General features: G+C 27.0%; 3 protein-coding genes and 2 long non-coding RNA genes across 7 annotated transcripts; 3 read left to right on the top strand and 2 right to left on the bottom strand.

The window, feature by feature from the left end:
* Positions 1 to 12640: 12640 nt before the first annotated feature.
* On the bottom strand, positions 12641 to 14291 carry LOC135922700 (uncharacterized). The gene is made up of 3 exons (XR_010571006.1): positions 14216 to 14291; positions 12862 to 12924; positions 12641 to 12816 (listed from the first exon to the last, which is right to left on the bottom strand). It is a non-coding gene; the product is annotated as an uncharacterized LOC135922700 (long non-coding RNA).
* Positions 14292 to 20727: 6436 nt separating this feature from the next.
* Positions 20728 to 23354, top strand: LOC135931694 (uncharacterized). Of its 2 annotated transcripts, XR_010573124.1 has the most exons (6): positions 20728 to 20831; positions 20965 to 21013; positions 21074 to 21118; positions 22914 to 23182; positions 23228 to 23290; positions 23340 to 23354. It is a non-coding gene; the product is annotated as an uncharacterized LOC135931694 (long non-coding RNA). The 2 variants fall into 2 exon arrangements; XR_010573123.1 differs by having other exon boundaries at positions 22914 to 23290.
* Positions 23355 to 48160: 24806 nt separating this feature from the next.
* Positions 48161 to 51598, top strand: LOC135922524 (exosome complex exonuclease RRP44-like). The gene has a single exon (XM_065456893.1). The coding sequence runs from the start codon at positions 48206 to 48208 to the stop codon at positions 51500 to 51502; it is 3297 nt and encodes a 1098-aa protein (XP_065312965.1). The 5' UTR covers positions 48161 to 48205; the 3' UTR covers positions 51503 to 51598.
* A 2478-nt stretch (positions 51599 to 54076) lies between these two features.
* LOC135922711 (annexin A5-like) lies at positions 54077 to 59985 on the top strand. 2 transcript variants are annotated; one of them, XM_065457153.1, is made up of 11 exons: positions 54077 to 54219; positions 55583 to 55664; positions 55980 to 56074; positions 57089 to 57202; positions 57285 to 57375; positions 58109 to 58188; positions 58771 to 58830; positions 58898 to 59090; positions 59467 to 59525; positions 59597 to 59722; positions 59767 to 59985. In XM_065457153.1, exons 1-11 carry the CDS (start codon positions 54217 to 54219, stop codon positions 59824 to 59826), a joined length of 963 nt encoding a protein of 320 aa, XP_065313225.1. In that variant the 5' UTR covers positions 54077 to 54216; the 3' UTR covers positions 59827 to 59985. The 2 variants fall into 2 exon arrangements, with proteins under 2 accessions (XP_065313225.1, XP_065313226.1); XM_065457154.1 differs by having other exon boundaries at positions 59600 to 59722.
* An 88-nt stretch (positions 59986 to 60073) lies between these two features.
* LOC135922710 (5'-3' exoribonuclease 2 homolog) lies at positions 60074 to 81650 on the bottom strand. The gene is made up of 19 exons (XM_065457152.1): positions 81541 to 81650; positions 81273 to 81497; positions 81059 to 81229; positions 76227 to 76389; positions 75938 to 76096; positions 74072 to 74344; positions 73771 to 73909; positions 73461 to 73518; positions 73014 to 73126; positions 72346 to 72511; positions 71941 to 72029; positions 69248 to 69332; positions 68994 to 69155; positions 67992 to 68154; positions 65007 to 65197; positions 63301 to 63437; positions 61558 to 61626; positions 61147 to 61293; positions 60074 to 61001 (listed from the first exon to the last, which is right to left on the bottom strand). The coding sequence occupies exons 1-19, from the start codon at positions 81613 to 81615 to the stop codon at positions 60332 to 60334; spliced, it is 3255 nt and encodes a 1084-aa protein (XP_065313224.1). The 5' UTR covers positions 81616 to 81650; the 3' UTR covers positions 60074 to 60331.
* Positions 81651 to 144179: the final 62529 nt, after the last annotated feature.

Raw genomic sequence — 144179 nt, forward strand, 5'->3', positions numbered from 1 at the left:
CAAAAAATAATTTAGGATAATGCTTAACACCTTATTGTTAACTTTTATACCAAAAATGAAGAATTCTACATGGAGAGCGCCAGCAAAATATTTCGGTTTCAAATCGGTTATCGGTCAAATCACGATATTTTTAAAATATTTTTTGGGATAATGATTTACACGTATATATAGATAAATAAACCAAAAATGAACATTTTCCAAATAATATTACTACCAAATTTGGTAGATCGAATATATAGTAAGTGTTCGGTTTTGAGCTCGCCATTCGGTCAAATCTTAATATTTTCAAAAAATTATTTAGGATAATGCTAAACACCTTATTGTTCACTTATAAACCAAAAATGAAAAAATTTCCATGGATAACGCCAGCAAGGCAGTATTTAGTCATTGGGCCGGTTTCAAATCAATTTTCTGTCAAATCACGATATTTTTAAAATATTTTTTGTGATAATGATTTACACGTATATATAGATAAATAAACCAAAAATAAACATTTTCCAAATAATATTACTAACAAATTTGGTAGATCGAATATTTATTAAGGGGTCGGTTTTGAGCTCGCCATTCGGTCAAATCTTGATATTTTCAAAAAATTATTAGGATAATGCTTAACACCTTATTGTTCACTTATAAACCAAAAATGAAGAATTTTCTATGGAGAGCGCCAGCAAGACAGTATTTCGGTTTCAGATCGGTTATCGGTCAAATCACGATATTTTTAAAATATTTTTTGGGATAATGATTTACAGGTATATATTAAATAAACCAAAAATGAATATTTTCCAAATAATATTACTACCAAATTTGGTAGATCGAATATTTAGTAAGTGGTCAGTTTTGAGCTAGCCATTCGGTCAAATCTTAATATTTTTAAAAAATAATTTCAGATAATGCTTAACACCTTATTGTTCACTTATAAAAAAAAATGAAGAATTTTCCAAGGAGAGCGCCAGCATTTTTTAAATTTTTTTTAGGTTTTTCAGATGTATTTACACCCAAATACAAAAAAAGCGCTATCCAATACTTATAATGATTTCCTAAGAATATATTTTTATATATATGCATTTAACGCCCTCCTATGAATCTAAATTTGTTAAATTTTTTAATTGAAAAATAAAATTTAAGTTGAAATAAGCTAGTAAATATATTTTTTTTCCAAAAATATTAAGTAAAAATGGAAATTAAAAATGGAAAATTAAAAATAGAAATTTAAATTATGTGATATTTAATCTCATTTTTTTACTTAATTTAAAAATGAATGTAAAATAAAAAAAATGTTTTTTAAAAATTTTTTTAAAAGATATTTTATAATCAAATTCTGATTGATTATGATTAATTGCTTTTTAGCAAGACAGTTTAGCAAGACAGTATTTAGTCATACCGCCCCCTCACACCTCCCATGCATTGGTTAAATTTTTTTTTAAAGATACACATTTATATTGATATCTACAATAAAAATTTTCTATTCATTTCTTATAAATTGATAAAACCTTATTCTTAATTCTATAAAATTAAAATGATATTTGAAATTTCTTTTCCTATTTAAAGATGGGTATGAGAAAATTAATTCAATTTTTACAAAGAAAACAATTTGTTATAAATTAGATAGTTTCGTTTACATATTTCTTTTATTACAATTGTTTAATGCTTCTAAATTTTTCGTTTTATTACCTTCAATTTTGATATAAATTTTAGATATTTTTCTTATTTTACTAATAACTTTTTTTATGAAAGGATAAAGTGCGCAGTACAAGAATACTAAGTAGCTTAAAGGTAGTGCCCATTAAGACTAAGTTAATGGTAAACAGACTTAGGTGGTATGGGCACACAATGAGAAGGCCTATGAACTACATAGGAAATAAAGTTGAGAGTTTGGAAGTGATGGGCAAACGTAAAAGAGGAAGGCCAAAATGGGGCCATAAAGTTAGAGCCAATATAAAGAAGTATAAAATAGATAAAAGAGATTGTATGAATAACATAAAGTGGAGAGAGATGTTGAAGGAACTTACCACCAGAAAAGGTGAAAGCTAAAGAGAAAAAAAAAAAACTGTTTATCAAACAGATTTAAGCATTAAAGTAAAATTTATAACTAGTTAGCATTAAGTATTGGTCTTTAAAATTAGTGATTTCAAAAGTTGTAAAACTTCATAATTAGACCTGAGTCTTAATATTAAATTTGAATTAAATTTTTAAAAAATATAGAGAGATTTTAACTATTTCGCTTCTATAACTATTAAATAGTTGACAAAAACAAAGAATATGTATGAATATCGTGGAATCATATGATTATAAAAATATTTTGAATCGAGGGAAAGAAACTTATGTATTTTCTAAAGAATAATTAAAATTCTTTATTTAAAGCTCAGCCTAATTATATTTTTTATTTTGCTTTATAATTTTATTGATTACTATTTATTTACCACAATTTGTATTAATCGGACATTTAATGTCTTAGCACCTACATATTTAATATTTCTATAATTAGCATCTTACCAATCTTGGAAAATTCTTTCTTATTCTGCCAATAATACTCTTTAATTAAATTAAACTAAAACACTTTGAAAGCACTAAAATATAACTAAATACGCGATAATTAATGATATAGGTTTCAAATTCAATGCATCCAGAAGTTTGGGTCGACTTTACGCTTTTGGCTTATAATTTTGTTATACTTTGTTGTTGTTTGACTAAATATCAAATTATTATTCTTCAATAAATCAAGGCAAACGAATAAAATGGGCAGGTGCCATCAAATAGTATAAAAAAATATCAATGACATCGCTACTCACTTATATATAAAATATGTAAAATTTATTAACAAATGCATTTTAACTTTTTTTATTTCTTAATCGCACTTTGTTGAATTTGAACAATAAATTTCAAAAAATAGATAAAGGGGGAAATGTCTTGATAGATATAAATGTCCCTTCAAGCCTTGTTCCTAAGTAACCCTTACCATCTATTTAACATAAATATTAATTATATTATCGTGTTCGATATAAATTATATGATAAGCGATAGGGGAGCGTTGTTTAATTTCATATATAAAGTATGCATATCCCAGTTTAACCTTTAAATTTGAAAATTAAAAATATAATATATATTTTTTTTTCGCAATAAAATTATCATATTATAATATAGGGATAGAATATTTTTATCATAGACTCATACTGATTTTCGCACCCTAATTTTTTAAAATAATTTTCAAATTAAATAAAAGTATTCTCTAGTAATATTCCGTATATGGCCCCTGCATTTTATACCAAGAGAATAGATGCTTATTTCCTATTCTATTTAAATTTAAACAAATCGTATTTATTCTTAAACTTAATTTGTGTTCTTATATATATTAAACCTTATTGAAATAGTATCTCATACATTAAATAAAAATTAAACAAAATTTTAAATATTTTTAGACATTTTTTATGTTTTTCTAAAAGTTTAGAGTCCCTTTTGAACATATTAATTCTAATCAAGGTCATGGTCTATCTAAATAATTAAGCAGTTTACCATTTATCTTTTTATTTTCATAACAATTTTATGATACTATTTACATGATTTAGTAAATTCCTTCTAACTATCTCACATTGTTTTTACCATGTTGTGCCCCCATGTAAGTAATTATTAAAATTATATACACTTTTATATATTTTAATAAAATTATATTAATAATTAAGTAATAATTAAAAATAAAAATACTTAATATTGAGAAAAAAAAATGATAAAATTAAATTGAAAAATTTGACCATAAGAGCTTAAGTTTCGTATGATAAATTTAGTATATTAAAATATTAAATTTCGCGTAAATATACTGTATTTAAAAAAAATTTATATATAATTACAATAAAATATAAGTAATTTTTGTTGTACAAAACGGAATTTTAAAAAAATATCTAATTTAACAATTCTATAAATTTCAAGAAATTTAACAATTAACGACTTCATAATACAAAAATAATAAAAGATATATTGGAAATATAATTAGTGAAATGATTATATGAGGAAGAAGGGGGGGGGGGGATTTTAAATAATTTAGGGAAGAAGAAGAAAATCTAGATTAATCGGGTTCCTCGGGGAATGAACCTGTGAAGCATGTGAAATTAGATTTTATAATCTAAATTCCTATGCGTTGACGTAAATAGACGCCTTCTTTTGGGTCTCCTGATTTTGTTCTTAAGGTTTTGCCAATCTTTTTAATTAGGCTAATAGCCTGACTTTAATTTAAATTTCATTCTTTATATAATAATACCTTCAAAAAATAATGGCTCGTTTTCGATTCGAAATCTATTTAATTTACAATTTATTATAATAAATTCTAACTCTAAGTTTATTCTTTAAGATTACACATATAAAACATAATTTTCAAGAGCTATATTTAACAATGAACAGGTAATAACAGGGTACTTAATTATCATTCAGTCTTCTGTCATTTAATCACGGTAAATTTTTTTTTAAATATGAAAATTATATATATTAATAAATATATATAAACTATAAATTATATTTAGCCATTTATGTACAGGAAGTTCGAACAATTGAGACAACACAAACAAACTCGCATGATTTAAATGCTTAAAATTTGCTATTATAATTTTAATTTTCATTAAACATATATAAAAAAAATTAACCCAAAGAGGGGATGGGGTGATCTAAATCTTTCTAACCACCATTTTAAAGGAATTTTATTGTTCTTGTTTTCGAATCAATGCAAATTTTGCTTGCGAGGAAAGGAAAGAGAGCGATATAATTTGGGTAAGGCTATTGAAAAAACTTCGTTTATTGCTCGAAACTATTTAGTCCTCTGTATTAATAAAATCACGTAAGTTAAATTCTTTGGTAACAAAAAGAAGAAACTTTGGAAATTTTTATTGTGTTCTAAACTAATTTTCTAAAATATCCCGTATTTTTTTTGAAAACTATTTTCAGGGTTTATATTTAAATTCATATTTATAAAGGTGCATATGTATGTTCCAACACATTTCTTTGAAAATTTGTCCAACCCTCTATATTTATAAATACATCCTATTTTTCTTTGCTTTTCTTCGATCTATATATTTATATATTAGCGGAGGGTGAAGTTGTAAGTAACCCAAAAATTCTTATTCCTCATCAAAATTTAGCCTAATTATTGTTTACTCTTTTTCAGTTTCGTAGAGTTGTAATCGAACTCTTATAAGTTTGTTTTTTCTTTGAATCCTTCTTATTCCTCAATTTAAAAAAAATTTAAATACTATATTTCGTCCATTTATAAATAAGAAGCACACTTTATAGCACATATATATTTGTCCCTAGTTTGTTAAACAACTCGTTTTGAGCCGATTTTTAAAAATGGCTATCGCTATTTTAGCCAGAAAAATATTGCCTAAACACGAGATTTGTCCAAACCTTTGTTCCTTCTACAAGCAAAATCTTCTTGAGTTAGCCGTTTTTAAAAATCCGTTTAACAACACTATTTGTCACACTGGCTTTGAATATATCAAAATCCAATGATATATTTTGTTCCTTATATATTTTTCTGGAATGATATCTGGGATTCCAATTCTTATACCCCTATTAGTTTAGTTTCTAATTAATTTATTTCAAAAAATATTTCTTGGCATATCATCCCCCCACCTTTCCTTAATGTTTTATTTATCAGTTTGTGAAAAATAATTGTAGCGAAAAAGAAATGACCATTTAAAATAGCTCGCTAGAACAGACTTTAATAATTTTAATTAATTATAATTCAATACATAATTATGAATTTTAATATAAAATAATATCGTCAAAGTTGAATTACAATTAAAATGTAAAAATATGTATTTTGTAAAAATATTATTTGTTAATATATTCCATGAAATTTTGATCTAATTAAAAAGATTATGTAGCCCATAAATCAAAATTGTTAACAAGGTATGTTATAAAAATAAAAAGTAAGCAATTTTTGAAAATCGTATAAGAGAAAGAAGGGAAGGATTTATATAATCATTGGTGTTCTTTTGACTATTTCATGAATTAGAAGAGCAATCAGCACATCGTGGATATTGTATATTTGGACATCTATTTTCACAAAAATGTTCAAATCCTAGAAAAAAAGTTTTAATTTAATTTAATTATAACTTTTACCATCATTTCTAATGTATTAATTTTGGTAAAAATGCGGATCTTTGAGCCATGGGTCGACTTTCCCTATGATAAATATAAATTTAGATGATTCTAAAAATAGCGTTTAATGAGAATTTAGTTTGGTTTTTTTTCCCTGGTTATTTGTAAAATTTACAATATTTTTATAATATCTGTCATCAATAATAATGCCTATTGTTGATTGATAGGAGAAAAAATAAGATTAGATCCAAAAATAATAATGTAATCATTATTTATATATAATATTTTTGTTTGAAGAAAAGTTATCAGTTTTTTTTAAATATTTTATAGGAAAAATTTAATTTTTATGGAATTGATATATAATAGAAGAAAATTGAAAAATTAAAGTGTTACATTTTATTTAATATTTTAAAATTTGTTATAATTTAAAAAAAAAGAAAGATATTTTAGAATTGAGATAAAGTGAGTTTAAGAATTTTTTTCTTTCCAGGAATCTGCATATTCATAGGATAGCTCATGGTTGCCAAAAAAAAATAAAAAAAATTTGATGTTTATATGATTCTTCAAAACTCTAAACTTAAACACTTTAAGAAATTAATATAGGTGGTCAAAAATTAGTTTATACACAAAAAATATACTATTTAGGGCCGGAAAACCATGGAATATCAACTTATACAATTAAAGACGTCTCACGGCTTACAGCAATTATGCCTAACCTAAAAAGTAGTGCAGGCGGAACAATTGATGTTAATTTTTTTTTAAATTAATAAATCAATATGTTCTATATTGAATCTTTTATATGTGATTGATTTTCAACCAATCTTGTAATAACATTAATATAAGTAAAATTTGCATTTATATCAATCCTTTTTATTATTTATTAGATTATTAAAACCTCGTTTAATAATTGCTTTATTTCGACAAAATCTAGAGCAGTGCTGAGTGAATGAAAGATAAAAGAAAACCTTCATATTTTAGAAAGCAAGCTCATCCAATGACATAATAAAGTTAATATACCAGGAAAGAAAAATGGAGTTAATAATTCATATCTAATCTAAATCCAAATGCCGGCACCGATTTTCTCGTTTTATCCTTTAAAGGGTTGACCAAATCATTCGGAATCTATGGATAGAAGGAATATACTAATTCTCTTGATGCCCATCTTAATGTTGCAGAAGGTTACTGATACTCTGAGGGACTCAAGAATGCTACCTAAAACATACCTCAATTTAGAGAAAGCTGACCAAGATATTGCGACAAAATAAAACATATAAAATGGATATTTAGAATTTTTTTTTTTTAAATTTGTATGAGGAGGCAAATAAATTGTTATATAAATAGCTACATGACTTTATGCTTAAAGAATTTTTTTTTTACATATTAAAAATAAATTTTCTTAGGCCAAAATAATAGGATTATTTAACAAAGATCTGTTAAAGGGTTAAAGGCATTTTTATGCAGTTTTAAAAATTTGTTTTTGCATTTTAAAATAATCCATTTTGATAAGTAGAATGTTTCGTTGACCAATAGCTTCAGAAGTTAGTTACAAGTTAATTATTTAAAAATTTTCTATCCATTATATATTTTTTTCTAACATGTAGGAATCTGAACTACATATTAATATTTTACAAAAAATGTTAATAAGTTTTGTTTAGAGAGCATCAATTTTACATATTTTTTATATAGTTACCTTTGAGGATAGATAATGTTGCTAATAAGAATATGATTAAATAAGAAGTTAGCATTTCTTTTTCAATTAGCGATGATAACAATCAAAAATTTAAAATGAATATATTATATAGAATTTTGTTTTTATATTTATAAAAATATAACATAATTAAAGAAATGGGCACAGCCATTGGACTTTCGCTTAACCAGAGCAAATCTGAATTCTCACTTTTAAATTCTAATGCTCCCAACACTCACGATTTCAAATTCACATCAAGCGTTGAATTAACACATCTAGGATCGCCTGTTGGAGGACACGAGGCAATAAGCACCTTTCTTCATTCCACACTTGACATACTCCTTAAACTGGAGGACATCTTTACACTTCTTCCATCACACAAGTCCTTTTTTTTGCTAAAAAATTTCTTTTTTATACCAAGGATTCTTTACGCACTTCGGTCAACACCAATTTTTAAATATCCTATTCCTCTCCAAACTTACGAAAAAGGAATAAAGGACTTAACCGAAAAAATAGTAAATATCAGATTCAACGAAACCGCTTGGGCCCAAGCAACTCTTCCAACCAAATTTGGTGGTCTCGGCATCAGATCTCCACTTGACTTAGCAACAACTGCTTTCATATCGAGTAGTCTCTTGACAAAGCCAATAACCACCGCCCATAATTCTAAAGAAGACCTTTCCTTAATCGTGGCTATGGATATTTGGTAAACAAGGATCAATGCTGATTCTCATCCCCCCACAACCCATAAACAGAAAGACTGGGATGCACCAGTGGTTGCTCGCTGCGTTGAAACTCTCTTATCTAGCATGCAATCTACCGACCGCACCCTATTCTCTTCCTTGCTCAATGGTACGGGACATGAGTTTCTTGAGGCCATCCCATCTACCAATCTTCAGCTTCAACTATCCAACAATGAATTTACCCATGCCATCGGCATTCGTCTAAATTGTTCCATCACTCACCCCCACATCTGCTCAGGGTGCAACTCGCCAGTTGACTCGAAGGGTAGACATAGTTTACATTGTCGCTCCTGCAATGGACGATTCATCAGACACAAGCAATGTAATACAATCATCCAACATGCTCTGAAATCCGCCCAAATTCCTTCCACGTTAGAACCACAGGGTCTTTTTAGATCTGACGGTAAACGTCCTGATGAGATCTCTCAAATCCCATGGAGGAGAGGCCAACTTTTGGTATGGGACTATTCCTATTGACCCCTTGGCCCCATCCAACCACGCCATCAACATCCTTGACCAGAAGGAACAACTTAAAATTTCTAAATACACAGAAATAATAAACGATCATTGCTTCATCCCAATCATATCAACCACTCTTGGCACCTTCGGCAAACTCGCCTTAGCATTTTTCAAAAACTTAGGATCACAAATCAGCAAACTCTCAGAAGAACCACGAGAGGGTTTTTTTCTTCGTCAACGATTATCCATAGCGATTCACAAAGCTAATTATATCAGTTTCAATGGTAGCCTTCTAGCCAAACAGCTATCATAGACAACGCTTACGTCCCTTTTTCATTTTTGTTTCCCTGCGTCACACCATCTCCGTTCTTTTTTTTTAATAGTATTATTATATATTTTTCAAACATTTTTAAATATATTAAAATTTATTATAATGAAAATTTAAATTATTATATCTTATATTGATAATAAACTTTAAATTTTATTTTTTAAAAACTATTTTTCTTAAAAAAAAATTTCTTTTTATAAGAAAATTATTCAAATATTAATTCAAACTATAAAATAAAAAATATATTTGGACATGTTTTTGATATTCGATAGAAAAAATGGCACATTTTTTTTATTTTCATTAAAGTTTTCGAAATTTGTCAATTTAATTTCTTTAAATTTTGGACATAGTTTTATGTCATAATATATTTTTTATACTATTTTCATTTTCAATTTGGAATATTATATAAAATTAGTAATGATTTTATAAATTAATGTATATATATAACACTTAAAAGAATTTGAAAATATCTTAGTAAATAAAATAACCTTGAATATAAATATACTTAAAAGAATTCTAAAAACCTCTTAGTAAATTTATTTCACCATAAAATGTTTTGTTGTTGTTGTATCTCAAAATAATTGGCAATCTAAAATATTTTGAGGTAGAATTAATGTTGTTTATATTTAAATATTCTTTATAATTTATATTATGATAGCTTATTTGATCAGACCTTTGCAATGAGAATAATTTTCTTACAAGTATAGCTTTTCCCGATATAATATATTGCAAAAATATCTTTTTACCTTACAAAATTCTACTCCATCTTATCAATCTCATTTCCTTTTGATTATACCAAACTCTTTCACAATAATGATAAATTAGGCCGATATGAGTGGTTAGAAGCTTTGCTTAGTAAAATCTTAGAGAATCTCTTAACTAATAATAACTAAACGTTACCCTGGTCATAGATTCGGCTGTGACATTGCCCTAATTATAACTTACCAGTTAATGCCAAGGATAGATATGGGTTAAATTGTAATAAAAGCTAGGGTCGTCATTAGCGCCTCGTCAATAAATATACTTCCCAGTCTTTTTATTAAAAAAGCCCAAATTCCTAATATTTTAGAAACTCGCAATCTTTTATCAGATAATCTAGGTAGATTTATCATCTGGAATTGACCCTGTTACCACTTTCCTCACAAATATCAATAGTAACACACTCACTTAAGCCGATACAATAAATAAAAACGAATAGAAAACATTAGATAACTTCATTTTTTACTCCAATTTTCACTTTCACCATTGGGACATTTTATAACACCTTGCATTTTAAAAAAACTTTGATCCATAAAATACGAATCAACACATTGAAGGTCAAAGAATCCCTATCGTTTTGGGGATTTAAATATGATTTTCATAATCGTGCCCCTCCCCCACCTTTTTAATATTTTATTGTATTTTATATCGTTTTTTATATAATATAGGTTGAGAAAAATGGCTCAATGTGTTTTTGAGGAAGGTTGAGAAAAATTGCTTAATGTGGTTTGGAGGTCTGTTGGGTATCCCAGTGTGTACTAGTGTGTGGGATATGACAGGTTTAGGCTTGGAAAATGGCTGAGGTTTAGGTAGTGGCGATAGGAAAAATGGGTTGAATGATATGTCCTATCAGTTTTCCAGATTTGAGAATTGGGGATGGGCATGCTGACCAACTGAGAAGCTATTATATTTTTATATTAGTACTGTTCGATAACCTTCAATATAAATTCGAGGTTATAAAATTAGGATTTATATTTGAACGATGGTAATTATATGGTATAGGCTATTCCACATTATGCTGGAACTTTCTAATGATTGCATCTGAAGAATTGGGTCTTCCAGATGCATTTCATAGCCTTCATAGCCTATCCTTCAAAAAGACTTTGAGGTATAAACTAAGGATTAAGTGTGACAGACACACCTGATGGGAAAAATGTTTTACTTTTATCTAAGGAATTTCATTAAATTCTAATAAGCTATTCTCATAATCATTGTAGATAACAATTTTACACTTGGATTGACAATTACACATCAGAACTAGTTGAAAGTTTATTAAGTTTTGACACAATGTTAAAAAATAAAACCGCAAAAATTTAATGACAAATTATTTGAAATTTTTTTATTGATTTAATAAATTTTAAAAAAGTATTAATTGTGTATCAATAATTCCCAAAAATAGTCTACCTGCCTTATCTGCTATGACTGGTCTAAAATTAAATGTTTCATTATGTAATCCACCTCATATCTTTAAATATTTTAATTTAAAATATTTTATCAATTACTTACATTTTAATCATTATAATTTCGTAGATAATGATAGTTTTATTGTTAATACCCTCATCTAGCAAAAGATATAAGTATCTTATATCTATTGATAGGATAAAAATTAATTGCATTCGAAAACTATTTTCAGGATTCATATTTTTAATTCATTTTTTTAAGTTTTTATGTTCTAACACATTTCTTTGAAAACACTCTTTATTTATATTACATCCTATTATTCTTTGCTGTTCCTCAATCCATATATTTGTATATCAGTGGAAGATGAAGTTGTACGTAACCCAAAAATTCTTGCTTCTCCCTAAAATTTAGTCTATTTTTTATTTACTCTTTTCAGTTTCTTAGAATTGTAATCTATTCTTATAAGTTTGTTTTTTCTTTGAATCCTCCTTATTCCTAAGTCAATTTTTAAAAAAATTTTAAATACTATATTTCTTCCTAAGTGTCCATTTATAAATAAGATAGCACACTTTTATAAAACACATTGGTCAGTGTTGTTAAACGACTCGTTTTGGCCGATTTTTAAAAATGGCTAACTCAATATTTTAGCCAGAAAAATATTGCCTAAGCCACGAGTTTTCTCTAATAGATGTCCAAACCTTTGTTCCTTCTACAAGCAATCGGGCTTGGGTAATATTATTCTGGATAAAATAATGAGTTAACCGTTTTTAAAAACCGGCTCAAAATGAGTCATTAAACAACACTATTTGTCACACTGGATTTTGTCCCTAGTATATTTTCCCGAAAAGTGATATCTGGGATTCCATTTCTTATAAGCATATTAATTTAGTTTCTAATTAATTTATTTTAAAAAAATTTCTAGGCACATCACCCCCCCCCCCACCCCCCTTAATGTTTTATTTAGTTTGTGAGAAATATTTGTTGCGAAAAAAATTGACCATTTAAAATTAGCACGCTGGAACAGACTTTAATAATTTTATTAATAATAATTCAATGCATAATTATAAATTTTAATATAAAATAATATCGTAAAAGTCGAATTACATTTAAGATGAAAAAAAAATGTGTAAGTTATATTATAATATTATTTGTTAATAAATTCCATAAAATTTGATCCGATTAAAAAAACTATATAGCCCAATAAATTGATATTGCTAACACATGTTATAAAAATAAAAAGTAAGCAAATTTTTAAAATCATATAGGAGAAAGGAGGGAGGTTGAATTAGGAGAGCATTCCATGCAACGTGGATATCGCGCATTTGGACATATATTCGCACAAAAAGTTTCAAATCCTAGAATAAAGATTTTATATTAATTAATTTAATTATAACTTTTACCATGGCTTGCGATATATTCGTTTTGATCATAATGCGGATCTCTGATCCATGGATCCGCCGTCCCTATAATAAAATATAAGATTTCGATGAATCTAAAAATAGCATTTATTGAAAATTTCATTTGGTTTTTTTTTTCAATAGGGATCTTCATAATCATAGAATAGCTCAGGGTTGCCAAAATAAAATAAAAATGTTATATGATGCTTCTAAACTCTATAATTAAAAATAACAAATTTATATAGGTGGTCACAAATTAGTTTATACAAAGAAAATATTCCCTTTGGAGCTGGAGGACCATGAAATATCAACTAAATACAAAGACGTCTCACGGCATACAGCAATTAGGCCTGACCCAAAAAGGAGTGCAAGCGGGACAATTGATATCAATTTTTATAAATTAAAATCAGTATTTTCTATATCGAGTCTTTTATTGTGTTTTTCAACCAATCTTGTAATAACATTAATTTAAGTAAGATTTGCGTTTATATCAATCCTTTTTATTATTTATTAGATTATCAATACTTCGTTTAATTATTGCTTTATTTCGATAAAAAAGGACAGCAGTGCGAGTGAACGAAAGATAAAAGAAAACCATCAGATTTCAAAGTAAATATAGAAAACAAGTTCATCCGACGCCAATAACGTTAATATGCTAGGAAAGAAAAATGGAGTTCAATAATTGATATCAAATCTAAATCCAATGCTGGCACCGATTTTCTGGTTTTATCCTTCAAAGTTGATCAAGCTGTTTTAAGCTGCTTTCGAAATTTATGGATAGACGGAATATTCTTGACGCCCATCTTAATGTTGCAGAAAAATACTGATACTCTAAAACTCCCCTATTAACGCTAATTAACAAATTCGATGCTATCTAGTAGTGTGACTGCATACCTAAATTTAGAGAAAGCTGTCTAAGATTTTGCGACAAAATATAGCAGGAATATTTATTTATATAAAATGAATATTTCGAATATTTTTTTTTAAAGTTTGTAAGAGGTGGCAAATAAATTATTGTATAAATATCTATACGACTTTAGACCTAAAGACAATATATTTATTTTTACCTCTTAAAAATATTCTTAGGCCAAAATAGTATAATTATACAAAGATCTGTTAAAGGGTTAAAGGGATATTTATGCAGATTTAAAAATTTGTTTTTTGCATTTTAAACAACAGCCTTTCAGAATTAGTTACTAGTTAATTATTTAAAATTTTTCTATCCATTATATATTTTTTTTCAAACAAAACCCAGAAATTCCACCCTTGTAGTGATCTACATATTAATATTTTTCAAAAAATGTTAATAAGTTTTGTTTAGAGAGTATAAATTTTACATATTTTTTATAAGAGATACCTTTGGAGATAGATAAGGTTGCTAATAAGAAAATTATTAAATAAGAAGCTAGCATTTCTTTTCAATTAGCGATGATAATAATAAAAAATTTAAAAGTTTTTATATTTATAAAAATATTATTTTATTTTAAAAATGATTTTTCTTAAAAAAATATATCTTTTTATAAGAAAAATTCTAATATTAATTCAAACTTTCATAAAATTATATTTTGACATGTTTTTGATATTCGATAGAAAAATGGCCATTTCTTTATTTTCATTAAAGTTTTCGTTTTATTTCTTCAATTTTAGACATAGTTTTTCATTTTCAATTTTTGAATATTATATAAAATTAGTAATGATTAATTTACATAATGATTAATTTATAAATAAGAATTAATATATATACATAAAAATTAAAATTTTATGAAAATATCTTAGTAAAATAAAGTAACCTTGAATATAAAAACAATTAAAAGAATTCTAAAAACTTCTAGTAAATTTATGTCACCATAAAATTTGTTGTTGCTGTTGTCAGCCTCAAAATAATTGGCAATCTATAATATTTTTAGGTAGATATTAATTAATTAAAAATGTTTATATTTTATTTTTCTTTAAAATTTATATTATGATAGATTATTGGATCAGACCCTTGCATTGAGAATAATTTTCTAATCGGTACAGCTTTTCCCGATATAATAAATTACAAAAATATATTCTTACAAAATCCTACTCCATTTTATCCACCTCATTTCCCCTTGATTTTACCAAACTCTTTTAAATAAAGATAAATTAGGCAGACATAAGTGTTTGGAAGCTTTGTCTAGTAAAAACTTAGGGAATCTCTTAAGTAATAACAACTAAGATTTACCATGGTCATAGATTCGGTTTCGACATGGTTCAACCTCATAGCTGCCCTTATTATAACTTACCAGTTAATGCCAAGGTCTGATATGGTTTAAATTGTATTAAGAGCCAGTTTTTTACGCAACCTTTTATCAGATGATCTAAAGATAGCCCGATGGTCTTATAACTATCCCATGGGCTCTGGGTAAATTTCTCATTGAAATTGAACCTGCTACCACTTTCCTTACAAATATCAATAGTAACACACTCACTCAAGCCGAATATAAACAAATACAAAACATTAGATAACTTCATTTTTTCCTCCAATTGCCACTTTCACCATTAGAACAATTTTCCTCTAACACCTTGCATTTTATAAAAACGATGATCCATAAAATATAAATCCACGCATTGGAGGCCAAAGATTCCCTATTCTTTATGACAAAAAATATAAATTAAAATATTTAAATATAATTACCTCGTTTTGGGGATTCAAATATGATTTTCATAATCGTGCCATGCCCTCTCCCCTTTTTAATATTATATTGTATTTTATATTCGTTTTTTTATATAGTATAATTTGAGAAAAATGGCTCAATGTGTTTTGAGGGCCGGTTGAGAGTTGTTTGGAGATCTTGAGTATCCCAAATCAACTGAGAAGGGGAATAGAAACAGGTCGGTTGAAGTTTGGAAGTGGGGAACACAATGAAAGGGCAGTGAATGATCCAGAGATTTTTTTATTTTGTTCATTTAAAAATCAACGGGCTCCTCATTTTAAAATGTTCTGAACAATGGGGAAAATATGGTATTCAAAAAGTTTGTTATTTCTTAATTAACGTAAATTAATTAAATTTATTAGACACTTCTCTTAATGTTTAAGTTGGGCAAAGCTCATTTTAACAACTTGAGGCCGAAATCGGATGTCACTTATTTCCATTTATCTATTAATACCGCCGCTTTTAATTGATTTTAATTACCTTGTAAAAATGCCTAATTCTTATATTATATCACATGTAACATCAAACGCACTGCTAGTAAGATGCCCCTCTTATACTGGGGATCCAGTGTGAGTACATATATTTAGATTGCTTTTTTCCTTTTCAAACATATCTTTAATTTATTTTTCATAAGGTGAATAAATTATAAAATCAACATGATTAAACTATGTGTTGCAAATAAAGCACCTCGTATTTTACGTGGGCCAAGTACATTTATCCCTTTGCACTTACAAACAATAATAATATAGCTAAATATTAAAGAATAATTTATAATTTTTGATAAATATATTATTGATAATTAATTTCGGACATATATCCAATTATATGCTTTAAATATATTTTAGTTAATTAATAAGATCATTATATTTATTCACCAATAAAATTTTAGAGTCTTGAACAAAAATTACTGGTTGCAAATGACTTATTTAAAAAAACTGAATCTTTTATAATAGTTAGATGTAATTGGAATAGAATTAAACATTCATAGCTCAGATTACACAAGTAATTTTGTTTTTTTTGTACTTGCTAATTTATTAATATTATTTTAAAACTATATATGTTTGATTTAGGTCTCATATCAATATATTAAATTTATTATAACCACCCCTCTTACCTGCTTTTGAAGACCAAGGGTGATTTTTAACATTTAGGACATGGGCGTCGCCAGAATTTTTCTAAGAGGGAAGGGGATTACAAAATTTCTGGGGACTTCGCTTCCAGGCCCCATATTTTACCTTCGGCCAAGTTACCTTAGTCTTTATATATAAAATATTTTTACAAGATAGGAGGTTAAATTATTAAAAATAATAGGCCTGGAACAAAAATGAAAAATATTTTTATTAGTTTATATAAAATACAATAAATTACTTGTATATACATTATTATAAAAGCATGGTAATAATTTATTCTAAACAAGTTTAAGAAATTTATTTATAAAAAGTAAGTAGATATATAGTTGATATTCCTCTATTATATAATATTGGTTAAAAAATACTAGTTAAAATTCAACTTTTACAGACATATTTGATAGTTAGAGAATATATTACAGTTAATATTTTAACAAATTTTACTAATCAATACTCTTGATAATAAATATAGCAACAATTTGCATTCAACTATTTAACGCCATCTAGTAAAATATATGATTTGCTATATTGGTAAAAATTAGTTGATTGTCATATGATAATTTATAAAATTAGATATACTGTAAATCTATGATATATAATATTCCAATGTTTGTATTGTGTTTTAATTTTTTTATTTAATATATGATTTAATTTTATTTTATCAATAGTTTTTTAATTATTACTTTTATTAAAATAAATAAATTAAAATTACTCGCTTTATGAAAAATTATATTTGATATATTATATTATTTAGTAATTTTATGGATCTATTATTAATAATTATAATACATTTCATTTTTGTCTTAAGTTTATCTTTCTTATATTCCATTTCTTAAAAATCATTTTTTGTTCTTTTTTTTATATAAATGCTTTTTTCCAATTATGTATTAATCATGATGAATAATTTATAAAAAAATATCTGCTTATACACCCTATCTTTCAAATCATTGTTTAATATATGCATACATTTTAGGGGTCAGAGTGTGTGGGGAGGACTAAGGGGGATATTTTTATTAGCTTAAAATGATATTCACAAAAAGTGCTAAATTTCTGAAGGGGGGGGAATTTCCCATTGCCCCCCCCCACCACTGGCTATGCCTATGATTTAGGATAATAAATCATTCACTTATTTATTAGATATCTTTTGATACCCACATAAAGTTATTATATTATAATCATTTTGATTTTTATAAAAAGGTCAAATCAGGATTTTAGACAAATATATATGTTTAACAAGATTTAGCTATAAAACCCAGAACATCAGATCTCTTAATTTTTGGTTTTAACAACCTTTATTTCAAGTACTATAATTTACAGTAAAGTAGGCACTAATAAAAAGAATTCGCCTTGCACAATATCTTTAGTATAGCAATATCATTTTGTTAATTATTATTAAAATTACATAAAATTGTGCATTTTTTATTGCTGATAATACATTTTTAATTGTTTTACCTTTCGTGGCTAGAAATTAGTGTTGATAAATAGTCGAGTTTTTACGACTCTGAACTCAAGTTGGAGTCGCAAAACTCATTTCAAATTGAGCGGCTCAATGAGCCTGATGAGTCGGCTTCAGAGTCGGCTCGATGAGTCAGTTTTTACGACTTTTAACTCAAGTTGGAGTCGCAAAACTCATTTCAAATTAAGCGGCTCAATGAGCCGCATGAGTCGGCTCGATGAGTCGGCTTCAGAGTCCCTCTAAATATTATACTCATTAAAGTTGTCAACTTAAAGCCGACTCATCGAGCCGACTCTGAAGCCGACTCATTAGTTTTGCGACTCAAAACTTGACTAGATTTTAGGCTAAGTCGACTCGACTTAGCCGTTTAACAACACTACTAGAAATCTCTCCTGTGGGGGGGGGGTCCTACTAAAGCGTGCGAAATTTGTCTTCCAGACCCTCCTTGAACGAGTCATCGACCTGAATGATATATCTCTACAAGCAATCTGAAGCAAAATAAATGGGATATTTCAGTTATCACCAGCTGTTAGGAAACTCTAGCAGGCAATCTTTGAATTATATCATTATTTTTTTCAATGTTAAATGGTTCAAGTATAAATTCCTTGAAACTAATCCTTAATTAAACCATCACAACCTATGAATAATGATCTAACATATGATTACCCTATTTAATTGTTCCATATCTAACCGCATATTTACTCTTACTGTATATCTCCCTTCGGATGAATAATCGACATAGTCTAAACTGATATTATAGCAAAAATTAAAGATTACCATCAAATCAAAGTCACATATTATATGCGACTTAAAGTTGACTCAGATTGCCAAGCATAAGCTAAATCCGATGGAAAAAGTAGCAATTCCTAATATGGGACTACCTCTGTATTTACTCGGATGAGGGCAATATTTTCCTGGCTAATATTGAGTTAGCCGCTTTTAAAAATCGGCTCAAAATAACAGTTTAATAAAACTAGCCTTAACCATATATCTAAGCAAAAAATATCGTCGACTCATAGTATTTTTATTTGATTAAATATAAAAACAAGTATGTATATCATTAATTAACAGATTATATGATGCTTTTTTATTTAATTCTAATTCTAAATTTTTATTAATTCTAATCATTTCAGAGTAACCAATCTGAAAATTATGCTTAAAGACAGAAAAACCTATGGATTAGCTGAATTTAGATTTCTATTAATTGAAATATGTGGAAGTAAATTATCCTCTCTCAAAATTCGTCCATAAATATTAAATTAAAATATGGTTTTCAAAATGGAGTTATTTTCTTCTATTTCATTTAATTAACACATATAACTAAGAGATGGGAGAGGGTTGGGGCAAACCTCCCATCCACATAGAAAATTGCACGTTTTTTGAATTATTATAGGCTAATTACAATTATTTCATAAAAGTTTTCCTAAAGCTTTCAAATAGCAATTTTAAGTTCAAATCATTTTCCTTCTGGTGAGCTTATGATTAAAATATCCCTATCACCTTTTTTGGAGTTAGTTAACTAATGATCTCTAAGAATCTTCGATAATATTGTTTTACTCCCTTTTTGTATAAACAAAACTTTAAAATTTATAATTATTGTCCTTTATATGAATCCCATTCATCGTATTTGTATTCTCTCTAAACTTTTTATTTCCATTTAGAATCTAAGTAAACGGCTTTTACACTAGTTTGATCCCTTGATTTTAAATCCAAGCTCCGATTCTTAGTCAAATCTTCTAATTCTTTTTAAAAGTAATTTTTTAAAAAAATTAGAATGAATAATATTATCATTTAGTTCCTTATTATAATATTAATTTAGAAAAGTTTAAAAAAACTATTTTATATCAATTAATTTCTGGGACAAGCTCAAAAAGTGGTGGCCTTAGGGATCGGGATTTTGGGGAAAAAATATATGATTCGCGTTAATTTATCTAATTTATGGCTGGCAGTTAAAAATAACTCTCTCGCAGCTTGTTTAAGTAGAATGTTTACGAATAATTTTTTTTACTACTTTTTACCACTCAATTTCTAATTTATTTTATACGTCAATAAAAATTGGTGCATGAAAAAAAAGATTCCAAGTTTCCACAAAGACTTAGGTTAAGATAAGTGAAAGTCAAATTTAACGTAAAAAGATGCCTATATATACATATGGTTTATTCACTAATATACTTTTAATAAATTTCATAAATTTTTTTTATTATTAGAAAATTTTAAACGAGGGTCTGATATGCTACTTTTTGATATACATTTTACCCGTTTGAATTTCACTAATATATTTAATCAGGTTATTTTTTAATAAATGTCCTAAGGATAGTTTATATTTATTTAATTTAGAATACGAGTCTAAATAATTTACTATTATATAGTATAAAATAAATTTCAAATTAAAAATGATAAAATAAAAATTTGGCAATAAATAATTTCAAACAAATTTTGAATGTTTATTAGAATTCAACTTGATTACCTGTTTAAAATTAAAAAAAATAGGTGTTTATGTCCATTTAGAATAAATTAAACGCGAATCCAATGTCTTATGCTAATCTTAAATTATACTTCAAAATAGTTTATTATTTAAATATTAATAAATTATCTATAAAACGCTAATATTTTTTGTTTATAAAAATATAATTGCAATCACAACATAAAAACAAGATTTTCTTATTTTTTGAAATCACATTGCCTTTTTTTTATACAATGTTGCACTTATATGTAAGTAATCATTAAAATATACGCAAATTTTTATGGTTAATTAATCAAATGTAGTATATAATAATTTTGTCAATTTAGTTATATCTTGTGATAAAATAAAGTATAATTTTCATGTTTGTATTAAACAATGTAGATAATAATCGCAAGTGTAATTATATTTCAATTTTCTGTCCCAAATTATGGTAATTTATTTAAAATTTAACAATATATTTGACCAATGAATAAACCCCATTTTTATTTAGCCATGGAAAGTGAAGCAAATAGAATCTCAGAAACCCCAAGAGATGGTTAAAATGCTTTATTTACTTAATGTCTTTTATTCTTATATAAAACAACCACCCAGCCATGCTATATTTTATAAGCAATAAATTTTTTTGAAATCTTAGATAGAAGTTATTTCCCTTAAATGCACCTTTAAATCATATAAGCTCTACGGACCAAACTTCTATAATTTATAAAAAATAGCTATCGAATATTTTAAAACTATTATCTATCACCTAAGTCCTAGTCCAGACTATACCTTTAACGCCATAATTATATTGCTATCATTTTCCTTATTTTTTAACTTATAACATTGCAAAGGTTTTAAATCAAATGTTAAAGCAGTGTACCAAAAAATTTTTTTTAAGAAATGTAGAAAAATAATAATATAATGGCAAAAAATATTAGATATCAGATTTTGGAGCCTGGATTAAAAATTTGACACCAGTTCTGAACATTTTTCCAAAAAGTGCTGATTCTTGGTTCAAATCTGTTCTTGGATGGTTAGAACTGCTTCAAGGTTCTAGATTCTGATCATCAGGGTTCCAAATTTTATTTTACTTAATAATTTTTTTCCTATAAATTTTAATTTGTTGGGTATCTAGTTTCGGTTATTTATTTTTTTACCGTTTTTAGATTTTTGTTCTTGCTACAAATTTTCTTTAATGTTAAATATTTTCCAAAATGAACTATAAAAATATTGTTGTCACGATCCAAAAATTTTAATCTTAAAAATATAGTGCAATTTATTTAGAATTTCTTCATATTTTATAAAGTTCAAATTTTTATGGTAATTAATTTAACGTTTTTTTAGTAATCAAAATGTTATAGTTGATATATTTTCTAAATCAATCATATCTTAAATCATTATAATAAAATACTTTCTTGTTTTCTCGGGTATATTTCCAAAGTAAATACAGGAATTTAAGGCTGACTTGAAAAATTCATAGATCTTAACGATTAAAGATATTAAATATTTGGATGCTAATATAAACATATTTACATTTTTATGACAACACTCAATAATTATTCTTACCTATATCTTTCTTTTTATAACAATGTATCAAGTGGAACAAAATTTCAAATTAAACCGGAAATAAAACCTATTTAAAATTTACAGAATTGGTTTCCAGAACTGTCATAAGCAAGAAGTACGAGCCCTGGGAACATCGTATCAAGTTTAAGATCCAAAATCAGAATCCATTTTTCAAAATTTTAGCAACCAGAACCATATTAAAAATAAATATATGCTAACAGCAACCAGAAATTTTCTTTGATCCATTTATAACTCCGATATCTAAAAATTTGCTATCTTCTTTTTTTTTATTTAAAGATTTTCAAAATTTATCTGAAAAAATAATTTTTCTAAACTGTTTACCAAACAAATAGAAAAACGAATAAAAGCTATATAGAACAAAATTAGAACATTCTAGCATATTAAATTTTATAATCAAATCAACTGGTTTAAACATTCCCTGTGGGTTCACCTACCTTCAGTTACACCTATTTTTCTCTTAGACCTATACCTGAACCAGATTTTTATTTTAAACAAACAAAAAAATTAACATTTCGGATAAAATATGCTTCAAACGCTTTACGCTTCATTCACGGTTAGGGTGAATTGGATATAAAATATGCTCTATTTTTGTATTATTTGCGGCGAATTTCGTATATTTCTCCACAAATTCGCGCTAACTGTGAATAACGGGTTATTACGATTAAAAGGCTAAGATGATGTGATAAAACCATATTATTACTCATCCTAAAAATTTATAAGTTACAATGAAAGTAATTATGTGAAATATTAAAAAAATAAAATAGATGTAAAGAGTGTATACATTGGACCACATACGCCAGGAAACACATTTGTGTGCCCTCCTGGCAGCTATAGGGGGTGTCATCTTGTCTAATATGAAAGATTTTTAGCTTTATAGCACCAATGAATTCCTTTTACAAATCTTGAGAGAAAATTTTAAATAAATTCTTCTTTTATTTCCTCTCTTCCAACTCTTTGTTAAATTATAGATATATTTGTGAATTGGGGAATTAAATTTATATGTACATAATTCTTAAATTGCTATCAAATAAAAGTAAAAATATATTAATATAGGATGAATTATTTATTTAAGAAATAGACATGTATCATTTATTGTGAGAAAAGATCTTCCCGTGTAACATTTGAAACTGACAGAAAATTGGTTATTTTTAAATATTTCAAATTTACGTATTATAATTTTTTAAAAATAGGCAAAAAAGACATACAACCTCACACTTTTATATTGATTTATATTTTTATTAATACTATTCGAAGTTGATACTTTTCTATATACAAAATTCTATTAAAATTATGCTAAATTCTATAATAATAAAATATTTTTGTATTATTTAAAATTAGTTTTCTGTTTATTGATTGGGACAAACCTAATTGATGAATTAGTATGATAAATAATAATCAGGCATTGGATAAAGGTGTACCCAAATATTTTTTGCCTCTGTAACTTTCGTTCTGTCATGATGCCAATCTTGGTATTTTCATTTTTATTTCAAAAATGCATTTTTAAACTTTCTACCAAACGGGTTGGAGGATGTACTAAATACCAACTATTACTGATATAATTTTCTAAGTAAATGCTTCCAGATGTTAAAACATTATTCATGACATTGTTTTTATTTTGCTCATAATTTTGTTTTTTGTGGTATAATAGATTTTAGAATTGATAAATAAGCCATTAAATATTAATGTAAATCATGTATTTATTTTATATTCCCCTTTCTGTCATAATGCCAATATTTCTTAGTTCTTACCTTAGTTTTTCCTCTTTAAAGCAAATATTACCTACCTAAAAATTTTTATTTAAAAATTATGTTTGTTAGACAATTAGAAAAATGTTCAATTTGGAAATGGCTTTAAAAGGTGTTATTCCAGAATAATTTATTATATCGAATTGAGTGATAAAATATTAAATGTTTTCATAACATCTCAATATATATATCTATCGTAAATCAATTTATGGTAAATAAATTGTGGCTAAAGGCTTCGTATATAAAAATACAATAATATATTATTACGTGTAAAAAGTAATATCGATTAAATATATTAAGAAATAATAGCGCACAAGCAACAATGTTTAAATGAAAGGCCATACTTTTTTATCTAAAAAAATTATTTGAGAGGGGGGGGGCGTGATTTCATTAGGTTCGACAGCCTGGTTCAGTTTAGGCATCCATTTTTTAAATTGTTTTTCCCTTGCTAGATCAGGAAATATCTGAAGAGTCCCTTTCAAAAATAATGATGACTAAAATCAAAGTGACCATTGATTCTCAAACATGGTGTTTGAACATATACTCATTTTCCAGTGTTATCACAAAAATTGTAGAATGAACTTGAATATAGTGATGACTCATTTTTATTAAGAGGATAAAGAAAATTAAAAATAAATAGATTAGTTTTAAAATTTTTACCTTGTTAAAGTAGGATTTTATGCGTGAAGTGTATCATTTCAAAAGCACCTCCACCTTAAATCAATATTATGTATAACGTTAAGCAATAGCATTTAAATTAATAAAAATTCTTATAATTATATAGTCTATGGTTGTAAAGATGCAGGAATAGAAAAGGTGTCAATTGGTGAATGGGCCGGAAATGGAAGAAGGAAAATATAATCTGAATCGCAAAATAAATGAAGATACAAACGATATGTGGTTCGATATGTGAAAGTTTAGGAATGTTGTAATCGATAACAAAGTGATTAAGGATGCGTGGAAAAAGTATATGAAAAACTTTTTTTCCACCATTTATTTAATTAATGTTTTAAAAATACACAACTCAAGAATGGATGACAGACGTGTGCGATTCGATTTTATGTGAAGGAAGTGTTCCAGCAGACTATAAAAAAAATGGAGTTATTTAGATTACAAAGAAAAAAATGTAATCCGCTAGATTGTGGCCCGTACCGGGCGAATAAGCTCCTGGAGAATGGATTAAAAGTTTTCGGGATAATATTAGAGAGAATCAGAAAGTGAAAAGTGATGATAAGTAGTTTAGCATTATGTCTGGGAAAGGAGTCATAGATGTGAATTTTGTGGCATGACAAATACAAAAAAAAGTATCAGACAAAGAAAAGGGTATACTTTATTACGCATTTGTAGACTTGGAGAAGGCGTTTGAAGGTCCCATGTTAGGTTATTAAATGGGTTTTGAGAAAATCAGCTGTAGAAGAATGGTTAGTTTTGGCTCTGATGATATAAAAGGATGTCGAATGGTTGACATATGGTGATGTGTGACTGCATGAGGGATCCTTTTGGGGTCTATTATTATTTATCATTTAATGGAAATGGTTTCAAAAGAAGTACATGAAGGTCCATAGAAACTTCGGTACGCTGAAGATCTTGTATTGTTGGCAACAAGTAAAATAGTTAAAAATATTTTCATATGAAAGATGGCTAAAATGAATGAAGGATTAGGATGTTAATATGCAAGGATCAGATAATAAGGTAGAAATCGGTACTTGGTGAATGTGGGAAAGATTTTTCTAGAAATTCAATTCAATACAAGATGTCAGAAATGGGTGCATAAAGGATTGACTAGAAAGGAAGCTTGAGGTTAGCAAGCATGACTTTTATCAAACATGCCTGAATGGGGTATAGGTGGTTTAGCTATTGGCAATCTAGCTATTTTACAATAAAAGGAAATGTTTTGTATTTGGGTAGCAGCTGAACAGATGGAATTGTTATTTCTTATCTTGTTGAAAGGTTCTAACATATAAAAAAGTATCTCTAAAGAGTTGAAGGAAAAGTTTATATAAGCTGTGTGCGAAGCTGTTAGTCTTTATGGTGATGAAACATGGGCAATGTAAATTTTTATTTGAAACAATAAGATAAGAAAATGAAAAAGTTTAAATAATTAAATTTATAATTAACTTAAAACTGTATGTTGAATTGGATTGACAATATGTTTAATTAGTTTTCTCTAAATATAACAAAAAACATATGTTACATTATTAATTAAATTAATGTATTGCAACAATATAAAATATTTTGGAAATAAGCTAATATAAATATTGATATAGGTATCAAATAGAAGCTAATTAAAATAAAGGAGAAAAGTCGGATGTCATTCTTGACTAAATATCAACTAGTTATTTTTATAAAGAAGAATGATTGTTCATTTGTATATCATATATACAAATTATATAATTATACAATAATTTAATTTTTCTAAATAGTAATCAATACTCTTTTAGAATTGATGTCAGCTATTTATAATCAAAAAAGAATACCTAATTTTATTGTTTTAATAAAAATGGGATTCATATGTTAAACATTTGGTCTGATAAAATATTAAATAAAAGGGTTAATTATATGTAGTATTGGTCTCCGTATAGTATATTTGTCGATATATTTTAAATAAAATAATCTAAAATCTCCCCCACCCCTCCATAACATGAATCTACTTAGTGCTTTAGGAAAAAATCTGATCCTTGCTGGATTCGAACCCTGAAGTATTGGACTAATGATACACGCAGTCACTGACCAGGTCACAGAAGCTACTCAAGAACAAATTTTATTTTGTATATATATGGATCATGATAGAATACATTTCCGGTATGGCGTTACAAGCTTATGTAACAGTAGAATATCAACTGAAAACAATGAATAAACCAAAACTAATTAGCTAAAACAATTTATTTATTGTTATATTATTGTAAAATAATATATTAATATCTTCAATTGTGATGTAAATCTTTATTTTTTACTGTCTAAGGCTTTAATTTCACATTATATTTTTACTTTACATTAAATTTGAATTTTATTTTGAGGGGTCAATTTAAATATTACGGTCAATTTATTTGACCAAGTATATATATGACTCTATTATGTATACAAGATTGATTATATATTATCAAAATATTATCGACTTAAACCACAACGTTAGTGCAAGTTTTCCCCCTTGCAACATTTATCCAATTTATTTATGAATTATAAAACTTCAAATTCCATAAATTGATATAATGAAGATCATTGCCGGAATGTAAATGGGGTATAAAGTACAACTAAATATAACAAATTTGGTCAGAAGATCTTTTTATATTCTTTTCAAAAACGGATATGGGAAATGGCATTTTTGCTATACACTTATAATTATATTTATCTACAATGTAACTGATATATTTTGCTATATTTAAAATATCACAAGGTATAAATCGAATAGTGCATTATTTTTATTTGATATTGTTTAAACACACATCACATTCTTAATTTAATTGTCTCGATATTCTAGACTTTATTAATTTAAAGTACCTTCAACGATTGAAAATATTAACAAAATTTTAACATTTCTGATAGTCTTTTTAAAAGTTTTTAAATAAATTACAATCGAGTCAAGGTCTTAGCGATAAAAAAGTTACAAATTTTCAAAAACGATACTCTTTATATTTATAACATTATTTTCACATTTTAAAGTATAATTGGGACATTTTTATTTCTCACTTGCTTTACCATGCTGTATTTTCATGTAAGTAATTATAAAAATAATAATCTTGTTTTATATCTAATAAACTAAAATATAAGCATTATACATATAAGAATACCAATTAAATTTCATTCAAAATCAGTTATTTAAAATTTAAATATTAAATTTTTTGTTGAAGATAATTCATGGGAAGAAGGGAAGGGGGAATAGTGGCTAGATAAATTTTCCCCGATAAATTATATTGGAGATTAAGATAACCCATCGCGGGCCTTTGTCTGTGTTACCTTAATAATAGTTTATTTTTTATTTTTTTTTTATAAAATGCCTTTTTTCCTAAAAATTTCGAATTATAGTTATTATTATAAATTAATAACTAATAACTTTTCTTTCAACTTATTGTTTGTAGTGATATATATTGAATTCATATTGGGGAACTATCTTACAATGATATTAAAGAGAGCAGGGGAATTTTTGAAGGGGGTAGGCTTGGTTTATTACATAAAAAGCATAATTACAAGTTTATATTTTAATAATTAATATAGGTAATAATAGTATGCCTACTGATCATCCAATCTTCTGTCTCTAGTCACGGTAATATTTTTTTTTATAAATTAAAGGAAAATAATATATTAAATTATATATAAATATAAATTGTATATAGCCAAAGTTTTACAAGAAGTTCAAACAATTTTGACAACAAGTTCCAAACCTTCAAAAGATGGTTTAAATGCTTATAATTTATATGAATTCAATATATACATATAAAAAATAAACAGAAACATAACTAAAGAAATGGAGGGTATCGGAATTTTTAAATTGGATCCATTTTTGATTAAATTAGTACTATTTTATGCTTCATAATGAATATGTATAATCTTTGTTATTTTTGTTTTCAAGAGATTTTTTTCTTGCGAGGGATCGGAGAGGGGGGAGGTTTATTAGGTACACCTATCAAATATTTTTACTTATTGCTGGAAAACATTTAGCCTGCATGTTTAGAAACATATATATTAGTCAAACTCTTTAGTAAAAGTCTTGTTTGCCAATCAAACCAAATATTTGCTTTGCCTATAAAATTGGTTATATTTGATAGAGTTTTTTTAAAATATACTTGTAATATCTTTATACGTTTTAATAATCTTTTCAGAAGTTCAAATACATGGAAGCATTAGAAGCTAATCAAAAAGTTTGCCCACTTTAATATCAACCTACAACGTTATGCCACATAAATACTATCAAACAAATCATAATATCTTGTTGTAAAAAGCACGATTTTAGTAACTGTAAAAGGTTAGGTAATGAATCAAAGACAATATAAGAACTGTTAGCAAGCTGTAAGAAACTTTAATAAGTAAGTTATTGAAAGACCCTGTAGCCTATAAATAAAAAGGTTGCTAAAAATAATAATAAACATATATATAAAAATATGAATAAATAATTTTAATATCACTTTATTACATGATCCAACATAATTATAAAATTAATAAGACATAAAAAATATAAGTATAATAAATTTAAAATAAATAATAAAAAATATTTAAAAAAATTTTTTTTAAATTAAAAAAGTAAAAGAATTTGCTAGTTAAATAAAAATTGTGTAAAAAATGTAAAAAATATAAAAAATACAAAATGAATAACTAAATAATTGTTGAACCGTTAAAGTATAAAATCTCTACAATTATCTCTCGTTTTCATCTCATTTACATAACAAAATTATTTATCTAACAAAAGTGCTGTTTGTGCATATAACCAATCTTCATAATTCTATAAGTAATTTTGCATATAATAAAAAAAAAATATAAGTTATATTAAAGATATATAGGTATATTACAACACTTGTGATATCTTTTGGAAATAATCCTTATAAAATTTCCATTCAAAACTATATCACTGTATATGAATGGAGATTTATTTCTGGTCCCAAAATTTTTCTTACAATTTTATGTCGTTAGAATATCAATAAGAAATATTTTTTGTTTAATTACTGGCATTTTATTATTTTTTTTGAAAAGAAAAAAGAAGAAAAAATCTCAAGATTCATAACAAAAAAGATATGTTAGAAATTATTTTAGCTAAGTTTATCGAAGAAATATTTTTCCAGAATCTTGTTAAATATTTCGATAATCTTGCGATGATTCCAGTCAAAATAAAGGAATAATATTCTTCGCTCATTTTGACAAAAAATATGTAATCGGCTTATTAATAGAGGAATACTAAATCTCAATTCATTGTTCTTGTGTTCAGTCAAGATAATATACTGAAACATGGAATATATAAATATATATAAAATAAGTTATAGGGCAGCAGCAGGTTTGCAGCAGCAGGTTTGAAAGTTAAAAGGGGGTTTTTAATCTTGTGGGAATCAAAGATTCCTATATCTGGTTCGCATCCGATTAGATCAAACCAAATTGAAACAATTGGTGTAGAAATATACGATGTAAAACTGGCATAAAAAGATAAATTAGCTATAATAAAACACAGAATATATTGAATGAATCCATAAATGAGTTATAGAAAAAAGGCATTGTGTTTTTTTAAATGTCTATGAAAGAGAACTCTATATGAAGAAAAAAAAGCTATATAAATCCAATCGCAAATTGTAATATAATGGGTAAAATTTATATGAGCCGATTTTTCAGGGGCAAACTTTCTAGAATATTAACCGGGCTAATTTTCCGGGAGTCCGTTTTCTTGCAATTCCTTTTCAGGGAATCATATTTGTAGACTCGTTTGTCCTTTTGAATTTCTAGAAAGCGTCTATTTTAAATATAGCTTATTTTTGGATGAATTAAATGATCCCATAATAAATTTATTTTTAATTTGGTATAATTGATTTTTAAACTTTAAAAAAACGTCGATTTATTTTACCAAATTAAGAATATTATATTATCAAAATAATAACTAAACATAATGAGTCAAGTTTTGGGCCATGCTAGAAAAATAAATTTCTCGGTTAGTTTGGGAATTTAAAATATATTGCAAGAGATAAATAACTCCGTGATTATCTAAGGCTTTTAAGGGTGTCTTTTAATTCCTATTCTCATTTGAAAGATATATAAATCATATGGTATTATAATCAAATCTTAATCGTGAAAAAGTTATCCTATTTTTATGTAATATTTTAAAAGCATTTACCCCAAATCTTTTTTACTATTTTTAATAAAAATTTTAGATACCTAATAAAAAATTCAATATTACTATCAATTAGAAACTAATCAAAATTTTCATCTGAGTTAACGGCATCTATTCTTTGGGGGGGGGGGGTTACTTCTCTTATGCGCTCCCATGGGATGCCATATAGCCTCAATGGGATAAATAAACAATTCGTTCCTTTTCACAAACTTTATTGCCATTTGATTTCTTTATTTTCATTAAAATTGTGGAAAACAGATTTCTAACATAATAACAATTCTTCCTCTTTTATCGCCCCTTTTTAAACCATGAAATATATTTATGAATTACATAAACCATATTTGTATCTATTTAAATATATTTAATTATCATTCTTAAAAATTCGAAATAAATAACTTTAACCATAGGTATATAAATTATTTGTTTAATAGAATAGGGCAATGGAACAGTTAATGCGTGAAGTTGGCGTAGGTAGTGTTGTTTAAATGGCTCGATTTAGTCAATTTTAAATTAAGATTTTAGACAAAATAATAACGCAGGCCTTGAGATTTCGTTAATAAAATCTTTCTAACATCTATAAACAAAATCTCTAGGTCTTGCGTAACAATTGTGTGCTAAAATATTGAGATGTAGGCATAGGAAGTGTTTGGAAGATAACCCCCCCCCCCCCACAAAAAAAATATGGGTTTTTTTTAATTATATATTTATATTGATATCTATAACGAAAATTTTCTTTCATTTCTTTTAAATTGAAAAAACCCTATCCTTAATTTTCTATTTCTATAAAATGATCTTAGAAAATTCTTTTTCTATTTAAATAAGGATACGAGAAAATTAAAAAAAAATTTGATTTTTAATTCTTACAAAAAAAAATTATATATTTTTTTTTATTATAATTGCTTTAGTACTTCTAAAATTTTTCGTTATACCTTCAATCTTGATATAAATTTTTCTTATTTTACTAATAACTTTTTATTTCTATACTCAGTGGAGTAGCTAGGATTTTGTCATGGAGTGGGGGGGGGGGTTTGCCCTCAAAATCGTCCATTTTTTATGAACACTCTATTGCTCTTATCTTAGTCTATGTTAAAAAAAGAGAATATTTCATTATAGATTTTATTTATTATATAAAAACTCTTTAGTATAAATAACATTCCTTTATTTAATCATGTATATAATTTTATTAATAAATTTCAAAATGTAGATATTTTATACAGAATATAATATTCAAAAAATTTATACACAGTATTTTCATTAAAAATAGTATTAATAATAGAATAAGTTTTAAAGAGTTAAATATAAAAATTATATTAATTTGATAACTAAGAATTCATTTCACGTAAAAATTTGATTATAAATATCATATATTAAAACTAATATAATTATATTGCAATTTTTTTGATTTGAATTTATAAAGAGCTTTTCTCTGACATTTTGCTAATCCTTGAATCCAATTTTTATCTAAATAATCTCCTTATAAATATTTAATAGGGCTATTCCATATAAACGTTTTTGGTAAAGAATACCCTCTTTAAAATATCTTTCTATCTAAGTCGCAAATAATACGGTATTAACATTTATACAATTTTATTGTTTCCGGAAGAAAATTTTTAGAAAAAAATAAAGAATAAATCGGAGTTCAAAAACGAATTGGAATCGAATAGTGCATTATTCATATTCGATTCGAATTATTCGAATAATTTAAATGAATTTTCTTAGTAAGATATATCATACTCAAATTTATTTTTATTGCAAATTTGATAACAGAAAAAATTATTATAATGAGTTGATAACAAAAAATATGTAATCAATAATCTAATGATAAAATACGGCCTTTTCACCGTCTTTATTAATTTGATATTGATCCCATATAATCGCGCTTTTTGTGAGGAAATTTTGTCAACTTCAACATCAAGCATAACTATTTCATCAGAAGCATTCTCAGGGCCGTAGCCACGGGGGAGGGGGCCCGGGGGTCCGCCCCCCCCCAAAAAAAATTTTGGCCCCCAAACCTGGCCCCCAGAAAAAATCTTCGGCCCCCAAATGTGGCCCCCAAAAATTTTTCTGGCCCCCCCAAATTTGAATTTTTTTTTAGAATTGATTATTTTTATATTTTTAATATAAATTTTAAATATTTATTCAAAAATATTCAAAAAACATGTCTATTTAGAATTGATTATTTTTATATTTTTAAAATAAATTTTGAATATTTATTCTACAAACATATCTAGTTTGTAAAAATTTTTTTTATCCTGTTTTATTTTTATTTTTACCCAATATTAAATTATCATTCATTCATTTTTTTTCATCTGTTTTTGTTGTGTATCACATTCTCTATAGGTATCACATTAATATTATAATATATAACCAGTTATTTTATTTTAGAGCGTTTATTTTAAAATTATGAAGAAACAATCAATTATAAACTCTTATTTTAAGTTAAAGTTAAACAAATGTTAAGCAACATCACCTCTACAAACTACTAGTAATACTACATCAGAAATTTCAGAAACTGATTCATCTCATAGTTAGTATAAATTTATATTATTATTTCATGACTTATATGATATTGATATAGGGCAATATTTGTATATTATTGTTTAATATAATATATATATTTTATATAAGATAAGAGAAAGACATTTATTATTAATATTATCATTTTTGTATAATAATTTTAATTATTAAAATAAATATATTTACTCATATTTCAAGATATGAATGAAGCTAATCTAGAAAATCAAGAGGAGGAAGATGGTAAATAGTTTAAAATTTAACCCAAATTTTTCTATTTATATATTTTTGACAATATGAATAGGAGTAGGAGATTATGGTGTTTCATTATTACATTTTGATTTTAAAACAAATAAAGACGAAGAAGAGACTCAATCATCTTCATCTTGCAGCTCAGTCTCTCATTGTCAAGAAGCAACTAGTAATTGATTTATAAATATAAAAATATTATATTTTTTTGTTAATCTTTAAAGATATAATATTTATGACTTTTTTCTAGTTTTTAATACTGAAATTTTACTGATCAACTTTACTGATAATCTTCATCAGGGTTGGGCACTACAGTAACTTGTATCTTAAATACAAGATAAATTTTGTGTTTGTTCATTTTCAGCATGCCCTTCCTTCGCCCATCCTGATGACCATTATTATTTATGACCCTTTCCCTCATTACAATTTATTAATTATAATATTTTTAGTGTCAAAAAAGTCCTCTAATGGTTCAATTCAAATCCCTGGTGACCTTGGCCAGAATAAACCAAATCAAATCAAATCAAATTAAACAATTACGCGAAAAAAGATATCCATGGAAGGCAAAGATCATTTCAAAAATCATGGTATAGAGGCCGAGACTGGTTGGAGTATAGTGTAGAAGCTGACGCTGCCTTTTGTTTTCCATGTAGGAAATACTTGTGTAATCCAAGTGATGAATTTGGACAAACGGGATTCAGAAATTGGAAAAATGCGTTAGCTGCCAAGAAGGGACTGCTTAAACACGAGAGCTCAAAAGCTCATTTAAATTCAATTACAATATGGAATGATAAAAATCAAAATATAAACAATGGTACAGAAATAACTAAAATGTTGGGAGGTGATCAAATTAATCGTAATCAATATTATATTAAATCAATATTTGATTTGATGCTGTTTCTTAGCATACAAGAGCTACCTTTCCGTGGGACTGGTTCAACAAATATTACGGATGCTGCAAAAGATGAAAACATAATTTATTCTTCTGGACTATTTATAGCAATGTTTTACTACACCATCCAAAAAGACCCTGAATTAAATAAAATTATGAAATTTATACCCCAAAATGCCCAGTATACATCACCACAGATTCAAAACAAAGTAATATCCATTATGGCAGATATGGTGCTTGAACATATTTCAGACAAATATAATAAAAGCGAGATGCCTTTTTTTTGTCTTAAGGCCGATGAGACAAAAGATGCTTCAGGTTGTGAAAATCTGAGCATAATAATTCGCTATATTTTTTCTGGAGAAATCCAAGAAAATTTAATAGGAATCATTAATTTAGAGTGTCTTTCTGCTGAAAGCATTACAGATTGCATTTTAAAGCAACTTAATGATCTAAATATTAATTCAACTAATATAATAAGCCAGGCATATGATGGTGCAAACGTTATGTCTGGCCGAAATGGAGGAGTGCAAACACTTCTTCAAAAAAAAATTAATAAAAATGTTCCTTTTATACATTGCTACAACCACAAGTTGCATCTTGTGGTTCAAAATTGGTATAATAATATTGTTATTATTTCTAATTTTTTTAATTTATCAAATGCATTTATAATTTTTTCAGGCGTTTTAACGTATCCTGTAAATATACAGGCCACACCCTTAAGAGACTTTTAGACCAGAGATGGACTGGTAATTTAGAAACATCTCGCATTATTTATGAGAATTTTGAGGCTATTGGTGAAGTATTATTCTACTTTTCTAATAGAACTCTTAATTCCGAGGTTTCAATTCATGATTCAGTCGAAGCCTCTGGTCTTTTATCTCAATGTATTAATATAAATAGCCATCATAATTTATGAGATATTAATTACAATAGATCCACTAAATAAGTATCTACAATCAGTAGGTACTAATTTAGTGGATGCTAAAAATTGTATTGATTCTACTATCAATATATTAAAAAATAAAAGAAGTGATAATTCTTTTGCTTTGATTATGATTAAGGCTGAAAAACTTTTATCAAAATTTAATCTTACTCCCCAAAAATCATCACGGGTACGTAAAACGCCTAAAAATTTCCAAGATTTTTTAGTTGATAGCAAACTAGAATTCGATTGTGAAAAAGACTCCAATTGGAGTTCTTTAAAAAGGATATATTATGAAATTATAGATAACTTTGTGGATCGTTTTTTAGACCGATTTACAGAAGATGATTTTAATCTTTTTTCATCTTTTAATACATTGTTCCCCCTTGACCCTGATTATTTTTTATCAGATAAAATGGCTCCATTAAAATCCCTGTTAAACTTAAATATGGAAACACTGCATCATGAAATGAAGATAGCAAAAGGATTGCTAGCTTCGGAAGCTAAAGAAAATCATAATTTTGAAAACATCTTACATATTATGTATAAAAAAAATATAATCATGCATTTAAAGAATTATATAAATGCTACTCAGCAGCGATAATCATTGGGATATCAACGGCTTCTTGTGAGGCCTCGTTCTCTACATTAAAGAGAGTTTTATCGAGCAGTAGAGAGTCTATGAAGGATAAACGTAAACAAAATTTAGTATTAATGGCGTATGAAAAAAGAATAACGCAGAATTTATCTTTTAGTTCATTTATATTAAAATTTAAAAATAAAAATCGCCGTATTCTATTATAGTAATATTTTGTTTTGTATATGCATATTATAGTATTATTTTTTTTTGTATATTCATATTATAGTATTATTTTGTTATTAAATTTTTAATAAAAATAGGAAAAAATTTCTATGAATGCGTAATTATTTGTTTGATTTTAAAAAAATAGTGCCCCCCCCCCCCAAGTAAGCACTTTTTAATTTCTTTCAGAGATTTTTTAAATTTGTGCTAGTCTTTTTATAAACACATCACCTATCAGTTTGGAAGGTTATCAAGGAACGAATAATTCGTTTTATTCGAATAATTCGTTTTATTAGAATCGAATAAATAATTATTCATATTCGATAAAAAAAATAATTTATTATTCGTGAATAGGCCTAATGTCTTTACTGTATTTTATCGTTTTAATTACGATTTATTTAAAAGAGAATTAAAAGTTGTTGTTATGATCAGGGGACGTGTTAAAAGTGTTCCTTTTAAAGATAACACAATATATATTTTACAAAGTATTTTATATGTAAAAAAATAAAGATGTCAAAATAGTTTTTGTTGGACCCTCAACTCCAAATATGATGCTATATAATATGATATGCATGGAAAATGGATGTCAGCACCGCCGATATTAATCAGTAAATGATTCTTCCCTTTCACAAACTCAAATGTTTGGTTCCTGGTAAGAATTGTTGGGTTCAAAGCAAATTTCAAATTATACTTTATCTTCTTTCCCTTATTAAAATATTATAAATAAATATGGTTTATTATTAATATTGATTTTATGATTATTGTGATTTAATAGATTTAAATATATTTCATTCGTAGTATGAAATCATTTCTAATTCTTGAACAGATTAAATGTCATTTCTTACTTTAATATAATATAAATTTTAAGAGTTTAATAAAATTATAAATTTTAAGAGTTTAATAAAATGGAGTGTCCTAACCTAGTGCAGCTATCAGGGGCATCGCTAGCCTTTACAATCTCAGGGGGCTCAACTAAAGAAATTTTAAGGGGAGTGTCGCCCCCCAAGCCTACTAATTTGCGGACCTATTGCCCTATTTTGCCCGGCCTTCGGCCAAGTTTTATATTATAATATATTATACTTTTTTAAATTTCCTAACTTTGAACAATTATTCTGAATTTCATATTTAGTCGTTTATTATATTATGCTTACAAAATAAACTCGCATATAAATAATCAAACAATACTAGACATTTCTAAAAATAATATTTATTACAGTATAAAATATTTTCGATTGCTGATATAAAAAATTTTGCATCTAAAGAATTACAAGTGATAAAAAAATATGTGCCTCAATTGATAATGGTTTTTAAAAACCACATAATATAATATAATTATTAGCAACTTACATTGACAAAAGGTCATGAAACTAATATAACTCTCTGTTACCATTTTAGACAATGTTTTATAGAATGGACTATTAAGAAAAAATTTATAGGCCTACCAAATTAACAATTCTTGAAGAAGAGAATATAAACGACCAATCCAAATCATAAAACTATATGGTAGTTAGTAGAGCTTTCTCTTAAATGACATGATGGAAGCCAGATAATCGAGAAAATTATTGTGAGATATTAAATTTCTAAAAGATTATCTTCCATTTTTAATGATATATAAACGACTACACAGTTGACCATTATTGCTTATCTAAAATATGCAATCATATGCTCTCAGCAACTGTAGTAATAACCATAACTTACATAGCCACACAGATGCTGGTTAATTTGCAGTCATAGCTATGACACTCACGATGTTAACTCATATCAGAATTTATTATGTTAGATAAATTGAAACTAAAACACTAAAAATCTTTAGAAAAAATTATGCAAATATATTAAAGCCATAAGTTATTTACACAGCAATTATGCCATATTATAGATGAAACATTTTGTAACTATATAATAAAAAAGAGAGGGATATGATGAAAGCAATTAAGATTTTATATATTATTGTCGCACCACCTCTAGTTAGTTTATTATTATAACTTAAAATAATAGTAGTTTGTGATAATATAAAATATACTCGTATTAAAAATTTACAAAACTGTTTTTCAAATAAAAAAATAGCTTTTCTAAAAACACACAAAAAAAGAGAAGAAAAGTTAGCTAATTTATTACATCCATTGTGGGATGAATATAATGATATTTAATTTTTGATAATATTTTTAAATAAATAGATGGCGTTAAAGAATTGAATGTAAATTGATACTTATATTTATTATCAAAAGCATTTATTAGTAAAATTTATCAAAATATTAACTGTAATACATTGTATAACTGTCAAATATGCTTGTAAAAGTGGCATTTTACCTAATTAGTGTTGTTAAACGCCTCGTTTTAAGCCGATTTTTTAAAACGGCTAACGCAGTATTTTATCCAGAAAAATATTACGCAAGCCTGAAAATTTTGTTGATGGAAGGAGCAAAGGTCCGAAATTTCGAGGCTTAGTCAATATTTTTCTGGCGAAAATATTGAATTAGCCGTTTTTAAAAATCAGCTCAAAAAGAGCCGTTTACAACATTACCTAATATTTTATAACCAATTATATATTTAATAGAGGATTATAAACTATATATCTACTTACTTTTTATAAAAAAATCTCTAATACTTATTTGGACCTTGAAAATATTTATTGGAAGAGGCATGGTAATTAAATTTAAAAATGAATAAAATAGTTGATTAGTGATTTTGAACTCAGCTAATTGCAATATTAAATTAGTTAATTGTCAATTAATAAATTATTATATATACTTAATTAGGGTTATATAATAATTTAAATAATATAAGTTAAATAAGATTCAACTGTTAAAGCTAAATTAATATTTAGTGAGTGATATTGAAATTCTATTTTTAATACAGAATTTGATTTTCAAGCTGACATAGTTAAAATATAATTTATATGTATTAATCTAATCTAAGTATTCATTTTTAGAGTCTTATTAATTTTTTAAATAATAAAATTAAATCTATATATTACTTAATAGAATTAGAAAAGGAATCATTCATGGGACAATCAAAAAAATTTATTTTTAGTTCAAAGGGATATTAAGGAGCCAGTAAAAAAAATTTTTTGCTTCAGGGGGCTATTCAAATTTTTCAGGGGGCTCGAGCCTCTGCTAGTAACGCCACTGGCTGCTATTAGATAATTCTTTTGTTTTATGATTTATAAATTTAAAAAAAAAACAAAGAGTTTGACCTGTCTCCCAAATTCCTTTCTTTCCTAAAAATGCAAAATAAAAACTTTTTTTGAACTTATTTTGTTGAATTTATAAGCTTTTTGCGGATTTTATGATTACGAGCATAGAAAACATAAAGAAAAAAATATTGTAATTCAATATAGAATTTAAACTATAGCTCTTTAAGATATTAGAGCATCGGATGTATTCACTTCCCGAAGATATGAGGTAAAATATTTCAAATATGGGTAAATAACTATATCTACATTTCAATATTTTGTTTTTATTATATTTAGATTTTTTTAAAGCCTGCATTTTCTCATTTTAAAAAACAGATTTAGTTGCAACATTAGTCAAGATGAAGTTTTGGGTTCATATTTTATCAAAAATGTTCAAAAATCGTTTTCAAAAAAAAAATTGAACGATATTTACACCTGTCTTAAAATTTTGATATTGATAAATTAGCGGAGGTTAGGCCATTTTTTAGATAATATTTGTCGAAATCTGCAAAATTTGGGATATTCTAAGAAAATTAAAGCCTGGATAAACAAATGCTCCCCTATTATGGAAACCAAACCATAAAGATCTCCATACGAGAATAATCAGTAAAAATTTGGGTTTTTTTCATCATGTTTATATCCATGCAAACTAGTCCTCTTGGTGAAAGAATACCGATAAAAATTAACAGGTGTTATTTCTAACGCTCAAGAGCATGCAATATTACTACCAAATTTACGCAGAATGCTAGGAGAAATGGCTTAGGTTGTACATCAACAACCCGCTTTAAATCGAATCAAAAAATGTTCGTTGGATAAATATATATTAAAATAAAAAGTTGTAGAGATCTTATAAAATTTTTATCGGTAGAAAGATGCTCAATTTGAGTTTAATTTTTTAAAATGACCTGATTAAGATTTTAGCCAGAGGAGTATTATATTATATACCTTGAGTCATTTTTAATTTATATAAGAAATCAATGGAAAAACGAATAGAAATTATAGTAAGTTCAAAAGTTCATGGCTAAATTATCTAGAATTCTAAAGTAGGTATTCCAAACATTATGCAATACTATCCGGTAAAATCAGATATTTAAATTCAAAAATAAGCTCTAAAAGAATGATATAAAGTTGAAAAAATAACACATTGCCGGAAAAAATTTATAGCCGCTAATATATATATATAGATAAATCTTCTTTAATTAATACATATTTTTTACTATTTTTATTTTACAGGTAAAATGTTAATATTTCTGACTTTTTTTTTCTATTATTTCCATTTATGATCATTTTATTATATAAAAATGGATGTGTCTTTGAATCAAAATGATTATCAATTTTTTAAAATTATCTAGGTATCCAATTAATAATAAAAAGTAAATAAACCCATGCAGTTAAAAGAGAATTTTTTTAAAACAACATATGTTAAATGAGGAATTAGGATCCCATATTAAATTTTACAAATATTAATTAAACTCGTAATTCCTAGATATAAAAACTATTTCATCATTTTGAAGATTAAAAATAAATACGATAAATAAGTTAGTGAAAAAATATAATAGTATTAGGCCAATAATTTTTTTTTTCATCATATAAAACATAATTTCCTATTTTTTATAAACTTTTATATTTTCATGAATTATATGGGGTTATTTTTAATATTTACTTCATTTTGTAATTTATCAATTTATTCTTCCAAAAAAAATTAAAAAACTTTTACATGAGATTTTATATCATTTTATTTTATAAAATATATATTCATATTCTGGTGTAAATTAAACCTCTATTTTTGTTATATATATATATATAAATAAAATTTTTAATAATGCTCCATCTTGCGGAGATTTTCTTATTACTTTATTTTCTTTTTATTTATTATTATTATAAAGATTGTTTAATAATATAATTAATTTTTTATATTGATTTATATTTTTTAATTATTAAACAATAGTGTTAATATATTCCATTTAAGTTAATTTGATTGTGTAATAGGCAGTCAGCCTTAAATTTGTGTAGTATTGGTATTATTAGTTTCTGAAGACTTATAAGTAGCATTACGTTGCTGTTAAATTATTACCGATATATTTTCTTTATCGTGAATTAATAGTAATCTTATATTTTATTTTTCGATCTTATTATAAAAATAGAATAGTTGAAAGTAGTCTACATTACATTACAGTTAAATTTATTCTCGTTAATTATAAAAAGTTTGTTTTTTCTTTTAACAAAATAAATCGGATGATAGTTTTGTTTTTTTTATATATATTATTATTTTCTTTATTTTTTTTGTAAATTTAAATACTATTATTTATGAATTACAAATAATTTTTCTATAGTCAAACTTTCAAATTTCAATTATTCTTTGTCTATCGTCAAAATTCTCGTAACTTTTCTCAAAAGATTAATTACTTTCTTCTATCAATTTTTATATATACAATAGATTTACAAACTCTTTTCTCTTGTATGATTTATGGTTTAATTCTATTATTATTCAAATTTAGTGTTGTTGAAAGCCGTCTCAAACTTGATATTATATATCGTTGTAATAATATCTAAAACTGATATTAATTGACGAAATAGTGTAAAAAACTTGAAAATCTATTATATTGTTGTAATAAAGCTGTCGAAAAAAATTGTTATGATAAATCGAATTCTATTTTATATAGTGAAATCTTGATAATATATATTGTCGAAATCTGAAAATCTATTATATTGTTGTAATAAAGCTGTCGTAAAAATTGTTATGATAAATCGTGATATAAAGTTGTCTGAAAAACTCTATTTTATATAGTGAAATTTGATAATATATATTGTCGAAATCTTGTTTTATAAATCATTAAATAAATTTATTCTATTATCTAAAGTTGTTTGAATCTAGTTACTAAAAATTGTTTTTCTAATTTTTTTAATTACTAAATAAATTTACTAACATATTACAATGAACAATTTTTCTGGTTCTCTAAGAGTTATATCGTTAAATGCTAGATCCTTGAATAATAATAAATTTGCTCAACTAAGAATAATTTTAGACACCCTAGCGGTTGATATAACTTGTATACAAGAAACACATTGGTTAGATACATGTAAACTAAATTGCAAAGGCTACCTCCTCTTTAATTCGGGCGAAACAGAAAAAAACTGGTGTGGAGTTTGTATATTGGTCAAAAAGAATCTATCGGGCTATATTTCAAAATTCGAGGGCGTAAATAGTAGGTTATGTAATATAAAAATAAATACGAGATGTAAAACCCTAAATATTGTAAATATTTATATATCGGTGAATTATACTGAAAAACAACCCTTCTTCATTTTTCTTGACGAATATCTAAATAAATTTCCGAAACGTGAAAACTTACTAATAGCTGGTGATTTTAATGCGAAAGTAGGAAGAATCGATATAAAGAATCATATTTCCCTTGGTTCAGGAGCGCTAAATATTAAATCTGATGTTGGAGGAAAACTACTATTAAAGCTCTGTCATAAGTTAGATTTTCGAATAGCTAATACTTTCTTCGAACATTCTGATAAAAGAGAGGTATACACTTATTTTAGCCCAACATACAATACCTTAATGACTATTTTATTTGTAATAGGTCGACTATGAGTTGGATTAAAAATATTAAAGTTCTTCATCAGGTTTTATTTAACTCTGACCATAAAATTATAGATTGCTCTATGGTAATAGACCCAAAGATATGGCATATGAGGAAGAAAAGATATGAGGAAGAAAAGAAATGGAAAGTCACGTATGAAACGTCTCAAATTAGATATCAAAGCATGAAATGATCATAATATCAAAACAGAATATATAAAACAAATCAGAAATAATTCTCATAAATTTATCGATCTAACTAACAACTTGTCCTCGGACACACTATGTGAAAATACCCGTGACATTTTTATTAAAGCTGCATCCAATTCCTTACCAACCAAGATGAATTATCCGGACTGGATTTCAATAGAATCTAAAAATCTTACAAATCTAGTGGGGAGTGGTCATTATAGGAGAAACAGAGCTATGTATATCCTAAACGATATAAGTCATAAACTCAGAAGAGATAAAAGGAAATTCCTTGAGGATCGTGCCACAGAGATAAGTAATTCATTCAATGCAAATGATTCATATAAAGCTTTCAAATTATTGAAATCCTTCACTTCTTTCAAAAAAGAGCAATTTTTTAAACTTAGTCACAACTCAAAAGAAATTACAGATCCAGAGATACAAATGAAAATATGGGTTTCACATTACTCTAAAGTCTTTAATAGTAATCAACCCTCCTCTGTATCAAATAACCAAATAGTAATATCTCCCATCGATCAAAATCCATCTACCTCAAGTTTCTGGCCTCCAAATCTGTTAAACCTTGTCCCGTTCAAAATTCTTCTATCTCAAATCTGTTGTTAACTCTACGAATAACTTAATATTAGAATCTCCCATTGACCAAAATCCATCTACCTCAAACTTCTGGCCTCCTCAGGTACAATTACACCAGGGCCCTCCTCAATGTCTTCCGAACAATGCCTTTCCGTTCAAAACTCTTCTTCCTATAATCTCTCGCCATCAAAATTATTACATTTACCAAACCAAGGTGTTTCCTCCATTCATCATGGTCCATCCTCTTTGAACCTCTGGCCCCCGCAATTAATTCTCCCACAAGATAATATTACTCATAATACTACATCTTCATCTACATATTCTTCCCTCTCTACCTTATTCCCAAATACAAATAGAATCATAGATCCTATTAAGAGTATAATAAATATAATAAAGAAACTAAAAAATCACAAGGCGTGTGGACAAGATAATATTCGTAGTGAATATTTAAAAACTGACCCTATATTATCCGCCGAAATTCTATTCCCAATCATATCGAGAGTATGGAAGGAAGGGACCTGCCCTAGTGATTGGCTATCGGCTACCCTAATTAATTTTCCAAAAACTAAGTACCCTCAAGCTCTAGAGGATTGGAGAGGAATTTGACTGAATTCTATAATATATAAGATATTCACTAACATTATCCTAAATCGCCTCAGATTATGGGGATTCAATAGTTTCATTTAGGAAGGGACATAATGCTCTTGAAGCTAGTCTCAATCTAAAGATACAAATAGAGAAATCTATTATACGGAAAAGGCAATTAATAATTATAGCTCTTGATTTTAGGAAAGCTTTTGATACGATTATCCAAGATAGTTTATGGAAAGCTTTTGATACGATTATCCAAGATAGTTTATGGAAAGCTTTAGAAGAAGTTAATACGCCAACTTCTTTGGTAAAAATATTAAAAAATATCTATAATGATTACTCGATTCAAATTATCCATGCAGGTCATAAATCAACGAAAATTCCAGTTAAGATAGGTCTAAAACAGGGATGTGTCCTTTCTCCTCTTCTTTTTAATTTTATTATAAATTATATCATAAAGAGAGTGACTAAACAATATTTGGCTCAGATTCCTATTGGGAAATTTAATATTCTTGCATTTGCTGATGATCTTTGCATTATGGGAGATTCTGTATCACACCTTTAATTGCTAGTGGATATGGTGATCCAAGCTGCAGGTTTTTTTGGTTTAAAAATAAATTTTGATAAAACTAAGTTGATGACATCAGTTTACTCCCCTTCAAATATGAATCTAACGATACAAGGGAGGAAAATAGTAGAAGTTCAACAATTAAAATATCTAGGAGTGATACTGGATAGAAAAGGAAATACTAAACTAGACTTAATAGCTAAATTAAATAAATTCGATTTAAAATTCTAATATTCCCCTCTTTAATCTATGGTATAGAAACCTGGAAAGATACTAAACAAGAAAGTAAAAAGATGCGAACTTTCGTTAACAAATGTCTTAGCTATATAACCAACATTCTATCCTTATAATACTTTGAATTATAATCTTTGGTCCAGATGCGACATCCTCCCTATATATAGACTATGTGAATATAGAAAAATTGAAATATTAGGGCACATTCTCAGACAAGCCCCAAACAACTTAGTATATCAAGCCCTTTTTATTACCCCTTTGGATGAGTCATCTCTCAAACAAAAAGAGTTGATAACTGAGGAAAAAGAGGGAAGAAAATAGGCTATGACTCAAGTGCAAGAAGGAGTTCGGAGATTGGTACAAAGTTATCAGGAATTTTCAACGAAGACTTAGGATGCCTCAGAGATTATGAAGTAGACATTAAGTTAAAAGAAGGTTTTCTTCCAAAATTCTGTGCTTTACGACGGATACCGTTTGAATGGAGGAAGGAAATGGAACTGGAGTTGGATCAATGGGTACAAAGAGGAATTGTTTGTCCTGTGGAATACAGTGAGTGGGCAACTCCACTAGTGCCCGTGAAGATAGCCAATGTTCGAGTCACGTTAAATCCATGGGTTGTAAAGGTCAAATATCCGTTGCCAAGGATTGAAGAAATACTGGCTAGTTTAAAAGGAAGCGTTAATTTTTCAAAACTGGATTTCTCTAATACATATCTGCAACTACGGGTAAGACCGGAAGTAAAGAATATTTCGATACAATATCAACCTTGCTGCGCATGAGCTTGAGATAAAACGCCTCACAGAAGATATACTCAATCTTAAATTTGGAGACCTATCTTGGTTACAAGCTACCTTACCAACAAAATTCGGCGACATTATAAGGTCACCTTCCCTACTTTCCGTTAATGCGTTCATATCCTCTCGCCTGTCATGCAAGCCCATTATACACACAGTAAAAAAACATCCTGGCTCCTTGCTTCTGCAGCAAATTGATCTCTGGAAATCTCTCTCAATAGTCGATCATCCTTCATCAGTACTACAGAATAACTAGGATAACCATTTAGTTGGCAACTCCGTTGCATACCTTATATTGAGGAGCCAACCCGTGGACTATTCTTTATTCTTTCCATTTCCGCAAAAAGGGGTACGAATTTCTCGAGGCTTTCCTCAAGGAACCTTGACCAGCTACTATGCAATGATGAGATTCGTCACGACATCGGTCTTAGACTTAATTGCAGGGATCCAAACCGAAACGAATATCGGTTCGGTTCGGGTTCAGGCTCAGATAAAAATAAAGGTTCAAGGTTCAGGTTCGGTTCGTAAAAAATTAAAATATCGGTTCGGTTCGAACCTCTAAAAACCGGTTTGAACACTTTTGTATTCAAACCTACATTCGAATTATGTATAGGGAAAATATTTTTTTATTTTATCATTAATTTAAAAAATACATGTATAAAACCTACATTTTTATTAATTGCACATTATAAAATAAAATTTAATTTATAAATATAAATATAAATATAAAAATAAATATTAATGATTAATTTTAATATGAACAATATTTTACTTTTTTTTACTTAAATTTTTTTTATTTAGCCACACAATTAATATATTTTCAAAATTCATCCCACTCAAATTACATCTATAAGGATATAGTATAAATATAATTGTTGAAAAACATCTTTCCATAGTCCACACTAACTCGGGTAGCCGGCACTGCCAATATTATATCAGATTTGATATGTGATTTATAATAATATTTTGGATTTAATTTTTCTCTAAGCATTATAATTTATAAGCTTAGAGGTAAATGTTGTGAAATGACTATTTACTAAAGTTTACAAAAATTATGATCGACACTTATCAATCAAACGTGATTGATGATAATCTTTAAAATAATTAGAATATAATTGAAATTTTTTCATTATACTAATAATAACTTACATATTATTTTATAAGCATAAAATCATGAGACTCGAACCGGTTCAGAGGTATTTTAGCAGTTCTGTTTAAGTTCGGCTAGAATTTTTTAGCGGTTTAGGTTCGGTTCAGGTTCGATAAAAATATCGGTTTTTAGCGGTTTAACGGTTCGGTTCAGGTTTGGTTTGGATCCCTGCTTTATTGTAATATGGTAATACCCTATCACTGTACCCTCTGTCAAACATCAGTCAACTCCAGAGGTCGTCTTTCTTTGCACTAATAGGCAGATTCATTAGGCATTCAAAATGCAATAATACTATTGTCAAAGCCTTAAAATCTTCCTTCCATAAACCCTCGAACCTACTGGCCTTTATAACTCCGATGGTAATCGACCTGATAATTCTACCATGATTACTTGAAAGAGAGGGGAATTTCTAACCTGGGATTTCTCATGCATGGATCCTCTTGCCCCTTCCAATATAAATAGAGACACTCTACTAAATGCCGAGACGAATAAACTCGCCAAATATTCGCCATAACTTCCTGCCAACTACACATTCCTACCACTAATCGCCACGACTCTATTATCATTCGGCTCTCATGCCCTGGCCTTCTTTAAAGAGCAGGGAAACGAATCTCTGCTAGAACCGAGGATCCCATCGAGGGATTCTACCTACGGCAAAGGTTAGCCCTAAATATAATAAAATGTAGCTATCTCAGCTTTATACTTACTCTCAATCACCGAAACCCCCTAATTGAACATCTAACGCATAAGATATACTCAGGCTATTTTGCTCTCAATCATAGCGTTGACGTTGAAAGGGAACTTGGATCTTTAACAACAACAAAAATTAATGACTTTATATACTAATATTATGCTTTTTTCCCCTGTAATTGTAAAAATTATAACTTATTTCGTAATTTTGTAATCATTTTTGACTTTATAGTCCCATATATATATATAATAATTTTTTACTAATATAGGTAACCTTATATTTTTTATAAATTGACCATAAATATATATTGAAGAAATAAAAATAGATTAAATAATTTTATTAAAAATACTACATAAATTTCTATTATAAGAATTGTAGAAAAAAATTTTTGCTGATCCATATGCCTGAACTGAAAATTAAATTATTAATTCTTCAGTTCTGACATCTCAACTTGTGGTTTACTATTTTGCTTAACGATGATTGACAGGACACCTGTTAAGGTTTTCGAAATTCATCAGGTTCATTAAGTTTATATTCAAATATTGCCCAGCAAAAATGATTCCTGAAACAGATTACATGATAAAAAATAAAATCTTCAATATAAAGTCTCGCAAAGGACGTATTATGAAGATCGTTAAAGAACATTATCTGCGTGATGATATATTTTGCGGCTCAGAACTTTGCCAAACTTGTGTCATGACTGCTAAAACGAGAAAGTTAAAAAAATTTATAGAATGTGTGAATCTAATTCAAGCTCCTATTCACTATATAATTCCTGACACAAATATATTCCTACATCAAATGCATCTATTTGAAAATGATATTTATGAAAATATGATTGTTTTGCAAACTGTCTTGGAAGAAATAAAATCTAAAAATTATTCTATATTCAAAAGAATTTGTGAACTTATTTTAAATCCTGAAAGAAATGTTTTTTCTTTTGCGAATGAACATCACATTGACACATATTGTGAATCAAAATATGGTGAAACAATTAATGATAGAAATGACAGAGCTATAAGAGTTGCCACAAATTGGTATAACAAACATTTGGAAAATTTTAAGATAATATCTATACTGATAACAAATGATATTAAAAACAAACAATTAGCTATAAGTGAAGGATTAAAATCTATGGATTTAAAAGATTATATTCAAACTTATTACAAAAATAAAGATGAAATGATTGATAAAATGTTTTCAGTTGTATCTAAAGAAGATTTACACAAAGATATTTATGATGAAAATAATCAAATAACCTTTCCTGAACATTTACCAACATTTGAGGTAGAAAATGGAATTAAATCAGGAAAATATCATAAAGGAACATTCATGATGAGTAGAAATAATTACCTAGAAGCAGATGTATCCTTATTTAATATAGATCAAGATCTAATATTTATAAAAGGACTGAAAAATATGAATAGAGCGGTTCACCAAGATATTGTAGCAATAGAAATAATGCCTGAGAGCTTGTGGGTCAAACCTTCTGATTTGTTGTTAGAAAATGAAAATGAGATAGATAATGATGATATCATTTTACCAAAGGATACTAATTCTATCAATGATTTATCAAAAACTGTATCAACTAAAAATAAGCCACGTAAGACAGGGATAGTGGTCAGTATTTTGAAAAGAAAGTGGCGTCCATATACTGGTTTTGTCATTTTGCCTTATAGGAAAGACACGCTACAATCCACATCCTCAAATTGGTATACGTTCGTTCCAACGGAGAGCAGGATTCCCAGGATCAGAATTCAATTGAGCAAATCCACTCTTGAATCTTTCCTAATCTCTGATCAATCCTTCAACTTGGTAAGTGAAGATAACACAGACCAAAGGAAAAGCAAACTCTTAGTGGTTCATATCGATTCTTGGCCACCACATTCTAGATATCCCAAGGGACACTACGTGAAGACATTGGGCAATATAGGTGATAAAGAAAGTCAAAATGAGGCCCTTCTAATTGAGCATGACATCAAGAATTATGAATATCCTCTCAAAGCTCTCAAATGTTTACCTCAACCTAATTGGAAAATTTCTGATCAAGATATCAAAGAAAGAGTAGACCTAAGGACAAGTAGGTTGATATTCAGCATAGATCCACCAGGGTGCACAGATGTTGATGACGCCTTACATTGCTATCTCCTTCCGAATAACCATTTGGAAGTGGGTGTTCATATAGCAGATGTGACTCATTTTGTTGAATTGAACAAGGATCTAGACCTAGAAGCACGAGATAGGGCCACCACTGTTTACCTCGTGGATAAGAGGATTGAAATGTTGCCCACCCTTTTGAGTTCCGATATCTGCTCATTGCTTGCTAACCGAGATAGATTAGCCTTTTCTGTTATTTGGGAAATAGAAGCGGAGACAGGTCATATAATTAAAATGAATTTTAGTAAAAGCCTTATTCGGTCTAGCGCCAAGTTGACTTATGAAGAGGCGCAAAATATTTTGAATTTGTATAGTAGTGTGTACCACTTGAAAGAAAATGCTAATCATAATCATGATGACAATCAATCAGCCACAAAATGGCGGCAGGAATGTTTGGCTAATTTGAGCTTTAATGATGATGAAACCTTAAATGACCAGAGTGATTTGTTGGCTAATATTGGCAAATCTATCTATCTCTTGCATAACCTGGCTAAGATATTGAAGCAGAAACGCTTGGATAAAGGAGCTCTTATATTGTCATCTTCAGAGATGAAGTTCTTGATGGATTCAGAAACTAACGAACCGGTAACTCTCTCTCCTAAGCAAAATTTTGAAACGAACTCCTTAGTGGAAGAAATGATGTTGTTAGCAAATATAACTGTAGCCACAAAGATACACTCTACTCTCGGCCAGTGCGCGGTATTAAGGAGACATCAATCTCCTCCCCTCTCCAATTTCGATCCGTTAATTCGAGCTGCCAATACTTTAAACATTAAACTGGATATAGACAACGGTAAAGCATTAGCTATGTCATTAGACAAAGCTGAGACGCAAGAGGAGTTTTTTTCACAGAGCAAGCTTAAAAAGATAGAAGAACACGATGATCCTAGCAATTCTGAACCTGAAATACTAATTACACCCTCAACCACACCTTATCTGATAACTTTACTCAGAGTTTTGACCGCAAGATGCATGATGGAAGCTCTTTACTTTTGTAGCGGTACTCTCAGTCACAGTGAATTCTTTCATTATGGATTAGCCACAGAAATTTACACTCATTTTACTTCGCCTATTAGACGGTACGCAGATATCATGGTTCATAGATTATTAGCCGTTTGCATAGGTTATCAAGAAATAGACCCCCAAATGCAAGACAAAAATTTTATTCAAAACATCTGCAACCATTTGAACACGAGAAACAGAAATTCAAGGAATGCCCAAAGAGCTTCGGTAGAATTGCAAATTCAATTATATTTCAAGGATAAAGTGATAGACGACGAAGCTTACATTATAGGTGTACGTAAGAACGCCATAAGAGTTTTGGTTCCTAAATATGGTATAGAAGGTTCTATCTACCTCAAATCCACCGTTCAAAATGCTGAAGAAATACTCAACAGACTTAAATACGATGAACAAGAATCTACCTTGACTTACTCTCACAACGATTATAAGATTAGTACGCTTAGATGTTTTGACAAGGTTCAAGTAAGGATGGGCCTAATAACCAATTTTTACCCATCAAATCAATCTCATTTATCTTCTCTTCCGAATAATAATAAACTCACCATTAGGCTCATAAAACCTCACATTCCAGGCTTCGAAACTTACGACTATTTGAGATCGTCAAACGTTATCCAAAATGTTGATTCCGAGGGCACTACGGATAAAATTTCTAATAAAAAAATGAAGATATAATTGTGAAAATGGCGATATCAAAATATACGAAACATGAAATTGTTTGAATAAATATTGATTGTCAATCATATGTTATAAAGATAAATATATATAATAACTGTAAAATAAAAACTAATTTTAATTTCGTGTAGTGGTTTGACTGTATATAATAAATATTTGTCTGAGAATTCTCAAACTTATGATAATAATATTTATTTGTAATCATTCCTTAAATTTGACAAAAAAAAATAGTGATAATAGCTCAAGCTCAAATTAAAGGGGAATTTTTTAATTGGGTGAAATATGTTGTTGAAGTAAGGTATGATTAAATGTTAGAAAGATGGGTTAAATAAAGGCTCGAGAGATATCTATTAAGATCAGATACAATAAAAATAATCTTTTTTATGATATGCCATGTGATTATGAGTAGTAAATGGGATTTCCGTGAGTTGCACTACAGTGTTGTTAAACCCTACTTTTTTCAAAAAGGTAGCGCGCTATTAGCTACTTTTTACGTTACTTTAGAATTTTTTAATACTTTTTTTTAAACATAATTCTATTACCACAAATGAAAAAAATATTTGTATATTATAATTTATTTATTTTTTATTGCATTTTGCATTTCAATAATATTAACATTATACTGTCATCCCCAAGGCAAGAGCGACGAGCAGAAAGTAATTTTAGCAATAAATTTCTTTAATTTTGTTAAGTGGGGTGGGATGCTATCTATTCCTCTTTAGAAGTACAAACGCCTCTTATTCCGATCCATATTTTCTAAAGACATCAATGCCATTGTCTTACCTTTTCGGCGGAGGTCTACACCTAACGTGTCGATTGAAAGGACCGCTTCGTTATTTAATTGGAATCTTTGATTTCTGGAACATTTTTTCAAGCCTGGCAGATCTCACAGGTTATCGCCATTTTGTCTTATGGGGAAGGGGCTTTCATCAGCCTTACCTGGACTTCTTCACTCTTCCGCCAACGTTGTGATTGTAGGAATAGTTAAGAAAGAAAAAAAAGATTTTACGACAACTGATGTTCATTGCATAATATCAGACTGGGGAAAATATATTCTCCCATAATTTAAGTCAAACAAATGATTTATCTAATTTTTCTTAAGTGCCATGTAATTAGGATACTCTTTAGCCAATTCTCTAAATAATTTCACTTATTATTTATTAATCGAAATGTTGAATGCTTCAAACAAATTTTTTGCTGACTGTCCCAATTAAATCATATTTGAACCAATGGCCTAGATGAAGAGGCGCTAAATTATTGCACATGCGTAGTATTGTTAAAACGGCTCGATTTCTAAAAACGGTTAACCCATTTTTTTCGCCAAAAAATATTATTCAAGCCTCATGATTTCGTTAATAGACGCATGCGCCAATATTTAATGTGTCTACCCCTAATTATTTATTATTTTCGCTAAAGATAGATGTAAATAAGCACTGTAGATAATATACTTTGGTCTACCTCAGATTTATTTATCCTTTTTTAAAAAATCTACTTCCTGGCTATTGATGAGATCATGGGGAGGGGTTAGAATAATTAAATATATTATAAAAAAAATACTACAAATGTGGTGGGGGTTTTAGAACCACCTTTGATAAATTAATTAATATTTATCTTTTTGTGTAAATGTTTGTTGATAGGCCCTCTAAATAATTCAAGAAAGCTTCTAACGGGGTTGGTCTTAAACCAACGTTTAAATAACCTTATAGAATGCATGTCTCAAGTTATTTAAACATAATTTCTTTATAATCTAAAAATTTATCTTTATCAAACCAAGATTCAACTTTTCAAGCATATTGAAAATATCAAGAGTTACCATCTGACCCTGCATTCATAGTTAACGCGAATTCGCGGCTAAGTATACAAAAATGAATGCAAAATTATTGTATTTATATCATATTTGGTAAACTTTAAAACGGCTAATTCAATATTCTTAGCCAGAAAAATATTGTCTAAGATTCTAGATTTCTCGAATAGATATCCAAATATTTGTGCTATCTATGAGTAAAATCTTTAAGCCTGCGTAATATTTTTCTAGATAAAATATTGAGTAAGCCCGTTTTTAGAAATCGGCTCAAATCGGCTATTTAACAACACTACATCGCCACAAATTCGCGTTAATGGTGATAGCAGGGTGAGCCAAATAATTCTCCGAACCGCGTTTCTTTATAATAGTAATCTTGAAAAAACATTCAATTCAAGCGATATATCAAATTAATAGTTGATGTGCCACGCAATTCTAATTAGTTTATTCTTATTGCATTCTTTTATTTTTCTTTCTTTCTTTTTTCTTTCTTTCTTTCTTTCTTTCTTTTTCTTTCTTTCTTTCTTTTTTCTTTCTTTCTTTCTTTCTTTCTTTTTTCTTTCTTTCTTTCTTTTTTTTTCTTTCTTTCTTTTTCTTTCCTTCTTTCTTTTTCTTTCTTTCCTTCTTTCTTTTTTCTTTCTTTCTTTCTTTTTTCTTTCCTTCTTTCTTTCTTTTTCTTTCTTTCCTTCTTTCTTTTTTCTTTGTTTTTTTCTTTTTTCTTACTTTTTTTAAACTTTTTTTTTAAAAAAAAATTCATATTCAAGGATTTTTGTTATTTATTCAATTTATATAATATATTATTTTCATACAATGTTCTATAATATTAAAACACGCTGATTTTCAAGTTTCATTCATTCATTAAAATATTTATTATTGTACCTTTTTTCTCAAAAATTTTTAATATTCTTATAAAATGGTAAGTTTAATATAATAATAATTATTCATTATAAAGATATTAAATTTTTTTTTAAAAGTTTCAATTTAAATTCTTATATTAATTTATTATTTTTCATGGTTATTTTTTTAAACATATTAAAGAAAGAAATTATGTGAAATTTAATTTTTTTTTCCATATACCACTATTTTGCTCTGCTCAAAATTTTATTTTAGGGTGAGACTGGCTGAAAAATTTTAGCATAAATTATAGTACGCACAAATTGAGCGTTTACGTTTTGCCGTAATTTTTAAATAAAAAATGAGGTTTTCTTTTTATTAATAGACGTCGATTCAAAATTTTAAATGAGTTCTAAAAAAAGAAATAATTTGTCTTTGAAAATTATTATTATCGTCTGCGTTCTTATTTCTTTAATTTCTAAATATTCCGTTTTTTTAGGATATAATTAAGTTATTTTTTATATTATATTTTTATATAATATTACAAAGCGAAGAATAAAAAAAAAGTATTGAAAAAGCAAACCTGTTGCGTTTATTAATGGTTACTAACGCCAAACGGTAATTTTATCAATTTACATGAGGCCATTTGAAAGGCATTATTTGATCTTACAACACAGCGCTTGAAGCGCTCAATCTGTGCGCACTATCAAAGGCATATTTTTTTTTGTATATAGTTTAAATGAAATACAAAATCATTAATTGCTTCGTCCTTGTCGCTGAAAAATTTTAATTATCATTTTATTTTGATTTTTTTTTTTTAAAAAAGTAAACAATAGATTTCTTTTAAATATTTTTCGGTACAATATTTAAAAAAATTTTTATGGCCCGAAAAAGCTTCAAACCCAATTTGCAGGGCTTTAATATCTTAACATATGAGATTTTGTAAAATCAGCCAATCAAAATTTTTATAAAAAAAATATTTTTTTTTCTGGACTAAATCTTAAAATAATTTGGGGGGGGGGGGGGAGGGGTGAGGGAGTGGTTCGGCTTTTGGATATATTTGAAATCAAGGTTTTTTTTAAATCGAAAATCATTTTATATTTCGAATGTTATTACGTTCTGAATATTTTGTTATATTTTGGGCATTTTATGACTTTTTTGCCTATTTTTTTTAGAAATATTATTGAAATTTTGATTTAAACCCTTTCATTTCACAGTGTCTAGATTTTTCTTATTAGAATATTATTATTTTTGATAAGACCGTAAATTCTTTAAATATTATCAACCCGTTTTAACGATTTTCGCCGCTTTATCAATCAATTAGCTAATATATATATTTCCTTTTTTTTTGTATTTATTCACAATTATTAGGTCAGCTTGCGATATTATTAAAAAAAATCATAAATAATTTTACGTTATAAAAAAAACGATGGATAAATAATTAGATCGGACCTACAATAATAGATGATCCAAGATTCGACGCCAGATTCGATGCCGAGGCATTGAAGAAAGCTATGCAAGGGATAGGTTAATAAAAAAAATAAGATAATCTTTTCTCAATCACAATTTTTATCGGATATATCGGTCGAAAACCAGAAAAATAAAAAAATAATTTATAAATTGAACTAAACTATAAAGAGGAGAGGAAAAAATTAATAATATTTAACAGCAACTTACTTTCCTTTATTCGGTTTAGAATGTGTAAAAGGTATGATAATTTTTTGTATCGGGCACATTAAAAGTATCGGCCGATATACTCATATATGCATCTCTGATAAAGATTATATATATGTATCTCCTAACGAACTTACATAAATATTTTTGTGGGTTAAACATAAAAAGGCACCGACGAAAAAACTATCCTTCGCGTGTTGACTAAGAGATCGAATCGCCAAAGGCAATTGATATCTCAAAAATACAAAGAACTTTTCAATAAAGTGAATATATATATTTTTATAAGAAATATTCGTTAACTACTTTTGCAAAAAAATAATAATATTGAAATCTCTTTATTTTGTTAACTTAAATTTTTATTAGCGTTGATCCTGAATAAGTTCTATGTTTTAAAATGAGGTTTGTATTGGCCAAAGAAAGAGTAATAAAAATTAAATTAGATGTCACTGGCTGGAATTAATTTAATTATTTTAATAAAATAAAAATTTAACGTGATTATAAAGACAAAAAAAGTCTACCACAATTTATATTTTATAAAGACTTTTGTCCGAAACATCAAAAATATTTATTTTACAAAAATATAGTTAATTCACGTATTAGTGAAATTTTTTTACAAAATTAACTTTGAAAAAAAAATGTACAAGGAGTTACTAATTTCTTTACAAAAAGTAACGAAAATAAAACATAATTAATAATGGTAATTTACAGTAGTGGAGGTCAACTGTCCGATCAGTTTTAGGCAGGACTGTTTGAAGGACCGGTCTCATTACCAAGGACCGCGGTCTGGACCGATATTTTATTATTCATTATAATTTATTTTACAAAATATTAGGGTATTTTATTTTACTTTTCTAGAGGATTTTCTTTAGTTTTTCTGATTCTCTTTTTTTTGCAATATACTTATAAAAACTTAAAAGTTCGCCAAAAAAAAGCATTTTACTTTTAAATTTAAATATTTGTAATTATTTATTATATAATTCCGATTTGATATTTGTTAAACCTAAAAAAATAACTCTTATTTTTATTAAAATCATAAAAATAAATATTTTTAAAATAACAAGAAAAAACACGAAAAGACCGGTCAATTAATTTAGTACCATGATCTGAATCAGTCTTTCATTTGAGGACCGTGGCCCTATCCGGTCCGGACCAATGACACCATGACCTTCACTGCTTTAGCAGCACCGTAATTAGATTTATATCTTGAGGAGATATAATGATTAATTTAAAAAAAATTTTTTTAATCCTTTAATTTATATATATATATATATATAAAGGTTCTTGCCAACGAATTACAAAGAGAATTGGGCGGAAAATTTGAGAAAGTCATTCTCGCCTTAATGACGCCGGCATACGAATACGATGCCCATAAGTTACATCAAGCCATGAAGGTTTATCTTATACTTATGGATATAGTACAAACTAAATGGATTTATTACAATATGTGAACCTAAAATTAATTTTTTGGCATAGGGTTTAGGGACGAACGAGGATGTATTAATCGAGATTCTGGTATCTAGATCCCAGGAGCAGTTGAGAAAAATTATGGAAACTTATAGAAATAGTAAAAAAATTAAAATTTTTATCAATTATTAGCGAAAATATATAATTAAAATAGAGCAGTTTAACTTCAAAAAGAAAAGCAATTATTATTTGAAATTGAATAACTTTTTATTTCGTTTTTTTCTAAAGTAGTAATAAAGCATAAAAAATCAACAAAGGACGTGGGTGAAGCTATAATATATACCAATTTTATTTTAAAAAATTAAGTTATATTTATATAAACATATAAAATGAATTTCCACCAACTATAAAGAAAAAATAATAATATGAGTAATCTTAAAAAAGGAATAATTAAGTAATATTATGCAAAAATTACATTTCTCGTTTTAGAGAGTATAATATAAATAAATATATATATATAATCGCTTTAAGGTCGAACGAGTTATAAATTATTATAAATATTACTACTAACAAGTAATCAAAAATATTTTTATTTTATTTTTATAACGTATCAATATTAAAATAGAAATTTATGAAAAAATAATGATAAATTTACTAAAAAAAGTTATCACTTCACCGATAACTGATCAGGCCTTTAGGAGAGATCCAATAGGAATAATAAGATATAGGAATAATTTTGACCAACATGGCAAAATCAATAATATCAAAGGTTCTGAAAAGTAAACGGTAATATACTGCATCTTGGAGTAAAAATTTTATATATAAAAATGACCTCTATTATTTATTCATTTAATTATTTTTTATAAAATAAGTGTTTTATCTTTTTTTAAAAGTGTACAAAAAGGATCTCGTTAGTGATATAAAAGGTGATACATCTGGGTCTTTCGAAAAACTCATGGTTTACTTGTGCAAGGTTTAATTTAAAAATATTTCGTTTAAAGGTTAAACAAATAACTTTTATTAATCAGTTACTATTCGTTTTTTATTTTAATTTTCTTGTTTATTTCAGTCATCATTATGGATATGTATGACTCACTGATTCAGGCAAGCTATTTAAAATGAAGGTTGTTAGTTTAAATGACTAATAGTCATTTTTGCTGGCTAAACTTAGTCACCTATGTGCTTTGGCGGGCATTTTATTGTATTTCATCTTTAAAAAAAACTAGTTTTAAGGTTTTCTATTAACTATTTTAATTATCTATGACTATAAAAACTAAATTTCTGATTCCTTTTTTGTTCCATAAGGAATTTACAGTAATTATTAGATAAATGTCATTACGACAAATTCGAGCCGCTTTTGATGACGGTGTCTTAAAAGTAGCACGCCGATAGTTTGATTGGTGCATAGTTCTTCATCTATCTTATAAATTTCAGACAATTATTAAAAATATTTAACATGTTGCCATAATTAAGTCTTTGGTGCTAATGACTGAAATCTTCGCGATCGTTGATCCTATTATATTCATCTAAAATTTAAATTCAACTTACCTTATAGGCAAACAGAAAATCCGATTATGGTTCGTATGACAAGGGTAAGGTGAACGCAGATGCTCAAGTATAATTTATCGAGTCTTAATTATATTTATATAATAGTAATAAAAACAAAAAAATCTTTAAAAAAGGCGCTAATTAATGCTGGTATAAAAAATGCTATGGGTACTGATACATCAGTATTTTGTGAAATATTAGTCAATAGAAGCTTAAGCCATGTTAGAGCTGTATTCGAAGAATACCAGCACATATCCAAACACTGCATCGAAGACGACATTAAAAGAGAGATGAAAGGGGACAGTGAAAACGCCTTTATTTCGTTGGGTATTTTTTTTTATTTTTAAAACACTTATTTATAATACAGTAATTTTGTAGCTATTTTTTTTTAATCACACGGTACTTAGTGTTTTTAAACGGCTCGAATTAGCCAAAATAATATTAAGTAAGCCTCGAGATTTGGCTAATAGATGTCCAAAAACATTTCTGACATCTATGAGAAAAATTTTCAGGCTTGCAATAATGTTTTTGGCTAAAATATTGGGTTAACCGTTTTTAAAAACCAAGCCCTTTAACAAAAAAATCCATGGATAATTTAAGTCTTTTCCTTCTAGCGTGATCTGAGTCTGTCCCTCTGTAAAATATATTTTAAAAATAATTTCTATAAAAAATAACGAAAATATTTAAATGTTTGTTTTTTTAGTGGAATGCATTAGATATCCAGCTTCATATTTTGCCAAAAAAATCCACCTTGCCATGAAAGTAAAATATGATAGATGGAGTTAATTATTTTGTATCTAAATTTAAAAAAAATAAAAATATGCATATATAAGCAGGGTATGGGAACTGATGATGATACTCTAGTACGATTATTGGTCACTCGAGCAGAGATAGATTTAGGGGATATAAGACAAGATTTTCAAAGAATTTACAATAAATCATTGGAAGCTTCAATTAAAGTTAATGCAAAACCTGTTAAATATCTAAACTTAAATCTTTTTAGGATGAATGCTCTGGCGATTATGAAGACGCTTTAGTATCTTTGGTTGTAGGAAATCGTTAAAAAAACTCAAATAAATTTGATAAATCACATTATCTTCAATACAGAAGAATAATAATAATTATTTGCCATCAAAACAATTAAAATTTTTTCAATTTAAATAAATGATATTTAAATAATTTTAGCTATTTACTACATTCCTAATATATATATGCCAAAATAAATTTTTGCTGTAATGAAATTATATATAAAACAATTATAATATAATTATTTCAAGCTTTATAATGATGCAATAAATATATGAAGAATTGAAAATAATTTATTTGAATATAATATTCGAGTTTAATGTTTTGTCGTGATATCGAATAATTCTGCCAATAGTGTTTTTTTTTATTAATATTCAAAATGTCATAAAATTATATAATATATAGTTTTCAGGACTTGGCTCCCATTGTTTGGGTTCATACAAAAAAATAAGGATTAAAAAATGAATCCTTTCCCCCTTTAATTAAATAACAAAACTAAAAGGTTATATATATTTTCCCAAAAGGTAATTATTATCTCTAAATCATCTGCTAAAGCGAGGATGATTGATATTACTGGAATTACGACCGCGCATTCTAGGTTGGTTAGAATTACTGTTATTGCGAGGATTGAATTGATTGGATGGATTTTGCCTATTAGGATCGCCATTATTGTGGATATACCCTTGCCTAGGGTTGCCACCAGGATTACTACTGTAGTTATGGCTTTGCCTATTGGGATTGCCATCAGAATTATTACGATAGTTATGGCTTTGCCTATTATTATCATTATCACTGTGGCGATAGTCAAAGCCGTTGTTATAGCTTTGAAAATTTTGATTAGGCAGTGCTCTGTTAATGTTGTTGGCGTTATTATGGGCCAACATTTGCTGTTGCCAATTGAAGTCGTCACCCCTGAGCCTAGAACTTTGAGTATATCTTTCCTGCTGCCAATTATTATTATTGTATCCTTGAAAGGAATTCGTCTTGGAATAATCGAAAGATTGCTGATTAAAACGAATAGAATTGCCACGGCCACCATGGCTGTTAACGTCCCTGTTAGGGTTATAATTATTATTGTAGGGTTGGTTTGAGTTGTAAGCATCGGATGGATTATTGAACGAAGAGCTATTGTTCCTTTGTCGACGAGTTTCGCTAGCGTCGCCATACCGTGAAAGATTAGAATTATGCCGAGTTGCACTATCTAATGCTTGGCTTTAATTTTATGTTTAAGAAAAAAAAATCATTTCAAGTTTCGCAATTTAATGAAATATCATCGTAGTATTTTTAAAAAAAATAATAATAAATTAAATATTCCTTTTTCCAAGACCATTTACAAAAAAAAATGTTAAATAAAAACTTCATCAATCTCCTTCCGGTAGGGCCGACTTGGCTGCCAGGGCTAGGAAATAGGGAGGTAATATTGTTGCCAAAACCTAGAGGAGGTCTGTATCTGCCCTGGGTTTTTTCGTCCCAGTTCATGGGTCTGAGAGCGTCGATAGGCATTCTTTGATAGTATATATTGAATAAATTTATTTTAGAATATGAAAAGAAAAAGGGAAAAAAATATGAATTCGGAATAATCTTTATGAAATTAATAAGAACTTACTTAAAATTTTGAGAGAAAATTAATATTTGAGTACTTGTAAAAAATAAGAATTCTTAATAAATATATTTTTTTTAAAGAAAAAACTATATGTATAATTAAATTATCTAAAAAGATATTTTAAAAAAAAGTAATTATTAAATATAAATATTATATATATAAAACTCGACGTTAGGCAACAGTTTTGCTTGAAATACGTAATCGTCGGAGTATTGTGGATCCTTGTAAAACACGCTATATAAAAACATATTTGTAATTTATATATATATATATATATATATATGATAAAATATTCTAAAGTTTGTGAGATATAGAAAGAAAGATTCTCCCAATAAACGAACTATAAAAGAGTAATTATAATGTCAAATCGACGTATAAAAGTTTTTTTTCTGCACTTTCAATTCAGATAAAAATTTTGAACTCGCTAGCCTTTTACCTAACCCGACATATTGAGAAGTTAAAAGGAGAACAAAAAAAGCCATTTTATCCTTTATCGGATTATGTTAGCAACTAATTTAAAAAAAAACTAAATGAATTTGAATTTGGTATTATATGACAAAAAAAGTAAAAGATAGATAATTTGAGGAGAAACATAAAAAAATATGGTCATCTAATGTCCAGTGGAAAGTTTGAAAAGATATTATATGACTTTCATTTCTTTTTTTTAATGAATTGATTACATGAAATGTTTACATTAATAATTTGGATAGCAAATGAATATCAAGAAAAGTTAAAGCAGGAGCTATATATAATTTGTTTTATAACATTAAAAGGCACAAAAGGTTATTTATTTCACGTGGATATCGACTTTCGTTGTTCTTCAACAAGAGGCAACACAAAATCAAGAAAATATAATAGCTAATAAAAATATTCTTATGCCAGTTATAGCTTTCCTTGGCCACTTAGGTCCAAAGAACCTGTCTTCTTCGTTCTATAGCCCTACAAATTAAGTGCTTTGCAGGGATATTAGCCTTGAGTCTTAATCACTTAAAAACAAAAGAGCCCAAATCGAAATTCTCAAGGTTTTGTTATTTTTATTCATATTCTGTGTATTTTTTTACTCTCTTTAAAGATAATAAATTTTTATTATTATTATCAAACATCCAGCCGGGATGTGTATTCATATAAACTCATGGTGTATGTCACTTCATAAGTTAGGTCACATATCTTTACACCAAAATTTAAAAAGTCTCGCAAAAAACCTTCAACGTGTAATAGAATCAATTAATCTTGAAAATAAAGGCAATTGGTAATAGGATTAATTGTTATATAAATATATTTGTTAATTGTGTATTATGATGGATGAATTTGTAAAAGATATATAAAATGAAGAAATTAATTACAAAGATATAATAAAATTATTAATTGTTTTCAAGATAGTTCACAATGAGTAAGCAAGTTCAAATTTCGTCTCTGATCTAATTATAAAATTTTAATAGATGATGACCTGACAACTTTTAAAAATGCTGATGACAATGATGCCTGATATTTGGGATCAGAATACTGATGATGCTCACCATTATAATAATTCCCATAAAAATGTACTCCAAAAGAGAATTTCTTTTTATGAAAGATGAGATGAGATTTTTTTCGATCCCAACAATAAATGTTTAATTATGGGGAGGGGGGGGGTATCTTAATTGAATTAATAGAAAAATGAGGAATCGTATCATTAGTGGATGACTATGAAAAAACATAATTTATTAAGTCTTTTTTTTTAAGAATGAAAATGGATGGGAAATAATTAATTTTTATTTAATGACTCAAATAACATTTTATTTTTTTCCTCTTTTTCCCTGGCTTCTAAAATCTTGCAAGAGTAGATATAATTCCATTTTAAATTATTTTAACAAAGAGGACACTGGTCCATACCTAATGAAAACGTATATAACATCTATTCAAGTTTACCCCACGCAAAGCGTATTCTTGATAGGAGGTAAGGAAGATATGGGTGAAGGAATTTCACCCTCATTTACGATTTGCGTATCCAATTTGACCAAACCTGCCATACCCTGACAGAAAGAGGCTTCTAGAGTTACGAATCCCTGGATGATATATATTTTTTAATAAAAATAATTTATTTAAATCGAGGTGTTTTAATACATTATCTCAATAAAAAAAGAATCTTTGTAAGGCATTAAGCTATATTATGGTGGAGGGAAATTCAATTTCTTATATCATTTTTAGGCCTGAGTCTGTCAAAATATTTAGACCCCAGCCCGTCTTCGGACTAATTTTCATGAATTCAACAAATCAGGGGAAATAAATAAACAAAAAGGAACTGTCATGCCATGTTGAGTGAATTTACTCGTGATCTTAGAGTAGCAAATTTTCCCATTATAGCAGAGTTGCCTTATTGTTCTGGTATTCTTAATCAATGATAACATGCTTTAATATGGCGAAAGGACAGCTTGTATCACTATCAAAAAAAACCAGACAGGACATTGCTTGTGTTTCTTGCCACGGCTGCAAAGCAAATAATTACCTTCATTAAAACTAGTGGGTTTCTTTGTGCTAATGTGTAATGGCTTGTAAATCACTAATTTTGCTGATCAAGCAATCGAGACATAAGGCTTGTATAATGCATTAGCACACATTTTGATACTCTGGCATAGCGTCCATTCCAGGCAAATAATAGGTTTAGTAATTCAACAGTCTACAAAATACAACAAAGCACATAACATTGAATAGGCCTTCCAGGACATTAAGGCAGCCAACCCATCCCACAAGACAATCGAATGTTTGCATGGATTGAGACGATGTCCGGTAAATTACCACCCCAAGTTATTAGGCCTATTTCTCAAATTGAGCAGTGTCCAGGAGAGACAGCTGCCAAAATAGTGAAAGGATTCGAGGATTTGATTATTCGAAATCAGAATTAAATTCACCCAACATGCATTTCTAGCCATTTATATATATATTTTCAGTTATCTACATTTATGTTAAAACCTTAAATGGTTAAAGAGGTAAGGGTGTCATGTTTATAAAAGTAGAATTCATTATTTTTATCCATATTCGTAAATTTCCACTGTTTGCAAAAAAATATAAAATCCTTTTAATATGGTTATAAAATAAAATTTGTACTTTGCCAATTGCATAGATAATATTTTTATTATTCTATGGAATATAAATATCAATTAAAAATATAATAAAATGCAATTTACTGTTCTTCAAAATGTAATGTTAGTATCCCAAAGTTGTATATATAAAATTAGATAAGGTTTAATAATTAGTCTTTAAAAATAATTAAGGTTTCGTTTCGTTGATTTAAAGTTTCTCTCTTTTTAGATTATTTAACACTATTAAACCTTATTTAATTTTATATAGAACTTTAGGGATACTCACATTATATTTTAAGAAATTAGAAATTTTCTTTTATCATATTTTTAAATCAAGATTAATAATTATATTCCAAAATAATCATATAAACATTATCGATATAGTTAACAAGATAAAAATATTATTTTATAAACAGAGTAGAAATTTAAGAATGAATTAATTCTACCTTTTTTAATAAACAAAAGAAGTGTTATTTAATAAAAAAATATAATAAATATTATTTTTCTTTATAAATATGACATGAACGAAAACAGGAAAATATTTTTTCTTCTCACCCTGTCCAACTTATTATCCGAGGCTATGATCGATTTAATGACTGAGTATGCTGGATGCTCTGCACTAATATAAATCCTGTCAAAGCTTTGCGAATTAAGGTTTTTTTCGAAATCTGTCAACTTGTCGTACACTTTCTCATGCAGGGTTTCTAGCAAACGCTTTTCGTCCACAAACGGCAAGAGCGCTACTCCTATAGGATTTTTGTAAGAAAAAAAAGAATGTGTGACATGTATAATGGTGGGAGTAAAAATATTCATGTAATCAACTATTATAATTTAAACAGAACTCAAATTATATAAAATCTGCATCGACCTGTCAGAGTTAAAATGAACGTATCTGACCATAAGAACTTGGGTTTATGTAATTTTAAAAAAAAATTACTTCTCAGGGTCAGACTAAAACCTTATGTTTAGGTCGTATTCAAATTTTTTTCTACCATTTGGCCCAACCCTTTAAAATTTCATTATCTCAAGATTTGCCAACCGATTAATTTAAATAATTCAAATTTATTTATAAAAGTTTGGCTAGTCCCAGGTTTCGTAAATCAAATTATTTTAGGACAGGTTTGAAATGTGTAATTTTTTGGTTTATAAAGCTCCATCTAAATTTATAAAATAATGATGATAATCAAGACCGGGCCGAGCCTTGCACTATCGGATAAAACTGAAATTATTCTTTCTTTTGAACGTCATTATACCTTTTTAAAATTCTCTTTCCTTCTTTACGTGACTATAAAAAGTAGATTTTTTACCCAACCCCCCTCAGAATTTTTTTAAAATTTTGTACATTAGTAATTAAGAAAAAAAAATGAAATTTTACTTCCTTACACCACTTTCTCGACAAGATATGGGCGTTTAAAGATAAGAAAAATTGTAGATTTTTGACAAAATGCACTACATTAATTTTCAAATTTCATTATATAGCTTAATAATAGATCTTTAATATGACATATAATTGAATGTGATAGAAGCCCGATAACTACCAAGAACCCGAAATGGCCATAGAACAAAGGTATATTTTTTTCTGTAATGTGTACCAGACTGCTTCGTATATGACCATTTAGATAGATCAAAATTTAACATAAATATTATCATATTTAAATTTAATGGATACTGTAATTTTTATTTAAATTTAAAGGATACTGTAATTTTTATTTAAAAATTATGTCTAAATGAAAGGCCCTTACTTTATTATCTAAAAAATTTATTTGAGATGTGGGGGGGGGGGAGTAATGTGGCTCATTTTCTCTTGAAATTACGTGCCAAAATAATTCTAAACATATTTATAACTTAATTTGGAAATATAATTTCTTATAATTACATGCAATACAATCAAAAATTTATATTATATAATAATTTTAAAATATATCATATATTAATTTATTAAATCAATTAAAGTTTAAAAAACGATAATGAATTTTATTTGTAATTCTTTTGGTATAAATACATTTATATAATTATCCAATTTAACTTCAAATAATATGCAATTTGATTAACCTCGATAATATAATATTACATGTCGGAAAGTTATAATATAATATACAAATAACGTCCTTTTAAAATATATAACGTGACCTTTTAAAATATATCTTAACCTTTACAATAATAAATATTCAGATGTAACATAATTCGCCCAAGAAATTTGAATAAATTTTCACTTTCATTTTATTTTCTTTTAAGGGGAATAAAGGGAGTCAAAAACTGTATTTAAGATGATTTTTTTTAGATATTTACCAATCCTCAAAAAATATGTAATTTATTCCTTATGGTATTATTTCTTGCATATAATGTTGTTAAAAAGCTCAATTCGGGCCTAGTTGAAAAACGGCCTGATGAAGATTTAAATCAAAATAACATTATGCAAGCCTAAAGATTTTTCTCATGGCTGGCAGAAATGCTTAGACATCTATTTGCTAAATCTCGATGCTAATAAGATTTTAGTTAAATCTTAATCGGGCCATTTTGAAAAATCGACACAAATTGGGCCATTTTGAAAAATCGACACAAATTGGGCCATTAATTTGATGAAAAATGGACACAAATTGGGCCATTTTGAAAAATCGACACAAATTGGGCCATTTTGAAAAATCGACCCAAATCGGGCTTTTTTAACAACAATACTTGCTTAGTTATATAAATCCATTGTTGTCAATATATGATCATATGAACGTTGCAAGCTAGGTCGAGCTGCTAACCGTTTAGTAATGCTCCCGAAACTGTCGCAGAGACTTTTACCAGGTGCGGTTGAAAATAAATGCCGCTGTGCCTTTATCTATATGGGTAATTACCCCATTAGAAAAATAATGAACTTTGGCTACTCTGCCCTTTCTTTAAAAGATCAATTTTATTTATAATAAAATGAATAGTGCCTGATTATTGGTCCATTGAGATATTTGTGCATGGTCCTGCTATACAAATGCATAATTTTCCAAAAGGTAAGTAATAACTAAAAATTGGCCAATATATAAATTAGATTTTAATAAGTTTGAAATAAGGATTGTTGTGAAGCTATAAGAATAAGGAATCAAGTTATTAATCTACAAATTAGTTGTCGGAATTTGTCAGCGTTTCATGAAATGTTATATAATCTTTTGAATTCGCGCTAAGTAATAAATAGTCGTTCTTTTATTTTTGATTTTTGCTAAAATAACAGGTTTATAAAATTATGTTGCCAAGTAATTCAAGCGAAAATTTAAAAGTGTTAAATAAACCTATATTTACCCCCGACCGCACTTCTATAATAATTTTTTTATATAATAAAGTAAGGGCCTTTCATTTAGACATAATTTTCATAAAAATTATTACGTAGTATCCATTAAGTTTAAAGGGCCATAACTCCTAGACCCACCTTAGCTCAGTCTAGGATTAAAAAATATATATACTTTTTTCTATGGCTATTTCCGGTTTTGGTAGTTATCGGGTAGAAATTAAAATACGGCCGCCTGCAAGCCTCAGTATACATACACCAAAAACAAAAAAAATAACCTTGCCAAGCAAATTTTTTCCCGTTCAAATCAACCTTGAAGTGAATGGGATAGAAGTCGAGTATGGGTGAATCAGGAGCTTCCATTAATTCGGCCCATGGAGTTGGGATGTGCATGCCACTAGCAGCAGGGAAAACTGCCATGAGTTGTTCTAACGGTTTGAACTTGTTTTGAATTAAAAAAAAATTTATTAATTGACTTTTATATATAGGTAAGAATGCAAATGTAGTTCAAATAATGGCCCTCTAAGTTCAATAGGTCAGGTTACGAGCCAAATTATGGGGCTTGAATGTACCTAATAATTACACGACAGGTTCCTAATCTTATAATTAAAAAAATATATACATTTCGATTTCTTAATAACCTCTTTGTACATGTTGAATAAATATAATTAATCAACAGACGTCACATTTAAATTAAAAAATCAATAAAAATATGGATTCTATGGGAATCATTCCATTTTAAATCTTTGCTGGTGGCAATTTGAAAAATCTGATTCGGCCAGAACTTATTCCGATATGTATAAGAGTACCAACTATAGGTGTGCATTGGGCGGGATTTTCGCCTACCTGCCCATACTTTGAATGAGCGTGGTTGGGTTTTTAAAAATATTTTCAACATTGGGCAGGTGTTGGGCAGGTTGAATTTTTTTTTAAAGTAATGGGCGGGTAAATTTTTGATATTTTTCAGATGATGAGCATAACAAACTTTAATTTATTTAAAATAATAGTTTTATTTCACAAAGGCGGGCGGGATTTTTGGCTAAAAACCCAACCATTGCAGACCTCTAGTACCAATACAATTAATTTCGTATTTTTGAGCCGAACTTTTGAAAAAGTGTTAATTTATATAGATTTTTTTTATATAAAACTTTAAAAAATAATACAATTAAAGCCAGACATTGATCATAATTTATCGTGGAGTTATTCTTATTCAAAACTTAGACCCCTTTCTACTTACCTTTTGCCTACAATTATATATATATTAATGGTATATTTATTACTGGAAACGTTTTGACTTCGAATACATTGGTAATCTTTTTGGATATCCCCTGGAAATCCGAGGCGAATGGGGCATAATGGAATGGGAAAAACCAATTCCAACAAGGACATCCCTGATAATAGTATAAAAGCACCCAACAGAGTCCTTTGGCGTAGGCCACTGCCTTGATGGGGTTTAAAAAATAAAATCAATGTAAGATGTTTATCAATTTTGTACCAATAAAAAAGTTATAAAATGTGAGTAAGGGACACCTACCACTTCGTTCCTGAATTTCATGTCGTTAGAATCCGCTTTGAACTTCATCGCGTAATATCTATCCTTAAATCCATCTTCCCATAACCTGATTATTTTTTTTTGAAAAGTTTAGGTATGGTTTAATTATTCAGATCAGGGTGTCAAACCAAACCGCGAAACAAATGAACCGTTATAATTTTCGGCCACCATATTATAAACTTATTGAACGGGTTAAATAATGGTCCTAAAAATTGCATAAGTTCATTTAAAATGATTGGCGTAATTTTAAAAGAAAACAATTTATAAGTGGATATGGATGTTTTACTTAATTTGACATTTTTTTTATACGTGTTTTTTATAATAAAATATCTTTAGGTTTTATTTTTTAAAAAAAATTTTGGTTTTAAATAATATTTATTAATTTAAAAAACAATAGTATACAAACTTATAAACCTAAAATGAACAGAAGAAACATCTTGTGTCTCACTGTTCGTATACCCCCCTTTTCAACAACCGTTTGAAAATTTTAGACTAAGAACAGTAATGGGACTGAACCGTGATGCCATTAGGATCGACAGACTGATTCAATTTAGGCATCCATTTTTTAAATTTGTTTTTCCCCTCGCTAGATCAAAAGGGTGTAAATATTGGAGGAGCCCCTTTTCAAAAACAAAATGACCATATACTCATGTTCCAACATTATCACAAAAATTGTAGATCGAAAGGATAATTAAAAATAAGATAAGTTTTAAAGAATTTTACCTTGTTAAAGTATCATTTCATACGTGAAGTGTATCATTTTCAAATGCACCTCCACCTTAAATCAATATTATGTATAACGTTAGCCCGTATTATTTAAATTAATAAAAATTCTTATAATTATATAGTATATGGTTGCAAAGTTGCAGGAATATAAAAGGTGGCAATTGGTGAATGAGCTGGAAACAGAGGGAGGAAAATATGATTTGGATCGCAAAAATAAATGAAGAAAAAGACAGGATATGTGGTTCGATGTATGAAAAATAGAAACAGGAATGTAGTTATTGATAAGAAAGTGATTATGGAGTTTTTTTAGCAATAATTTAATTAATGTTTATAGTGGTATAAAAATGTTTTTCAAAAATACACTTCTCAAGTTCAAAACTCGAGTTATAGCAACTACGAGTAGTCACATTATCTCGACTATTAAAAAAAAACTTGTTCTGCCAATAGGTTCGAGAAAGGAATTTCGAAGACGTTAAAAAAACAAGTGTAATAAGGGAAATTATAAAGGCAGTGGAAGAAATTGGAGTAAAATAGATGACAGACGTGTGCGATTCGATTTTATGTGAAGAGGTTTTAGCGGACTCGAAAAAATGGAGTTATAACAGGTTGAAGGAAAAATGTAATCCGCTAGATGGTGGCTCGTAGTGGACGAATAAGCTCCTGGAGCGTAGATTAAAAGTTTTTGGGATAATGTTAGAGAAGAGAATCAGAGATGATATGCCGTTTGGCATTACACATGGGAAAGGAGCCACCAATATTATTTTTCTGACAAATACAAATAAAGTATCAGAAAGAAAAGGGTAGATTTATTACGCGTTTGTAGTTGGAGGTTTGACAAGGTCCTATGTGAGGTTGCTAAAGAGGTTTTGAGAAAATCAGCTGTGGAGGAAAAGCTGGTATTGGCACTGATGATATAAAAAGATGCCCAATGGTTGACATGATACTGATAATGAAAGTTTTCAAGGCAAGGTGTGACTGCATGAGGGATCCGTCTGGGGTCCATTATTTATCAAGTAATGGAAATGGTGTCAAGAGAGGTACATAGAGGACTGACATGGAAACCTCGGTATGCTGATGATCTTGTATTGTGGCATAAGTGAAATAGTTAAAAAAATAAAGATAATCATATGAAAGATGGTTATAGAAGTAAAAAGTTTATAAGTGAGGCAAAAGATCAGATAAGGAAGAAAGATACTTGGTGAATGTGGGAAAGGTATTGCTAGAAAAAATAATTCAATACACCAGTTGTCAGAAATGGGTGCATAAATGTCTAGTTATTTGTGTAGCATACTGACCAGATGGAATTGTTATTCCTGCTGTTGTTGCAAGGGTCAAATATGGATGATAGAAGTTCCGAGATTGTCATCTATTCTAACATATAAAAATATATCTGAAGTTGAAGGAAAAGTTTATGTAAGCTACATAGTATTTATGGTGGTGAAACATGGATAATGTAAATGGCACAGAGAATCAAAAAATTATATGAAGTAGTAATGAGAAGAAACAGACTAAGGTGGTTTGGGGCTGTTGAACACAATATAATTGGATGAAGAGATGCACTTTGATGGATGTAATGGGATCAAGGTCCAGAAGAAAACTCACGAAGACGTGATTGAAAGTGATAAATGGATAACATTGAAAAAATAATGGGACTTACATATGATACCTAACACCATAAAAGGTGGAGAAAAGGGATCAGAGGGGAAACTGGCTTACCCGGAAACCGCAACGATGAATCCAAATAATTATATTTTTTTAGTACATCTATTTAGTAACAGAAAAAAATGGCAGGCTTAAAGTGCCTACATTTAATTCTATTTGAGTAAACATTGTTATTTTACAATACATTAATTTTTTAGAATTCCTAGCAAAGCAACTAGAGTATCTGGTAAAATATGTTCTTTATTTATTTATTTTTTTAAAAAGGGTAAAAAAAATAAGGTTAAAACCTAACATCGTCCACATTCTTATCAGGATCGGCCGTTTTGTCGGAAGATGCTAAAGCACCAAAACCTCTCCTGTTGTTGGCAGCTGAGGGCTAGAAAATTAGTATAAAAATATTAAAGAAGATTTTGTTTTTTTAAGCATCAGGATATTTTTAAGAGTTTTATATAATTGATCGAAACTCTAGTCAAACATGACTACTAAGCTTTTCAGTTTGATGGGGGCTCAATCAGTCAAAATATAGTAAAATCTTATAACCCAACATTGATTTTTTAAAAAATATTTAAGGGTATAAAATTTTAATGGGGTTCGAGCCACAATACCCCTCCCTAGCCACTATCCATCATCGATTTGAAGAGTAAATTTATGAACAAAACTTGTGCATTAATATTTTTAGACAAAATAATAACCTTGATGTCTTTCAAAGTCCCAGATGAAATGAATTTAATCGCGTTATTGCTATTAACCGAGTTAAAACCCTGCTTCCCCAATGGATGATATACGCCATCTACATTAGTATTAGCTTGGGCTATACGTTGTTCTCTCTCAGATCGTTCAGCTTCACGTTGCCTAAATCTGGAAGATTTTTTATTTTTAAAAAAATTTTTAATATAAAAATTTCAAAAAATTGATCTAGAATTAAACTCGAAGATTCTATAATCAGGGTGATATTTAAAAAAAGAAAGAAGTATATATGAAAGTATCAGAATGATAATTTAATCATGAAAAGTTAACCGAAAGGACCAGGCGTTACCAATAAAAAATGACGTTATTCCCTTAATATTCTTACAAAAGGGGTTCAAATTAATATCATATCACTCAATCGCATCTGGCTGATAGTAAAATATTCAACAAAGTTTTAAGTTAAATAATAAAAAAAAAATTGTCCCTAATAACCACTTTAGCTATAATGGTAATTTATAATAGGTATCAGTGACAAATATTTGTGGTTATCACAAATCTTATTCATATAATATATTAATTACTGCCTTTCTCTTAATTATAAATAGAAATTCAAAGTTATAAATGAAACTCTTTTTTGTTCTTATAAAGAGATGATTGGGAACTGAAAAAAAACCTCTTTTCGTTATCTTGGCGCGTCTTGAATATCCCATCTTCAACCTCCCCTAGTTTCGTGAGCATGACCTGAACTGATTTGAGATTTACTAATCCGTTGCATGTTAGATATCCCTTAGTGGTTGCAGCATAAATAAATTATGTAAATTACTTAGGAGAGGAAAAAAATTGATTTCGGCCAAAAGGTGGAGATAGATTCTTAAGTCAGCCAAAGAATGTTAAAAAAAGTTAGTAAAATCTCTTCAAGACTTTTGTGGACAATATTAAGGAAGGAGCGATGGGTCAATTTATGGAGTTAAATGTAGAGTTGCTAAATTACTTACCCTTTATTCAACTCTAAAACGGTCTAGCAGAGGGTTTGATAAACCTCAAATGAGCTGGTCAAAACCGCAATACCCATAATATATAAATATATTATAAAAAGAAAGGAAAAAAAAATTGATTTTACATCCATTCCCGAAAGCATTTCTTTGTAGATTCGGACGAGTCTGTCAATTGCATTTTCCCTATTAAAATTTTTTTTTAAAGAAATTATATTTTATTTTATAAAAAAATTTGGGTAGATTGAACTTCCCCTTTTTCATAATTTTTCGTTAATATCAATTCCCATAACAAGATGACGGCTATCGAAACTCATCATATGCTCAGAATATCATGAAACAAAAAAAAATCCATGACAAAAATAAGAAATGTATTATTTGTTTTTTTCCCGAACTTTTCCAAAAATTATTATAATATATATATATTACTAAAGAGACCTGATTTCGAGGGAAGGTAAGTGTGGCAAGAAATCGTTTCCGACAAAAAAGCACAAAAATACCCAATCATCAATCACCCTTTCGAGGTCGAAATCCAATCTCTTGGGTCTTTGAAGACTAACCTCACTGTTCCCATTTGCTATTTTTAAAAAAAATAACGTATCATTAAATATGGATGGGAGAAGAAAAAAAACTCTTAAAAAGAACTGAGTTCCAATTCATATTTAAATAGAAATTATTAATATTTTTTGATTTTCATATCTTATTCTCTTATTTTTAATTTTTTTTTAAAATGGCCAACTTTCATTGTTGTTGTTCCGCCATCTTTGTGGAGTATTCCCATTGTTCCCTTCGAAATTGCTGTTACCACCTCGAGGAGAGTCGTAGAGTAATTCCCGCTCCAGGTACTGCCTCAGGAGATCGATTCGTATGAAGAGGAAGGAAACGGAACCGTCAGATAGCGAGTTTTCTAGCGCCTCATCCTCAGTCGAATCATTGGAGGAATTCCAGATATCGTTAGCCGATGCCAGAGAAGGTAAGAGTGCTTGCCCCGTGCAGTCCTTTAATTCATGACCTAAGGGTGGTTAATTATTTATTTTATTTTTTAACTTGTAGTTATTATGGGTTGTACCTTTTTTCAATAGCCACCTAAATCCTATTTTATGTTAAACTAAACTTCTGCAAGGTTTCATGTTTACAAATTAAATGGTTGTTATTTGAAGGATTTAGCCCCCATCCCCTTAAAAAAAAATAACATATTTATAGCTTTTTATTTCTACCTGACAAGCTGTCAAGTCAGATACGAGCTTTAAATTTCCCTCTCGATGTCAAAATACGACATTAGTCAAGAAAAGATACTTACATGCTCCAATAATTATGAGTAATGATAGCTAATCGAACCATGATCATTATTTTGAATAGCACACTATGCCGAGCGACATACATTACCCAATTGGCGATATTTTTGTTTTGGAAAACAGCAAAGGGACTTCAAAACAAAATGAATATGAATACTTAACGAGATCACAATATGCACCACATTTTAAAATGAGATGATTAACTTTCGAAGAATAAAAATATAATACACAATTAAAGTATTGCTAAACCTAGATTTTTAAATGGCCAAACTCCATATTATTAGCCATAAAAAATATCGTCCAAGCCTTGAGGTTTCGTAAATGTACAAACCTTTGTGTCATCTAGGAACAAAATCTTTAAGATTTGAGTAATAATTTTCGGGATAAAATATTGAGACGTAACAACAACTATTCGTTTGGCCATGAGAAAGAGAAAATTTCAAAATGATTATTGTTTTGTCCATAGTTTTAAGAGTTCGTTGTTTTTTTAAACTTAAGAAATATTCATTTTTTTATGACATTAGTTCAAATTCAAAAGGATAGGTGGTAAATAAAAAAAATCCATTTTAAATAATTTTACCGAAATTAAACAATTATATATCGAATATAAAACTACAATTCCTTCCAGCGCACCAGTTAAATGCCTATTCAGCTTACTAAAAATTTAAAGTGAATCTATCTCCTTATTTAGGGATGATAATTTTTATATATTTTATAGTGTTTGTGTTGTTTATTTTAATAAAGATGCTTTAAATAATTATTAAGATATAGTATTTCCAAAATTTTATGTATTGTATCAATTATATGAGGAATATTTGTATTGGTATTGTGAAGGACCCATTTAGAATTTTTAAATTTCAAGTGAGTCAAATAGTGAAATTTTAATTTAATAAGTCTATATTAACATCACCTTACAATTTTATTTAAGATGCAAATTTATAATTCGAGAAATTAGAAATGATATTTTAAATATGTATTCAAGATAATCAATAATCGTGACACATGTCATAAGTAATTTTGGTGTGCGGCTATTTGGCAATATTTAATCAGTCTAAAACTCTCAGTGAACTGACATGCATTTAAATAAAAGTTTTAAATTTAATATTAAGATTATCAATCAATGTATGTTATTCAAAAAATAAATTTTTTTTAGAAAGTTTTACCATCACTTAACATTGACAGTGCTTGACAATTTAAAATGAGACCTACTGCCAAATAAAAACATCTTGGCCACTTCCCTTGCCCAATAAACTTTAAAAAAAAATTGAGCCCTATTGGCAACAAAAATTTCACATTAAATAATATATAACCTTTTTTGCCGCACATATCGCATGGCCTTTCTTGATGAGGTTTAAATTCTTCCCGAATGATGGTGAAATGAGGTTCGTGAGTAGCCAACCCAAGCATAATGAGATCTGCATCAGCTCCACACAAGCAATGCTTGGTGTTTGGGTCATGGTCTGGATTTGCTAAATGTGTAATATTTTATGATCTTAAAAGTATAATCCTGGACAAGTGTACAAAATAATAAAAACCAGTAGCATTAGCCAAGATTTTCAAATGAAAAATTTGTAGCGTATTATATTTATCATTACTAACCTCTTTGTTTGCGAATGAAATCCATAATTTTGTGCTCACCTTCTCCTGGTACATTTGCGTCAGATAGAATAACCTTTAGATTTTTCCAAGCTGGATGATGTGTCAACCTATCTTGTATATAATACCTCAGGCATAAAGATAGTCTGTGCATAAATGGTGTCCCCTAAAAATATGTAATAGTTTTTTTATAAACTTGATGTTAGATAAATTTCAATCCTCAAATTATACACATACACAAAAATTAGAGAGTTGGTTGGAAAATGTTTTTTATGTTTAATATTTCCAAGAAATATTCATGGGCCTGGATTATTTAATCAGGCCCAGTCTAGACTTGTAGTAAAAAAAATCATAGGCTACTGGCCCATAATAAGTTACAAAAATTTTGCCCAAGCCTCTTATATAAATTTAATTTATTCAATGAAAAAACCTAACCCTGATGGTCATTACATGTCAGATCAAACACCTTCTGGCTGATCACTTTCAATGATGATAAAAATTTGTAGGCATGTTATATATATATATCAGAGACCTGCAGAGGTACCATTTACACAGTTCGGTCTGGATTAAAAAATTTTCTGCCTGGCCCTGGTTTAAAAATTTTAGGCCCAGCCCGGATATTTAAAAAAAAATTTTGAGGGCCCCGCCTGGATTTTTGTAAAAAAATTTTTAGGCCTGACTAGGAATTTTTTAAAATTATATTCGACCTGGTATATACAAAAAATTCATCTATTTAGTATTTTATCATATTTTTTGGCGAGTATTATTTAATAAGCAAGCATATTAGCTGATGTTGTTAAACGGCTTGTTTTGAGCCGATTTTTAAAAACGGCTAACTCAGTATTTTCGCCAGAAAAATATTGACTAAGCCTCGAAATTTCGATACTATATGTCTGGACCTTTGCTCCTTCTATGAGCAAAATTTTCAGGCTTGCATAATATTTTTCTGGATAAAAAACTGAGTTAGCCGTTTTAAAAAATCGGCTCAAAACGAGCCGTTTAACAACACTACTTTTTTTTAAATATTCTAAACAGACATTTAGTATATAACAAATTGATACTATAAAAAATCTGAGCAAATAATATTTTGAGAATATACTATATTAATTGTATTTATAAAAAAATATAAACAGATATTTTATTAATAAAAATATAATTTAATCCTTTGCATATTTATTACATGGCAGGAAAACTATTATGTAATAGATACTATGAGTGTTAGCTATGTTAACTTTCACCAAACATTATATTAATCATAACTATATATAATCATTATAACCATATCTAATTGACGAATATAATAATTCATGTATAAATTTTTTTTAAATAACCCGGCCTGGCCCTGGTATTTTAAAAAAAAATTTCAGACCCAGCCCGAATATATTTAAAATAAGGCCCAGCCCTGGTACCCGGGCCTGCAGATCTCTGAATATATATTTTAGTAATATCTCCATTAGCAAATATATAAACTGAGATAATGAGGATTAAGATTAAAAACCCAAATATCGGATTTTTAATAACACTACTTATGTTAAATAAATAGTTCTAAAAAATTAATTGGTTCAAATATTGAATCGATAATAACTAAATCATCCAAATCATTCAATCTACTTTCAGAAGTTGTATTTCATAGGTATGTTTTTCAGAGACTTGCATGCCCAGCCTCTGAGCCAGACCTAATTTTAATTTTTTTTAAACAAACCTGGGCTAGGCCCAAATTTTTTTTAAAAAAACACCTGTTCTGGGCCTGAAAATCTTTTTAGAAAGAAATTAATTTTTTTTTAAAATTATTGGTCATCTTATGACCAGCATAAAATTTAAAATCAATATTTAAAAATGATTATGAGATTCAATTTTTCTAATTTTTTTTAATTATTCATTTACTGTTTTCTTGATAATTTCTTCAATATTTAGCATGGCTGGGTAATTATTTAAAAAGATATTGCATAATGTATAAAAAAATGTATAGATTACGCTATATTCCATTGTTTTAAATATTCTCACCCAATCTATATCAAAATATTTTTGGCTGTTTTAATAATTAATTAATAAAGTATTTTTATAGTTATGAATAATAGCTAGATTTAATAAAAAAAAATGTTTCTTAAATGTGGATGATATTGTTTTTTTCATATTTTCTGTTGTTTTTTTTAAAACATATATAACGAAAAACTTAAAATATATTATGAAAATACTTATTTGTCAGATGAAAATATTAGTAAGATAAATAAAATCACCAAAGTTTTCCCAAAAAGGAAAGAATGCAAAGCTAAATACTAAATATTGCTACTACATGAAATAGATTAAAAAATAAAATACCTAATGATGTTAAACAGCTTGATGATGCCAATTTTATATTAAAATTTTGAGGCTTGTGTAATACATTTTGACTAAAATTTTAATAGTCCACCTTCCTGCCATCTAAGAGCAAAGTGTGTGTAATATTTTTTGGATAAAATATTGGGTTTGCCATTTTTAAAAATCAAGCGATTTATCAACATTACAAAAACTATTAACTATAAAATCAAAGACAAATTCGAGGCCAACTTTGTTGGACCAAACATATCTGAAAAGGGACTATACCTGATGAATTGAAAAGTATTCATTTTAAATTTCACTTAAAACTGAGATATTTGACAATTCCAAATATCATTATTATAAAAAATGAATGTGTCAAGATTATCAAATTAAATATTGTTTCATTTGATTCTTGTAATTCTTAATAATTTTAATTTAACCCTTTAACGTCTCATGATTTGTTTTGACATCATATAATATAATTATATATTTCAAATTTATAAAAGCCTATAGATTTAATTTAATATCATATGATATAAATATAATAAAAATACTTTCGTATTTTATTAAAATTATTAACGCATAATGTTTTATTTTTAAATTTCATCTAATCATATTTTCATGATTTTATTTTTACCATTTTATTGAATTTTATAACAACAATATAACGAATTCTGTGGATAATATTTAATAATTCTAAAATTTTTATTCATTATTAAAGGTAAGAGTATAATATTATAAAAAATTATTTTATTAAAAATGAATATCTCTTTTTTATACCTACTTAAAGTTTATGATGCCAAAATAACTCATTGGGATTTTAGAATACCATTAATTTTATTTTATATTTATAATGATTTTCAATAGGTATAATTCCCATTTTTAATTTGACATTAATAAAACCTATATCCTCTGACTTATATTATAATTTTACATTTATTAAATTTTTTAAAATGATTCTGTATAATTCATAGATGGCTAATAATTTAATAATAGTCAAGGGAGACATTTTGGAAGCCGACATCAATGAATCAGACAATGAAGAAGATATTTTGTACACTCTTTGCGATGATTCTCCTTCAACTTCATCAATTTCAACATCTAATAATCTTCAAGTCAAGATAGAAGATACAGAAAATAATGATAATATTATAATATCAAATGGAGAGCAGGTGATACCTCAATTGGACACAAAATATACTAATACATTTTCCCCTTCAACCAATATATTATCCATATCAATATTTTAAATTATTTATTTCAAATAATATTCTAAATGATATATGCAAACAAAGTAATTTATACAGTTTTCAGCAAATAAATCGATCGCTAAATCTTGATATAAATGAATTAGAGCAATTCTTAGGCATACATCTTTTTTCTTCTTTAGTTAAAGTTCCTTCATATAGACAATATTGGTCTATGGAATTGGCGTTCCCTCAGGTTACGGAAACTATGTCTCGTACCAGGTTTCAAATATTGCGAAAATATTTACATTTTAACGATAATTCTCAACTTATCCAAAGAAATCAAGATGGATATGATAAATGTTTTAAAATTAGACCCTTTATTTCAGGGATTCAAAACAATATGCAAAAATTAGAGATGGAGGAAAGAGTATGTGTTGATGAAATAATCATCCCGTTCAAAGGGCGGAGTACATGATATGCTTGTTGAATGCTATAGAGTCGATATTAAAGGTTAAAGGTTCTACCTGAGAATCATTTTTCATCTTATTGATGTGTGTAGTAAATGCATGGCTTTTGTATAGGCGACAAATATGCCATGAAAAAGAGAATAAATTCATGAAACTTATCACATTTAAAACACATATTGTTAAAGCATTGTTATCGGCAGGCAAAATTAGTAAAAGAAAATCAGGGAGACCTTTGAATGAACTGATAAAGAAAAAAAGTTCTATAATAGCTCCTATATCTGATATCAGATATGACAACATTGGTAATTGGCCGGAAGCCTGCGAAATGAGGCAAAGATGCAAGTTATGCATAAATGCATACTCCAGAACAAAATGTGCAAAGTGTAATATATATTTATGTTTTAATCAATATAGAAATTGTTTTCGAGATTTTTATAATGAATAGATATTTGTATTTTTTTGTGTTACAATATGCCTGATGATGTCAAATTGCAATGTCATTTTTTTTTACCTGTATATTTAAAAATAAAAGTTGGAAATAATTTTGGGCATCTATGGAGTGTATAAATGAATAATTTATAGACAAGATTTTTTTTTTTAATTATTAAAAAGTTGGGCGTCAAAGGGTTAATGAAGATTAATTCAAAAATTATCTTTTCGTATTATGCTGCCTTTTAATATTTTTTATAAAAATAGTAAACAGTTTATGACTTGTAAGAAAAAATAAATAAATTTATAACTTAAGGATTAAATCATAAATAAAATGAAAATGTGATGCTCTATTAAGCTAGGTATTGAGTAAATTAATTTTTATAGAGTTAAATTATTTTAAGGAAACATATATAAATATAATAAAATTTATATCAAAATTGAATATTACTGGAGTGATGCAATTGCTATCAAAGGAAGTCTTATTTTTTTCATCAGGTATTGCTATTCCTTTAGCAATTAACTCTCTTTTCACTTTCTCCATGCAGCTTGACTTTTCACTACTCTCTTGTGCTCCTCTAAATCTTCGAGATCTCTGTTGATTCATCTTAGCTCTTGGAGCCTATCATATATTTAGGAATTTAAATTATAATATAAACAATTACCACTCCATCAACAGCCATGTACAAAACCTTTCTAGGCCTTAAGAGTCCAAACAATCTATCAATGTATGCATATATATCAACCATCATGTCTTCTTCTGTTTCAGGGGCAGCTTTATATTCAGGATGACAACATGGATGAATAATTCCATTCATATCAAGATATACATTATCAAATTCTATGTTATTAGGATTAGAATTTAATAAATCCTTTGGGTCTTCAATATTCTAAACATATAATCATAAAACAAGCATATTTAATTAAAAATACTTTATCTTCTACACATGACACGACAATAGATGGATATTTTCTACTTAACCATCTAAAGAAGGCTGGAACTCCCATTTTATAATTAAGATAAGAAGAGAAATGTAATGTATATGAATGTTCAAAAGAAAAAATAAAAATTTAAAACCAAAACATTACTATTTATAATTTGACAGACATTTCAAATTAGATTCAAAAAATAATTTTTTTACTCAAAATGAATTTTACTCTTTACTTGTTAAATATATTTTTGTAACATAATATTTGATATTATATAATAAATGCTAATAATCAATAAGAGTTTATATAGTAACAATATGTCTCTAATGAAGTAAAAATGTCCGAAATCTTTATCAATATATAAAATAGGGAACAGTGGGACAAATCCCCTTCCCCCCAAAGCCAAAAAATACAGATGCAGGATATATTTTTCAAAAATATTATTGCTTGTATTAATTTATATTTGTTAATATTTATTTGTATCTCATATTAAATATATATTTAATTACATTTATTATCACATTTATTATCACATTTATCTACTAAGTTATTTTATCAATTAATTTCGATATTAAGTTTTCCGGCGTTATATTTACTTATTATTTCAAATTTTTAGCGACGTAATATTTATCTACCATTTTCAAATTTCTAGTCAAATAATAATTATTTCTGAAACTTCTTGTCCAACAGGGAAAAGGAAATTGCAACCTTGTCCAACAAGATAGAGTCTCTGCCATCAAGCATTAACAGCTTTTAAGGAGTTAGAAGAGCCATTTATTTGCTATTACTGAAATATCGCAATGGCCTGAAAGAAATATTTCCTCAGAAGCAAGGAAATTATGGGATTCAATGCTTATTCCAAATTTTTTTCTCATTAGAATGTATTATTTAATTATACAACTATTTTAAGTATTACTTTTCATAAACATGACATTGACTTGATTAAGAAGATGAGAATAGCGGAGAGCATTTTATCAAAACTCAAGGAAATTAGGGCTAATGTTGATGAAGAATTTCATATTTTATATTGTTGAGTCAAGAGCAGAGCTATACGTGTTTAATATTTGTCTCCCCTGACTTGTAGCAAAGCAAGCTCATCGTTAAAACATTAATATAGAATCAGTAGAAGAGTATATCTTAAATACAGATACATTTATAACCCAAATAAATGAATTTTTAATTCATCATGCAGCACTTACTGATCTGCAAATAACTTCCACAAAAGCCTTCCCAACCTTTTTCAGTTGGTGATAGAAAAAAAATATTTGTTAGATTTTTATTATGAAGATGTTAAAGTATCTTATGATGCCTTATTAGCTGAATAACTATGTTTATAAGATTAACGATGGTTGATATAGTTCCAAAAAATACTAAAACACATTTTAGATTAAATTCCCAATGTATTAAAAGGCTTTATAAAATCTTCTCATTAGTAAACTAATGAGAGAACATTCTCTTTTTTAAGGAGAATAACAAAGGCTTGTAGAAGTACCATTTGCAGGGCACGGCCCGGATTTTTTTAAAAAAATTTTTACGGCCCCGCTTAGGTTTTTTTTAAAAATTTTCAGGCCCGGCCCGGCTTTTTTTTTCAAAAATTTTTAGGCCTGACTCGGTTTTTTATAAAATAATTTCAGGCCCGGCCCGGCTTTTTTTTAAATAAAATTTTCAAGCCCGGCCCGGATTTTTTAAAAATAAATTATATTTATTTTTGATTTTTATAGCTAATAATAATGATTTCAAATATAGGCTGTTTTAAAAAATACAGTCCGGCCCGGATATTTCCTTAGTATTTTTTTTTAAATATTCGGGCTCGGCCCGGGTATATTTAAATAAATTAAAATACGGTCCGGCCCGGGGGCCGGGTCTGCAGGTCTCTGAAAAACCAAGTACAACATCTGAAAGTAGATTGAAAGGTTTGGATCTTTTGAATATTCATAGGTATTTGACCACAAGCAAGGATTAGATAATTGAAAAATTAGCTCAATCACAACGAGATTGGATTTTACATTGTAAATGTATAACATACAAAATGCAATTATTCCTAAGAAACATTTTGTGTAAAAACTCAAAAATTCAAATTTTTATTTTGGGTCGTTTAAGTGATTCTTTACATATAATTTTTTTATAATTCACATTAATTTAAAATTGTGTATTAGAAATAGTTATTAGTCCTAATAAATTTATGCTTGATATTTTTAAAAAACAATAATATTTCTTAAAAAATTTTATTATCCCCCCCCCCCTAGACGAAATTTCTGCGTACGCGCCTTGCCTCTAATGAAGTAAAAATTGTCCGAAATCTTTATCAATATATAAAATGTTTTGAAACATGATATGCACCAAGTGTAGAAATATATTGTAATATGCTATTATTTCTACATCGTGAATGATTATATTCGTATGGTTATAATGATTATATATTTATGATTTAATATAATATTGTGTGAGGTTAACTACCTAACACCTATATCATCTATTATATTTGGATATCCGATTTATAATGTTATGGTTGCACATAAATAAATAAATGGTTGTGTGAAAAATCTCATCGATAATATTGGCACAGTCGGCAGGATGTAAATGTAAGTATTAATGTAATCTAATTTTTTAGGTGACGACGAGATAAATAACCTGTAATATGAATCTATTGGATTTTATATGAAATATATTATGGAAAATAATTGTAAATGGTAAGTATGAACTATCCTGTAAATGTTATATTTGCTTGAACAATATGAATGTATTGGATATTTCAATTAATAAGGATAAAGATAAAAGTGCGAATCAGAATTAAGTCAAATAAATTATGAAAAATTTATAAAATATCGTAAAATTGTGGTGGATAATAAACTTAATTTGGAAAATATATTAATGGTTCTGATATTGATTGAATTATTATAATTGATAAATAAAGAAAAATTGGTTGATGAATGTTTATTCATAAGAAAATAATAAAATCGTTTATTTTTTTTATTTTTGGTACAAAGAAAATGTTCAAGCTCTGCTAGAAGAATGAAGTATATTCTCATTATAATTATCAAAAATGAAATGATATAATTTTTATATGATCTATTTAAATAAAGGAAATAATTTATGTTATGAATATTTGTGATGATATGAAATTATTTTTTGGAATTTGATAAATCAGTAAAAATGAAACATTATGGGAAATAATATTGTGAAAGAATGGATACTAACGATATAGTGACATGTGTTAAGTAGAGTTATGAATTATCCCGTAGGCCATACAAGCAGTGACCCCTACACTTTCTGAGCGAATGAAGCAGTAAACCCCCCTGAAAAGTACCCCCCCCCCTAAATGATAATTATTTTATGACACCCATAAATTTCAAAAATAATTTTTATTGCATCAATTTTTAATATATAATATAAATAAAATGCAAAAAAATATACTTTATAAATATTATTTTTAAATTAATAATTTAGATAAATTAGGGGAAGAGAAAGCGAATTTATAATTTTATCAATATTTAATTGTTTAAATAAATTTTTTTCCATTGATAATATGGTTAAATTATTGAGAAATGAATCTTTCATGGTACTACGAAGTCTTGTTTTAATTAATTTAATTTTACTCATGACTCTTTCGGCAGTACATGAGGTTGTAGGAAGTGCAGCATAAAACACACCTATTTTAAAGCTAAAAAATTTTTTATATTTAATGATGAAAGTATATATACCTCTCCTTTTTGGATTGTAATGTTTGAAGTCTAGAACTTTCAAAATCAAATGGTAGATTTCTCTCTTTCATAAAACCTTGTGCCTTTGAAAAAACATCTAAAAATTCAGTGTTATTATCTATTAGATTAAAAAATAATTAAGACAATAATTTATATTATACTTCTCAAATTAATCAAGCAATCTTTTGCCAATTGAATTTGATTTATTGCAAACCCTTTATCCTTCTAAATGGTTTGCAATTTTGTACAAGCCAAACTTTTATCGACAATATTTTATCCAAAACACAAAGTGATAAGATAAAATCAAATTTTTATATTCTAAAGACTGTAGCACTAGCCATAGTGGAAGTGGCAGCATCTTCAGAATCCTTTAAATTTGTTAAAGCTGCCCTCAAGGCATCATAAAGTAAAAAAAAATTTACGATAGCTTTATATGACGGTAGCTAGCTTCTAAATGAAAAAACATTTTAAATCTAAATAAATAAGGTACTATTACCGAGTGGTATATTCTTGATGCGTAGAAATCGTTGCGATTTTTTCAGATCATTACACTGACATTTTTTGAGTACCTCGTATCTTTTTACACCATTAAAATAGATATAAATCTCATCTAGTATTCCTAAAACATAGTTCTTTAATTGATTGGCATAATTGAACAATGATTAAATTTAATCGATGACAATAACACCAAATAAAAGCTGCCTTTGGCGCCTCTGCTCTAATCAAGGCCTGCACACCATTGATTCTTCCACTCATGTTTGAGGCGCCATCATAACTTTGCCCAACTAGAAATTCAAGGGGTAAATTAATCGAGTCGAGTTTGGATATTATATTATGCTTAATATCGAGACCTGTGGTATTTCCCGTACAATATATGTCAATCAGTCTTTCAACTACTATTTTCAACATATCTTACCATAAAAGCTATTGCTTCCGATTTCGAAACATCATATGTGCATCAACTATGATTGAAAAGCACCTGTTAAATGTAATCTCATTTTGAATTTTTTTTATAATTTTTCATGGTTTCAACGAGAATATTTATGTTATTATATGATAATAGATTGAATATAATTTCGTTTTTAATCCCTTATTTTTTTTATCCCTTTTTCTTTCTTCATTTTGTTGTATATACATTTTTAATACAGATTCAGAATCTGCAATAAGCTTAATAAGGGCCATCTTATTGTCTTCTTGTTGCCTGTTCCCCCAGAAGGCTAGGTTACGAGATATTAAATAATCTAAACATCTTATTATAATTCTTATGATAGAACGGTTATTATCTACATATTCTTTCTGGGGTGTTATAAATTTTAATATCGAATTTTTATTGTGAGAAAGCTTTCCATAATCGGCCATCATATGTGTCTGTGAAGATTTTTGCAGAATAATATAACGATTAATATTCTGCCATTTATCTAGACCTTCACATGTTCATTTTGAATTTGTGTGTAGACCTCCAAATAAGAGACGTGTTAAGCAAAAAACTTTATCATTTTAATACTATAAGTAATCCAATTTCTAGCAATTTTGCTATTGTCAATATTAGTTTTTTCATAAAAGCTTTCATTAAAGGATCTGTTTCTATTATTATTATATTTGGGGAATAAATAATGTGTAGGTTGAAGAGCACCTATTAGATATTTATCAATTATAAATTTGTCAATCCAACAATATTGATGAGATCATTTGATTCCTAAGAAAAGGGAGGGAGGGAAGATAAGATATTTTAATTAAAATATGAATACTACTATCTATTCATATTATGCTTAAAAAGATAAGTAGAAAAATTTCCGTCAATAATTAAATTAAATATTAAGTTGGGGATGGGGGGGGGATCTTATTATTACATTTATAAACCAAAAATCACTCGATCATAATGGATGTAACAAAATAGTAAAAGAATTAAATAATAAAAAAATTTTTTAAAAAAGTACCTCCATACAAATTTACTCAAGCAGTTGCTTCGGACCCCCCCCCCCCCCCGTTGTAGGGGCCACTGCATACAGGATGATAAAGATATTTTGGCCAGCTCTAAGATAATAGTGACTCCATGGTCCATCCAAAGATGATAGTTGTAGTAAAGGAGTAATTTTGTAATATTTTATTTACATATTATGTGTTATATTGTCAGTTACTAATGATTATATATATGGATATTTTATTATGTTTTATAATGTATGATGAGTACAATAATTATGTACGATAAACTTCCTAATATATATATTTCCTATTGTGAAAATGGAGGAATAAAATGGCAGAAACCCAATTGTATAATTGGCGACGGAGAAAAAATAAAACCATTGGGTTTTATCAAATTAACTATAGAAAATTATTGGAAAATATCATTTCAATGGTAATAAACTATGGTATTATTTGGAAAATACATTAATGGTATATGAATTTATTATTATGCAATCTTGTCTTGAAATATGAATTATGAAAAACAATAATTGATTATACTATGAAATTCCAGAAGAATGAATGCACTCAATTATTTAAATTGAGAAGGATAAAATTATGAATATGTAGAAATCTGTTTATAATAATTTAACAATAATTTGGATGTATATGATAATATGGTATAATCTATTACTTATGGAAATATGGTTTATGGAAATCTGTTGATAAAAATTTAACAAACATTTGGATGTATATGATAATATGGTATAATCTATTACTTATGGAAATATGATGGTACAATCCTTTACTTATGGAAATATGGAAATTGATTACTCTTTGTGAAATGGACATTATTGGAACAATTATATGGGAAAACATGGAGATTGATTTATGGATTATGAAATTTGGAGATTGAGGATAGGGTTACTGATAGAACCTATTTTTACATTGTGAAAATGGATACTTATAAATATAGCTGACTAATTAATACCTAAAGATATAAGCATGTTGGTCTCTCAAATCGCGTGACCTAAAAACTATTGTGGCTTCCGTGATCCAGATGTATCCGTATTTGGGTTAAGGAACTACTTCTTATACAATGTAGGGATTTAGATTACCTCATGGGCCATCCAAGAATGATAGCGATCTCTTGGCCAGCTCTAAGAAAATGGTGACCTCATGGGTCATCCAAGGATGATAACGATCTCTTGGCTAGCTCTAAGATAATATTGACCTCGTGGGCCATTCAAAGATGACAGTGATCTCTTGGCCAGCTCTAAGATAATAGTGACCTCGTGGGCCATTCAAAGATGACAGATCTCTTGGCCAGCTCTAGAATAATAATGATCTCGTGGGCCTTTCAAGTACGATGTCTACCAATAAACTCGATAGCGATACTCTGGTGGGAGATTCATCGATAATAGATTCTCCGGTGGGAGATCAAGGCATAATAAACTCGATAAGCGATACTCCGGTGGGAGATCCATCGATATTGATTCTCCGGTAGGAGATCAAGGCATAATGGCTCGATAACAATTCTCCGGTGGGAGATCAATCAACAAGGGAAACGATATTGATACTCTAGGTGAGATCAATCTACAAGGGAAACAATATTGATACTCTAGGTGAGATCAATCTACAAGGAAAACGATATTGATACTCTTGGTGAGATCAATCAACAAGGAAAACAATATTGATATTCTAGGTGAAATCAATTAACAAGAAAAACGATATTTATAGGTGATATCAATCAACAAGGAAAACGATATTGATACTTTAGGCGAGATCAATCTTACCAAGGCAGCGGTAAATGGAGACCAAAGACTAGGATGTTTTAGGAAAAATTTTAAGTTGTGTTTCCTATTCAATTAATGAAGGGGAAATGTAGTAAAGGAGTAATTTATTGTAATATTTTATTTACATATTATGTGTTATATTATCAGTTACTAATGATTATATATATGGATATTTTATTATGTTTTATAATATATGATGAGTATAATAATTATGTACGATAAACTTCCTAATATATATATTTCCTATTGTGAAAATGGAGGAATAAAATGACAGAAACACAATTTTATAAATAATGATCTCATATCTAGTTCTATGATAACAATGACCTCTTGGGTCGTTCAAGCACAATGTCGATCAAACTAAATAGACTCTATAACAATACTTTGGTGGGAGATCAATCGAGATTGATATCCGGTGAGAGATAAAGCATACAATGGCCTCAATATCTATACTCTGGTGGGATACAATGGCCTTGATTGATACTCCCATGAAAGATCAAGCATACAATTGAATCGATGAGAATGCTCCGCTGAGATATCTGTCGATATTGATACACCGATGGGAGATTAATCAACAATTGATGCTTTAGGTGAGATCAATCGAACCAAGGCAGCTAATATTAATGCTTTTGGGAGATCAAAATTTAGTTGTGGGTGGAAGAGTGGATGTTTAAAAAGATAACACCACACAGTAAAGATAAATGGAGACCAAAGACAAATATTTTTTAGGAATAACGGCGAGGATGCTTCTAGGAGATATAGGTTTCCTTTTAATTAATGAATTGGAAATGTAATATAGAAATATATTGTAATATACTATTTATACATTATGAATTATTATATTCATGGTTATGATTATATATATCTATGATTTAATATAATATTGGGTGAAGGTAATTATCTAACATACATACCATCTTTTATATTTGGATAACAGAATTATAGTATTTTTTATTTTTTTAGTTGAAATAAAAGTTTGTATGAAAAAATCTCATATATAATACCAATGACATTGGTCAACTCTAATTATTTAACAACCAAAAGATTTTGACCCTAAAAAATAATATATTCTTTCAAAATATCTTAATTTTTTTATAGTAATTTACGATTAATTATTAGTTTTTTAAACCCTTATAATTTTTATTAAAAAAAATAAAAAATAAGTTCCCCTTATATCTTTACCGGTTTTATAAAACTAAATTTAATTTTCTAAAATACGTTAATACTTTTTTGAATTCTGAGAAATTGATATATTATATTTTCCACTGGGTGGCAACTTCTACAAAAGCCAATTAATCACAACTCTAGAAGGTAAAAATATCAAATTTATATATTTATCTTAATTCATCATAAGCGGATTCGTAGAAATCGAACAAACTCAACCTAGAGTAAAAAAAATAGATATCAAAGTCCCTCTAATGGGAGGTGGTGGGGTTGCCCTCATTTTTTTGGAAGGAGATAGGAGGAAGGGCTCTAATAGGGGGTAAAGTGAAGTAAAAATAAAAACACTATTTTTATAGTAAGGATAACATTTCCGATAAAAAAATTATAATTTTGAATTGCATTATTTCTATTTTAATGATCAATTAAATTTTAAATAGTCTATACACAGATAACATTTTAGTAAAGTTAGAATTTATAATCACTTGTGGCAAATTTTAGGAAACGGTTAGTATATAATTGACTATCACTAACTGTTTATTTGTTATTTTAAACTTGAAAAAACAAAGATATCTTAAAGACTTTTAATATAAATTTCGTTGGGAGATTATAAATGGTTGCCCATCATAAGATTTTTTTATATAAATATCGTGGAAACATGTGACAACATTTTAATAACTAGCTAGTATATAAACATAATCTTTTTTAACAAAATACAAAATTTTGGCCAATTGCACACGAATTTTAACTTTTATATTAATTTTAAACTTTATTATTATGTTCTACTGCTTTAATCCATTTGTTAGACATAGACTAATAAAGTTATTAGTTAAAATATTCAAAATTATTGGCCCCTGTTATTAATTTCTCTGTCAGTTTAGCGAATGGAAATACAAGAATGAATTTATAGGCTAACCTAAAAAAATTGTTTGGGCATAAAGTTAGCCAAATTTTTGATGCCCTAATCCTGAATGCATAAATACTTATTTAGTACATTTTAATTTATTGCTTTAACAGTAAAAAGATATATAAGGTTATTAACATGATAAGAAGTAAACATCAAATTTGGAATCATACCCCAACTATATATATCATTGACCCTAACTAAAAATATGAAAGATATATGTAGCATATATATATAAATCGGACTTCATGTAATTCTATTGCAATAAAATAAACCATTTATACAAATTATATTAATCATAATTAATACTAAAACATCATTTTAATACAATCATGATAAATCAATATAAATATCTTCAGGCAATTCCATAATCCCCGACAATTCTTTCTTTCTTTCTTTCTTTCTTTCTTTCTTTCATTCTTTCTTTCTTTCTTTCTTTCTTTCTTTCTTTCTTTCTTTCTTTCTTTCTTTCTTTCTTTCTTTCTTTCTTGCTTTCTTTCTTTCTTTCTTTCTTTCTTTCTTTCTTTCTTTCTTTCTTTCTTTCTTTCTTTCTTTCTTTCTTTCTTTCTTTCTTTCTTTCTTTCTTTCTTTCTTTCTTTCTTTCTTTCTTTCTTTCTTTCTTTCTTTCTTTCTTTCTTTCTTTCTTTCTTTCTTTCTTTCTTTCTTTCTTTCTTTCTTTCTTTCTTTCTTTCTTTCTTTCTTTCTTTCTTTCTTTCTTGAGAAGAGAAGAGAAGCTCGAACTTTGTCCATCTCCAAAACCATGTGATGTGGATTGAATAATCTTGTCTGTCAAACCCCGTGTTCGGTAGTTTATAAATCTATATTATAATTTTCCGATGTCCTCACTACGTAATCGCTACGTCATGTCATCGGTACGTATTTATTTTTATATGGAAGTTAGATAATTGATGGTGTACACATACTAACATTGATTGAGAGATTTGAAAAATCGTCTTTGAATTGATATAAACAATATTCATTCAACTTTCTAAATATGAATGAAATAAATGATGTGAATAAAAAGATTCAGGCTAATATTTCACTTAATCCTTTCTTTATTTTTTAGATTACCTTATCAATTTTTATCTCATATTATCAATTACACATTAATGAAATCTCTACAAGATACTCAACTTGTATATTTATTTTGAACATACTCACAATTTTTGTCAGTACTTACATTACAATTTTTTATACTCATATTTTTCTTTCATAACCAATAATTAAGAAGATAATCAAGTATATTCAAATATTCAAATACTCTTATCCTAACATATATAATATCCAATCCTTATAAATAACTCTTTCATTTTTTCCCCTCCCTTAATGAATTTATTTATCACTAAATTTTATTATCTCATTCTTTTCTTTCTATCTCTATTATCTATTAATCACTATTTCTCAAAACCGTATCAATTCCTTTAATTTAATTTTTATTATTTTTATATTATAATAAATTATACCTTCTTTTTCCCCCCTTTTTTAATCTTATTTTTAAATTACCTTACAATTAATTAACCTTAATCTTAATAACATTACATTCATCATGCTATTTTTTAACTTTTAGAATATCATAACAGGCTTGATAAGTCCCCCAAAAATTTTTTTGATGATAGCCCTTTAACTACTAGAAATATGCATCTAATATTGACCCATCTACCGGTTTTACATTATTTTAATGTTTGTTTAATTTCAACAATAGTTTATTTATATTTTTGCCTGATTTCTCTATTTGTCTAGGCTAACCCTAATCCCTCACATTGCTACAAAACATGATGAATCTATTAATAAAGATAAGCAAAGAGAATAATGACGATTAAACAAACGCCTTACTCGTTCTAGAGTTACTGGTAGACAAAATAATAAAGAACTACGCTTGAAATGAACTCATATGGAGGTTTATTTATTTATTTTTTATCTTCTATCACCACTACCACAATACCTATGCCACCTCCGCCTATTTTTTAACAAATATAAACATTTAATTATGTACTATCATTCACTTCACTAGGAGTTAATATAAATATGACTTTATCCGATTCTCTGAGAAACTTTCATGAATATTTAGAGGAATGTTCAAACTTGAATGAACATCAACTTTATTAATGGAAAAATAGGCAGTAGTTCTGTCGTGGCCTTTATAACAATACTTACGACCGTTTTATGGTTTAGTTAACATTGTCGTTCATGATTCTATTTTAGAGGGGGATACCAATGCAGACATTGACATATCGTTTTGCGTTCTTCTTTTACCAGTATCCCAAAGCATAGGCGTAATCATCTTTATCAGGACGCAATGTGTTTTGTACACTGCTTTGTTAATCCGTCATTACTCTCATCTACAACCCTAAATGATATAAAATTATACATTAATTATTTCCTCTCCAGATGACGGCCCAGATTTATTTTGTCAATTTTTCCATCAAAAATTAAAATGTCAACAAGGATTTGCTCTTAATTTTATCAAATACATAATAAATAATCCTCATTATTTTTTAAAAAAATTATCCTAAATTTATATGTCAATAAAAAAAAATATCTTAAAAAATATATAAATAATTTGCATATAAGTTTCATTAGTGTTTTATGGCATTTTTGTAATTTAAATAGACAGCATTTTTTTTTACTTAACATAAAAAAATATATATCCCCTATCAAATTCTTTGACAAATTATTTCAGAAATGCAAGACATGCATTAAATTTATCTGAAAAACAACAATAACCTTATATAATAAACAACATATTTTTTAGATATAATTTTAATTGATCATATTATAAAAAAGTATAAGAGTCAATTATTTTAATTTTATTTGCCATGATTCTCTAATAAGTGGTTGCCCAGGCCTTCCCAGTTTCCCTTAATACGGAATTTACATGTTTTTTTTCCATATTAGACTAATTGGTAAATCAGATATTTCCCGTTCATGTGATGTTATTAAAAATTTAACTATTTTCGAGGCGGGAAAAAATTTTCAAAATTATAATGGGTAGGATTGGGCTTGGAACCTCAAAATTAATATTAGCTTGCACCTGACTTGGGAATATCTTTTACAAATTATTAAGGGTTGAGCTGGGCTTGATAATCTTTTTTATAATTATAAGATCTTAGATTCTTCCTAATATTGTGAGCTTGAACCTGGCATGACATCTATCGTAAAAAATGTATAAAAATCTAATTCCCCGTCATTTTTGACGGGCTTTCTACTAGTACTGTATAAAATTTAAAAGCATTATTATTTTGATACGAAATAATAAATAACTATTCTCTTTATTAAAATAGATTATTATATATAACATCATAAATAATAATTTTCATTATGTTAAATCGAGCTCTAACATAGCATTGTATTTCTATAATAGTATATTTTAAAAAAAATCTGGCCTTATTTTAATTACAAATATTATCAAATATTACATCAAGAAAAAAATATTAAATTTCATATAAAAAATTTGAACTCTTATCAAATTTTAATACAAAATCAAAAATAATTATTAAGCCATATATATATTATTATAGTGTAAATATTTTATTAATATTTATTCTTCAAGAAGCAGTGCATGGAAAAAGGATCAAGTGTTATGGTTGCAAAAGGCAATATAAATTTTTTAGTCAATTACAGCTTTAAAAATGCATCTGAAGTTAGCGGTGTAACAATTTTTTAAAATCCTTCTGCAAAATATTTTGGGGCCCCTTACCCAAATAAAAAAATTAACATTCAATTAGTATATATATTATTAATTATATAAGCAAAAATATATCTAAAAAACAACTCTATTACATTAATTTAAAATTTGTTGTAAATATACAATGTTATTTCAACTATTAAGAATATAATACAAAGAAATTATAGATAGAGATATTATCAAAATGATATTAATTAATAAATATATTTTCTTTCTATTTCTATGTTATTGCGAAATTAACAATTACATAGGTGTATTTCAGCATGTATAGAGTACCTCACATGCGAGATTTAAATAGTTTTATCATAAATTTTGAACTAGTTTTTAATTTATATTAATATTTTTAGATATTTTTGTTTAAGAATTTTAAAATAAATATTCATGCAAAAATTGTCAATACTCCGGTGAAAAAATTAGCGTTAGTACTCAGATAGGGTTTAATAGACCCCAATTTCAAATGTATATATCTCCAGTTATATTCATTATTTTCATTTGATACTTGGATATAAGATAGATCTGACCTTGTTTGATAAAATATTTAAATATTTTTATTTCTTAACCCTAGATTAAAGATGATGAGGATAATTATATAAAAAAAATTTTAATAGAAATTTTGAAAAATTCGTGATTAAGTTATATGAAAATAAATGGATATTATTATCAAAGCCATTTCATATTAGTTATTCGGCCGAAGTTTTTGTAACATTTAATTGAGATTAAATAAAATAACAATATTCATTTAGGGTCAACCCGTTTCAAATTAACTTTTTCGCCATTTCTATCATTTTTTGTCGGAACATGGACATGTAAAAAAATGATATAATGGAGTTTGACGCGAATATGAGGCAATAAGAATAAGAGAATAAAGAGGTGTATATATAGTCGAGATTTGGAAAGTATTTTTGGAGAGTGAAAGAAAGCGTTTCAAACATGTATATACTGAAAAGAGTCATGGCATAATGAATGATATCTCTTTCCCTCTTTTTTCGTTCGGACATATGTTTCGGAAATTTTATTTTAGACAATTGAGTATTCGAAATATTACCTTCATTTGCAACTCCTATCTCTTTATTTTTTGATTGTGATTCTATATTAGCGAACTTTGTAATACAAGAAATTTTAAATACTGAATCCTTAACCGTGGTTGTAGAGTTAAATTTTTTAGAGGTTTCCATATTCCTTCTTTGCTTTTTAAGCAGTATAAATACGTAAATGTAGAACGAAGCTGTCGCAGTTAAATTTACGTATTGCCATATCAAGTGTATTTTGAAAATAACTGGGATAAAGTTCCTGTAATTTATAAAACAAGCCAATAGTGTAGGCAAAATCGCTACCCCACCCACATATAAATGCCACACCCGCATGAATATGGATGCAATCCATATAAATATCAATAAGGATATGGTAGTCTTAAGCGTAAATAGTTTTCTTAATTTACTATTGTACGAAGAGCCCATAACCAGACACCTATTAAGTGCTAAGGTAAACATGTGGAGGGAATGCGATAAAAATGTTATCTCGTTTAGCATTCCAAATATTATACACAATTCATAATAAGAAATGGTGTTGGGCATAAAAGAATAAAAGAAATAATTTAGTCCGTATGTCAGGGCTCCTAGAAAGTCGCACCATGTTAGACTGGCTATAATGATAAAAGATGGTTTTTTATTAAAATAGCTGTCACTCAGGATGATCCATAACAATAGAGCGTTTCCGATCGAACCTATTAGGGATGATAAGAATAAAACTATGGCAAATATTTGTCTAGGAATCATAATCATCAACTAAATATAATAAATTACAGAAAATCGTTGAAATTAATTGTTAATTACAAAATGGTTTACACAAATTTTATTAGAAAAAATGTTTAAATTTAAAAAAAATATTGTTAAATTAAAATTATAAAATTTGGCCTTATTATGTGAAATTATATTCATAGCTTGTCAAAAAATTAAAGGCATAGCATGTTTAATATATCTTTTAAATAAAGATAACAATTTATAATTGCTGGATTGACTATATTTTCATATTTATGGCTAAAATGCATTAAAGCAGAATAATTTTTAATTTAAAAATATAGTTGCATAATGAGTTAATCATATACAAAATGAAATATATGTAAAATGCAACATTATTAAAACTATTTTAAATTATTATAGTTCTTGGATTGATATTTGCCAGATAGGCTAATAATTGACTTGTGAAATTAAATTATCATGTTTTCTATAGTTTTGTTATAAAGATAAAAAATTAAATTATAACCTTGAGATGGTGGTAAGAGTCAAATATATTAAAAATTAAATTATAACCTTGATAGATGGTGGTAAGAGTCAAATATATTAAAAATTAAATTATAACCTTGATAGATGGTGGTAAGAGTCAAATATATGAGATTAAATTATTGTACTTAATTCCTATATGTCACCTAATTAGGTAAATATCTCTTTCAATACCTCACTGTGAACGACTCCATATCACAAATATTTCTTCTTATCAATCTTATTTTCATATCATCTATAAAATGTTTACATATTAATTTTTAATTTGATGACCTTCCTTTCTTACCTTTACGAAGATTTTCCTGTTCTAACCAACATTACAGTATTTTATTACCTTTTTAAATAAATAATATATATTTTTATATAACTTATCCCTTTATTGAAAATTGTATAAGTTTTTAAATCTTAAATATGAGATATATATATATATATATAGAAAAATAAAAAGTTTTTTTTAGATACAAATCCTATTAATTTTATTATTTAAGTGTGGCCTCACTAGTAGTCTCTATGTGTGGAGCTCATTCAAATTTTTTAGAAAATATATAAGATTTTCCAATTTTTAGCACTTTTCCACCCAAATGTTTGGGGGAAAAAGACTCATGTATCTTTACCCTCGCCCAAGAGGAGATAAAATAATTTGATCGAATTTGAGAAAAGTGAATGAGTCTCAAACTAAATTTACATTTCTAAGGAGCCCATTATAACCTCTAGTTTAAAAGAAATTCCTGCAGAATATAAAACATTGACATTGCACTTGGAATGACAAAGAAAACGGCCTTCACTGGATTGGTAATAAAGATTATGTTGGCAATTAGAGTTAAAAGAATATAATTCTTTCTAATGAAGTAGCAACTATTGTTCAAACTTTAAAGGAAATAATGTTAATTATGTTGTATTCTGTTATGGATCCCCTATATCATGTGAAATAAGAATATGTAGACCATCTTCTTCTGTTCTTCATTATTGATCATAAAAATATCAAGTGCTTATGATCGATATAGAGTATTTTTCATTAGATATGTAACATGGCCCCATATTTTGGGGTTTTTTTAAATTTTTTTTTTAGTTTTTCGCTTTTTTCTTTTTAAAAAGGTTATTTTGTTATATAAAATGACTAATAGATTTTTTTTCATCAAAAATATAACTTTTGTTAGGTAAATTATGACTAAGGGTTTAAGATAATCAATTTATTATTGTCATCAAAGAGACAGAATTTGGTGGCTAACCGCCTATTTTGGAAGCCCATAGAAATTTCTTCGACACTGCAACATTTGCACAGGCCTGACTAAGCTATGAACAATTACCCTTAATAAATAGCAAAATATACTTCCTTGGATTATATATCCTATTATCTTCAATAATATTAACGATTTCTATGTAAATTATATACTACCAACTAAGATTTTCTTACCCTAAGAATTATATGGAAATTAGATATAGTAAATTCAATTATATCATGAATAAATATATAACAAAGTAATTGCAATATAATATATTAGTTTTTATTCAACATTTTGTAAGAAAAATTGGAACTATATTTAAAATTATATAGATAGGAAATACATTAGTAGCATCTAATATTCATACTGTAAGACTGTGTTTTTTATTTATTCTGACAACATCATATGAATACAACGTAGCTTTTCAAATTTTAGGCTAATAAAAACGTCCTGATGGAATGTCCTTTATTCCTTGGTCAAGGGGCCAGCTACTAGTCTGGGACTTCACCTGCATTGACCCAAATGCACCATCCAACCACAACGTCGATGCCCTCGCTCTAGCAGAAACTCGTAAAACTATCAAATATAGTTCCATAGACCCTTCTTTCTTATTCATACCTATCGTCTGCTTTACTCTTACCACCTTCGGTAGCAAAGCTCTAAGTTTTTTTAAAGAATTAGGCAAACGGATCCGGGAAAAAACCGATCAGCCTAAAGAGTCCCTTTTCTTACGACAAAGACTTGCTACCGCCATCATTCGCTCTAACTACCTAAGTTTCATCTCTTCCATTGAATAATCTCCTATGTCTATGCTCTCTCCCTTCTCTTTCCTAGTTTCCATTCTTTTATCCCTTACCCTCTTTCGCAAATTATATTTTTATATTTTTTTTACCTTTATTAATTTTACCATATAAAAAAATGTATTATTTGCTATAAACTTTTGATAACATATTATATCAGCAACTATTGAAATAAAGAGAGAATTTACCCGTTAAAAAAAAATAAAAACTTCATACTTATATTCTCACAAATGGGATCAACTATTTTAGCGATGATAAATTTCGAACAACAATATCCCAAACTTTGACTTGATCGCGATATAATTGTCTAATTTGGTAAAAGAAAGTAAATTTCCAGTTAATGTCATTAAATATTAATTTTTACAGCAACATTTTGCCATATTTCAAATAAAAATTTAATAGATAACCCTCCATTAAATCTTCCTACCCCTAGTCGACCATACTCAAATCTTACCATCTGTACCTTGCAAATAATTCCTACTATTAAAATAATTACTGAAATAGCTAAATATAAAATAGATTTTAAACATAGATTTTATGCTATTATAAATCATTCACGAAACATTTTCGATTTTACCATATTAATATATAAATAAATATTTCCATGCAAAATTAATAAAGTAATGATATTAGCTTTAAAAAAAAATGATAAATTTATATTTGAAAAAATGCAGTTAAAATTTTTTTTATAATTTAAAACTGTTTAATATTTAGAGATATCAAATTTATCTTTCTTACTTGAATAGGTATTACAATTGAATAAATTCCAAATAAAAAAAAATTACCACTTTAAACAGTGTGCAAGTATCAGACTCTTAAATGTAGCCAAGATATTTCTTAGGGAGGGGGGAACTATTAGGTAGATATTTCCCAATATTTTTATTTGAGGTTCTTAGGCCATGATATTGAGTGCGATGCTATATTTTTTAAAGAATAATTTTTTATTTTATTTTTTTATATAAATGAGTGTTTTTTCTAAAATATTTTTCTTATTAAATTTTTAAAGCTTAAATTTTTTTTTTATTACTGTTTATAGTGATATAATATATATTTCTGGGAGAAGAATGGGTGTAGGGTTTGTAGGGGGAAATTTTTTAGGAATTTTACTTTGTCCACCGCCCTGGATATAGCTTTTTCTAAATTGCCTAGAATATTTACTAAATCTACTAACATTGATAAATCTATTACATAAAACCTATCGGATACACCGTGTTCTCTTAAGTGTTTTTAAAATTTCTTAATGTTGAGAATGGGCGCTACATATTGTATTTGGTGTTTTAGCGGATCTCTGCATCCTGATTTAGGGCTTTTATGTTGTCATCTGTTACTTTCCCTAATCTCTTAGGTGAAGACATTAATATTTAAATAATCATCCCTGAATGCATTTCTTATGAATAAGATATTAGAGTATGAATTATTAAGTTATTTAGAATACGAATGACTTTTATTAAATTTTTCTTTTTATACATATCGAATAAAAAAACAATTAATACTTCGATTTAAGCTTCGCCAAAAGATTATTTTATTAAAAAATGATAAAATAAAAGTTAATTTATTGCAAAAAAATAAAAAACCAAATACATTGAATTTAAAATTATTTAATTTATGTTATATCAAAAAAAAATAATAAAAATTAAACGATCGAACGGTCTTTCTGAACCTAAAAATTAAATAACAAAATTTGGCCAAAGTACTATATTAGTTGAATAATCAAGCTTAAAATAGTAAAATACAATAAGAAAATTTAAGGAAAGTAAAATAAATTAATTAACGAGCTATGATATCTAAGAAAAAAAATAAAATTTTAGCCTCCAACTCTTAGCATGGGCTGAGATAATGGGGCTCTTAATGTTAAAATTGGGGCATTTTGGGAAAAAAATCTCCCTTTAATTAAAATTATCTGTGGATATAATTGAGCTAGAAGCGTTAGTTAAATTTCTTTATATAACCTAATGGTAGGAGTTATATGATGTTAATGTTAAATATTGCCACCAATTTGTAATGCATTTTAAATTCTTTAAGTTGTACCAATCTTTGTAACACAGGTTTGAATCCGTTAGACTTTTTATAGACTGCGTCATTTGTAATTATGAGAGCTAGTTCTAATGTTCGCCCTTTATATTGTACTATAACTACAATCTGACCTAATAGTGGTATATTGGTTCCTATATAACTTTTAAGTTTTAGCATGCAATTTGTTAATTCAGAATGATTAAGTTTATTTTTCCAATCTATTTCGTTAATTATATTGACCCCAGCTCCAGTATCCAATTCCATTCTTATATCACTGTTGTTTATTTTGACATCCACCCAAAATTCTGGATTATATTTGTTTGTTTTATTATAATTCACTATTTCTTTTCTATAGACTCGAGGAATGTGCCCAATTTTGTTGCATTTATAACAAGTGTTCTTGAAAGGACAATTTTTACTTCTGTGATTTACGCCGCAGGAGTGGCATGGATTTGGTTTTTTTGTAGCTCGAATTATAATTATTATATGATTTTGATTGTTTATCATTATCATTATTAACTTTTTTAATTTTATTTATATAATCATTATGTTCCTCTTCTAAATGATCGATTTTAGTTTCATCATTTTGTATTAATTTTGTATTTTTTATTGCTATTTCTACTGCAGTAGCTATCTGAATAGCTTTATTTATGTCTATATCGTCTTCGGATAGTAATCTTTGTAAAATTTTTGGATTTTTTATTCCGAATATAAATTTATTTCTAAATGCAGTATTGAAATATTCCCCAAAATCACGAGTCGTTGCTATATTTCGTAGATTTTGTATATAGTCTATTAGTTTTTCATCATTTTGTTGATTATATTGATAAAAATTATATCTCTCTACTACTATATTAGGTTTAGGATGAAAATGCTCAATTAAAATATTATGTATTTCTAATACCTCTTTGTTTCCCAAACTATCAGGTGCACATAAATTTACCAGTGTAAGTATCACACCCTATTGTTGTTAATAACAGAGATTTTTCTTGTGATGATGTTAAACTTGGTTGTGTGGTTTTACTGCCTCAGTATTTTTTTCGGTAGTTGTAATTCCGTTTTTTGAAATATTGTGACCTAAGTATTCGACATTTTGTTTGAGAAATTTACAATTTTTTATTTTTAGCTTGATTCCATTTTCATCTAGACATTTTAGTATCTTTTTTAAATTTGTTTCGTGTTTCTCTCTATTTTTCCCGGTTATTATAATATCATCTAAATAACAAGCTACTCCTTCAAAACCTTTTAATAAATTCACGATGGCTCGTTGAAATATTGCTGGAGAAGACTATATACCAAAAGGTGGTCTTGTATATTTAAATAATCCTCTATGCGTATTGATTACAAGATATTTTTGAGACTCTTCCTCCACTTTAATTGGAAAATAGGCATCTGAGAGATCCAAAATTGAAAATTCCTCTCCTTTTCCCTAATTGGCTAATAAATCTTGGATTCTTGGTATTAGATATGAATCAATATTAATATTTTGATTTAATGTTCTTTTAAAATCCCCACAAATTCTTAATGTTTTATCTTTCTTTTGAACAATTACTATGGGTGATGCATAAAGTGAATGATTAATTTTCTCTATTACTCCTATTTTTTGCAATCTATCTAAATCTTCTTCAACTTTATCTTTTAATGCGTATGGTACGGGACTTGATTTACAGAAAATTGGTTTCTCGTTTTTCATATATATTGGTTTATACTAGGCCACCACGCGTATTGTCGTGCTCTCATCTTCATTTTTACCATTCCGATATGTCCTTAATGTATCATGTCCAACATGTTGTTTCGGTATTGTTGTGGTATTATCATTTTAGTTCTCCATAATAAACAACCTCTTTCTGTTGTAATTTCCTCTCTCCTTTGGCTATACTCCTTTAAACATGCATCATAGTTTATTGGCCATTCATCTATTGTATATCTGTATACTTTAGAAAGTATATCATCTCGCATTGTTTCCCTTTCAATTTCGCTTGCATTTAAAGGTGTTTTTCCCACCTGTATTTGATCTAGCGCTTCTTCTTTGATATTTGAGTTCCCTTTATGGGTAATCTAGATAGCATTGTATTCTGGCAGTAGATGTTGTTGGTATATCTTTTCTTGGATGAAATAAACTCATTAATGGCTTGTGGTCTGTTTGTAATGTGAACTTTTTTTCCATATATAAATTCTTTGAATTTTGTAACCCCGAATATGATGGTAAGTGCTTCTCTCAATTTGGCTATAACTTTTTTCAGCTGCATTTAGTGTTCTTGAGGCGAATGCTATTGGTCTCTCCTTACCCCCTTCTAATATGTAATATTACTGCCCCAATTCCTATAGCTGATGCATCTGTTGCTAATATAATGGGTAATTTTAGATCATAATATTGTAATATTGGAGTACTACTTATTTCTTGCTTCATATTTTTATACGCGTCTTTGAATTCATTAGTCCATTTCCAAACTACTGCTTTTTCTAATAATTTGTATAATAGTTTGGCTTTGGCTGCAAAATTTAAAATAAATTTTGAATATTGCTGATATTACTGCCACAATTCCTATTTTTCTTATTCCTTTATTTTCAAATTTATCATTTATTATTTAAATTAATCTCCAATTATATAATAATGATAAAATAAACATTTTACAAAAAATAACAAAAAACAACAATTTAATACACATCATTTATCCCCAGTCGATCTGGTTTCGATGGTATCCTTTTGGGATATCGATCTTGACTTGTTTATTCCTCCCTTTCCTTTGAATTCATTTCATCGTTATTTTTTATTACATCCTCTTTGTTGTTTACTATCTTTCGTAGTCTATAAAAAGTCTAACGGATTCAAACCTGTGTTACAAAGATTGGTACAACTTATTTCAAGAATATAAATGCACACAACCAAGTTTAACATCATCACAAGAAAAATCTCTGTTATTATCAACAATAGGGTGTGATACTTACAAAATACTGGTAAATTTATGTGCACCTGATAGTCAAACAAAAAGGTATTAGAAATACATAATATAATCAAGCATTTTCATCCTAAACCTAATATAATAGTAGAGTGATATAATTTTTATCAATATAATCAACAAAATGATGAAAAACTAATAGACTATATACAAAATCTACGATTGGGGAATATTTAAATACTGCATTAAGAGATAAATTTATATTCAGAATAAAAAATCCAAAAATTTTACAAAGATTACTATCCTAAGACGATATAGACATAAATAAAGCTATTTAGATAGCTACTGCAGTAGAAATAGCAATAAAAAATACAAAATTAATACAAAATGATAAACTAAAATGGATCATTTAGAAGAGGAACATAATGATAATATAAATAAAATTAAAAAAGTTAATAATGATAATGATAAACAATCAAAATCATATAATAATTATAATTCGAGCTACAAATAACCAAATCGATGCCACTCCTGCGGCGGAAACCACAGAAGGAAAAATTGTCTTTTTGATGACTGCCACTTGTTATAAATGCAACAAAATTGGGCACATTGCTCGAGTCTGTAGAAAAGAAATGATGAATTTGAAAATAAAAGAATAAGAAAAATACATTACATAGTTGTTGCAAATATTTATTTCAAATTTATTGCAAATGTATTTTTTTTATGTTAATTTATCAGCATCCAAATCTATAGCTTATAATAGAACTTTAGAATTTTGGAGTATTTTTTTTGTTAAGAAAATTCGGAAAAATGACAATAATAAGGGATGGGTATTAGAAAATTTATTTCTTATTTAATTATATATGTATCCCATTGTATAATTTGAAAAATATTTTAGATTATGGAATTTACCTATTTTTTATTTTTTAGAAGACCAAAAAAATCCTAGACAAGAGGACCAGGACAAAAGTATACAATTCCTCAATTTTCAAAAAAAAATAAATTAGTATAGAATGAACGATATTTGATTAATCTCTTATTAAAGGAAATGATATTTGATATAAGCAATATAATATTTTGTTTTTCATTCATAGTCTTTGACTTTCCTTAGTAAATAATGATACCCATCTATGTAACAATTTAAGAAAAAATCTATTTGGACGGGAAATTATATTATTGTTGAATAAATTTAATTTATCACAATATATTTTTATTTTTTAGCAAAAATGTAACTAGTTACAGGTAAATTGTAGCTAGTTACTTTAATAACACTATTAAATTTATATAATCAATTGCACTATTGTCAAATGATATATCCCAATTTAGTTTCAACAAGTAGGTTTATTGTATTATAAAAGAGACAATTAAGCAACTACTATTTTCCTTAATTAATAAATAAACGGCAAATACTTGTTAAAAAAATATAATTGCAAAGTCCATATTTTTATAAAGTCATATTTAAAATATATTTACATTTCCTTTACAAATCTCAGAAAAAATTACAACTTTACAAGATAAAATACAAAATTTCGTTATAAATGAATAAATATATAAAACAAGATTATAAATAAATAATACCAATTCAAGGCCAGATAAACAAATTTCGATATATTTGTAGGCGATAAAGGAGAAAATATATGCCCAATACATTAATTGTTCCAATATAACAACATATAATTATGATCATAACCCATCATATTTAAGAAGACATAAATATGATGGTAATTCCATTAAAATTAACAATATTTTTTATATACTCTTGAAAAATGCCCATATAAGCTTAATATAAAATAAAATTGCAAACAAAACTTTACGGGACCCCTAACTCTTTGCGCCAAAGATATATGACCTTCTAAAATGATTTTTTCTTTTCTTTTCTTTTCTTTTCTTTTCTTTTCTTTTCTTTTCTTTTCTTTTCTTTTTCTTTTCTTTTCTTTTCTTTTCTTTTCTTTTCTTTTCTTTTCTTTTCTTTTCTTTTCTTTTCTTTTCTTTTCTTTTCTTTTCTTTTCTTTTCTTTTCTTTTCTTTTCTTTTCTTTTCTTTTCTTTTCTTTTCTTTTCTTTTCTTTTCTTTTCTTTTCTTTTCTTTTCTTTTCTTTTCTTTTCTTTTCTTTTCTTTTCTTTTCTTTTCTTTTCTTTTCTTTTCTTTTCTTTTCTTTTCTTTTCTTTTCTTTTCTTTTCTTTTCTTTTCTTTTCTTTTCTTTTCTTTTCTTTTCTTATATTTTCTTTTCTTATATTTTCTTTTCTTATATTTTCTTTTCTTATATTTTCTTTTCTTATATTTTCTTTTCTTATATTTTCTTTTCTTATATTTTCTTTTCTTATATTTTCTTTTCTTATATTTTCTTTTCTTATATTTTCTTTTCTTATATTTTCTTTTCTTATATTTTCTTTTCTTATATTTTCTTTTCTTATATTTTCTTTTCTTATATTTTCTTTTCTTATATTTTCTTTTCTTATATTTTCTTTTCTTATATTTTCTTTTCTTATATTTTCTTTTCTTATATTTTCTTTTCTTATATTTTCTTTTCTTATATTTTCTTTTCTTATATTTTCTTTTCTTATATTTTCTTTTCTTATATTTTCTTTTCTTATATTTTCTTTTCTTATATTTTCTTTTCTTATATTTTCTTTTCTTATATTTTCTTTTCTTATATTTTCTTTTCTTATATTTTCTTTTCTTATATTTTCTTTTCTTATATTTTCTTTTCTTATATTTTCTTTTCTTATATTTTCTTTTCTTATATTTTCTTTTCTTATATTTTCTTTTCAGTCTTTTGGATGGATATCTCAACTTCAGACAAGCTCTCGAGATAGAATCAAAGTGTGGTAAAGTAGATGCAAAAACACTAATATCACATCCTAATACTCTATCTTCCAGCCTGAAGATAAATGTGATATAATAAAATACGAGAAAAATTAGTTAAGATTATTTTACCAAAATGATAAATTAATGATTATTGAAAATCTTCATAATTTTGGTTTTAATTGAGAAGATTTATAAAAATATTTTCTACCAAGATAAACATATCATTTTGCAATATTTATCTAAGTATTAAATGAGAAATAAATTTGATTCTTCAAAATATTAACATTTTTTAATTTGAAATTATTTTATAACTGTAATTTTTTTAAAATATCAATTTAATCATTTTGTTAAAAAGGTAATGGTCATTTATTGCACAAGAAAAAAATATTAAATATCATATAAATAATAATAACTCTTATCAAATTGTAACACAAAATCAAAAATGATATATTATAATAGTGTAAATATTTTAGTAATATTTATTCTTCAAGAAGCAGTTTGAAATTGCAACAGGCAATATACATTTTTGCATCATTCACAAAAAAATCACCTGAAGTTAGCGGTGCAACTATTTTTAGGAATCCGTCTGCAAAATATTTTTGGGCCCCTACTCTAATAAAAAATTTACACATTCAATTAGTATAATATTAATTATAAATAAATATCTCAACAAAATCAACTTTACTACATTAATTTTAAATTTATTGTAAATATACAATGTTATTGCATAATAAAGAATATATAATACAAATAAATTATATAGAGATATATCAAAATGATATTAATTTATAAATATTTTTTCTCCATATTTCTAGGGTATTGCGAAATTGACTATTATACAGTGGCATAGCCTTTAATTATTTAAGGGGGGTTTCAGCATGTAGAGTGTGTCTCACAGCGAATTTTAAATAATTTTGAACTAGTTATTAATAAATATTAATATTTATATAAATTTTTTGTTTATGAATTTTTAAAAAAATGTTAATGCAAAAATTGTCTGAAATTTATAAAATAATTTATAGACTATTTTCTTATAAACTTAATAATTTTATTATTTCATTTTATATGCCACTCTTTTAATAGAGATTTTGAAAAATTCGTGGCAAGTTATATAAAAATAAATAGATATTATTATCGTAGCCATTTTAAATTTGTTATATTTACAGGTAGAAGTTTTTGTAAAATTTAATTGAGATATATTCTTTTGTGGTTAATCCGTTTCAAATTAACTTTTTGGCCATTTCTATCATTTTTTGTCGGAACATGGACATGTAAAAAAATGATATAATGGAGTTTGACGCGAATATAAGGCAATAACAATAAGAGAATAAAGAAGTGTATATCGTATAGTCGAGATTTTGAAAGTATTTTTGGATAGTGAAAGAAAGCGTTACAAACATGTATATACTGAAAAGAGTCATGGCATAATGAATGATATCTCGTTCCCTCCTTTTTTCCAACATATGTTTTTGTATGTTTCTATTATTTGCAAATCCTATCCCTCTATTTTCTGGGTATACTGAGCGAGAGTCTATAATGCTTATGGTTGGAATATAAGAGGGTCTAGACTGTGGATTCGTAGGCGTTATGCTGTTAGAATTATTCAAGATATGTATTCTCTTTCTTTGCCTTTTCAGTAATATAAATAAATAAATGTAGAACAAAGCTGTTGCCGTTAGATTTGCGTATTGCCATATCAAGTGTACTTTGAAAATAACTGGGATAAAATTCTTGTAATTCACGAAACAAGCAAATAGAGAAGGAAAAATCGCGATCCCACCTACTTTTAAGTGCCACACCCGCATGACTATGGAACCACTCCATATGAATATCAATAAGGGTATAGTAGTTTTAACCGTGAATAGTTTTCTTAATTTGCTATTGTGCGAAGAGCCCATAACCAGACACCTATTAAGTGCTAAGGTAAACATGTGGAGGGAATGCGATAAAAATGTTATCTCGTTTAGCATTCCAAATATTATACACAATTCATAATAAGAAATGGTGTTGGGCATAAAAGAATAAAAGAAATAATTTAGTCCGTATGTCAGGGCTCCTAGAAAGTCGCACCATGTTAGACTGGCTATAATGATAAAAGATGGTTTTTTATTAAAATAGTTGTCACTCAGTATGATCCATAACAATAGAGCGTTTCCGATCGAACCTAATACGGATGTCAGCAATAAAACTATGGCAAATATTTGCCTTGGAATAATCATCAACTAATTATTATAAATTACAGAAAATCGTTGAAATTAATTGTTAATTACAAAATGGTTTACACAAATTTTATTAGAAAAAATGCTTAAATTTTTAAAAATATTGTTAAATTAAAATTATAATATTTGGCCTTATTATGTCTCTAGTTAAAAATATATTCATAACTTGTCAAAAAATTAAAGGCATAACATGTTTAATATATCTTTTTAACAAAGATAACAATTTATAATTGCTAGGTTGACTATATTTTCATATTTATGGCTAAAATGCATTTAAGCAGAATAATTTTTAATTTAAATATATAGTTGCATAATGAGTTAAAAATACACAAAATGAAATATATGTAAAATGCAACATTACCACAATTATTTTAATCTATTTCTAGTTCTTGGATTGATATTTGCCAGATAGGCTAATAACTGACTTTGAAATTGAATTATCATGTTTTCTATAGTTTTGCTATAGAGATAAAAAATTAAATTATATCTTTGATAGATGGTGATAAGAGTCAAATATATTTGATTAAATTATTGTACTTAATTCCTGTATGTCACTTAATTAGGTAAATATCTCTTTCAACACCTTACTGTGAACGACTCTATATCACAAATATTTCTTCTTATCAATCTTATTTTCATATCATCTATAAGTTAATAAATTAATTTTTAATTTGATGACCTTCCTTTCTTACCTTGCAAAGATTTCTCTGTTCACCAACATTACAGTATTTTATTACCTTTTTTTAATAAATAATATAGATTTTTATATTTTTGTATATCCTATCCTTTTATTGTAAACTGTATTCTTTTTTAAAATCGTAAATATATTATATATATATATATATTGAAAAATAAAAAGTTTATAGTATTAAAAAAAAATTATTTAAACTGAATCTACTTTAGCTTCAGGCTTAATTTATAACATTACAAAATTTTATTTTGATTATATTGATATTGGTATAATTTAAAAAAAAATGATAAAACTCTAAAATCAACTATATAAAAATATGTAAAAATATATAAAATTACTAAATAAAAATATATATTAATAGTATCGAAAGCTCTAAAATGAGCTTAATTTAAGAATGAAAATGTATCTAAAAAGCAAGTATAATTATGTTTAAAAATTTCCAATTGAAGTTTTTGTTTAAGAAACAAGGATTCGCGATTTTCGTTTGTCATGCTAAAAATATTTCATGATAAAGTTTTTAGAAAAATATATGTAGACTCTGAAAAATTGCCGTTAGTTGAAATGGCTATTGGCTGAAATATAAAGTTATTTAATTTTGAATATTTATTAATGATAAAAAAAAAATTATCAAATAATCTTTTCTCATATTATCTATTCTTACAAATTTAGTAAAACACTTGAAATTTCACATTTGACAGATTACAATCACCCTTTCAACTATTTTTTAGATACAAATCTTATTATTTTTATTAGCTAAGGGTGGCCTCACTAGTAGTCTCTATGTGTGGAGCTCAGTCAAATTTTTTAGAAAATATATAAGATTTTGCACTTTTTAGCACTTTTCTACCCAAATGTTTGGATTTAAAGAAAAAGATTGATGTATCTTTATTCTCGCCCGAGGAGATAAAATAATTTGATCGAATTTGAGAAAACTGAATTTGATATACAGTTTAGAAAAATATTTTTTCAGATAACTATTTAAAAATTTTTTAGAGAGAATAAAGTGAAGATAGGACTCCAGCTAAATTTTTATTTACATCGGAGTCAGGAATAAACCAAAAAAATGTTCTGGTTGCTGTTATGAGTTTATTTATTTTTAAAAAGTGGTTCTGGTTGCTAAAATTTGGAAAAATGGATTCTAATTTCTGATCTTAACTTAATGCGGTGTTCCCAGTGCTCGCACTTTTGTTTAGTACAGTTCTGAAAACTAATTCTAAATTTTAAATAGGTTTCATTTCCGGTTTAATTAATAATTTTGTTCCACTATATTGATTTGTATACATTGTTATAAAATGAAAGATATAGGTAAGAATAATTATTGAGTGTTGTCATAAAAATGTATATATGTTTTTATTAGCTTCCAAATATTTAATATCTTTAATGGTTAAGATCTATAAATTTTACAAGTCAGCTATAAATTCCAGTTTTTACTCTGGAAATATACCCGAGAAAACTAGAAAGAATTATTTTACTTTAAATAATGATTTAAGTGGCTAATTATTTTAAGATATGATTGATTTAGAAAATATATCGACTATAAACATTTATGTTACTAAAAAAATGTTATAAATTAATTACAATTAAAATTTCAACTTCATAAAATGGGAAGAAATTCTAAATAAATTGCACTAAATATATTTTTAAGATTAAAATTTTTTAATCGTGACAAAATATTTTTAATTCATTTTGGAAAATATTTAACTTAAAAGAGAATTTGTTGCAAGAACAAAATCTACGAAAACGGTAAAAAATAAATTAAAATCCTAAACTAGATACCCAATAAATTAAAATTTATAGGAAATTAATAAGTAAAATAAAAATTTAGAACCCTGATGATCAGAATCTAGAATTTTTGAAACAGTTCTCCTAAGAACAGATTTTTTAGAACCAAGAATCAGAATCACTTTTTGGAATAATATTCAGAACTGGTGTCAAATTTTTAATCCAAAATCTAAAATCTAATATTTTTTGCCATTATATTAATATTTTTCAACATTTTTTAGGTACACTGCTTTAACATTAGGTTTAAAACCCTTGCAATGTAAAAATTTAAAAATAGAAAAATTGTTAGCGATTTAATCATGGCGTTAAAGACATAGACTGGACTAGGACTTAGATGATAGAGAATAGTTTAAAAAATTCCATAGCTATTTTTTATAATTTATAGATGTTTTAGGAGTCCGTATTGCTTATATGATTTAAAGGCATACTTAAGGGATCTTTCTAAGATTTCAAAAATTTATTGCCAGCAAAATATAGCATCGCTGGGTGGTTGTTTTATATAAGAATAAAAGATATTAAGTAAATAAAGCATTGCTAATTGCCTTTCCTTGGCTAAATAAAAATAGGATTTATATATTGGTCAAATATATAGTTAAATATTAAAAATATATTACCATAATTTTGGACAGAAAATTGAACTATAATTACACATGCGATCAATATCTATACTGTTTAATATAAACATGAAAATTATACTCTATCTTACCACAAGATATACCTTCGACCACTAAATAGATAAATATTTTTTAATAAATACAAATAATATTTAAAAATTTATATAAAACTAAATTGACAAAATTATTATATACTACATTTGATTTATTTACCAAAAAATTTGCGTATATTATAATAATTACTTACATGTAAGTGCAACATTGTAAAAAAAATGCAATGTAATTTCAAAAAATAGGAAAATCTTGTTTCATGTGGTGATTTGCTATTATATTTTTATAAGCAAAAAATATTATCGTTTTATACATAATTTTTTAATATTTAAATAATAAACTATTTTGAAGTATAATTTAAGATTGGCATAAGACCTTGGATTCGCGTTTAATTAATTCTAAATAGACACAAACACCTATTTTTTTTTAATTTTAAACAGGTAATCAAGTAGTATTCTAAACATTCAAAATTTTGTAATTATTTATTGCCAAATTTGCATATATTTATTTTATACTATGTAATAGTAAATTATTTAGACTCGAATTGTAAACTAAATAAATATAAACTATCCTTAGGACATTTATTAAAAAATAACTGGATAAAATATATTCGTGAAATTCGAACGGGTAAAAGTGTGTATATCAAAAAGTAGCATGTCAGACCCTTTCTGTTTAAAATTTTGTAATAATAAAAATTTTTTATGAAATTTATTAAAAGTATATTAGTGAATAAACCATATCTATATATAGGCATCTTTCTCACCTTATATCCTTAAATCTGACTTCCACTTACCTTAACCTAAATCTTTGTGGAAACTTGGAATTTTTTTTCATACACCAATTTTTATTATCATTTAATTAGATTCTATAAGAAGAATTTTTATTCTCTAACGTATAAAATAAATCAGAAATTAGAGGCGATAAAAAGTAACAAAAAAGTTATTCGTAAACCTTTTTCATAAACAAACTGTAGAGAGTTATTTTTAACTGCCATCCACAATTTAGATAAATTAACGCGAATTATATATTATATTTTTCCCCAAAAGCCCGATCCCTAAGGCCACTTTTTGAGTTTTGGCCCAGAAATTAATTGATAAAAAATAGTTTTTTTTCAACATGTCTAAATTTATATTATAATAAGGAACTATATGATAATATTATTCATTCTAATTTTTTTTAAAAAAAATCACTTTTAAAAAGAAATAGAATATTTGACTTAGTATTGGAGCTTTGATTTAAAATCCAATAGATCAAACTGGTAATAAAGCCTACATACTTAATAAGTAGTTAGAGAAAATCAAACAAAGGATTCTTATAAAAGACAATTATTATAAATTTTAAAATTTTGTTTATACAAAAAGGGAGTCAATATTTAAGAAGATGCTTTAATTAGCTTATAATGATATTTATAAACGTGCAATTTTCTATGTGGAAGGGAGGTTTACCCCAACCCTCCCCCATCTCTTAGTTATATGTGTTAATTAAATGAAATAGAAGAAAATGACCAAATTTTGCAAACCATATTTAGCTTACGAATTTCGAGAGAGAATAATTTACTCCCATTTTAATATTCCATCTATTTCAATTACTAAATATTCAATCCAATTCCGCTAATGCATAGGTTTTTTTCTTCTTTCTACGAACATGATTTTCTAGAGATTTTGCCAATAGATATCAAAACCTTTATTCCTAAAATCATCAGGTTTGCTTAATATTATTCTGAATAAAATATTGAGTTAGTCGTTTTTAAAAATCGGCTCACAATTAACGGTGTAATAATAGAAGTTGAAGCGATACCATATCATGTGGCGCTAGAGCTTATAATTTTTAAGCTAACCTAAAATTTAGTATTGCAAAGCCTTTTGCATACTAAAAAAACCAATTGCTGGTTTACTGGTAGCATTAATTTTGAATAATTTTCATATTTAAATTAGTAAGTCAATATATAATATATATTTGTTAAATATTTCATTTCTCAAAAGTTAAAACGCTCTGCTACATCCTTAGCCTAAAACACAACAGAGAAGCTTATATTCAACAATCAAATTTTAGCTACCGATTAGTGTGTGTAATTATTATAATTAATCCTTTATCAATGATAATTTTTAGAAAAATATAAAATTTACAATATGACATCAAGCCAAAAACCTCGATGATTAAAAATAGCAAATCTAAGTCATAAAGTTGAGGGGAATAAAATTCGTTATTGGTATCAAATAAAAGTTACAAAACTTGAAAGTCTTTTTGATAGATGTAGAGATTGTTAACATGTCCAAATATGAATGATACATTTTCACAATTATATATCAGAAAATGGTTTTCAACTATTTATGATATGGATATAATAAATTTTAAATATAAAACCCTCCTTTCCTCTTTCTTATGTTATTAACTAGATTTTAAATTATTTTAAACCTTATTAATTATATTAGTGTATTTTTTAATTGTAAAGTACGGGAGACTGGGGTTAGGTAAACCCAGGGCTTGGCAAACCATTTGATCTCATTTTAAAATTAAAGAGACTAGAAGGTTTAGAATTTATCCTAATATAATTTTATGTGTGCATCTATAGGCAAAAAATCTGAAATAATTAATTATTAAAAATTGCATTTAATAAATAAAATTTTATTATCAAATTTAAAAAATTTTTACACTACTGAATTTTAATTTTTATCAAGATATATAATCATTTATTTATAAATTAAATTTTATAGAAAGTTTTAACCCTCTTTTAAAATTTGAGAAAGTTTTGATTTATTTTGTCTATATATTTCAATCATGATTAGTCAATTTAGCGGGGCGCTAAACCATGAACGTTGGTCATGTCATTTGAAAAAAATATTTTAAAATCTTGGAAAGAAAATTTTATTTGTATAAATTAAATATTAATGGTAAGATCCTCAAGATCCCAAAATATTTATAAAATTAATCAAAATTAAGTTTCAATTTTTATATATTAATTTCATTTTGAAAGTATTATGATATTTTGAACAATTAATTATAAAAAAAAATATCCTTATTCGTATCATTATTAATTAAGAAAAATTCATTATAGACTAAAAAAAACTAATGGTTTAGGAAGCACCTTGCAGTGGTTTGCCCAGGGATGCGAACCCGGCAAAATATTTGTCCAGCTTCGGTTCGGGTTCGGTTCAGGGAAATATCTATAAACCCGGGTTTGGTTCCGGGTTCAACTCGGGTTTAAGAATTTTTGAATTGATAAAAAAAATTTTTCTATATTTAAATCATAATTAAAAAAACTAGACATAAATTTGGTACAAAAAATAAATTTTTTATTTTATTTATAGGCAAAATATAGTTAAAAATACAAGGCATAGTCATGTATAGATTTAAAGATTTTATTTAGACGTATTTCTTTAAATTAAAAATATCCAATATAATATAATTTGACTTGTTCACTTTCATTTTCCTCTAATTATTAATCTTTGAGAATAAGTTAAAAATTATTTTTTCCAAAAAACCCGGGTTTTCTTTTCCGGGTTTGGGTTTGGTTCGAACCCCTGGTTTGCCTAACCCGCTATTGGGTTCGTTGGGCAAAATTTTAAACTTTAAAAAAAATTTTTTTATAAATATAATTATATTGATAATAATATTTGTAATGCATCTTTATAGAGAATAATTATAGGCATCGATTTATATATTATTCTTTATAATATCTAGAAAAAAAACACAGAAGTTGTAGCCGATTTTACAAAAATAGGTTCGACTAACCCCAGTCTCCCCTATTATCTGTAAAAGATATTTATATATAAAAAATTGTATTAAGAAAAAATACATTAATAGCAAACAATTATAAAATGTTTTTTTAATAAGTAATAAAATATTTAAATTAGTTACTTGGAAAGGAGGCTAACGGTAAAGGTAATGCGGTATGACTTATTTGCATTGTGTAGCTTTGTTTCAGCTATATTCTTGCTAACGGCTCATCGATAAATCTATTAATTTGCGATCCTATTTCTTTGACGAAGAATAAAGCGAGGCCACCAGTTGCTCTGTTCTTTATGTTCTATGATGTTGGAAGCCAGACAGGAAGGAGCTAAAGTATCAATACGAGGTAGTCCCATATTAAAAATTGATACTTTTTCCATTGGATTTAGCTAATGCTCTAAGGTCAATGCGATCTGAGTCGATTTTAAGTCGCATTGCATAATGTGACTTTGATTTTATGGTAGTCTTTAATTTTTGCCATAATAGCAGTTTAAGATATGTCGTTTATCCAAGTCGAAGGGAGATATATTGCAAGAGTAAATATGCGATTGGATAATGAAACAATTAAATAGGGTAATCATATGTTAGATTATTATACATAGGTTCTGATAGTTTAATTACGGAATAGCTTCAAGGAATTTATACTTGAACCATTTAACAGTGAAAAAATAATGAGATGATCCAAAGATTGCATGCTAGATAGTAAAATTTCCTAACAGCTGATAACTAAAATATCCCATTTATTTTGTTTCAGATTGCTTGTAGAGAGATATCATCATTCAGGCCGATGGCTCATTCAAGGAGAGTCTGGAAGACACCAAGCTTTTACAGTAGGACCCCCCCCCCCCTCCCAGGAAAGCTTCCCGGAAGTGAAAACAATTAAAAATGTATTATCTGCAATAAAATTATAAAATTCCCAATTTTATGTAATTTTAATTTTAATTATAATTAACAAAGTGATATTAGCTAAAGATAATGTGCATGACGAATTCTCTTTATTAGTGCCTACTTTACTGTGAGTTATATTACTTGAAATAAAGGTGGTTGTTAAAACTAAAAATGAGGAGATCTGATGTAGTGTTGTTAAAAACCTCGATTTAGATGATTTTAAAAAAGAAGATTAGCAAATATTAATGTAGCATCGAGATTTCTCCAAAAGATACATACATACTTCTGCCATTTTATAGCTAAATTTTGAATGTTAAATAATATATATTTGTCGTTAATCCTGATTTAACCTTTTTATAAAAATCAAAATGATTATAATATAATAACTTTATGTGGGTATCAAAAGATATCTAATAAATAAGTGAATGATTTATTATCCTAAATTTTAAAGATCACCCTAGGTCTTAAAAAGCAGGTAGGAGGGGTGGTTATAATAAATTTAGTATATTGATATGAGTCCTAAATCAAACTTATATAATTTTAAAATAATATTGATAAATTAGCAATTATAAAAAAAAAAAATTTCATGAGTAATCTGAGCTTTGAATGTTTTATTCTATTCCAATTAATCTAACTATTATAAAAGATTCAGTTTTTTTAAATAAGTCATTTGCAACCAGTAATTTTTGTCAAAACTCTAAAATTTTATTGGTGAATAAATATAATGATTTTATATAACTAAAATGTATTTAAAGCGTATAGTTGGAGATATGTCCGAAATTAATTATCAATACTAGATTAATCAAAAATTTAAAACTATTGCAAAGTGATAAATGTACTTGGCCCACATAAAATACGAAGTGCTTTATTTGGAACACATAATTTAATCATGCCATGATTTTATAATTTATCTTAAGAAAAAAAAATTAAAGATATGTTTAATAAGGAAAAAAAGCAACCAAAAACACATTGAGCTATTTTTCAAAACTATACTTTATAAAAAAAACAATTTAAAATACAATATAATATTAAAAGGGGGGGGCACGGCACGATTATGAATATCATATTTGAATCTTCAAAACGCGTGGTAATTATATTTAAATATTTTAATTTATTTTTTTTATCTAAAAGAATATTCTTTGACCTCCAATGCTTGAATTCATATTTTATGGATCAAAGTGTTTATAAAATGCAAGGTGTTAGAGGTAAAATGTCCCAATGGTGAAAGTGGCAATTGGATTAAGAAATGAAGTTAATGTTTTGTATTTATTTTTATTTTTTATTTCGGACTGAGTGAGTGTGTTACTATTGATATTTGTGAGGAAAGTGGTAATTCCAGATGAGACTACCCAGATCATCTGATAAAAGGTTGCGAGGTTCTAAAATATTAGGAATTTGTGTTCAAGAAATAGACTGAGAAGTACATTTATTGATGAATGGCACTAATGACGACACTGGCTTTTAATACAATTTAACTCATATCTGCCCTTGGCATTAACTGGTAAGTTGTAATTAGGGCAGCTATGAGGTTGGACAATGTCGCAGCCGAATCTATGACCAAGGTAACTCTTAGTTGTTAGTAGTTAAGAGATTCCCTAAGTTTTTACTAAGCAAAGCTTCCAGCCACTCATGTCCGCCTAATTTATCATTATTTTGAAAGAGTTTGGTATAATCAAAAAGAAATGAGGTAAATGGAGTAGGATTTTGTAAGGTAAGAAGATATTTTTGTAATTTATCATATCGGGAAAAACTGTACCTGTTAGAAAATTATTCTCATTCCAATATCAATTTTAAAGAAGAATAAAATATAAACATTTTTAATTAATTAATATCTACCTAAAAATATTATAAATTGCCAATTATTTTGATGCTGACAAAAGCAACAACAAATTTTATGGCGACAAATTTACTAAGAGGTTTTTAGAATTCTTTTAATTGTTATTTATTTCAAGGTTATTTTAATTACTAAGATATTTTCAGATTCTTTTAATTGTTATGTATATAAATTAATTCTTATTATATAAATTAATCCTTATGTAAATTAATCATCACTAATTTTATATAATATTCAAAATTGAAAATGAAAAACTATATCCAAAATTTGAAGAAATAAAACGAAAACTTTAATGAAAATAAAGAAATGTACCATTTTTCTATCGAATATCAAAAACATGTCCAAATATATTTTTTATTTTGAAAGTTTGAATTGTTAGAATAATTTTCTTATAAAAAGAAATTTTTTTTAAGAAAAATCATTTTTAAAATAAAATAATATTTTTATAAATATAAAAAGTTTAAAATTTTTGATTATAATCATCGCTAATTAAAAAAGAAATGCTAGCTTCTTATTTAATAATTTTCTTTTAGCAACCTTATTCAGTAACTATTATAAAGTATACAAAAAATCGATGCTCTCTAAACAAAACTTAATAACATTTTTTGAAAAATATTAATATGTAGCTCACTACAAGGGTGCGATTTCTGGGTTCTGTTTGAAAAAAAAATATATAATGGATAGAAATATTTTAAATAAGTAACTTGTAACTAACTCTTAAAGGCTATTGGTCAACAAAACATTTTACTTATCAAAATGGTTGTTTTAAAATACAAAAACAATTTTTTAAATCTGCATAAAAATCCTATTAACCCTTTTACATACCTTTGTATAATCCTACTATTTTGGCCCTTGAAAAATTATTTTTAATAGGTAAAAAAAATATATTGTCTTTAAGCCTACAGTTGTATAGATATTTATATAGGATTTTATTTGCCTCCTCTAACAAACTTTAAAAAAAAATTCAAAATATTCATTTTATAAAAATAAATTTTCTTGCTTTATTTTGTCGCAAAATCTTTAGGAATAAGGAGGATTCAAAGAAAAAACAAACTTATAAGAGTTCGAAAATTCTAAGAAACTGAAAAAAGTTAACAAGAAATAGGCTAAATTTTGGGGAGGAATAAGAATTTTTGGGTTACGTACAACTTCCCCTCCGCTGATATACAAATATATGGATTGAGGAACAGCAAAGAAAAATAGGATGTGTATATAAATAAAGAGGGTTGGACAAATTTTCAAAGAAATGTGTTGGAACATAAAAACATTTGCACCTTTAAAAAAATGAATTTAAATATGAATCCTGAAAATAGTTTTCAAAAATAATATGGAATATTTTTTAGCAATTAATTTTTATCCTATCAATTGATATAAGATACTTGTATCTTTTGCTAGACGAGTGTATCTTAAAAAAATATAACACTTTTTATAAAATTATCATTATCTACCAAATTATAATGATTAAAATATAAGTAATTGAAAAAATATTTTAAATTATCATATTTATAGAAGAGGTGGATTACATAATGAAACAAACATTCAATATTAATTTATACCCAGTCATAACAGACAAGGAAGGTAGACTAGTAATGGAATTATTGAGGCATAATAAATAAATCAATAAATAAATTTCAAATAATTTATCATTATCTTTGCGGTTTGATTATTTAACATTGTGTCAAAACTAAATAAACTTTCAAATGGTTCTGATGAATGTCAATCCAAATGTGAAAACATGTATCAGCATTTTATACTGTTAATAATTATATATTGGAATTACATGATAAATAATTAGTTATCAAAAATTAAATTATATAAATTTTGTTTTTATAATTTTTTATACATGTTTTTCCTCTTTTACTTTCTTACATTTTGTATTACATCTGTTTTAGTTTTACCAATATCTGATGATATTCCCACAATTACTAGAGAGTTGAACCTAATATTGGCTCCAATGCTGGTTAGTGCATTATTATATTTTTATTATAGTAAACAAGCCCTGTCTTAACACCTCTTAATGATTGTACAAATTTTGATTAATCTGTCGTTGCCCAAACATAGAAAGAGATGGCTGGATCAACAAAATAAATATTGCAAAGATCACGAAATTCAACAAATTCTGCCAATCATACAAAATAAAATTAGCCACTACTCTTTTCTTCTTTTCCTTCTCATTTTTATTTCCACTTCCTTCCCTTTTCCATTTTCTTTTCCGTTTTACATTTCCCTTTATCTTTTCTATATCCGTTCCTCTTTTTCCATCCGTCCTTTTCTTTCCCTTAATTTTTTTCCTTCCCTTTCATTTTTCCTTTCTCCTTTTACCTTTTTCTTTTTCTTTCCCTTTTTCTTTCCCTTTTTTCTTTCCCTTTTTCTTTCCCTTTTTTCTTTCCCTTTTTTCTTTCCCTTTTTTCTTTCCCTTTTTTCTTTCCCTTTTTTCTTTCCCTTTTTTCTTTCCCTTTTTTCTTTCCTTTTTTCTTTCCCTTTTTTTTTCCCTTTTTTCTTTCCCTTTTTTATTTCCCTTTTTCTTTCCCTTTTTTTTTTCTTTTTCTTTCCCTTTTTCTTTTTTCTTTCCTTTTTCTTTTTCTTTCCTTTTTTCTTTTTCTTTCCTTTTGCTTTTTCTTTTTTCTTTCCCTTTTTTCTTTTTCTTTTTCTTTCCCTTTTTCTTTTTTCTTTCCATTTTTCTTATTTCTTTTTCTTTTATTCTATTTCCGTTTTTTCTTATTTCTTTCCCTTTTTCTTTTTCTTTACCTTTTTTCTTTATCTTTTCCTTTCTTATATATAGATTTTTCTTTCTCTATTCTTACCCATTTCCTTTCCCCTTTTTACATTTTCTTTTCATTATCTTTTTCCTTGTCCTTTCTTCTCCCACTTTTCTTTTTCTTTTCCCTTTTATTTTCCCTTTTTCTTTTCCATTATTTTTATTTCCCCTTATCTTTACCTTTTCATTTTTCACTTTCCTTCTTTTTTAATTGCCTTTTCATACTTCTCTTTCTTTCTATTTTCCTTTCCCTATTAAATTTCTCTCTTATTATTCCCCTTTCTTTTTCCTTTTCCTTTTCCCTTTCTTTTCTTCTTTTTCTTTCTTTACCTTTTTTTCTTTTCATTTCCCCTTTTGCTATTCTCCTTTCCTTTTCATATTTCTTTCTCCCTTTCTTTACCTTTTTATTAACATTTCTCCCTTTTTTCCCCTACACCTTTTCTACTTTTATTTTACATTTTCTTTCCCTTCCCCTTCCCATTCCCCTTTCCAGTTTCCTTTTATTTTAGCATTTTCTTCCGTTACCCTATACTTCCGTTACCTTTTTCTTCTAATTTACCTACCTTCCTTTCCCAAAATACGTAGTACTTAGTTTCTAATATTTAAATAAATTATATATTTATTCTTAAGGATCACAATTTTTTTAAACTTGCCATTTCGTCGTACCCAGGATTATATAGAAGTAAATTATATATATATATGTGCATTTTAGATATCAATTAGAACGGACATCTAATGGTGACTCCTCTGGGGGTTCAGTTCATTGTTATTTTTTAAGTTTTTCTTTTGGTTTTGTTTTAGATAACAGGCCCTGTCTTAACCTCTCTTAATGATTCTACTGATGCTGATTTATCTTGCATTAATAGAAGAAAGAGATGGCTGGTTAATCAGTAAAATAAATGTTCAAAAGATAACGGAATCTAACAAATTCTACCAACCATACAAAATAAAGTTAGTCATTTATATATTATATATATAAAATTGTATGAATGTTTATTTATTTTTATGAGTTTTATAATTAAACAGTTTTTCTTCTTATAAATTCTTACATTTTAAATTAATCTATTCTAGTTACTGATGATATTCGCACTACTTCTAGAGAGTTGAACCTATTATTGACTTTTCTGCAGGTTTAATACATTAATATTTTTTTAAATTTTTCTTTTACTTTTATTTTAGATAACTTTCCCATCTTATTTCTTCCTTATAATAATTGAAATATTGATATATCTGGCATAAATAATGAATGAATACAAAATAAACGTTCAGAAAAACATGATAGGCTTGATAAGTCTCTAACTAGACAAAATATTTTTTTTGATGATAGTCTCCCAACAACTACTACAGATATACATTTAATATTGACCCCTGATTCAGTAAAGTATTTTAATGTTTGTTAAATTATTTCAATAATAATGTTTATTAATATTTTTGCCGGATTTCTATATTTTTCTAGGCTAAACCTTAATCCCTTACATTGCTACAAAACATGATGAATTTATTATAAAGATAGGGGGAGACCGGAGATGGTTGGGACATTTTTCGTTCAAACCTTAAAAATTTTAATATTAATAGACTAATCTGAATAATTAAAACATCTTCTGAAACCCAGAAGTATATGCTATTTGTAATAATTAATATATATTTTATGAAGATTATATTTTTTTAGAAAATTAAATTAAAAAATTTTTTTTTGTCCCAACCATGACAGACTTTGTGTACGTTGGGACACACATATGTGATAGTTGGGACACTCATGAAATAGAGGTCTAAATAAATTTAAAAATTTAAAATCAGTAGTCTAGTAAAACTAGAGACTATGACGACACATATAATTTTATTGATAATATTGTAATTCATAATCAATAACTATATAAAAAAAAAATTAGCAAAAGGAAATTTATTTTGGGGAAAAAAAATTGTAAAAAAAAATGTAAAAAAATTTTTTTTTAATCATAAACATAGTGAAAGATAAGTATTTAATTATTCATTATTCACAATACTAAATTAATAATAAAATTATAAAATTGTTTATAAAATGAGCTAAAATGGCGTGTCCAACTACACTATGACCAACTATGACCGAGCCCACTAACTTAATAAATATCATCCAAAATCATATTAATTCATGTTTATTGATTCTGAAAGTTTGCCAGATTGGAAAATGTTTAAACTTTCCTAAAATCTATTTATTATGATTTTTGAAGCTTTATATATAAATATAAACGATAAAGTTTGCAAATATTTTTTATTACTCTTGGTATGCCAAAACACATTTTCTTCTGTAAAAATTAAAATACTAAATATTTTTCAAATCTTTTTTAGTCAATCATGTATAGATATCGGCAACATGACATAAATATGCGCCTTCTGCAATGCTAAAATGTAGAAAGATAAAAATTTTCGCAAAGCTCAAATAAAAATTTTTCAATTTTTCATATGTTGCATAAATGGAAGATATTTTATCAAAATTTTTCCCTTCTCCTCCAAATTCAATACATTTATTTATCGGGGAGCATTGTATATCATCCTACATTTTAACAAATATATATAAGCATTTAATTCTGAATTATCATCCACTTCACTAATAGTTAATATAAATAATATTTTGTCCAATTCTCTCTTCGGTAGCTATACCTTTCAAATTAATGGGCAGGTTAACCATCGCATTGGTTCCTATTGCCAACATTAAGGGTACACCAAAATTTGCCAAAGTATATATATATAATATTAAAAATGAGATGCAAAGCAGGTATAATCAGGTTTCTCTTAGAGATCGTCATCTTTTAATGGAATTGCAGGAAGTTATTCATAGCTATAACCCTTTGCTTCTCAATTTCAGAGAAGCTTCTATGTTTGTAATATTTTTAATTTCCACATTCATACCAGCTACCGAAGCGCCCACGATTTCACTTTATCTCTGCCTTGATGATCGGCATGTAATAAATGTTAAATCCTATCGCGCAATTTAAATGGTATTACAGCACGATTTCCACGCATATCATGCAATAATACATAATTGACAATTCATTTTGTATTTTTTATATACAATTAAATATTATTTTAACTGATTTAAATCCTTATTTTTCAAGGTATTTAATTTACTATCTTCCCAAGTGAAGTACCTCCCTTTAACATGTAGTATAAAGTACGAATTAAAGCTTATTCACTTTCTATAATTTTATTATCGATTACTTTGAGATTTACATTGCCAGATCCTAATCTAAAACAAATCCGGCAAGTTATTCTCTTTCCCTTGTCTATATTTAATTTCCACATTGAGACTTTCTACTAATAACAAACAACATTGTAATCTCAGGGGTATGTTATCCTTTAACAAATTAATAGCTTATGATCAGTATAAATCAAGAATTTTTTACCAATTAAATATTCACGACACTTGGTTAATCCAAAAATAACCGTTAAGAATAATACCGAGTTTCTACCTCATGAAAAATTCTTGAAAAAATAAGTAATTGGTCTCTCTAACCCTTAAATTAGATGTAATAATGCTCCTCCAACACCTTTATTAGATGCATCTAAGGCCAAGATTATTTCTAAATCGTTATTAAAACACACTAAAATTAGTTCTTCGTCTATTTTTTTTCTTCAATATTTTAAAAAGCACTTTGTTGTTCAATTTTCCACTCAAAATGAACATGTAATTGCTACTTTTGGAAAATTCTCCACAAAACGATTATAATAATTCACCATGCCCAAAATTGACTGCACTTTTGCCTTACTCTTTGGCTGATTCGTATTTGATAAATTTTTATCTGGAGGTTCACTTCAACCCTATTAATTTAATGATCCAAATATACGATTTCAATTACACCAAGAACACTTTTTTCTTATCTGGCTCTCAAGCCTTTGTCTCTCTTAAAAATTTTTTCAAGAAGCTGATTATGTTGCTCTGATGTCATCCCAGTTATCAATTCATCATCCTTATAATAAAATACACCCTCCAATTCCTGGAAAACAGTGTTAATAGTATATTGGAAAATAGGTGCTGACACACTTGGCCCAATAGGTAATCTACAAAAAGAAATAAACCTCTCGAGGTAGTAATTGTCAATAACTTGCGAATGTCCTTTTTCAACTACAAATACACTGATAAAAAATCCACTTTGGAAAAATATTTTCCACCTTTTAAATTGGTTAAAATTTCTTTAATTCTTGGCAATGGATATTTAACTTCAACAAACCACTGGCTTACTGTGACATGAATATCGGCACATAACCTTAACTTTCAATTTGATTATTTTACAGGAACTAATGGGGTAGTCCATTCACTATATTCCACTGGCATAATAATACTATCTTTGACCCAACGTTCTAACTCTTTTTTAATTTCCTTCTTCACTAAAAGGAACTCGTCTTAATGCTAAACCTTAATATTAGTGTACATCTTCCACCCCCTTAGGGTTAGGGGTATTCTTAGTTTTTCTAAGCGTAGAGACAGCTGTTTTAGTAAACTTTAATGCACTCTCCTCCTTGCTTACCTGGTTATTAACTTATACAGGAGGGATATTAATTTTATTTTCATACTCGTGTGTCCTGTCTCCAACCCCCGAGGGCGATGTAAAATATTCTTCAAATTACTATAGGAGGAGTGATACACTCCTGTAAGTTTTACTCTTATGTCATTTTGATGTACTCTCCTCATTGTTTACATTGGATAGGTGAAAATCCTTCTTTCAATTTCACATCTACTTATTAAATGTGTCTTCAAACCATATTTTTCCATTTAAATAGGTATAGCTTTACGAACTTTATTTAATTCATTAACTTTAGAAATCAGAAATTTTATTTTCATTAATTTCGATATTATTTCTAAGGCTACACGGCTCAACTATTAATTTGTCGGCAGTTTCGGAAATATCAGAATTAATGAGGACTTCATCACTCAATAAATCAGCCCTCTATCTCACTAATTTTACTTCGGATGCTATCCGAAATTATTTTTCGTTCAGCATTATCCATTGCCAATTCAATATATTATAAAAAATATCCCAATAATTATTAACACCAAGATTCTTAAACCAAATCCACCTCAATAGTTTTAACATTTTTCTACCAGCCATTAATCAAGAATAAATATTCCATCATTGAAAACCACACCCAATTTGGTTTATCTAAAACCGCAATCTCAGACCCATCAAATTGTCTCACACATAAATTCTTTTTCGTGTGTACCCTCACGCCAATATTTATACTAATTTTCCCTAGACATTATCGAGATTCTTGCTCTGGTATCAAATAATATTTCAATATTTTGCCTATCAATTTTCACATTAACACGAGGGCATGAGCACTGTCATCTTCCCTTTCGGTCATTAGTATTTTGTGCATTCTAATCTGCTGAATTATAATTGGAATTTTTACTTACAATATAATTAATATTCATGCCCAAATTTTTCCCTGAATTTATCTCATCAAAATGACAATAAGAATTACAAACCCTGCAATTCTTTTTATTCGATTTAAAATGATTTACAACTATCATTTCGATTGTTTTTTTTATTATATCCAAAGAATTTTTTAATTTTGAGATAATAGGATTTTTTTATATTTCTAACAACCAGTTTTATCAATACTGGTGACCTCAGCGTAAAACCATTTTTAAAATTTACTTCTTTCACGAAGAAATTTCTTTTTATATGCCCTAAGAAGCCGCATCTACAAATCATATTTGCAATAAAATTTTCATTAATTTTTCGATTCCTAGAAAAACAATTTTTTTACTATTACCTTTTCTGCCACAAATACAGTTATCACTAACATCATTACCTTTCTTTTTTAATATATAAATCTTACAAGAAATATTTTTTAAATTCCCTTTAATTTCTTTTATTTCCGTAAAATAGAATTTGATCTTTCATCATTTTCCACTTATGAATTTCACTTGAATTATTAATTTTTTAACCCCTATGGGTTCCTCAATTATAGACACGGGTATTTGTTTTTTAATTTCTATCAAAATTAATTTTAATTGTCAGTTATCTCTTTTGATACCACCGCTTTTTTACAATTAAGCTGTTCACTTCTACTGACTTCCTCATTCCCATTGGAATGTTGCATTTACAATTAAGCTGTTCACTTGTACTGAATTACTCATTCCCATTGGAATGTTGCATTTCTTTATCCCCACAAGATTCTTTTGATTCTTTTAAAGTTATATTAAAAATAATTCTGATATCCTTGGATATGTTCACTGTGTTTTCAGGCTGCACAGAAATGGTAACATTTTGCTTGTCTATGTGCTTAATGGGCAAATCTATTTTCATTAATAGAGCATGTCTTACTATTCAAAGGTATGGTAGTCTGGTTATTATTCCAGTAGAATCCCTGAAGGGTTTGTCCTGCGCTGCAAAAGCATACTATAAAATTGGATGTAGACTTACAAAATGTCAAGAGTCCTTTGATCAACAGATAAAAATTATTTAAAAGTAGTGTTGTTGAAAGTTACTTTTAAACCATAAATATTTGCAGTTATAGAGGTAACTAGTTACATTATAAGTTACTTTATAGTTCTTATAAATTTTAAAATAGTTTATAAATTCTAAAAATGTCAGATTATGATTTGTATTAAGAATTAATGATTTTTTCACTCAAATATTTGCAAAATATTTATATATAGTTGTTGCAAATATTTATTTCTTATTGCAAATATATATATTTTTTTAAGTTAATTCATCAGCATCCAAATCTATAGCTTATAATAGAACTGTATAATTTTGGAGTATTTTTTTTTTTAAAAAAATTCTGAAAAATGAGAATAATAAGGGATGGGTATTAGAAAATTTATTTCTTATTTAATTATATATGTATCCCATTGTATAATTTGGAAAATACTTTAGATCATGGAATTTACCTATTTTTTATTTTTTAGAAGACAAAAAAAATTCTGGACACGAAGACCAGAACAAAAGTATGCAATTCCCCAATTTTCAAAAATAAATTAGTATAGAATGAACGGTATTTGATTAATATCTTATTAAAGGAAATGATATTTGATATCTGCCATAAAATATTTTTTTTTCATTCATAGCCTATGTCTTTCCTTGTAAATAATATACCAAGCAATGTTACAATTTAAGAAAAAATCTATTTGGACGGGAAATTATATTATTGTTGAATTTAAAATTAATTTATCACAATACATTAAAATGAATGTATTATTTAGATTTATAGATAACATATAACTTAGTTACTTTTGGCATTTACATTTCAAAAAATATAACTAGCTACCAATATTTTCTATATACTCTTGAGAAATGCCCATAGAAGCTTAATATAAAAAAAAATTGCAAACAAAAATTTACTGAACCCCTAACTCTTTGCGCCAAAGATATATGACCTTCCAAAATGATTTTTCTTTTCTTTTCTTTTCCTTTCTTTTATTATATTTTCTTTTCAGTCTTTTGGATGGATATCTCAATTTCAGACAAGCTCTCGAGATAGAATCAAAATGTGGTAAAGTAGATGCAAAAAAACTAATATCACTTAATACTCTATCTTACAGCCTGAAGATAAATGTGATATAATACGAGAAAAATTAGTTAAGTTACCAAAATTATCAATTAATGATTATTGAAAATCTTCATTTGGTTTTAATTGAGAAGATTTATAAAATATTTTCTACCAAGATATACATATCATTGAGAAATAAATTTGATTCTTCAAAATATTAACATTTTTTAATTTGAAATTATTTTATAACTTAATTTTTTTTTTTAAATATTAATTTAATCATTTTGCTAAAAATTTAATGGTCAAATATTGTAACACAAGAAAAAAGCATTAAATTTCATATAAAAAATAATAACTTTTATCAAATTGTAATACAAAATCATAATTAATATATTATAATAGTGTAAATATTTTAGTAATATTTATTCTTCAAGAAGCAGTTTGGAAAAGGGGGTGTTTTGATTGCAACAGGCAATATAAATTTTTTACATACAATTAATATAAAATTAATTTTAAACATATATCTTAAAAAATCAACTTTATTAAATTAATTTTAAATTTATAGTAAATATAAAATGTTATTACATAATTAAGAATTAATACAAAATTATATAGAGATATTATCAAAATGATATTAATTAATATATATTTTTCTCCATATTTCTAGGGTATTGCGAAATTGAATATTATACAGTGGCATAGCCTTTAAAGGCGGGTGTATTTCAGCATGTAGAGTGTGTCTCACAGCGAATTTTAAATAATTTTATCATATAATTTTGAATTAGTTCTTAATTGTTTATGAATTTTAAAAAAAATGTTAATGCAAAAATTGTTTGAAATTTATAAGATAATTTAAAGACTATTTTCTTATAAACTAAATAATTTTATTATTTCATTTTATCTGACTATTTTAATGAGATTTTTAAATTCGTGGCAAGTCAGTGGCGGCGCTAGGGAAGGGGCGCTGGAGCTCGAGCCCTGTGAAAAATTTGTATAGCCACCTGAAGCAAAATTTTTTATTTAATGACTCCTTAATATCCTCTTAACTAAAAATAATTTTTTTAATTGCTCCCTGAACAATTCTTTTATAATTCTATTGAGTTATATATAGATTTAATTTTGTTATTTAAAAATTAATAAGATTATCTAAATTTTTATTAAATGAATACTATTTTAATTATTAGATTAGATTAATACATATAAATAATATTTTCACTATATGTCAGCTTTCGAATCTGTGTTAAAAATATATCAATATCACTCACTAAATAATAATTTGGCATTAATAGTTGAATCTTAATTGACTTTTATTTTTTAAATTATTATATAACCCTATTTAAATTAATATAATAAATGGAAATTAACAAATTTAATTGTAATTAGCCGAGTTTAACATCATTAATCAACTATATTATTGATTTTTAAAATTAAATATCATGTCTCTTTCTAAAATTATATTCAAGGTCCAAATCCTAATAAGTATAAGAGATTTATTTATAAGACATATAGTTTATAATCTTCTATTATATGTAATTATTTATAAAATATTAGGTAAAATGCCACTTTTGCAGACGTATTTGACAGTTATATATATTACAGTTAATATTTTTAAAATTTTAATAATCAAAGTGTTTGATTTTAATTTAAATAGCGATTTGCATTCAACTATTTAACGCCATCTATTTATTTAAAATATTATTATAATTAAACATCTTATTATTTATCCCACAATGGATGTAATAAATTAGATATCTTTTCTTCTGATTTTTTTAAGTGTTTTTAGGAAAGCTATTTTTTTCTTCTTTGAAAATCAGTTTTGATTAAAATTTATACGAATATATTTTAGATATTATTACAAACTACTATTATTTTAAGAAATAATACACCAACTAGAGATGGTGCGACAATAATATATAAAATTTTAATTGCTTATGATATAACTCTGGTTCTTATTTTATAGTTACAAAATGTTTTATTTATAATATGTCATCCTTGCCTTGTAAATAACTCAAGGCTTCAATATATTTGAATAATTTCTTCTAAAGATTTTTAGTGTTTTTGTTTCATCAATTCTAACCTGATATGGGTTACCGTGAGTGTCATGGCTATGACTGTAAATTAACCAGCATATATTATTTGTGTGGGTATTTAATTTAAGATTATTACTACAGCTGCCAAGAGCATATGATTGTATATTTTAGAAAGCTATAATTGTCATCTGTGTAGTCGTTCATATATCATTAAAAATGGCAGATAATCTTTTAGAAATTTAATATCTCACAATAATTTTCTCGATTACTTATCTAGTTTCCATCATGTCATCTATGAGAAAGCTCTAACTACCATATAGTTTTTTGATTTGGATTGGTCGTTTATAATTTTGGTTAGACCTATAAATTTTCCTTTATTAGTCGATACTATAAAACATTGTCTAATATGGTAACAGAGAGTTATATTAGTTTCATGGCCTTTTGCCAATTTAACTTGCTAAGAATTATATAGCCTTATGTAGTTTTTAAAAACCATTATTGAGGTAATTAATTAATCTTTTTTATCACTACTTGTAATTCTTTATGCAAAATTTTTTTTATATCAGTAAACGAAAATATTTTATACTATTTTGTATACAAAATATTATAAATGACAAAATATGAAATTGACAATAATTGTCTAGAGTTAGCATATTTTAAAAATGTATAATATATTAATATAAAACCCAACGGGCCGCCCCCATAAAAAGATTTTAGTTGAGGCCTCTGAGATTGTAAAGGCTAGCGACGCCCTTGTGTCAAGTTATATAAAAATAAATAGATATTATTATCATAGCCATTTTAAATTTGTTATATTTACAGGCCCACTTATAACATTTAATTGAGATTATATAAAATAACGATATAAAAATAAATAGATATTATTATCATAGCCATTTTAAATTTGTTATATTTACAGGCCGAAGTTTTTATAACATTTAATTGAGATTATATAAAATAACAATATTCCTTTCTTTGGGGTTAAACAGTTACAGATTAACTTTGACATTGTAAAAAAATGATAGAATGAAGTTTGACGCGAATATGAGTAATAACAATAAGAGAATAAAAAGGTGTATATCGTATAGTCGAGATTTGGAAAGTATTTTTGGATAATGAAAGAAAGCGTTACAAACATGTTTATACTGAAAAGAGTCATGGCTTAGGAATGATATCTCTTTACTTATATTTTCGTTTGGACGTATTACGATGATTTTCATTTACACAATTGTGTATTCGAAACACTTTATCTCTTTATTTTCTGAGTGTGTTTCTATAATAACCACTGTTGTAATACAAGAAATTTAAAATTTTTGATCCTTACCCGTGATTGTGCAGTTAAATTTTTTTGAGGTTTCTATATTCTTTCTTTATTTCCCTTTTAAGCAAAATAAATATATAAAAGTAGAACGAAGCTGTCTCCGTTAAATTTACATATTGCCATACCAAGTGTACTAAAAATAACTTGAATAAAGTTCTTGTAATTTATAAAACGAGCGATAGTGATGGCAAAATCGGTACCCCCCCCCCCCCCCCCATATAAATGCCACACCCGCATGAATAAGGATGCAATCCATATAAATATCAATAAGGATATGGTAGTCTTAAGCGTAAATAATTTTCTTAATTTACTTACGAGCAGCCCATTACCAGGCACATTAAATGCCAAAGTAAACATGAGGAGGGAATGCGATAAAAATGTTATCTCGTTTAGCATTCCAAATATTATACACAATTTATTATAGAAAATGGTGTTGGGCAAAAAAAATAAAAGAAATAATCTAATCCGGATGTCAGGGCTCCTAGAAAGTCGCATCATGTTAGACTTGCTATAATGATAACAGATGGGTTTTTATTAAAATAGTTGTGATCCATAACAATAGAACGTTTCCGATCGAACCTATTTGAAATGTGCACAATAAAACAACGGCAAATATTTGCCTAGGAATCATTATCTTTAAGTAAATGTTACAATTTGAAAAATTGTAAAATGCAAAATGTTGCAAATTTCTCTTTGAAAAAAGTAAGTAATTATTTTTTTCAATATTGATAAAAATTTTGAAATAACACACAAAATTTAGCCTTACTTCCATTAAGTTTCTAATTAAAAAAATATGCATAGCTTGCCAAAATATTAAATGCATAACATGTTTAATAACAATTTATAATTGACTGGTATCTTAATTTATATATTATAATAAGTGTTATGTCACTATTATTTAAAATTTATGGCGAAAATGCATTAAACCTAAATAATTTTTAATTTATATATATATAGTTAATTAAATAATGAGTTAATACCATACCAAATGAAATATCTGCAAAATGCGAGATGACCATAATTGTCTGAATCTTTTCCCGTCTTTGGATTTAAAAATCTGGATAAGCTCATAACGAGCTTTGATATTATAAATATTTTTAATTATCTAAAGTTTTTTGTTACTGAAACTTTTCTAAATGATGGTACGAGCCAAATATTTTAAATTTAATTAGTTTCTATATCCATCCCAACCTTCTTATTTTTTCATTCCTGCATGTTAATGTTGTTAAAAACCCAATTTGGGTATTTAAAAGAACTTCCCGATTATGATTTTAGCCAAAATAATATTATGCAAGCCTCGAGAGTTGACAAATAAACGTCAAAACCTTTCAGCCAATGGGAAAAGTCTCCAAGCTTACATAAAATAGTTGTAGTTAATTGATTCATATCTGGCTCTTTAACAACACTATAGTATGTCACCTAATTGGATGAACAACTATTTAAACATCTTATTGCGAATATATTCATGTTCCACATATTCTTATCAATCACATTTTCATATCCATTTCAATAAAATATTTAAATACCCTACAGCTTTTCTTTACTTTATAGAAGAACTTATGTCACTCATTTATTTTTACAAATTCAGCAACAAGAACTCTTGAAATTCTCTTTTTGTCATTACCAATACTTTTTCTAATCCGTTACATTTTTAGTAGTCAAATCTTATAAATATCATTACATAACAGTGGCATCACTAGAGGAGCTATTTACTCGAGCCCTGTAAAAGTTTTCAGAAACTATAAATAATAATTTCTACTACTTTTAGCACTTTTAGAAGCAACCCATTATAGAATTTTGATTTTTTTTTGTCCAGTAAAAAGTTTAATATATATTTTAAGAATTTTATAAAGCATTTTATTAGACAATTAATCGTACATGAGATACAGATTTGTGCAAATTTTACTATAATATGTTCAATTTATATTTAAATATTTATATTTTTACAGTTCTGAGGCGATATTTTATTATAATAAAAAACATACAATTTACTTTCATATAAACAAGAAAAACAAAATTATTTATTATAAAGAAGAATAATATTTATAACATTTAGATTGTATTTTTATAATTTGAAGAAATTTTATTTTACTTGTAAAGTTATTTTAAATTAATAAAACAAATATTTAAATACCTAAAATAAACATATTTAATTCTGGTCTAAATGTAACCCAAGCTAATCTCTACAATTATTATATCGTACATTATTTATATAGTCTAAAAAAGATTTAAAATAAGGCATATAGTTCATAATAAGGTTCACCTTTGATGCTATACAATAAAACAAATCCTTTCAACTATCTCCTTTCTATCTCTAAAAAAAAATTATACCAAATTTTAGTATTTGATTATTATCATTGTTTATTAAAAATTTGATTAAAACCTTTTAGCAGAATATTATCGGTTTTAATGGCATTAGTTATTCATTCTAAAACTTGAACGACAATAATAGACACCTGGTATTTGCCTGTATGCGCAAACCTTATACAATGCAACCTAACTAATTTCCATATCGAATTATTTGACTGATCCAAAGTTAAGACGGGATTTAGATTATCTTAATTAACATGTGAACTTTATAAAATGATTTGGGAAAATAATCGTTCCAAAGGTTTTAAAAACCACCTGCAGAAATTAATCGATGGGAAAATATTTTTAATTCCGGAAGCAGAACTATAATTTGTAATTGGCCTATAACTTATTCTCTAAAAAAAAGTGGGGATAAAAAAATAGAAATGTGTAAATAAATCAAGTAATAAAAAGTGATCGGTATAATTTAGAGATAAATATACATTTCAATATCAAATTTCTTCCGCTTCGGCTCAAGGCAAAACTCGAAAAGAAATTTAAGATATATATAGAAGACCTAATTTTTTATAAAAAAACTTATATTAGTAAATTTTTACCTCAAAATTTTGTATCATAAGCAGAATAAAATAATTGCAGCAAAAATGCCTATTATATAAGGAACTACATATAATTTAACATAAATTGATCATGTAAATGCAAACCATGAAAGAGTTTGATAGAGCCAACTCCAGTTCCATCAAAAGAGAGTTTACAGTAACCAGAACAAGGTTGCTTTTATATGCAACAAACACTAAACTTAGCAATATCACCAACATAAAGCGTATATTTTTACCAGGGCTGAAATACCTTGATTTAAAAAGAATAGAGTTCCTGCCCAGGTTCGGTAAAACCTCCACCAGGGTCGGTTTTAGCTTTCGGAAATAGAAAAAATAGAATTTATTTATCAGAATCACCTGTTTTTTTAATATTTTATTCATTCTTTACCAAAATAACTTATCATCATAAAATTTTAATTATAATAATACAAATTAAAAAATAATAAATATATTTGATAATTAAATATTTTAAAGCGAATTATAATGTTTTCCGAAATATTATCACTGTGACTTCCACGCAAATCGCATACATTAATGTATTTGTGTTGCTGGAACACCTAGAATTTTTTTTTTACCACCTATATTATAGAGTAATTTCGGATAGAAGTTAAAAATAATTACATCTTTATTATTCACTTTAATGCGTGAAAATATTCATAATAGTGAATTGGTTGGTGTCTGTTCAATTTCATGTTGTGTTAATTTTATTTTTATTTTCTAAAAGCAACCTTTCAAAATTATCATAACTATATGAAGAATAGAAAAATTTAGAAATGAATTCTATCTGGGCTTGTAATTCGAGAATTTTTGAGGATTCGAAGGCTCTAAGAAGGTTCGGCAGATCATTAGCCTTAATTTTTTTATTACATTGATTTGTAGATCCTACATCTCTTAAAAGTTATTTTTTTTTTGGGGGGGGGGATTATAATCTTCAACTGATATACCTAACATTTTAAAATCTTCAGAGCCTATTAGATGTGAAATTATAAACGATTAGGTTTTTTAAAGTTTAAAAAAAACGGATTAGAATATATTATATCTCAAAGCGAAGACGGAAAGCGGGAAAATAATATTTTTATGTTAAATCTTGTTAATAAGTCAATTTATTTTTGTTAGGTTCACGAAGCAAGTTTTAAAATCAAAAAGTCAATCTGGCAACTACCATAATCCTTGATTAATAAATAAACGACAAAGCTACTACTTGTAAAAATAAATATACTAATTGTGATTAATGATATATTATTGTAATTGTACAACTAAGCTTACGTAAAATATATCTTATAAAGTTAATAATCCTATACCCTAGAAATAATAAAATATTTATTAGAAAAATAAATTTAAAAAATTTTTTTTACCCTTCACCTATTGAAAATATTGTGAGTTCATAATTTTACATCATAACAAAGTTTATATATTACTTGGTATAATTTTACATTTCCTAACAAATAGAGTCCCAAAATATTTTATAACCATTTAATTTTCATTGAGAATGTGGTAAATTTAATTAAAATCCATATTTTCATCAAATCTCAGAAAAACTTACAACTTTACAATATAAAATACAAAATTTGGCTAAAATTGAACAGATGATTAAACAAGAAAATAATATACAAATTCAAGGCCAATAAATCTATGGGATATTTTTGTACTAAATTTGATATAATTGTAGATTATAAAGGAAATATATTTGATATGCCCAATGCGTTAATTGTTCTTAAATATAAACATATAATAATGATCATGGTACATAGACACAAATGTGCTGATTCCAAGAATTTTACACTTGAGAAATCGCCATATAAGCTTAATAAAAATTGTAAACAACAATTTATGTAACATGCCATAAACCCTTTGTACCAAAATTAGACCTTCCATAAGTGCATGCAAAAACACTAATATCACGTACCAACACTTTTCATCTAGCCTGAAGATAAATGTGATAAATAAAATACGATAAAAATTAGTTGAAATTATTTCCCCATTATCAATTTTTGGCTTATTCCACTGTTATATGGTGGTGTTATATAAAATCTTAATGGAAAAATTGAATAAGAGATTCTACGCACTACCAGATCTAAGGAGGTCTTAAAAAATAATAAAGTGGTTAAAAGATATATGTACTATATACATATAAATCTAACTTCCTATAATTCCATATTGCAATAAAAGAAACCATTTATACAAATTATATTAATCATAATTAATACAATAACATCTTAATAATATAGATTCAATATGAACATCTTCATCCATATTCCATCCTACTCGGCAATTATCTCGAACTTTCCTCCATCTCCAAAATCATATGATGTGAATTGAATAATCGTGCCTGTCAAACCCCGTGTTCGGTAGTTTATCAATACAGTATAAAATTTAAAAAGATTATTATTTTGATACGAAATAATAAATAACTATTCTCTTTATTAAAATAGGTTCTTATATATAACATCATAAATAATGCCTTAGGTTAAATCGAGCCTAAAGTAGCATTGTATTTCTATAATAGTTTTTTTTAAAAAAATCTGGCCTTATTTTAATAACATATATATTCAAATAATATATACAAGAAAAATTAATCTTCAAATAAAAAATATTAACTCTTATCAAATTGTAATACAGAATCAAAAATAATATTATATATATATATATTATAATAGTGTAAATATTTTATTAATATTTATTTTTCAAGAAGCTGTGCATGGAAAAAGGAATAATAAGTGTTATGATTGCAAACTTTATTACATTAATTTGAAATTTGTTCTAAATATATAATATTATTTCAACAATTATGAATATAATACAAATAAATTATATAAAGATATTAGCGAAATGATATTAACTAATAAATATATTTTCTTCCTATTTCTATGTTATTGCGAAATTGACTCATAGTGGCATAGCCTTTATTTATTCAAAGGGGTAGGAGTGTATTTCAGCATGTATAGAGTACCTCACATGCGAATTTGAAATAATTTTGTTACATAATTTTAAACTAGTTCTTAATTTATATTAATATTTTTAGATATATTTTTGTTTAAATTTAAAAATTCATGCAAAAATTGTCTGAAATTTATAAAATAAAATATCTATTAGATATTACAGTTTTACAAGGAAAAAATATAACTTTTATCTTTAAAGACTATTTACTTACAAAATTATATTTTTTATTATTTCATTTTATATGCCACTATTTTAATAGAGATTTTGAAAAATTCGTGACAAGTTATATAAATATATGGATATTATTACAATAGCCATTTCAAAATAGTTATATTTACCAGCCGAAGTTTTTGTAACATTTTATAGAGATTAAATGTAATAACGGTATTCATTTGGGGTCAACCCGTTTCAAATTAACTTTTTCGCCATTTCTATCAATTTTTGTCGGAACATGGACATGTAAAAAAATGATATAATGGAGTTTGATGCGAATATAAGGCAATAACAATAAGAGAATAAAGAGGTGTATATCGTATAGTCGAGATTTGGAAAGTATTTTTGGATAGTGAAAGAAAGCGTTACAAACATGTATATACTAAAAAGAGTCATGGCATAATAAATGATATCTCTTTCCCTCTTTTTTCGTTCGGACGTATGTTTCGGTAGTTTTCTTTTAGACAAATGAGTATTCAAAATAATACCTTTATTTGCAACTCCTATCTCTTTATTTTTTGATTGAGATTCTATAATAGCCAAGTTTGTAATACAAGAAATTTTAAATTCTGGATCCTTAACCGTGGTTGTAGAGTTAAATTTTTTCGAGGTTTCCATATTCTTTCTTTGCCTTTTTAGCAGTATAAATATATAAATGTAGAACGAAGCTGTCGCCGTTAAATTCACGTATTGCCATATCAAGTGTACTTTGAAAATAACTGGGATAAAATTCTTGTAATTTATAAAACAAGCGAATAGTGAAGGCAAAATCGCTACCCCACCCACATATAAATGCCAAACCCGCATGAATATGGATGCAATCCATATAAATATCAAGAAAGATATGGTAGTCTTAAGCGTAAATAATTTTCTTAATTTACTATTGTACGAGCAGCCCATTACCAGGCACCTATTAAGTGCCAAGGTAAACATGTGGAGGGAATGCGATAAAAATGTTATCTCGTTTAGCATTCCAAATATTATACACAATTTATAATAAGAAATGGTGTTGGGCATAAAAGAATAAAAGAAATAATTTAGTCCGTATGTCAGGGCTCCTAGAAAGTCGCACCATGTTAGACTGGCTATAATGATAAAAGATGGGTTTTTATTAAAATATTTGTCACTCAGGATGATCCATAACAATAGAGCGTTTCCGATCGAACCTATTAGGGATGTCAGCAATAAAACTATGGCAAATATTTGCCTAGGATTCATAATCTTTAAGTAAATCTTATAAATTTTAACAAATTGTTGAAATCAATTGTAAAATGTAAAATGTTTTACAAAAATTTCTTTTTAAAAAAACTTTAATTGTTTTTTTTACCTATTTATTATTGATAAAAATTTAGAAATAACACAAAATTCAGCCTTACTTATATTAAGTTTCTAGTTGAACAAATATGCTATATGCATAATATGTTTTATATATTTTTTTAAAAATAAGAATAACAATTTATAATTGACTGGTATTTTAATTTATATCTTTTAATAAGTGTTATGTCACTATTTTTTAAAATTTATGTCGAAAATGCATTAAATTAAAATGATTTTAATTTATATTTAAAGTTAATTAAATAATGAGTTAATCACATACCAAATAAAATATCTGCAAAATGCGAGATGACCAAAATTGTCTTAATCTTTTCCCGTCTTTGGATTGAAATCTCTGGATAAGCTCAACGAGCCTTGACATTAAAAATATTATTAATTTTTTATCTAAAGTTTTTTGTTATTGAAACTTTTCTAAATGATGGTACGAGCCAAATATTTTGAATTTAATTAGTTTCTAGATCCATCCCAACCTTCTTATTTTTTCATTCTATGAATGTTGTTAAAAACCCAATTTGGAGCTATTTAAAAGAACTTCCTGATTATGATTTTAGCCAAAATAATATTATGCAAGCCTCGAGAGTTGACAAATAAATGTCTAAACCTTTCAGCAAATGGGCAAAGTCTCCAAGCTTACATAAAATATAGTTGTAGTTAATCATTTCAAATCTGGCTCTTTAACAACACTAAAGTATGACATCTAATTAGGTGAACAACTATTTCAACATCTTATTGCGAATTTATTAATGTTCCAAATATTCTTATCAATCACATTTTTATATCGATTTCTATAAAACATTTAAATACCCTTTAGCCTTTTCTTACTTTATAGAAGAACTTTTTTCACTCATTTATTTAAACAAATTCAACAACAAGAACTCTTAAAATTCCCCCTTTACCATTACCAATACTTTTTCTAATCCGTTACATTTTAAGTAGTCAAATCTTATAAATATCATTACATAACAGTGGCACAGCTATTTAGGACTCGAGCACTGTAAAGTTTTCAGAAACTATAAATAAAATTTCTACTACTTTTAGCACTTTTAGAAGCAACTTTCCTCCTCCTCCCATTTAGAATTTTGATTTTATTTTGTCCAGTAAAAAGTTTAAAATATATTTTAAGAATTTTATAAAGCATTTAATTAGATAATTAATCGTACATGAAATACAGATTTGTGCAAATTTTATTATAATATGTTCAATTTATATTTATATATTTATTTTAAGGCGATATTTTGTTATATATAAAAACAATTTACTTTCATATGAACAAAAAACAAAATTACTTATACAAAGAAGAATAATATTTATAACATTTAGATTATTGACTTTTATAATTTGAAGAACTTTGATTTTACTTGTAACGTTATTTTAAATTAATAAAACAAATATTACCTATAACAAACATATTTAATGTGAGTTTATAATTTTACGTCATAACAAAGTAAAAATATTAATTGGTATAATTTTATATTTCCTTACAAATAGAGTCCTAAAATGTTTTATAACTGAAGGAAAAACTATTAGAGTAAGTAAAAATATATTTTTTTATTATTTAATATCTCCTTTAATTTCTCTCTTTCAATCTACTATTTATATATTTTTTACAAACTAAAATTAGAATATGATATTAAAAAGGTTAACATATAAAATAAAATTGTAACTAAAATAAAAATATAATTTGAATTAATTGGATTGTAATAACAGTACAAATATAAATTGAATTGTCCAAATTTGAATTCATAACATTCTTCTTCTTCTAAAAAGCCTTCACATAAGTTTAATTATGTTATCATAATTAGTTTGTTCGTCAAGTTGTTTCACAAGTCATCATATCGTTGGCTTGTCCCAATCGTTGGTTTGTTTAAATCGATTTTGCACGTTGATTTGTTTAAATCGCAAGCTTGATATCCTTATCGTAAGTTGCCCTTATAAATCGTGACTTTGCCATATAGCTTGCTTGTCATACTCAGTTGTTATTATTATCATTTTTTAAAATTGTTATTATCATCAGTGAGTTACGAATAATGAGAAATAATAATTCATCAAATTGGATATATGAATAAAAGAAGATTGATAAATCAGATTGTTATATAATATTTTCAGCGTTTTGATTTTTTTGCGTTTTAGTGTAAGCGTTTTATAATTTAATTTACTCTATGCATTTTAATATTTATTTTATATTTTAAGTTATGTAGTCTTAGATAAAGAGGTTTTTGTTTAATTCGCGTTATATCGTTAATATCAGTAATTTTTATATTTTTGTCCACACTTCTCTTCTTAAAAGAATCCTTAGAGTCATAATTAATAAGTGTGTTAAAACAGTTTCTAATTCTTATTTGATCTAAATGTCTCCTCAAAATACCTTTCTCTGTCTTAATTTGGAACATCATATCACTATTTTTATGTGTGATCATACCTTTGCACCATTTATCATCACCTTGTACTTTGTACCAAACAAAATCTCCTACGTTAAAGGTTCTATATCGTGGTAAAGTAACGTTTATTTTATTCTTTTCTCTCCAACAGTTTTAATAAGTCCCATTTAATTCTAATATCTCGATTAAACATTCTCTGAGATGGTGTAACTCCTGTAGTATCATTACGCGTATTTCTGTAATTAAATAAAAATTTGCCAAGTGCGATATCTAGGTCAATTTTAATATTCCTTTTCATATGTGTTTTGAACGTTCTCACCATGCGTTCTATCTGGCCATTGGATTGCTGGTGATAAGCAGATGTGAGCACATGTTTGATACCATAATTGTTGCAAAATCGTTACTCGTAAAGTTAGTGCCGTTATCAGTAACTATAGTTTCAGGTATTCCATATAGCGAAATAGTTTTAAAAATTTCTTTTAAAGTAACATCAGTCGTAATATTTTTAACAGGAATAATAATTGGAAATTTGCTGTAGGCATCGACTATTATCAACTAATTTTTTGTGAAAAACGGACCCGCATAATCTATGTGTATCCTTTCAAACGGTTTGGTTGCCGAAACCCATGGTTTTTGTATCTTTATAGGATTATCATGATATATGTTACAATCGTACAACTTTTCACTTCATTTACTATGTCATTGTTTATATCAGGCCACCACATGTAATCTTTGGCTAAGGATTTAATTTTTCCTGCTCCCAAGTGACCTTCATTGACTGTAGTATATTTTTTCTCATAGAAGACGGAATTATGATTTTGTTGCTTTTGTAAAGACATTAAATATACTTAATTCCAAATCAATGTTTTTATAAATATTATTCATTATAGGCCTGTTGTTTTTAATATCATTTATGACTTGTTTTAATTCCATATCTTTCAAAGTTTCATCACGAATTTGATTAAAATTAATTGGTAAATCCCCATATTCATTTATTATAGTGATATTTTCAATAGCTTCGTCATGACATCCTTGTGGTAATCTCGAGAGACAATCAAGAACAACATTATATTTACCGGTTTTATATTTTATATTAAAGTCATATCCTTCAAATGTTATATTCCACTTCTGGAGTCTTAAGGACATTGTGCTATTATCCTTAAGACCCTTGGTAAAGATGTGAACTAGAGATTTATGGTCAGTAATAATTGTAAATTTTGTGCCGATTAAGTATTCCTGGAACCTCCTTATAGCGAACATAATAGCGAGAGGCTCACGCTCAATATTGGTAAAGTTCATTTCGGATTTAGTTCTTGACGCGAAAGCTATAGGTTTTTCTTTATCATCTTTTTTAGTATGAAATAGTACAGCTCCTAAACCACATTTCGATGCGTCAGTGGCTATCCCTATAGGTAATTCAAGGTTAAAATATGTCAAAACAGGTGGAAGACTAATCAACTTCTTAAGATCATTAAAACTTTTAGAGTGTTCTAGGTTCCAAGCCCATTTTTCTTTGTTGAAAATTTTATATAGAGGATCAGCTATTTCTGCAAAATTGTTCAAAAATTTTCTATAGTAGCCAGCCATTCCCAGAAATGTTGATAATTCAGCAGCTGATTTTGGTTCTGGCATATTAATTATTGCTTCAATTTTGTCGTGATTAGCATGAATCCCCTTGGCTTCAATATCAAGACCCAGGAACCTCACTTTGTTTTCAAAGAACACACTTTTATTGAAGTTAGGTATCAGCCCAAACGATGATATTCTATCAAACACTTTTTTTATGTTGTTAAGGTGGGCTTCATCGTTTTTTCCAGTTATAAGTAAATCATCAATATAAAATATGACGTCATCCATGTCACCGAAGATTTGATCCATGATCTGTTAAAAAATTGTAGATGAGGTCTTAAGCCCAAAAGGAAGTCTAGTAAATTGGTAATATCCCTTGTGAGTAGATATGGTTAAAATATTTCTGCAACTTTTATCAATTGGGATCTGTAAGAAAGCATTTTTAAAGTCAATCTTCGTAAATTTCTTTCCTTCTGAAAGTTTAGCTATTAGTTCATTGATTCGTGGTAGAGGGTATCTGAAATCTTCTAGAGCTGGGTTTACAGTGTCCTTAAAATCAGCACAAAGCCTAATGCTCCCATTATCATTGTAGACAGCGGTAATAGGATTGGCCATCGGACATCATTCACCGGCTCAATAATTTAATCATGTATCCATTTTTTAAGTTCATTGCTAACAAGATCAATTTTTGAATAAGGAATACGTCTAGGGGGTATAATTTTGGCATCTCTTCTTAAATG

Source organism: Gordionus sp. m RMFG-2023, chromosome 1 (genome assembly GCF_954871325.1).
Source record: "Gordionus sp. m RMFG-2023 chromosome 1, tfGorSpeb1-WG-v2, whole genome shotgun sequence".
Classification (NCBI taxonomy): Eukaryota; Metazoa; Nematomorpha; class Gordioida; order Chordodea; family Parachordodidae; genus Gordionus; species Gordionus sp. m RMFG-2023.

What these genes read in the sequence shown, in the direction of transcription:
- LOC135922711 (XM_065457153.1), top strand. An exon ending in TATGGAAACTTATAGAAATA is followed by an intron (nt 57,376 to 58,108) that starts GTAAAAAAATTA and finishes TTTTTTTAAAAG; the next exon opens with TGTACAAAAAGGATCTCGTT. An exon ending in CATTGGAAGCTTCAATTAAA is followed by an intron (nt 59,723 to 59,766) that starts GTTAATGCAAAA and finishes AAATCTTTTTAG; the next exon opens with GATGAATGCTCTGGCGATTA.
- LOC135922524 (XM_065456893.1), top strand. Translation starts at nt 48,206, where the DNA reads ATGATTCCTGAAACAGATTACATGATAAAAAATAAAATCTTCAATATA.
- LOC135922710 (XM_065457152.1), bottom strand. Translation starts at nt 81,615, where the DNA reads ATGGGAGTTCCAGCCTTCTTTAGATGGTTAAGTAGAAAATATCCATCT. An exon ending in AAGAATGTGGACGATGTTAG is followed by an intron (nt 69,333 to 71,940) that starts GTTTTAACCTTA and finishes AAAAATAATCAG; the next exon opens with GTTATGGGAAGATGGATTTA. An exon ending in CGGATAATAAGTTGGACAGG is followed by an intron (nt 63,438 to 65,006) that starts GTGAGAAGAAAA and finishes TATATCATCCAG; the next exon opens with GGATTCGTAACTCTAGAAGC.